Source organism: Nylanderia fulva, unplaced genomic scaffold (assembly GCF_048542155.1).
Source record: "Nylanderia fulva isolate GAGA-0341 unplaced genomic scaffold, ASM4854215v1 Scaffold11, whole genome shotgun sequence".
NCBI lineage: Eukaryota > Metazoa > Arthropoda > Insecta > Hymenoptera > Formicidae > Nylanderia > Nylanderia fulva.
In genome coordinates this window covers 3,972,232-4,089,946 of record NW_028189302.1, presented here as the reverse complement: position 1 = coordinate 4,089,946, position 117,715 = coordinate 3,972,232, and the positions used below count along the sequence as shown (strand labels likewise).

The following is a 117,715-nucleotide window of genomic DNA, read 5'->3' as shown; positions in this document are numbered from 1 at the left end:
GTGCATTTTGCATTCCATCGTCGGAGGCGCCTTGATAAAGGAAGCTCTCATCTTGTCATTATCTCATTGCCTTACGCATAATTTCTCGCGCTCAGAACGGATAATTAAAATGATTCGTCTTATAATTGTCGTACGATATAACTCTATAACATAAATTGTACCCAAGCACAAAACGCATCTACATATATATGCATATATACACTTTATATTAAAATTTCCCGTCAGTCGTATGTAATTACATTTTAATAATATATATTTATAATTAATATTAATATTAATTGATTTACATCAAATTTATATATTTTAATCAATCATTTTATAAATACGTGTGACGACAAATATTATTAGCAGGATCAATCTCTCGTACATGCGAGCAAATTAAAATGACGATACTCGCACTCGGTGAAATGATTTCAGCCGCTAACAATGGAACAAATTGAAGGCGACACTCTTGAGCTTGTATAGGTACGCGTACAGGACCTCGTAAAATGTAATCTATGTAGGCCAAGCCGGTGGCCCGCGTCGTAATCAGAAGCCCGTATGATTGCCTCGTCCGACGACGAGGAATCGGTATCACCTTCGCGACAAGGTCTCGACTCCCGCCATTTGCTTATCGCGACTGGCGCTTGTCAACGCCAGCTGAGCTGACTTTTCCTTTCAGTAGCATCGTAATAGTCACAATGCCCCGGCTACTACGAGCGTGTCGGCGTCGTACAAAAGATGTCCGAGAGAGAAGATACTTTTCATCCCGCTTTTTTCGAGTTCCCTTGAAGGGATAGTTGGAGCTCGCTCTTCGGGAGCTCGAAGTCAAGCACACACTCTTGATTACAACGAATCGGCGAACGAAAGAGGCGGGGCGATTGTATCGATCGTTATTAGGCTTTTATTAGACGGAAGTGTCGTCGGGTGCTCTCGCAAAGGGTACATCTGCACGGGGGGTCGTGTTAACTTAAGTGAAAATACCACCTAGCGATCAGACCGAGGGAGAACTGACCACCTCCTTTGGCTCGATTCCCCTGCCCTCGGATCTTTTTAGCGAGTGTGATCGTGGAACTGGCCGAAAGAGGATCTTTCTTCGCGTGTGGGGAACTAATGAGTTCGCGTCGAGATAAAAAATCGCGCCGCGCTTCTCGAATTTTAAAATAGCATCGAAGACACGAGAGAGATATTCTATATTGCGAGATGTAAAGAACTTATCGGAGGGATTTATCGCGGAAAGGATTTGAAAAAGAAAATGTATCAGACACCTGTGAATTATTATATATACATGTGCGATGAAGATAAATACGACGAGCTGTACGAGAAATTTGTATGTCGAATCAAAGTACAAGGATACAATTATGGACGGCGCGATAATCAGAGAAACGGAAATCCTTAAACACCGGAGCGGATATGAAACTATCGCGCGTGCGAAGATAGCGATATAATCGCAACATTTGTTTCGATATTTTTTTTATTCGTTTCTGTATAACGAAATACCGTGTTTATAAATCGTCGCGAGCGACGAGAATATATCAAGTGACTTTTGCGTTGACCGGAAAAATGATTACGTTCCGACGAATTGAGTTCTCGATTTCCGCTGAAACAAAAGGGCTATTCCATTGAGTCTCTCTCTCTCTCTCTCTCTCTCTCTCTCTCTCTCGGTCTGGTCTATCAATTTCTCAAGAGAGACGAAAAAAAAGATACACAATGGAGAGTCGGGAAAAGTCGACGGAATGGGCTTTATTGTTCCCTCTGAAGGCGGGTCTCTTCGCTATGAAGTCATCGTTATCTTCGAAGAGCGTGAATCGCGGTGAAAAGGAGAGATTCTTGAAGAAAAATTTTCAACCGCGGGCAAAAATACGTCGAGGATCCTCCTTATCGGATCTGGACAAACTACAAAGCAAGGCAATCCTTCCGGACGTCGTAAAGTCTACGGAAAAATGCTCCGAATCGCTTCCGCATTCGCTCGCTCTATCCCGAACGAATCTTCATCATCAGCTGGGCAGTAGTAGCGTGAGAGGCAGCATAGGTGACCTAATGAACATGAAGAAATATGGCGGGTCCAATTGGAGCGTAAGAAGCGAGACTTTGATCGCGAAAGCTGTGCCCTTAAGCACAGTAACGACTAGACGAAACTCCCAGGTCGAAAAGAGCGTCGAGGATGATCTCGAGGACGAGCAGCAAAATGAATCTCCGATCTCCGGAAAACCCTTGACCTGCGCTCAAAGAACTCAAAGACTCAGCAGACTCATCAAGAAGCAGAAGCGAATGATGGTTCTCAATCCCGATACTTTGCAGGGAAACGTGGTGAGTCATTGCCAGCTCGAACGGAAATTATATTACTTTCGAACGTCAGTCGGATGATGTCAGTCGTGTATCTTTATTGAAAAAAACGTCGATACATCTATGCCGCGAAAAATTCCGTTTAATTTGCTTTCTAGTTTTAATCAAGCTGCGGTATCGTTTTAATCAACGGGGTCGTTTTGGCAAATAGATTTTTTGTAATCGTTAATCGGAAACGCAATCGAAATGGCAAAAATATCCCCGTTTATAATAGAGCTATACTTTATCGCGGCAGCAACAGCAGCAGCGTGGCAAAATGTATCACCGGTTCACAATGGTAGAGGAGACACGAGACCGCATGATGAAAAGTCACGCGTCCACATTTGTTACTCGCTACTCGCGCCAGGTACACGTGTTATTCCTTGACGGATGACAAGCGAGAGCAACAGGAGAGCGAAACCGAGAGGATCGTCATTCGCTTGGCGACACCAGAGAAATGCGGTTCGCTTCATCATTTTTAAATTAGTATTTTTAAACGCTTCGTGCGGTTTCGCGTGCACGAGGCGGGTGTGTATGATCTCTCGATTTTTATCAGACCGTACATCGACGATAATGGGGAAGGGGAAGTTGGTTCTTCCCTTTTCTTTGCTCGCGAGGAGGATGTACGGCGGTCGAAGAGAAAAAGTAGCTTCATCGATCTCGGACGAGAAGAGAAAAGGAGGAGGTGGAGGAGGAGGAGGAACACTTGGTCGTTGCTTCAACTTCGGTTGAATTCGAAACATCTTCTACCACCGCCCCAGCGTGGCAGACACTTACGGGACTTGAAATATTCATGATGCATTCGCCGCCTGCGCAGGACTTATCGTCGAATGCTTCGTATTCGTCCCTATACCGACACGGTCAGGTTGTTTGCCTTCGACGCTTGTTATTTGGGATTCGATAACGAGAGAGAGCAACTAGGAGCGAGCTATATGCACCCTATATATTGCGGCGCAAATGTTTTCATCTACTTTCGTCGGAAGATCGCGCCGGTAAATTCCGGTTGCATCCTACGCGATATCGCCCCCGAAGTTTTGTAAACGTTTACAGGAGATATGAGCATTTACTTGAACGCGACTTTCGCACACAACAAAATAACCTTCCTCTTTCCTCCCTCCCATATATAATTTAAACTGATGCGCCCTACCTGTGCGCAAGGAAGCCTCCGTTAGCGTTATTGGAGCCGTTTTCGTTGTGCAATTTCTGCCGCGTAAAGTTCCGCTTTAACTTTCCGTAGAGAATCATCATCGTTAGTTCGAACTGGGTTACAAACCCAGAAAGCACGTTCGAACATATATATTTTTTGCGATTATAAACGAAATTTTTTTATAAATTGTTATATATTAACGCGAAATGCAATTATATTGATAGATGAAATTTATATGCTTGAGAAGCTCTTCGTCGGATCGGTTCAACGATATCGATACGTAGCAGGTAATCGATCGTGAGTTAGTTGATCTTAAGCTCTCAGCTTTCGTGTCTCGAAGATGTATGAGTAATCCTGCAGATGTTCATTAACGCTCTCATGATCGACTTACGTTATTAACCGGATATGTAATGAATCACTCAACAACGAGTCGGCTGAAATATAAGCCGGGATTTTTTGTTTTCCTCTAGATCGATCAAAAGGCTATTTTAAATGTACATTTTAAATTCTTTTTGAAAAAAATTACGTCGCGCTTTTTCTTGCCTAATGCTGCAGTCATGCTTACTTATGCCGGTAGTAGGTCAACGAATACAATTACGCTCTGGAAAAGATCCAAGTGATACTGTGGAAAAAGAATCTATTATATGACTTCGTATCTGCTATTCGGATAATCGAACCAGGTAGACGGTTTCTCTTTTTAATTTAAGATTTCATATTTCTCGAGAGAATTGATCGCACAAAACAAATATAGGAGGAATTAAAAGCGAGAATCTTTTGAGGCCGTTGGTATCGAAACAATTGGTCGATTTCGTTTCAGGCAAACGAGATATCGACTCTCTCCCTTATCATTTTATCCAAGTTTTGCATACAAGTAGCGATTCTCTCACAGAATCTCTTGCAAAATCTCATGGAGATTCTTTCCCGCGCGACAGTCTCAAAGATGCTCGATCGTCAAAAAGAAACGAATTCGCGAAGCCGCGATTTAATCCACAGCGCATCTTGCACTCGAGCGGAGCTTTTTCTATCAATTCCCGCAATTTGCATCGCTTCGTAGATTGCAAAGCAGGCGAATTGCAAATGGAAAACAAATTTCGATAGCACGGCATCGCGATCATTTATATTCGACTCCGAGACGACTTTCCTTCGTTTTTCTTATTTACGTGCATTTATACGTTAAGTAAAATGCACTTCTGGATGAGTCCTTTAAATCGTTAAATACATGTCTGCAATATGAAAATGCGATTTTTTAATTAACATTGCAGTCGTAGTAGGATTTTATCGCACACTTGATCTTAGGCCTTTTTTCACTACTATATTTATACGCACCTCTTTTACATATATACATATAATACGGTAACTAAGATAAAAACGACATACGGTAACTAAGATAAAAACGCTCACGCGACCCCCCCAAAAAAAAGAAAAAGAGATTAACCGACTGATATGAATGCTAGAAACGGCGCGAACTTACAAAATCCCTGAAGGCTTTGTCGTGAAATAAATTAAATTATATTTTTATTTACCATTCTTCGAAAGTATTATTTGAAAAGAGTAATCGGCTTTTGTCCGGTAATGAAAGAGAATTTACTCGCATTAATCGCGATTAACGACATATTAATCTTGCTGGCCGCGTTTTGTAAACAGCAAATGGTAAACATTTGAAGCTGGAATCCGCCGGCTTGATTCCTCGGCCTCTCGACATCCGGTACACCTAAACCGAGACGAGATTAATATCCTATTTTCTTTCTTCTGTCCGTGGGTTATTTTCCCTTATGACAACGCTGATAAGATTATATCAATAGAGCGAGCGCAGGAAAAGGGAACTTTGCCGGTCGTATGCCATAATATTTTCTATCATCACAGCAGCTTGTCTCTTTCTCTCGCAACAACTTGTGAAATCCTAGAGCTCTGAATTATTAAAATATGATAATATTCTTAGTGCGCCGGGAAAAACATTTGCTTCGACGAGACGAGCTTATGAAATATTGTACGCCTTTATCGGAAATTGGACGAGGATCATTAATGTGATTACGACACATTTTGCAGAATGTAGATAATTCTGTATTTGAGGATGAGGAATATATATCGTGTATTTTTAAGGTTTTGAATATAAATGATAAACAATATATTCCATCATTGTTATTGCAATCATCGCATCGCGGAGGATTATATGCTGATGTACTTAATAATCTGAACACACATATATATCTACATGAATACACACTTAATTACTTAGCGCTAATCTTCACGTGGAAGCAAGAAAATATATACTAAGTTGACAATTAACGTTTAATAGGTATTTTTTTATTTCTGTAACTACCAGCTAATCTCATTAGGAAAATTCTCGATAAATTTGTTCAATGTGTATATATATGTATATATACATAAAGCAAATACAAACCGCATACGACCGCCGCAAGAAAGTTACTTACAATTAGACGAAAATATGCCACGTGTATGGTCTTTCATCATGAAAATGAAAGAGGTGATATAGATCAATGGTTCGCAAAGCGACTCTTCGTGTTAAATATTTTCTCGCAGAGAGAGAAAGGAGAGAGAAATTACAATTTACGAGAGTGCTGTTGTGTTATAAAAAAAGTGTGATATAAAAAATAAACTCACCGATGTATATGTCTTACGTTCACGTAACGTAGATCTAGCGAGTGATTTTTATCTTTATATTTCAAATTAATCTTAATACGCTTTATTAAATTTAGATAATAATCTACAGATAGATGTGTGCTGTATTTATGTAGATATACACGTACCATGCTTTCCCTACATAACTAATATTGCACATTTGTATAAATTTTTGATTTGTTCCTCTATAGTTGTCTTTAAATATAGAAATTCAGGGTATATTCCGAATATCTCTCTTCATTATGCGCAGCAAAGATTATCCGGTCTTCTTCCTCATTGTTCTTCTGCTCGGCCGAGATCGCCGTTTCGCCACGTGATATCGCGGACATTTTGGACGTCAGATCCAGAATTCATGTTTATTCATGAATATGAACGATATAATTAAAATGAATGCCTCTCTCTTTCCTTCTCTCTCCGACTCTCGTATCTGTTCGTATTTACCGACGAGCTTCGTGATACTCATGGGTACACGTTAAACGCGGTTAATTGCTAACAATAATAGCTTCTTCAACGTTATCTCTTTAAATATTCCGGGAATGCGTCTTTCTCGCATTCGCACTGGAGGAGATTCGTTCTGTTATTCATTACCAAAATCCGTTTCTTCCTCGCAATCTCGTTAATCTTTTTTCTATTATCGTCATTATTGTTTCTTTTGTATAAAGATAGGTTTCTATAAAATTCTCAGTACGACTAAAATCATATATAATTAATATTTTTAACACGTCCCACGGTGCATAAGTTTTTAATTATTATTTCGTTAGGATTTATGTAGATATATATGATATATTATAATAATGCGATATTCTTTTTTCTGTTACAGGTGAGTATTGCAATTTTGTCAATTGCTCCGATAATTATATTGATGCGATATGCGAGATTGCTGATTGTGACAGGTGAGTCTTATTTTTGCACAATGCTCTGCCTTTAATTAGTATAGCATTAGAATTAATATATTATTACAATTGCGAATAAATATTTGCCATAAAATACAAAAATGAGAATATATAGAATACAATGGTGTGTATATTGGTGAGAATGATCTCTGATTATCCTTTAAAGTCTCAATTATCAATGATAATTGATACAGAGAGCAAAGCTTGACTTCCAGCATAAAATATTTTGCGAAAATATTTTTGTGAACAATAAAATGTAGTAATATAATTACTGATAAGTATTAGATACATAGTGTATAGAAAAAAAGATCAATAAGGTATTTTTATTATAAATTATTTTTAGTCACGTAAGTATCACTTAAATGATATGAAGAAAATGTTTTTTCATTATTGCCGTATATATTTTTCTTGTTATACACTTTTAAATTCTGGAAACAGAAACTCGAACTGTCAACAGTTATGTTTAGAACAATCAACATTCAAGCGTTTAAAGCTTGAATGATCAACTATGTGCATACCTGAATATATACATATATTCCGTTGTATATATTATACATAGAAATGTGTGTGAATCTGTAGGCGTGTTTATACGTGTCAGTACACGATTTGAACGAAGCGTGATTAAATATTCATAAGACGTGGCGTAATATAGCCGATATTTACGTAGGAACGTCCCTTTTTTTATTGCTGGCGTTACTGCATCCACTATAAAATTCGCAACAACTTTACGGTTTTAAAATTATTGGAAATCGTTGAAAATTTATAGTCTCACGTGAATAGCTCAGGTTGGATCTTCGTAATACTGAGTCTTTTTTTCGAGCTCGCTGATGCAGTACAACTTTATGCATTTTAAATGTTTAATTGCGCGAAATTAGAATAAACAGTAATTTAATCATAGATCAACAATTTGAACCGCGAATCGGACACATTTAACCACATAAGAGAAGTGGAAAAATAGTTACTGAAAATATTGACACACCAATGAAAGGGTGCATTGATATAGTTTAATCCTAAAGTGCTCATAGTTGTGATAGGGGTTAAAAATATCACGTTACCGCCGTGTGCTCGCTTAAATATTTTTGAAATTTGATACATTCGATGGATGGATGGCGTGCATCAATCGACCAAAGCTGATAAAATCTGCAGTTTTATCGCGTTACCTCAAGGGTTGCCTTCATCTTTTATATACGGGGCTTTGTTGAGGAATATACTTGATATATATTTATTCTTTTATAAGAAGAAAATGCGGATGTATTGGAAGACAATGCACATATATGCGCGACTAAAAAGAATTGAGAAAATATGAAACATCAAAAATATTTTCAATATTTTTCATATTTTCCCAATTTTTCGCTGAGTGAGTTGTTCTTTCAATATTTCTATGTATTAATTTTAGCTGAATGACACAAATACAAACACGTTAAAAATTCAAGAGTTGCCATTTAAAATCCATTTTAAGCGTTACTTTGCTAACATCTTTTATTTGACAGTTACTTAAATTAATGACAGCTCGTCGCACGAAAATAGCAAAATGAACTTTGATATCGATTCTGAAAGCAGTATGATTTTCATATATCCTGTTACAATAGGAACAAGCGAATCTCGAGGGAAGCGCATTTGGGAAAATCAAAGTTTGCTTTGCGTATACCTAATTACGCCTCTTACTTGAAATACATCAATCTTGCTGATTTGTCCCCCGTGTAATTTGATCAAAGATCCATTACGATCGATGCGCATACCATATTGGATTCGACCTAACTGCACGCGTAAATTCCATCGGAGGTTACATTCGATACAAACCGAGTACACGAGTTTACTCTGTCCTATCGTAAGAATTATCCAATCGCAATTTATCAGCCCCGCAAAGTAAATGCGACACACACAGCAGGACTCATTGTGCCATAAATATCTTAGTTATACTAGGATATATTTTTAGTTTATGCAAAGAAATGGTATTATCTCGAATTTGTCTTTTCCCCGACAATTTGTCCGCTTTTTTTCCTCGCCGTGGACCATCCGCTGAGAAATGGCGTGATTTTCTTCCGTCGGCCATCGACAGGATGCGATACGCTTTTCTCTCTTTTCTTGCACTCGCGAGACGTATAAAACACGCGACATGAGGACTGACGTTATCAATCAAGCTAGCGCCGAACTGCATCGCCCGCGGTGATTCTCATGAATATCTCGGAACGAAGATGAACATTCTCGATGAAAAGTCGGCGATTAGAGCTGGGATTGAAAGAGTGCGACCACGCATACCCATTCTCTTCTCGAAACTAAACGGAGAGAGACCGGGCTTCGTCGGTCATAAACACCTTGCAGCTTACGTGCTTCGCGAAGCTCGCCTTAGACTTAAGGGAAGGAAGGAAAAGACGTCGTCGTTACTATCGGAAGCAATAGTTTCCGTCGCAATATAAAAGAGAACGAGACGTTTTACGAGCTACCGATGCGCGATAAAGTCAACGAATGAATATACTTGGGCGACGATGATTCTTTTTGGAATCATACGTGAAGATTAAAACTCGACGAAGAGTTTATACAACTCGTATTATTGTCTCCATCTTTCTTTCTCGTGGGAATCCTCGTTATGAATTTTTAAATTTCGCACGATGAGAATAAACTCGCATCCGTGCCAACGCCATTTAATGAAAATTTCATGGAGTTTAGTTTTTGTATTCGCTGTAGCTTGTATTTGACATAGGGCCATTTGTTTGAACAGATATAAATATATATATATAGAGTTTCGCGCGTGTATATAATGGAACTTTATTTATACCTTATTTTCGAAGCTGATTAAAGAAAGTTAAAGTGCGACGATATATAAAAGAGATTCGATATACAGCCGGATTGATGGGAAAAGGAGGCGATTTATAAGGTTGCACCTCGAGCAACATTGCATAATCTCAGACGCTCGTTTTTTATTGCCGGCCATCAAGCAGGTCTATCGATAACCCGGAATGAACGTTAACGGTCAGGAGAATTACCACGTAAGCGTCGGACAAAGGTGGTGATTCTCGAGACAATCGATCGATCGACGCATATAGAACAGAGCTACCGAGAGATCGAAGACTCGTACAATTCGCCGTTTGTTTCGGAGTAATCGGCTGGACGAACCACATCGGCGAGCATGACATGTTTGAAACTCGAGATAGACCGATCTCGACCTTATACAAATGATTTTGAGAGACCGGAGAACGTCCCAACAGAGTTTCGAGATAGAGTACTTAAGTGCTCCGGAGGAATCGTTCGACCGAGAATTGTCTAATTGGAATTCTCCGACAGACGAATTCTGCATTTCATCCAGCCAGCCTGCCCAAGTTCCCCAAGTCGATCGCCGGCAAAATTATCGATCCGCGGCGGAGGGTTATTCTCGTTATTACCTTTCCCTCGCCTGAAAATACTTTGATATATGCACGATTTATCGGGGAGAGCGAAACAGAATATAATCTCCCGCTTCGATGGAAGCGATATTTAAAGTGTCATCGGCAAAGTCTCCCGCAGTAATGATCTCCCATCCGACGGTTTTGCAGAAATAATAGCCAGCGGACGAGATATAGAAAACGAGATTTCTCCAAGAATCTCATTCCGCGCGCGGCGAAATCATAATGCTTCGATATTTTCCCCGGGAGGTGAAATTCTACTTTCGCGACCGCGAACGGGGTCATCGAAAATTAAGATCGTCGCGATCTTATTTTCAGACCGGCTAACGAATAATCGGCGGTTACGATCTCAAATAATCGAACAACCCCGCGACCTCGCGACAAGGAGATATCCGTTTACAATTTGTCCGCGTGCATTTTCTTCTCTCCCGCATCGATCTCGGTCGATATTCGATACACGTACATCGGCTTGGAAATTTATCCCGCTTTGCCTCGCAAGGCCGAGCATGTAGATGTCGAGGAACGCGAAATTTTGCCTCGCGACATTGTTCGTTCGACGCGTAGCGAGACCATAAAAGAAGCCTTGCGCGAGCGAGAAAACGCTTGTCATGATTTACGAGGTCACGCGGAAATTGTGACAGGCGGCTTGCTCCTCGTGCATTTAGTTCCGGCTTAATTAATGATTTTCGTACGGAGCATGCGCTCGCTCGGTTAATTCGACGCTTTCACGATCGCGTAGGATCGCCGTCTTCCTTCTTCTTTCTCTCTCGTCGCCGCCATACAATATTTCCCTTGTTCTCGCACCGCGAGTAGTAGTCGGCCGCAATATTAATATTAATGAAATATTCTCCGCGGAAATTAAAACGGCAATTGAACGCGTTCCAAATGTTCCCCTTGTCGTTTATTCGCTTCTCCTTTATCTTTCGCGTCGCAAAGAAGAATAGAAATTTCTCTCGTCCAACATAAATTTCTTGCTCTTTGGTTTCGACTCGACTTGGTCTTATCACCTCTCCTCTCTCTTTCTCTCTCTCTCTTTCTCGCCTCTCGTAATAAATGATATCTCGCGAGAGCGCGTAACCCTTTTTCTTCCCGAGACTTCATTAATTATCATTAGACGTTTCGCTGCTCCAAGCAGGCTATCGCGTGCCTCGAGACAAGTTCTTCAAGATCGAGAACAGGTGCTCGGGACTCGTTCGCTTGTCGGAGGAGCCGGTAATCGACGGCGTCGTCTCGAATCGCGCGCTAGTACGTTCAGACGAGCGTGAATTCTGGGAAACTCGAAGGGAGTGAAAAAAAGAGTGTTTCCCAGCTGACGTGGATCGCTCTTCGGAAGTGGGACAGCGAGATTTTCTCTAACAAACACGTTAAGACTCGTGCCTCGCCGAAAAGAACAGGACTAGTGACAGTTGCCTTTCACGTGCACATGTCTCCCTTTAACTCTCCTTCCGGTTCTTATATATTGAGTTTCTCCTCTCCCTCGCCTCTCTCTAGTCTCTCCAAACTTTTCGTCGACGTGTTTCGCTTACCCTACGAACCGCACCGATTTCATACACTTTTAAGTGCTTTCCACTGTAGGTCTCGAACTTTCGAAAATCCAGTATCCACCGCGTTTTAAACTCGCTCCCTCTTTTCACCCCCGAATTTTAATCCTTATATCCGGTGAAGTTTGCCGCTCGAAATAATCAAGCCGTCGTCGAGTATTAGAGTGTCCTTGGCTTCTTCGATCGCGCGCGTAAAATAAACTACGGTCCCAAATAACCGCGGATATAAACTGCCGAGTCGAATATTTCCGAATGATCGAGCAAGCTTGTTGCGTTTTGACCTCTTGGCTATTTTCCAAGCACACGACGTGTTCGCCGTTTCGCCTGCTAAGTAATTGAAGGGACGTCCGATCGATCACATACGCGACCGAAACGAAAACGTTGACTCGTCGCTGCGGACGTGGCAGATCCGAGAGATGGACGAGACAGGTGTCGTACTCGTCGGAAAGCGCGGGAATACCTAACTTACGAGTGTGTCGTTGTGTATTCAGGGGACGTGGCACAATTTTTTCTCCCCTTGAACTCGCGATTCGCGATACGCCCGTATATGGTCGCGATATTTTTAGTCGGACTCATTTGTCACGCGGGTAATTCCGGATGTCTCCGCGAAGTCGTTGAAACTTTTTTTCAAGAATCATAAGCGACGAGAATCGATTACCCGATCGCGGAAACGTGATGTGAGGTTTCCCGCGAGGTTACGCTGCTTCTCGCAACACTGCACTGGGTTTAACGTATTTTACGAGATTGAACAGCATCTCTTCTCTAGATCTGAGTAGTGTAAACGAGGGACTAAACTGTCAGTTACATTTATCTCGACATTTATCTCGTGTAAACGACCGAAGGAATTTGACGTTCCAGTTACTAACGAGGACTCGTGTTCTCAATTGAGTTACTGGTTAATTACCACGTCGCCCTTATAACTAAGGCGAAACAATCCTTACTTCAATAACAGACAATCATGGATTCGATATATATACATTAACTGCCTGCCTCTTTATTATACCGTCCCGATTTTTGTGCCATTTGTGAATCTTGAAGAATCGTACAAATGCAGCAACAACTAATAACCTAGTCAATTATTATTATTCAATGACGAGATTGGAGTAGCGATTGGTTTTTTATCATCATTTCTATACGTCGAGTTCGAGAAGAGCGCGCACTTAACCTGACCTAATTGATATAGCAAGTTGTTATTATTCAACAAAGTTCAACCGCGCGATTGGTATCTTTATTTTTACTCTTACTCCAATGTAAGTTGTACATGAAAATCGTGCGTCCGTATTCTATACGAGATATAGAATTGGAAAGGAAACTGCTTTTATATAAAGTAAATTTAGCATTCGGGGTCATACACACACAAAGCCAAGAAATGGGGCGAAGAATGAAGGCGGACAATGAAAGAGAGCGGAAAAAGACGCGATGCATGGTTCACACTAGTGCTCCCAGAAAGTTTTCCTCGGGAATTGCAACAGAAAGAGAGAAAAATGATGGAGCTTACTTACGCCTGCCTACTTTATTTTCAGGACGGTTAATTCCCTTTGGTTTTGTAATTTATTCTCCGGCCATGTTACGAAGCAACCCCTCCGCGTTTCTTATATACACTATACTGCGCCATCCGGCTTTTCGCCAGACCGGAACTGGCTCTCTCTTTTCGTGTTCTTTTTTCCTTTTGCGCGCTCTTCGCATTTCCCGGTGTTGCATTTTCCTTCTTGCAAATCTCGAGCCGACTTTCTATCTCATAGTTGATATTCAAATTTGGTTTGCACGCGGCGTCACACGGAGACACCAAGATCTCTATATTCGACGCTTTACCCGGGCTTAGCCAAAAGTCGTGCATTATATATTTTCCGCCTTTATCGTCGGAAATTGCGATACGGCCGCAATCGCCTCTATATGCTCTTTCTATTCACGAATTATTCCCATTTTATTTCTTATTCCCAGTATAGTGCGTCTGGATGATGTAGCTTTGAAAAGCGGCCAAATGTATCGCATAATAACTCGAAGCCAGGAAATAAACGTTCTCCAACCGAGTAAACCGACGACAGGCCGATGACGATAATACGATAAAGCGGAGAATCGCCCAGTAACACAGAATTCGGATAGAAAAATCGATGACTGACGTTGATAAAACAAAGGGTCGTTCGCTCGTGAAATAACTCTCTCTCTCTCTCTCTTTCGGCCACGGCTGCGATTGATTACTCACCTTTCGCGAAAATTGACCAATCATTTTGGATGCCTAAGTTACGGTCCCACAACAAGTGGTCATTGGCTCTTCATAACCCGGCTACCAGCTTCATCGATTGCTTCGTCGACGAGCAATTAATTAACTATGACAAATTCGATTTGCGTCTGCACGAGAAAACACATTTTATAACATTGCCACTGTTATCGTCTGCTTCACGTTTTCGAAAATATACGAAAAAGAAAAAATTTTCAGGGAGAAAAAAAAAGAAGGAGAGTTTACGTGAAAATATTATTTTTTAATTTTACGGGTAAACGTCTCTCTTTCCTCTGTTTAAATTCCATACCGCGGTGATCGCAAGTTAGGTGCATCATCCCATAAAGAAATTGCAATCATATATATAGCATCGAACTGTAAACACACAACGGTTACGTCACATGTTATCTCGATATCTCCGCAGTAGTGACACAGGTTGAAAAATTAAACGAGCAACGCGGTCCCTCTACACAATCTCCTCGTCATCACGGTTCGAGAGATTATTTCTGGGCGGGCGTGCAGCTACGGTAAATTATTTCATCACACGACGGGTAAAAATGTTCTTTACACGTGCGCGAGCTTCAATCTGGTTTTCTCGGTCGATCGATACTTAGGAAGCAACGATTTAAACTTGGACAAATTTAAATGTTTAATATCGCGTGAGATTAGGATGATACATTCGACGGTTGCATCGGCCATTGATTATATGTGTCATCTATTTTTCTTAGGGCTTATTTTAACACATAACGCAATGTAATGCAAGTATACAAGTTTACGATATAATGTATGCAATTTTAACTACCAGCTATATCCAGTTTAGTCTGTTTAGGCTATTAGTGTACGTACAAGCACAAGTTTGGAAATTTACGAATCCGTATGCTTGAACCAGTTTAACTTTCCTCCGTTACAACAAATCCCTTATCTTTATTCTTTTCACGCTGCGGTGCATGACCTTTTCCTAACTCTAGCGAGATTACGCAGTTACCTTACCTTTATTTCGCTGCATTTAATTTTATGTCTTACCTGACATGCTACGCATATTTATTTCTTATTTTTACATTACATACATAGTTCTTTCTTTTAAACTTATTTCACTTTGTCTAACTAAATGTGATAACAATTATCGTTGAAACGAAAATTGGTTCCGCTAAATAGCACTATCTGAATATTCGTTATAACACAATTATTTTATCGCTCGATTTTAATCATTTTCGAGAAACGCGCTGTTAAATTGCTCTCGCAAGAAGAATGAGCGCGGTCTCGCAAACGAGATAATCATTTAATTTTGGTAATGATCCGTGTAGACGTACGAGTGACCAAAACGTATGTCTGTGAAATCGCGTAACGAGCTTTCCATTGTTTCCTAGTTCCCAACTATTTGGAATAATCAGATTAATACACATCATGTCGCGTCTTTGTCCGATTAAAATTACGAGCGAACACAAACAAAAGTTATCGAAACTTGCTTTTTTTAGTTACTAAAAAAATAAGAAAAAAGAAACTCGTGCCATAAACTGCAAACTTTTGTCGCGTTCGAATTAATGTACGATATATAATGTAAAAACGACGATAAAATACGGTTAAAGAAAAACTTGTGCTTCTTATCAATGTGCAAAGTCAGTTTGCTTGCACTCCTTAATGCACTTCAAGAAAAGATTAAGATAGTAAATAATCGCGTTATACTCTCTTTTGTCCATCATTATATTCTAACATCGTGTAACACATCCGTATCTTGTGCATTGTCTTCTTGTATCTTTTTGTGTTATACACACACACACACACATACATATATATATATATATATATCACCGTAGAAATAATCTACAGAGTCTATTGCATTACGAAAAAGAAAATATTTCTTGTTCGTTGGATTCTCCCCTATTGACTTTCATTACAAGAGTAATGTAATTACGACGGACACTAAAAAGTCATGACAGGGATGAATTGAAGCGATAAAGAAGTTTCCTTTTTTTTCGTTGTTCTGCTTCATTAAATTAAAAATGCATTATCTCGTTTATTCGAGAAGCGTCCGCGAACAATTGAATAATTAAAAATACGCACCAAAATTTGATATAAATCTATATAAATTGACTATAAATCAGATTTGCGCAAATTTAAGGTAAAAGATTTTTCAATTTCGCGCTAATTCAATTTCCTATAATCTTTTAAAACTGAAAAAACTAATCATATAAAATAGATACACCGGCATATTATATATATATAATAAAGCTATAATGTGACTTTACGTTATCTCTTAATCTTTTTATATTACCTATAAAAGAAAAAAAATGAAGATAGCAAAGAATCATATTATACTTTTGTCCGTTCCACTGTCGTATTATATTCTGACATCACGTATCTTACAACCGTATCTTGTAACGTGTCTTCTCGTATATATCATTGTAGAAATGATATCTGTGTGTATTTTTCTATAGTCATGTATTATAAAGCGGGATTATTTTTCATACTAAAGTAGCAAGATATAAGATCTCAATGTATGTATATACATAACATGCACATACGTCCATCACACTGTTGCTGTGATGTAAATTATTTACACAGATGCTCAATCTCTCTCTCTCTCTCCACCTTCCATACATATATATATATTTTCACCGCCATTCGCGAAACCTGGACCCGCTTCGTGGACCAGGTTTTTATTCTCAGCTGTGCGCACAACGCGCCCCCGATAAAGCGTATATGTACTTTATACCGTACCGACGCTCTCGGCCCAACCCGCCATTTTCTCCAGACTCAACCTTAGGGGTTAGCCACGATGGTTAACGACGAAGAACCGGTTGCTCCATCCCTTTCTGCCTTTCGATCTCCCTCTCCGTTTCTCCGCCTTGGAGAACCCTCTTCCACCTCCTCCTGCCGGTCTCTCTGTCTCGCGCTTTCTCTCTTCCACCATTCCAACCCCATTCCTCCTCCCCTCCCGGAAAATCAATATGAAGTGGCGTTGGTATACGACGTGGTGGCTGCTACCGCGTGCCGTCCTTCTCTCTCTCTCTCTCTCTCTCTCTCTCTCTCTGTCTCTCTCCTCTGTTTACCACAGAGCTTTTCTTGATGCCTCTTCATCCCTCTTCCACCCTTATCGTTCCTCTTCCCTTTCCTTTCTTAGCGAGCCTTTCCTCGTGCACGCCATCCGGTTCTCCGCCGTCTGGTTCTTCCGCTTGACGCACCCTGCATCTCCACCGTCAAATCCACTTGGATCTCTCCTCAGGGGCGCCCAGAGCTTCGACGGCAGCATCCAGCCTTGCCGGCAGATCGGTCACCGAGTCACCGGGATTTATTCGCGCAAACTGGCTCGTATAGGTCAACATCCACCATTCCGCCGCCACTGGTTGAATACCGCCGCGTGGCAGCGCCGTGCGTGTCATCGTACTTTGAGCTTCTCTCTTCTGCCTGCTCGCTCTCGTAGTATATGCGGAGAAAACTGATTTCTCTCGAGATCGTGTCCTGGTTCCTGAATTGGAATAAAAAAAGAAAAAACCGAGAGAGAGAGAGACGAGATCACAAAGAGCCCTTTTGCACCCTTCTTCTTCGTGTTTGTAGGTGCTCTCGCTTCGTATAATTCGATCTTATCTCTCGGACAAACCGCGCGCGAATGCAATGTACGCAATTTCGCGCACTCCGTCTCGATCGATATATCGTCGTCGCGGCACGCTAACGACGCAATGCATCGTGATCTGGTTTTGATAACGTTCACCCTGCGCGCGGTCTTTTTCGTTTTACGTTAGACGAGGCAAGAAAGAAGTTTCTTTGCACCCCGTACACGCAATACTTATTTATCATACGAGATACGGTAGCGATATCATGAAAATTCTACAAGCTTGAATGCATCCCTCTGCCTTAACATTCTTGATATTGCATCGCAAATATCCGAGATGATTCCTCACAGATATAGAAGCTCATGCTTCTGAGAAATTTTATTTAAAAAATACAAATAAAATATACACGACAAAAGCTAACGGAATATTCATGCACGGAACTATAAATTTCAATCCAGATGGGGGTAGCAAATACATACATATATATATTTATTTATATCTTCGCTCTATACATATATATATTAGTCGTTCCTCTTGAAAATTTTTCCCTCCTTCGCCGTAAATGCCACGACACTTCCACTGCACGTGTGTGCACACAACTACATTTACATCAGATTAAGAGTAACGTCGACGTATATTATAGAAAAAAAGGTGACAAATAGGGAAATATAAGTCTCAACACATCCGTAAAGAAAGAGAATCCTTTCTCATCCGGGCACTATGCGGGCAAAAACACGGCACTGCGTGTCATGCGCGATGGCGTCTCTCTCTCGGCAGGGGTGGTGGTTCGTGCGCCCTAGGGGTTGATCGGCGTCGCGGTGTGGAGAGTACGGGGCGCGGGGAGGCCAGGGTTTGGCCAGGTAGCCGTGGCGAGAGGGTCGGCGGGGTGTCCGACTGGGAGAGGAGTTACGAGGCGAGGCGAGGCGACGCGAGAGGACGGACACGCTAGGTTAGTAGCGGAGGTACACGTTGTACCAGCCGGCAGTAGCGAGTGCCGTGCTTAACACGGCCTACCCGCTGCGCGCGTAGACCGTAAAAGGCGGCCGCCCCGTCGTCGTCGACCCGCTTCTACTCGCGTCGCGTCGCCGTGTCGCGCCACGCAAAGGCGACTGCTCTCCGAGAGTTTGTATTTTTTTTTCCTCCTTCCTTCATCCCCTTTGCCCACCCTCCCAACCCCCTTTACCGGAAATATCGTACAACGGCGCGAGAGACGCGCGCGCCCGGCTGCGAGAAACGAGGGAGTGAGTGGATAATGGTAGCGAGGAAGTGCCGGCGTCGTCGCCGTCGTCGAGTGGCGTCCCGCCGTCGCCGGCAGCCCGAGCGACGCTGCTACGACCCGCGCGAGCAACGACGACACCATCATCAGCCCGGCGAAGCCGCGGAGTGAACGGCCTCTCTCGCGTGATCCAGACTACTCCGGAGGACGCGGACGCCCCCGGCGGACTTTTAGAATTTCGGGGAAAGAGAGAGAGAGACGCGAAGAGGGCTGGCCGGACTCTCCCTCGCAGTGCGCGCGTGAACTCGACGACGACGATGCGTCGTCGTCTCCGTCGGCGGTGCGTGCGCGCGCGCGCGGACGTGCGTCGGGAGGGTAACAGGGCGCTTTTCGCACTGCGGGGGTAGCGTGTGCTGATCGAAGGGCCCCGGAGTGAGCGGCGTGATTGCACGCGCGGCGTTAGTGTGTTTCTCGCGTGTTTGTGTGAGCTTTTTTCCTCGGTGAAAAAAGCACGAGAGACGCTCGTTCGTTTTATCAGCGCCAACTTTTGCGGGACAGGCGTGAAAAAATTCGCGAGCGTGAAAATTCGTGGGAATTATTCCGTGAGTGCGCGAACGATATGTGCGCGCATGCTTTTCCTCTCGGATATTTTGTTTATAAAAGGAGATAGAAAAATATGTGGAGGGTGTATTTTTATGCCCGTGCCCCGGTGTAACTCCACGATGTTGGAAATCGATTGTCGTTGGTTAATAACTCGAATTGAGATGAGCCTTTGAATTTGTTATGTCTCTCCATTGATTTTTTTTCGTCTATTAAACTGTTTGATGAAGATAGAAGGAAAAAATGTGATCAATTAGTTGCGCGCTTTGTGCGATATTAATTTTATCAGGCCTACAGCGTTCTGTATTTGCACGAATCTTGATTTTTCCAACAAAAATAAATTTGCATAACCGGCATTTAAAATTTTGATTAAAATAAAAAAAACGATAAAGCGCATATCTCTCGCTCTATCGGGAAAATATTAGTCGATTATACCGGCAAAGATCGATACGTTAGGCAAACAGATGATAGGCTTCCCGGATTCGTATAGTTTGCGCAAAATAAAGCCGAGCAGGCAATTTCGGTGTACCACGAGAATCCCCCTTCGTTATAACGAAAACGTACTCTCTTTTACGAACCACAATCTTTATAGTCAAAACTCTCTGACTCGTTTTCCAATCAAACGTAATAAAATTCTACGGCTTTGCGAAAATTGATATCGCGGATGAGCCGACTGTAATCACAAAAAACAAATAAAGAACTGATTTACGCCCTTCCGCTGGGAATAGAAAATTTTGAAGGTTTCGATTTGAAAAATTTAAATTGCTCGATAGATCGACAATTTCATTATTAATCAGTACACGTTTGTGTAGATACGAAAGTTGCAAAGTTTCATAGCGACATGCTATAATCACATAAACAGAATAACACTAACATGGTATACTTGTTTTCGTAATCAATACGGCACGTGCCCTTTAATTCGAGATGTAATATTTATGCTTCTATTATATTCTAGCGCAAGTTCTGTGAAACTTTATTGAACGATATTCAATGTTTTTCTAAAATAAGATTTAGCATTACCCAGAGGGAATATAGGTATCATGACTGTCAATGAACCTTCCATGGACTTTGTATAGCTGCCAAATAGGGTAGAAATATCAAATGTTTACTTTATTGGTAAAGTGTAACAAGGAACGAGCCTGTTAATCTTAGCTTAATAGGAATTACTAACCGTTACGGCCGCTTTTATAGTCGCCCTGCGAGTCTAATTAATTACATCAGACTTGACATAACAATTATGAGGAGGCAGCTAAGGAAAAAAAGATCAGAATCTAGTTATTTATTTCGTGGAACTTAATTTTCCGGTTCAAGGAACTGTTATCTCACTTCTTCCCCAGAAGCCTGTTTGTAATAACGTAAACTATCCGATTACAAACGCGAACTTTGCTGTAAGTCTTTCAGAATGGAGAGAAATGTAAATTTGCTAATCCAGTAAGTTCCATGATCGAAGTAATAAAATAATTCTCGAAACTTTCTTGATTACGTGACATTCAATGCTTACCCATCGTAACGAAAGTTACGGATCCCCAATGATGAAGCTGCACGCGAAATGTTCCACATAGATTCGCCGGAGCGAAGCAAAACTAAACTCTAGAAATATCAAATAGACACTCGTACATTTGCGGTTACATCTCACCGTGATAAGTTACACAAATTCATTGAAAATCTACGGAAAATTCTACGTTGTGAAAGGAGAACGTAGACCATTACGGGAAGAAAATCGAATCTCGCAAGCCTATCGATCCACTGTCTCTTGTCACTTAATTTTTTTTTAATTAGTCGACGACAGTAAGCCGAGAGTAAGATGCGCGCACCTATTGGTTGCTGGAAAAGGACGAGGACGTAAACAAATTACGAGGCGTCGAGCGTCACGTCGAGCATCACGTGCTTTGTGTTTTTAGTGGTATCGCGATCTCTACAAAACTCCTGCGATGCGAGTGAGAATCGTGTCGCGCGCGTAACGAGAGGAGAATTAAGTTGAAGGGTGCTCTTAAAAAAAGGTGCCCAGTGTTATTTCAGCAGTGTCTCGCCGGAGGGAGAAAGATAATCGGCGAAACTGGAGCAGCGAGAAGGGAAGAAATCGGTCGATCGAGGATACGAATTCTCATTGTCAGTTGGATATACGCAGGGTCCTGTATTGCAGATGAGTGATATCTGGTGACATATCGGGCGGAGAAAATTGGGCGAGAACGCTTGCTCGATGAATTACAAACTGGTCTATTCGTTAATTTAATGCGATAACATCATTACCAATAATAATATCCTACTAATAATAATTATCTTCTGAATAATATATAATAATATTCATAATTGTGTGTGGGGAGTGTGATTAAAATTTATCGTCTGTTTCAAGTTTGAGAGAGATATATTGCCGTATAAAAGAATCTATAAGTATATATGTGTGATGTGTATGTATACGTGTATTTGTATACATGTCGTTGACGAGATGATACAGACGGCGCGAAAAGAGAAAAAGGGAGAAGAAAGGTGACACTTATAACGACCAAACGAAAGTTGTCAATTAATATTTAATCGTCGTGTTAAAGTTTCCACGTTCAATTATTATAAATGTTAAAGTTGGTTCGTCTGTAGTCCCCCTGTTAAATCTACCTCTCTTAAGTATCGACAACGAAAGCTCGGTAAACGGCCTATAAACTATATCCGTGCAATAGTGTCAACACGCAAAAATCCGAAATCTCGATGACAATGATGGTACCTGGTTTGATAAGGTATTGAATCCCCTTCTTCGAAAAACAAAAGCGCCTGTTTATCTCGTTTCGAAGGTAAGAGAAAGACTTCAATTTTTCTATTATATTTGTCCGAACAGTTTCCATGGTGATCAACGATTTTTCTTCACTCGTTATAATATCAAATTATATCGAAGTATCCTCTCTCATCAGGAATATGTAATTATCAAGTTTTATATTCAATTTGCTTTTAATAATTAATAGGGAGTTTTGGAAAAGTTAACATATATTACGCAGTGACAGTTGGCCTATAATTTATCGAAAAGCACGGTATTGCAATTGCAAGAGGGAATGCATATGTAACACTTCGAGCGCGCGACGTGACGCGCCTCTTGATCCGCGTGCCGCAACTTTTATTCGGATGCCACCGATGCGTTCCCCGATGTCACACATAACATTCGCCATCCGCCATTCGCCCCCGGTCTGTCACAAAACCGGAGAACGCGGGAACAAAACGAAGCCGGCCGATTATTGCCACGCGCAATAGATACACAATAGGTTTTCACAATGAAGCTTCATACATTTGTCGTTGTCACGCTCGCCTACGGGCGAATTATAACTGTCTGCAAACAAGAATAACATTTGCCGCAATGTGTCTATTGTTTTAAGAAAAATACCCGGGATCATTTCGAAGTGGAAAGGGGAATATAAATGAATCGCGTGTATGAATCTGCTTTCTCGCGGTGCAATTAATCATTTCTCGGGCAAATTACGCTAATATATTGAACACGTTAATTATTAATTACAAACTATAATTCAATCTGCCCGAATGCTTCTTAATCATGTACTAATTGGCCTCCTTTGGCGCGTTATTTATATTATATCTCAATATAGCAAATGGTGATATTAAACGTTCGAAATTCTCTCTCTCTCTCTCTCTCCAGTCGAGAATATCTCGTTAACGGTGACGTGATAACAGAGATGCCACTACTGATTCTTGCCTCTTTCAGAGAGTCCAAATCCCCCAATAAGTCTTCATCTAAAGCGTATTTCGATACTTAAAGATGACAATTAAGGGAGCAGGACGCGGGTTAAACTGTAATTCTTTACCGGAATATAATACCGCTATTACACGCGAATGCTCGCTCGTACTTTTTGCTCCTCTCTCTTCCGATCATTTCCTTTTATCGCCGTCCACCCCGTTCTTCCGCATCGTTGATCTCAATTACGTATCAGTCGGTTTGGTCGAATAGTAGACTTCTCCGTTACACGATGATCGTTCTGCGGTCGTTTCCATTGAATGCCCGCGACAAGGTGGAACGGAATAACACTTTAGTAAGACAGTCGGGCCTTCCGGATTGACTTGATTGAACGTTTGTGGATGAGAGACTTCTCATGAGGATGAGAGATTGAAGACTGTAGTTAGCGATAATACGCAAATCAATTCTGATTTTTCCAAATCAGACATTACATTAAGAGAAGTATTGTATATTCTGTCATTTGATTTTCATTGAGTGGCTCGTCCGAAATTCATTGAAATAATCGAGAGTTTTAAAGCAATTTTGATATGTCACTTTGGTGATTTAAATTCGAACATTTTTTTATAATATATTTGTAACTAAAATTTTCCGAGGGCAATTGCGATGCGCGAGACTAAAAGATGTTAAAGTACTTGATAGAAAAGCTCTTTACGGCTTCGTCAATAATTGTGTTTGGCATTAAGAACGAGCATATAGACACGTGTCACGCAACCCTTGTTGCTATATTTTCGGATTTATCAATGTGATGGCAAAAGCTTAGAGTTGCGCGTGTCTGAAGGCTTGTTGCGTTGGCTGTAATGTGTTTCGATTCACGCTTAGTGTTTTATGCAAATCCTCGAGACACGGGCAACAAAGTAATAATACGACGCGTGATATCGTGACGTCGCGATAAGTAATATGCAGATGAGCGACTTTGCCGCGGTGAGGTTTCGTGCCACTTTCGGCATATTAAAAATACGGTGTACACAAGCATCGCGTTGTACGTATTTTTGCAGATCAATTAAACGGTAATTAAAATTCAACAGCGCCCTTCCCGACGTTATTATGATAGTTATAAGCGTTCGATTCGTGTCTATTAGCGCGTAACAAACGGGCTCGGCAACAAATCGACGCAATTTCAGCAAAGCGGCTAATTACGTCGCGGTCGATGCCGAGCCGTTATTGTTGTATTCGACTGAATAAAGCCGAACGGTTCTCCTGGTCGTCGAAATATTTTTCAATCGGAAATCATCGCGCGCGAATGCACGAGAAATATAGGAGCGCAATTGTGCGAGAATCATACACGCGTTTCGCATTTTATCGATCAAGACATGACAATGTGAAGGGAACGTAGGTGTCATGAAAATTGAGTTGCAAACTCCGGCGCGACGTGTTTAACGTTGTATCTCCTCTATGTAGCCTCAGGCGTCCAACGACGACATATAAATGGCCAGTCGCGACATCGATGATGTCCAGCAATCATTATCCTTTAAAGGGCGAACAATCCCGGCTCTTCGACGTCGCCGTCGTCTTGTATTCAAATTCGAACCTCATCACCCCGCATGTCGCTCCTCTCTGACCTCGTGCTTTAAATATTTGCAATCGATGCGAAAGGTTCACGAGTCATTGACACCTTCTCTCTATCCCTACCTCTTTTTTTTCTCCCGTCTCTTTCGTTCGCCGATACTGTCTGTCCATCTCGCTCTCTTCCCTTCTCGGCGACCCTCTATTTTCACCCATCTCTCTTTCTCTCTCTTATCGACTCTTCTTGTAGCCATCTTTGCTCTCTCGTTCTTGTTTGACTCTTCGCTTTCCCTTCCTTACATCGCTACCCTGTTTTCTCTCTTTCTCTCTCGTCGATTGCTCGAATCTACTGCTCGACTTCGGAAAAGCTGTCTCCTCTAACGTCAAGGCCGACTTATTTCGAACTCGAGATGTGTGCAACGATATCACTGTCGGCTCCCTAGAAGCTCGCTACCTAGAGACTGCAAACTTTTCGCGCAATAAATATACGTGTTCGAAGGCGCTAGAGAATTTCTTTCGACAGATATCGGTGAATATTGAGAGTGATTCGAGAGCAGTCAGTGAAGGGAAATTCAATTTGGCCGGATACAATGTTCGGTATTGATTTATTTTATCGGGAAGAGGTCGCCTGTGCGAATGATGATTTTTAATCTCGACAAGCGCATCGAGAGATAATTATATTCGAAACGCGATATAATAAGTAACGAAAATAGCGTTTCAATCTTTTTTGCATGTAAAGTGGTTTTTTTCAGCGACTCTGGCAATTACGAGTACGATGATACGTCATTATGTCTGCTCTGGGAACATTTTATCGTAGAAACAGTTCCGAAGAAATAACTCATTCTTCAGGCACGAAGAGCCTCTCCTTTTTGCTCCTCGAACTTTTCCATTCTGTCATCTGTATCGTTTCCTAGAGCTCTTTTCACGGTTCTCCATTTTAAATCAAACAATTATACTCGATTTTTTCAATTTCTTGTCGCCACGTTCCACTTTCGTCGATGACGTATTTTCCCGAGATCGAAGATAGTAAGCGTTTTCTCGTAGAATAACCGCGTTCGTGTTTTTCAAATTTGATTGTTATTTTTACGACTTGGCGAGAGGCGCTCGATTGTCAGCGGTTGTGACAGTCGTGTCCTATTTCCTTCGTCTATCTCTACTACTACCCCAACTGTCGCTAGTCTCTCCACCAGCGAGAGGAAGAGCTTACCCTCTCTCTACGTATTTCGTAATTGCCCCTCCCGGTACACTTTCGGTCGTGGAATAATCTGGTTGTCGGTGGCGACCCTTTATCTCGCTTCGCGAGTTTAAAGATCCCTCTATTTGGAACACGCGGATCATGGCGACGTGGCATCATTTTTTCAATTTTACCTCGTATTATATGACCTCTCTTTCTGTGCAACGTTATTTAATTTCATAACAACGGAAATTCGGTCCCGCCAACAAACGTAACGAGTCATCCGTGTAATTAGAAATTTACAACCTCCGCAAAATCTTGATTATTACAACAAAAAAGTAATGATAAAAAATGTGTGTCACACGTGTTTCGTTGTTTTCATAGAAACTGATGATGACATGTGACAAGTTAAATTTGTAGAAATTTATCTTTTGCGCTATTGCGATTGTCAGGTTGTAACATTTTCGCAGTAATATTGCACAAATTCAAACATACTGCGCGAATGACTGAATCACTAAGAATTCAGTAACAGTGCTTGCTTGAAAAGCGAACATTTCGTTTAATCTACGTGTCGAATGTTAATTGTAACTGGCATTTCCTTGATCTCTCTATGTCATATACCGAGAAATATTGTTGCTCAATCTGCATTCGTAAATCCTGCGTGAACTTTGACCTGTAGCTGTCATCGATTGTTATTTTTTTTTCTTTTTTTCATGAAAATGTTTCTCGTATATTTCAACTGCTCAGATGGCAACAATACGTCACGTAAAAAAAACCAATATCTTTCTGTTTACCGTGCGTTATTTATTTTTTTGTTTTGCACTTAAACTCTGCGTCATAACTTTGTTGAATGTAAATCCCGCATAGATATCGAATTCATATCGCTTTGCAGCCACCACCGTTAATCCGAACAATTCTGTTATCGCAATTTTATTGCTGTCAACAAACGGGATTGGGTATTATTCCGCATGGGAACTTTACAGCCATCGTCAATAGCCGCGATAGGCCACTTCGCAATTGTCCGACCTTCACGTAGCGATTTTTACCAAAACTATTCGATCGATATAAGGTCACGTTTTGGCATCGTATCTATATCTCTCCACGTTTTCGGCGCCTGGGGGTCATGAATTTCGAGCGTGAACTCGTTATCTCGTATCATAACTTCTTATATATTGTTTACCATAATGACGACAAACTGCCATTCTATCTCTTCTCTTTCTTCCTCTCTCCGAAATATCGTAATAATAATAAAGTTTACGGAATACCGAACTCTTTCAATGCAAATTCGGTAAATTAACTGATAATATAATTTATCAAAGTTTGATGGATTAATGATGCAGCAATCGCGCGCGCGCGCGCGCGACGAGTCTATGCGGAACGGATGATATAGAAGATATTGATGAGATTTCAATATACGCCGCGTCGGAATAAACGTATCAACCGTCGAGTTCGTAACAGAAATACGCTGGCATTTGAAGAGTTTTCATTGATTTTGTATTCAGCCACGACGCGCCCCCGCCATTGTGCAAGAGATGAATTTATTGCGCGAAAGCGTATTACGCGGGCCTCGAATCGAATCGAAATGTTTGGAACGAAATTGGCTACAATTTACAATTCACCGCAGCAGCTTCAAAAATGAAATATTCCCACGATATTATTATATTCGTTAAAATATTTTTTCAATCTAAATGAATTTTTACGGACAAGAAAAATTCTGTTTTTATTCGTGATTTTTTTATATATAAACTCAAAATATCGCTTGTTCTATCCATGTGATTTTTCGATCTGTGAATAAAACTCCGAAAAATTGATTTTTGCGTACAATACATTTCGATTTGACGCGACAGCGAGCGACATCGTTTTGCGCGACTCGTCCTTTAAAACCCATTAGCCACAAGAGAAAATGCAATTGAGCAGAGTCCCATCTTCGTATTTCCGACCGTGCCTTCGTCTTTAAACGCGCTGTCTGCGTGTCCTTTTGTTGTTTTTCATCAGGACAATGGTATATGAGGAAAACTCGAAAGATCAAAAAGTTTCAGTACTACAATGCACTATGTGCCAGAGAGTCCCGCAGATTACATTGTTGGACTCCCACTCTCTCGTCTCTCTGTTCGTTTCCTGTCTTTTATTTTATTTTTTTTTTTTTTCACGTGATAGCAGCGCATTCTAAGCGCATACCTCAACCGATCATATTGTACGTACACAAAAGAACGATCGGCTTGGAGTAATGTAATCTGCTCTCGAGGGACAGGATGCGAAACGGGACGAAAGCAGAATACGCAACGCAGTGTTTCGTACTGACGGTGAAAGCAATACAATTTGCATCGTCATGTCGGAACAAAAGTGCATTCTCTTATCCTAAGCTCACGAGCTAACTAGTTCCTATTAGAAGGATTCTATTAGTACGAGAGCTTTACTTTTTAATTAACTTTAACGCTATTAGGCGATCTTGGAGAGGTATCGAGCTGAGTCATTAAATATTTGACATGCTACGAAAATGGCGAAAAAACTTTAGATTGAAAAAATTATATTACACTTGTTGGAGTACGATGAATTTATGCTTATTTAATGTTTTATTTAATTTATTTATTTGTATCATTTATTTAAATTTTTTTAAGTTATTAATTATTTAACATTTTACTTAAAAAAATAATTTTATTAACATAATAAATAAGTAGGTATGGAGAAGGGTTTGCCGCAAAATAATTAAAAAAAAGTTTCGCAATTTTTGTTCATCCGCTAAAGGTTACATATTCTTATGTTAGTATATTACACATATGCTCCATGTATTTGCTTAACAAAAGGCACGTTCAACAATAGGTTTTCTATGTTAATTACCGCTTGCGGATAAATTTCAGCCGCGAACAATCGTATAAAATCTAGGAAGGGAGACAGTAGCCGCGAGACTAATTCCTGAAGTTGATATTAAGAGATGATTAATCTTTTTGAAACGCGCGAAGAACGAGGACGCGCGTTACAGATAAAGCCCCTTATCGTTCTCGCCAATCCGCGAACCCTGATGAGTTTCAGCACTTTTCCCCGAAGGGGAAAAACAGCGAGAGCCACTGACGTAGTAACGACTCGGGCGTTTAGCGCGCTATACCCCTTTTATCTTTGGACTCCGGATCCTAACGACGTTTTCATGCTTGTCATTTAATGAAGCTGACACGGCTGATACCGGGCAACCGGGAAGAAGTAGCGTCAGCGCGACATCGTGTGATAAATAACAGGGGAAAAAAAACGAAAATTAAAAACTGACGAAGCTCGCGCATCGACATGTTCGACTCGGTTGTTGTTTTATTTCTATCTCGAAAATGTATGCATTTCGAGTTTCATAGTGACATTTTATACATACGAGATATACGTCTTCATTATTTCGCTTTTCGCAATGTTCGTTATTCCATGCCATTATGGTATTATAAAGTTACGCGTGAAATGAAAATGTCAATAACTACATACATCGAATCGTTTTTCCCCAGTTATTTTAATCATAATTTTTATCTTCAATTTTTATTTAACGTCTATAATTTTATAGACATTTTTGTAATTTTTATTCTTTACTCATGGTTTCGTTTTATAGGGAAATTCAATTGCTCTTTCAAACAAAATCCGACCAGTTTCGCGAGAAAATATGAGATGCGCGTTGTGATATAACAAGATAATTAATTTTTAATTAGTGAAAACAAATAAATTAATCTTATATAAAAATGAATTTTTAATTTTCAGTAATGAAAATAATTAATTAACTTTTCATACATTTTTAGAATATTTTTAAATATTTTTAAATTAATTTTTAATTTTAACTAATGAAAATAATTAATTAATTAATTAATTTTTGATACATCTATAAAATATTCCTAAAGGGTAAAGTTTACACCATTTGTCCGATCTCTCTCCTGTTTCTCTTACATACGTGACAATATCCGAAACATGTCATTCGTGAGAATTGTATTCGGAAAATTTACTGTCGCGCCGGTGCATCATTGATCATATGCAATCTGCCGACCTCGATGCTATCTCGCGTTTCCCCGAATCTATCCAATAATTTATCGCGATTATTGCTTCCTGCGAGCAATCCCCTTATGGCTCTAAAATTCCCAATGCAAATACTCGCGAAAGAATCTTACAGCGGCATGCAATCGATCAGCATGTTTGTTTGCTCTTTTTACTGCACGTCAAAGTTTCGCGTGGTCTCTTTCACTGAAATCAGACGGCGTGTCTGTCAAAATTTTTTCGACAAAATTCTTCGACATTACTCGAATAATTTTGTTACATTCATCCATATTGAACGTAATTGGAACGTTATCGCGGATTTTGTTACGTGATGTACCTTACCCTCGATATCGGATAGACGAGGTAACTAAGTGTGTCAGCACGCGACGACTACGACGAACATTTGTCGATGAAATGCACCGTCTGCAGGAACTGGCTGCCCTTGCCGCGTCTTGTGTCGTTCGATAATCTCGTGCCGCTCATATCCGTGTCACATTTGTTGAATAAACGTCGCCAGAGGAATCGCGTTTAACCGCACGCATCAGAAAATTGTACAACTTGTCGAGAAGATTATGTATGACTGCAGTGTGCAATGTTGTCGATCCGCGAGGGAAAACTTTATGGAGACTTTACCTAGACGTGCCCTCTTCACCTTTTCCCTTGTTTCCCTTCAACGATAAATCTTATCGTACATCACTTGCATCACACAATCTCGGACAAATTGTTCCTTTCAATTTTCCGCGCGCACTAGGAACAAACCCACATTACAAAAATTATACAATACGATATTATATATATTTTATATAAATTTGTATTACGTTCGTTTTCCAATTTTCCTAGTTCATTTTCCAGTACGGTTAACCGGAAACTAATACATTTCATATATATATATATATATATCTTGAAATATACATTCCTTGAAATATTGAAGTCAAGCAATGCGACTGCAATTTCAATTTTGAGTCACGTCTTTCATTTTTTCTTCCTTCCAAGGGGAGACTGTGCAGCTCTTCGGGCACAGACGAGTATATTTTATGACTGTGGAACAGAGAATTATCTCTCATTCTTATGCCCATTTTATCATACATATATATATATGATATGCTGCGGGAGATCCAAGAGGTCTCGCGCCACTTTCTGTATGCGCGACTGACACTCGGCGTTGTTGGAAGTTTTGCGAAATAACTGGAGGAAATGCATATACATATATATACGTATATATATATGCACATCTACGGAACCCGGGAGCTTTTGCACGTAATGAAACTATGCAGACGCTGCTCGCGGATTCTCGTAAGTCCTTTCGTGGACAGGATGGGCGTGCGATTTAAGTGAGTTATATCGGTAACGTTACGAAATTTCATTTGCAAGCTTAAGTCCACCAGCTATGTCGCGGAATAATTGCGGAATATACCGTTATTTTATAACGATACAATTATCGCATGCAGTTTTTAATAATGAAGTCATTCGCGTGCTTTCTCACTCTTCCTTCTATTGGCAGAAGGAGGGAAACAATTTATAATGAAAATAACTTTGGAAATATACACAAAACTAATGCACGCGAATATCTGAATCAGATCCCGACTGGTTAACCGAATTACGAAACAATTACTTGATACATATATTATTATCCTCTTTCATACAGTTCATTATTTCTTCATTTTATTCCCCGCATTTCGAATTATAAATATATACAGCACTGATATAAATATATAGAACGTGAAATAACATAAAGTAATTAAATCGTAAAATTCGCGATTGAAAATTAATTATTGCTATTTCGATATTAATTAAAGAAATGATATCGATACCGATTAATTGTGTCAACTATATGCGCCTGTTTTGCTTTCGCGCAACAATACGCTTCAGTTTACAGCTTTCAAGATGAATGATGCCGCAAAATGCGCGATCGTGTTCATACAGGAAAAAAATCCAATTTCATCCTCATGGAGCCATCGATCTTCCTCACGTGTCCTTCTCGATGGATATGTGATTACAGCTAATAAATTACGATCGGACGCAAAACGCTTTAATGCGCAAGAGCGTCTCGTTTAGTTCCAAGCGAAATATAACAGCTAACAGAGTATATAAGAAAAAAACGCGACGTTATTCGGCAAATTAATCGACCCGATACATTTAATAACACACGGTAAAAATTGAATAGACTTGTACAAATGTATTCACGCTATTTTCCCACTGAAAATATCCTTTTTCCCCAAGCGGTTTCGCGAAAATAAATATTGAGGATATATCTCTTGTTTTCCTTTTTGCTATTCTACTCTACCCCTAGGGAAGCTAGTTATATCTTGAACCACGCAAGAGCTTGTTCTCGTTATTTGAGAATTTCTCAAATATTGCATACGATTTTTCGAAAAGTTCACGATAAAATTGCATGACAAATGTAGTGGTTTCTCTCTCTCTCTAAGATATTTATGAATTACTAATATTACACACGCAAAATACACATAATAAAAGAGATTTTAAAATAATAAAATACTTTCAGTGACATACATATACTGGATTTCTGATAATAATTTTTAACGGCATTTTAAGGTATGAAGATTAATTATTTATTAAACGATATTATAACAGTTTATAAAGATTATATTATATATTTTATCTTTATATAAATTATAAAGATAATTGTGTGTATAAATTCTGAAAAATCCTGAAATATATAGAATTTAGCGAAAATATTCAGCACACACACGTTCTTTCTGATTCTGTAAATTATGCTCTGTTATTCAAGAAGCTCCGCATTCTTCCACAACCATGGTCAATATTTTCCTCCTCCATTCATCGACGTATCTGAGTTATAAGGCTGCTGGGGATCGGAATCCAGATTAAACGGAATCCTTGAATTAGCGCGTTCCTTCCGGGAACGTGCTTATTGCTTTACCTTGGCGTAAGAAAAGGAAGAGCGCACAGTAGATATTGGATCGACACAGTAAAGAGATCAATGCAAGCCGGATTGATGCCATGACGCGAAAATAATAATAAATATTTTCGCAAAAGAGAGGAGAATGGCAACTTTTGCAAAGAGAGAAACGCGAACGAGACTAATATAAGGCCACGTATTACAGCGACATTTTGTCGAACTTATTTCTCTTTGCTATTTTGAAACTCTCTCTCTCTGTCTATATACATATATATAATATTCACGAGATTCTGATACTTTAAACATTCAGAAGTCTTTCGAAATTATCCGAAGCGTAATCTTGCTTCTAATCATTCAGCTAGAGACACTTTAATTTATGTGAAAAGAAAAAAGATAATTATATATATTTATTATTAATTTAGATTCTATCTAATAAATAATAATTGCGAATTCTATAATAATTCTTTATTATAATTTTGCATACTTGACAATTATTTCACTCTTTTAAAATTAAAGAATTAAAGAATTCGATTTCCCTCTTATTTTCCTTATATATTCTCTAAAAGTACCTCTTTACAAGTCTATATTTACTAAAAGGACTTGAAGGAAGCTTGCCTTAGGCTGATAATAACCGCTTTTAACACCTTTTTCTTTCTTTCTCTCTCTCTTTCTTCCTTTCTTCTTTATTCCGGTAAGCGGATAAATTTAATTGCATCTCGTTCCATCGCGAAATGTTTTGCTCTCGAAACTTGAGGCAAACCAGAGAGGAAAAAAGCACGATTACGCGATCGCGAGGAAAGATAACAGCTGACATTATTGCGCTTCATGGATATTCAGGGCCACGCTGTAATCTCTCCATTTGAATATCCGGTCTGTGGCATCTCTCCCGGGCCTGGGGTTTGTACCCGGTACAAGGAGCAATCGTACCACTAATTCGGTACGAGCACGGTAGGTGAACTGAATGCGAGAATCCTGCTCTCTCTCTCTTGCTTCATTCCCTCCTCTTGGTAATCGTAAAATCGAATTTATCATGTCGAGAGGAAGGACGCACACATATATACGTCTTTACGACACTCGCACGTTTTCATATCGATTCTTGAACCTAAAACCGTCAACGACGATCGTTAATTCGAAAAATTAATCAGGAAATTACGGCGCGTAGGGTAGAAAGGCGAGACGGGAATTTCGCAACAGAGGGAATGGGACGAAGGAGGGAACTCGGTTTTATTGCAGCACGTATTTCCAACCCTCGTTTTTCAAGACAGAGTCTCCTTGTCAGGCTGATTACAACGAGAGCCTCTCGCGTTTTTTCCCTCGTCATCGGGCGTCGTCACCTCATCCAGAAACGGGAAGAACATCATTTACGCGCTCAGGCTTCGGGAATAAAGTTCAGCAGCCGAGAAATTCTTTCACGGCTCGTTACTTGAAACTTCGGGAACACGAGTCGAACGGCAGTTAATCGATCGCCTCGTCATCGAGGCGTCTCGGGGTTTTTCGAAAAATGATCCATCGTTACGATGAGTTCGAAAGAGAGAGGGCAAAGATTCTCGCGTGTCGAGGCAAAAAGGTCGATGATCTCGTGTGGTTTGGTTGCCCTTTGCAACTTTGACGTTAATCCGTCTTGTCGGCGACCTACACCATTTTGCGAAGCAGAATTGCTCGCGAGACTTTAAGCTTTCTTGTAATTTCGGACATGGCAAACTTTCGGACTATTATTATATCGCCGGAAGTTGCGGTAAACGGCACTCTTAAATCTAAAGTGAATGTAAAGTTCCGATTCGCGAGTTCTTCAAGAGTTTGAAAGATTGCTCGAGTTATTATATATCGTCGGCCCTCGCGGCGTCGTTAATCGGTTCGCCAACTGCAAATCGTCGTGAAAAGTTGCGGTTCATCGAATGAAATTCAATATTTTAACTCTTTCAAGTTTTATTACACGGACCGTATAACTCGATAAAGTGAAGCGTAACATCTCGGCTTTTCGAGGAAAGCGAATATTGTTAAGTGAACGATAATTATGTTTGATGAGGATCATGGGCGTCCGCAGGGTTTTCTCCAGGAGGAGGTATAATTAAATTTTTCTTCATTTTTTTAAATTTCATTTTTCTTCATTTTTTTATATTAATAAATATGCAAATAAATTTCAGTGTTTTTGAAAGAAGAACAAATGCGTAATTTTTGTGCCGCCTCTTGTCCTTCTCTGTGGACGCCTATAAGGATCGATATATATATATGTATATATATCGTGAAATCAGAGCAGATATCACATACCGTCTCTGGCTTGAACCAGTCACGATTATACGGTTCTCCTGTTTATCGGGGTGAAACGCGGAGCCAAGGAGCGACGGATAGCATAGAGGGATGAAAACTAGTTGTTCCGTTGGTTGGCCATTCCGAAACACCAGGGACAGAGTAATGGACTGGCCGCGTTCGGAACACCGTCGTATGTGTATACGTACACACACATATATATATATATATATATATATATATAACAGCTAGACAATTCACCGGCATCGATCGAGGTCAAGTAAGCCCGACGAACAAAACGCCGGGTTTATTTCTCCTCGACCGCATATATATCCGTCGATCCGTTTGTCTGACATGCAGAAATAATCCGGTCACCTCGTAAAGTCTCTCGCGGTCTATCCCCATATTGCGAAGGCATTAAAATTCCGCACGCGCTTTCTTTAGTTTTAAAGGATTACATACTTGTTGAGTCTTGAATATGCGAGATGCGATTCGAGGTAAACAGCTTTTGCGGAAAGATTCCAAGAGGTTAAAGGTGATTGAACTCTTCCTCGATTCTTATTTATATCACCACGTAAAATATTCCAATATCGTACACTTGTCTTATTATTTCAATATTGATATTAATATATATATATATATATATGTACGAATATAAGCTTATTATGTATAAGAGTCGCGGTTTGCTGATGAAATTTAGTAATTCGCGCTCACGACTACGAGCGAATTATTGCCTCATCCATCTTGCAAGACTCGTCGGGTTCTCTTGTAAACTTGGAATTCAGGCTTCGTCGGATGGTTTAGGAAGTCAAGGCCGCTAGTTTTAGGATCTTTCCTTCCTCCTGAAAAGGCAAATGGGTTAACGATCTCAAAGCAGCTGGATCCCTCTTTTCATTCTATGCGTCATTCAACGTTAGCCTTTCTCATTTTTCTTTTCGACCCTTGAATTTTCCAATCTGTAACAAGTAACTGTCGCGAAAAGAAAATTATTACCATAATTAATCTTCTAATTGCTGCACCATTATCTTTCAATAAATTTTTCACTTTAAAGATAATTCGTCTTCTAGCTGTATAACATCGCGATACGAACGTAAAAAATATTTATAATTTTAAATAAATTACATTAATATAAATGACTAATTTCGACGTTGCAATTATCGTTATCCCTGGTGTGCGAAAATTTTACCATCAAAATTTTCCACAAATAACAGCATGAATAACATATTTGAAAAATGTATCGCGATTATTTTGCATATGTAGATAGGATAAATCGATATGCTAACGACACATCCGCCATATTGACAACACGTGGATGGAAATTTGGCAACGAGTTTCGCGCGGATGCCTTGATTGAATTAATTGCAAGAACGTAGAATATTCAACCAGCGTCGAGCTGTAAACACAAGTAGCCAAATGAGTACTTTGTTATGTCGGATCATTTGAAAGTTTTAACATCTGTTGGCCGAACCATTGCGGCGAATATCTAAACGGAGCCAAGCTTTAATCCCGTTCTTGTTACCGGTGGAAAATTAATTAATAACATTTACGGACAAGGGATAAAACGATGATTGCTCGCAACATTTCGACGCGATACGTCGCACAGACCTCTGAATTTAAATATTAAAGCATATCGTCGTATCATCAACAATAGCAATCAGCCGAGTGCGCGATCGGCATTCGTTAGGCTCGTAAAGATACTGAACAAATATTGAATTTTCGCTTCCGCGACCCTCTCGAGCTGGTCGTGCGCGTCGCTTCAAACTATATATGTATACTTGGAATAATCGCGATGACGTAGGTGATACTAACTCAATACGAGTCGTATGTGTACGCATAATATGATCCGGCGGTAATTCCACCCCAACGAGATACACACGTTTAATCGCGCCTCTTGCTATGAGCGAGTACGTGAATTCGAATCCGCGAATCATCATCTTCGGGAGGGAGAATCTGCATCGCGCCATTACCAAATTTGTGTCGCAACCCTATGTGTATGCCGAATCACGGTACGATCGGGAATCAGAATATATCTGTTGGCTCGCGGCCACGCACGTTTTGCCTCTTGTATATCTCGCGTTAATAATTTGCCTCGCTAACGAATGAGCCCGCATGAACGTTGCAAGATGCAGGTACGCGCACAACACGCTATATCAAGAGCGCAACGTTGCATCGTTGCATCGCGAAGCGACATTACCTTATGCCGCGGAAATGATTACAGAAGCTTTTGCGTATATAATATGTCATGTACGTAAACGTAGGCGGCTTTCCGCCCGATAAAGTTAATTGCGCGCCTTCGGGAATAAATGTTATACTGTGCTCGCGTGGCAAAGGTATAGTGTCGATAACATGCGAGATGAAACCGCCTTACTAAAAGGGGCGCACGTGCCGCACGAGGACGCGTCCTTTTCGCGAGCAATTGAAAACTTTCAATTAAAACTTTTGCATAACTGCGAGCACACGTGATGATTAATTCGCGTTTAATTCGCCTCCGTTTGTCTGCCGCGTGTTTCAAACATAGAGCAGAGGCACCTTCGAGTTTGGTGTGTTCCCTCTCCGTCTTTCTCTCTCTCTCTCTCCCTCTGTCTCTATCTCTCTCGGGACGCAATAATATCCAATTCAGAATTTCATTTAAATGCATCGCACGGGTGCGCTAAATTTTACGATTCATTTCTGGAATAATCGGAACGCGCGCGAAACACAGTCGCTGGTTTCTCTGCAAGAATAAAAAAAAAATATCACAAAGTTCGAATTTATCGTTAAATAATTTCCGCGCATACGCTTCCTGCGCAATCGTTCTTGCGAAGAAATATTTTCAGCATTTTTTGTAAATATTTCGTATTTTTCTCGCCTAGACATTTCCGCAAAAAGTATTGCAAACTTGAAAAATTTCTCCCGACATTTTTTCGGCTTTGAAACGAATTTAAAATGAATTCGAGAGTAACTGTCACACGATTGGAACTTGGCCGAGGATGCAAATCCACAATCATCCTTTTTCCTCGCGATGAACTCCAATGAGAAATCGATTTTTTTTTTCTAATTGTGGCAGAGGCTTTGCGATTAACTGCAAGCATCTGATGAAAAATTGTCCCCCTGCATTAGGTTAAAGTTTAAATCGTTATTTTATAAAGGGCAAAAAAAAAGCTTTTCCTCGGCTTGAAGCACGGCGGGGAGAGGTCTTGGGGAGAACAAAGGAAAAGAGGAAACACTTTGAGGAATATTTTCAAGAGAAAATTTTTGCGTCGAGACGCAACGAGAGAGTTATCAAGAATATCGCTTCCTATATAATTTCCGCAAAGAAATTTCGAATTCTCTTTGATAAAAAAACTCTCGCAAATAAAACTATGCATATCTCCGATCTTTAATAAAAACAACGTCGGTTTCTTTTAGAATCGATTCACGTTTATCCGATTTCTTTGCGTCGAATGCAAAAATTGTTTCGCAACGATGTATGTGAATTTACAAGTTTATTTATTTAAGTAAAAGGAACTTGGAATCGAGTCTTTTCGAGAAGATACTTTTGTTGTCGCGAGCTTCCAAAGTATTCCGAAGATATAGTATATACGATGTTGCCGAGTCCTTTCGTAGAATTTAATTTAATTTAGCGCTCCAATTAGCGCTGTCTACATTGTTTTGTAGAGCCCTCCAGAGAATCGCTAAATAATCTTCTTTCGGTCTTAAGTAGTCGCGTGTGTGGTTTAACGAAGCAGGATATCCGTTCTGGCTTAGAAAGGATATTAAATCTATAAATCTCTCGTTGCACAAAGACGCAACACGCGAATTTTAACGAGATGATTATCGGATAAAACGCTCGATTATGTCAATTATCCAAACGTGAATATCACGAAGACACTTTCGTTCCGAAACAAACTTTACAACGCCTATAGAAGCGCTCGTTCAGAGATTAATTCATAACTCCAGCATGATAACAGCGCTTTACTGACTTTGCCCGTATCAGCCCGGGCAGTCATAAACCTCCGACCGGAAGTCAAGGTATACCACGTACATATACATATACACTAACGCTGGTACACGAGCTCGATACGAGCTTCAACCGTTTGTAACATTCGTATATGACATTTCCAGATATACAAGCTTAATAAAATATATGGTGGAATTACGTTTCGAGCGCAATTAAAAAATTAACGACTCCCATACGGATGGAATGTCAATTAAGGAACGTATTAATCTTGTTGCACGACAATTTAGCTCGTATATGTTTCAACAAAGAGAGCCGTGATGAAATATAGCGATCCATCGATTTATCCGATATACATAGAATTAATTAATGATCCGGGATTAATTGACAAATGGTGGGACGATAAGACTCTTATACGGCTTTCCCGAACGCGGGTCCGCCATTCATGGACTTCTCCAACCGGAAGTGGAAAGTCGATCGGCACGTGCGACCCGGTTCTCAGCTGCATTGAATGCCGTAATTCAGTCAGATGCAGGACGTGTCGCCTCGCGGAGTGATTTCATCGCGCGCTTCGTCGACGAGCTCTTCGTCGTCCCGGAAACGGGAATGACTCTGTTATGCTAACTAATGAAACTGCCGCGCGTTTATCTTCGTCTTCCGGTTTTGCTCGATTGATCGGCCGAGCGCGCACAATGTCCACTCGTGCGTGTGCTCTCTCTCTCTCTCTCTTTCTTATTCGGGATATGAATGTACAGTTCCTTTGAAAATACACTGGCAATACCTCTCCCGATCGCGACGAGAGGCTTTAGCGAAGTTCGACGAGCACTCCGAGAAGAAAAGAAAAGTATATACACTTTAATTCTTTCGGGACGATAAAGATTCTTTATCCAATTTCCGAGTTATAATATCGGTAAAGATCTTTGCCAAAGTTATTAAGAATCAAAAAAGTAAATTATATGATATATTGTCAATTATTATTATAGCGTACTTTAGAACGATGTTATGTTTAATACATTTACATTGACGATCATCGATGATTGAAACTAATTAAGCTTTCCGCCTCGTTGTACAATAATGTGTATAGTACGCAAAATTATTTGCATTTGCAAAATTATAATTATGTTTAATAATAATAGAGAAAAGCGTAATACAGTTCATTGGTAAACAAATTAATTAATATTTTTCTTTATTAAAATTTAAAGCACCGTAGTATGTGCATATTACACGCTTCATCTTATATTAATGTAAAATAATCTCATTAACGCGAATGAAAAGTTAGAATATACTTGACGGCGAATGTATGAAAAAGGGAACTATAATTATAAAAGTTGTGTATATACCAACTTTCAATGTTGTCCAGAAATAATTCAACGATCTATATATCTTAGAAGCCTTGATGTAGCTGGGTTGTATCATCACTTTGCGTCCTTCTTGTTTATTAAACAGCATTATCCCGAGCATTATCGTCTTTAGAATAACGACAAACCACAGGCAGGCAGAGCGTAACGCAATTATTCAGCGAGGAACGCGAGAAACTTTCCACTTGTTTCTACGCAAGACGGATACGTAGGTGGTTTCCTCAATCTCGGGATTTCGGAAAATCTAGGACCACCATCCGGGAGTCCACGGTGCTTCCGGAAGAGTTGTTCCTCCCTTAGCGACTTTATCGTGAGTCCGAATTGCAAAATATTTCGAAATTTTACGGAAACTCTCCCTCGCACGGAAGTTTCGCAAATTTATCCTCGTGGGCCGAACTGCAGCTGCGATAAAGACTTTAAGTAGGGTCGGGATTAAGCAGGCAACTGCATTCATCTTGGAAATTAGTAGAAAGATGGGAGCCATTTTGCTGCGCGAACGATGGTGCTTTATTATATCCCATATATACCTACCTTCGCTTCTCTATGTGCGCACTTGAGTCGCGTCTATATTTTCCGACGAGCAAACAGAGAGGACGAGCGTCGCAGAGAAACACGACAACGTCTCTGTGCATCTTACACAAATGTCATTGCGACAACATCTGTGCGTCTTGTACGAATGCTCATTGTGTAAACGGCATTCACTCGCGCTTTCAGCTTTTTTGCAAGTCCAGTGAATAATTAGGTAAATATACTTTGCGTTGTAAATCAGCCAGTGATGTTTTACAGGTTTTGCTCGCGGATCAAAAACTCGAGAAATTAAGCTCTTTCCGCGAATAATCTCTCGCGCCCTGAATAATAAAGTTATCCGTATCGACGCGGCACATTTTTGTCAAGATATAACATCGGATATACATATTTAACATCTTTAAAGGGTCTTGAAAATTTAAAGAGCTTCAAATATTGATCCCCGAAAATGTTTTGGATAGTAATTTAATCGCAATCAACGTGACAGAGACAAACGTCACAGCGAGTTCTACTTTCTTTTCTGAGCACACGACTACAATATTGATCTATAGTGAAGGAATTACGTCGCTTGCTTGAAGTTACATTTAAGCTCGGGAAAAGTACATGGAGTAAATTGAATTCCAGTTCGCGTCTTACCCAGGAACGCCTTTAAGGAAAGAAGCGCCGGCATGTATAGGTTTGTGCTTCTCATTTAGCGAACGAAGCTCGACTAATTACGAAGCACGCAGCATGATGGACTTTCTCTCCCTCTCGGTTCGTCTTCGTTCGCAGAAGCTGCCATTGGATTCGATTTTCTGTCGCTAAATAAAACGACGATATCCCTTTGTGCTACATATATCTATACGTGATACAAACACAAGCACGCATATATGCATCTACTCGACGCTTTTTTCGAACCAATATCGATAATGAATTAATTTACACTTTGTCCAATGCGATTAAAAGGAGACGAGATTTATCTATATTCAAGAACGTATTATAATTTTCTGAAACTTTCACGATCATGACCGAATTACGGTTCTCGAAATTCGAGAATGATATATGTCTCGAGGACATCGCACCAATGCTCAGTGACCCCATCGACGGTTTCGAAATACACTCTCGAAAATTATTGTTAGACATCGACCCAATTCGGGAAATTCGAATGCCGCGGTTTTCGTCAGCGAATCAATACCGCCACCGAAGAGAGAAAAAGAGAGAGAGAAAGAACGAACAGAGAGAAAGTTGGCAACCTCTCTCCTATTGGACATTTTACATTCTTCCCGCGATTATGCAGATACGTAGCATGTTAAAATAAAAGGCGATTTTCGCGTATTTTTCGATACCCTTTTTTTTGACAGGCAAAACTCAAAGCACTCGATGTAAAACTCTGCGTACAGTTTGGGACATGTTGGAACATTATATCTACGGATTGCTATTAAAAAAAAAAGAGAGAGAGAATTGACTGACTACTCGTAAATCTCCGATTTGTATAGCAAATTCTCAGAGCAATGGAAAGCTTGAACGATCCTTCTTTATGACTTGATATTCGTATATATCGGCCGATTGTAGGAAAGCTATCGAATCGAGTCGACGTTAAAAGGACTCTCATAAAAGGCGAATTTGGGAATGCATGGTACGGAAAATTTGAAACGGGCGATCATTTTACGGCAAACTTTCATCATTTTTCATCGGGTTCTATGAAGAAGAATTCTGCATATCGATCCATCGCGAATTATACAGCCACGCGATATCGGACAACGATGCCTGTATTTAATAGTAATCACTATTCAGCAACGATTGCTCTTCCAGCCGCGGTATCTAATGATTTTTTTTTTGTGTCGGTCGCGTCGATCGATGTAACACGTGCCCCTGTTATTAAGCTCTATTTAATCGCCTATGCGAGATCGCGTGTGGGAGACGTATGCGTGAGAGTTACAGAGCGTACGCAGCCGTCACGTCATTTATCGCAAGCTGGAATTTCAGGGTTGCACGCGTCCACGAGCTCAATTGTGCTATCCACGTTTCAAGCCTGCCATTTCTCCTGTTCTAAAGTCAAGTCCGATCTTGATGGAATATTAAACTAGAACTAGAACATATGATTATCGTTAGTCTTTTTACATATATTATTGTAATTTATATTTCGTGTTTATTTAGCGATCATGAATTTTTGTATCCGAAAATCTCGAGGGAATACATTAAACATGCGAAGGTGAATTTACGAACTTGTATATATTTTTTTGACAAAGAAAAATATGTATCATTGGCTTATTAGAACATATGATTATCGTTAGTCTTTTTACATATACTATTGTAATTTATATTTCGTGTTTATTTAGCGATCATGAATTTTTGTATCCGAAAATCTCGAGGGAATACATTAAACATGCGAAGGTGAATTTACGAACTCGTATATATTTTTTTGACAAAGAAAAATATGTATCATTGGCTCATTTGTTAGGATACTGACGTCACAAATTTAATTTGAGGGCAAACGATAATGAACGTCACGACGACGAAATAGGATTCCCCCTCCCGTGTCTCCGATCCCGATGAAGAAACCTCCTTGATTCTCTTCCCGCAGGGGGATGCTTACCCTCCCCAATCACTTTTCTACCCCTAGAAGTGTTACCTATCGATCCGTTGATCCATCTCATTTGCATCCTTACAACCTCATTATCATGTAATCGATATCGGGCAAAAAAGGCGACGCGTCGTTTTTTCTTCTCCTTAACTGCAATGTGACGCAAATTTAATTGAATTATTATCTCTATTTTATATATTTTATCTATCTCAATTACTGCAGATTTATATCTTGTTTTTGTTAGACGATATCGATCGCCGGAGTAGAGAGGTTTATTTGAAAACTTGTAGGAAGGCTACAGCTAATTAATCACGCTTCTCGCATTTATAACTTTGTGTTTATAATACTCTCTCGTCTACGAGAGGATCGATTTCGCGAAAATAACGAGCGAATAATTCTTAAAATATTATTCCGCAGCAATATTGCAATTGACGAGGCTATACATTAATGGTTATCAGTTTTTCGATCGACCTTATTTTTGCTGTAAGATTTTGCTTATTCGTAAAATTGGTTTTCCTTTAGAAATTATAAATCTATATAGAGAGTTACAACGTCGAGGACAAATATATATCGCAGTGTCGCGCTTTTCTCATTTCTGATTTAAATATCCGTTTGTACGCGGTGTGATTCGAAATCGATAACTCGAAAGCGAAGCAGTTTACTGATTGACAATGCGGGCTAACAATCATTTCCTCCTCGTAAATGTGCCTATTATTATTTGAATATTCGCTACGATTTGCCTTTCTGAATAGCGGTGATGAAATTACACAAATCGCGTAAAACTCCGCGGCTTGTTACTCGATTGTCACAACGACACATGTTGGATGACACAGTGCGTAACAACAACGTTAAAAACAATTTTCTCTCGAGGCTCTAATAAATTGACAGAAATTACTTTAACTCAAACGTGCCACTGTCACATATTTACTGACCGGTTGCACAGATCATTCGATTTAACGTGCGAGTAAATGATACGAGAAAGATTGAGGGGAAGTCGATTTAGGCGATACTAATCATTCTGAATCGCGATAACTCAAAAATCGAGCAATCCTCCAATTTTATTCGACGCGATGTAGATATTGTAGCTCGATATTTGTCTGAATGAACAATCTGGAGTGGGTTTCGCAAATAAGAATGATACGTTCTGTAGAATTCTGCTCACACATATATACACAAACATACACACACCCTTAACTCCCTGCGAATAAATGAGAGCTTCAGTCACACACGTAGGAATGTCGATTCAAGATGAATGGGATAGCATCAGAGGGAGAGAGCGAAAAGAGAGATACAATCGTGGAAAAACAACTTAAAAAGAGGAAAAGAGAAAAATTGCCAAGTCTCGAGATCTCTTTCGACCCGAGAGAGAAATTGTGTCGGAGGAATAAGGTCCTGGAGCGAGTATGTACGTACGATACAGCCTCTCAGAGATGCGGGGCACAGCTGTTTAGTGAAAGGGACGAATGTCACAGGGGTGAAGATTTACAGGAAGAAGAAGAGACCGCGTATAGATAAAGCGAGCATAAGCGTTGAATTCAGCGCGTATATATCATATATATGGGGCAAGCGTAGCAGCAGCAAGCATCAGCAGGAGGGAAAGCGAGAGAGAAAGACAGATTCGCACGCGGTTTCGGAGGGCTGCCGGCGAATATTGATCCCCGACGGACGCGCGCGAGTATGAAAGCTGGGTCTGGGGAAACCCACGGGTCCGAGATCGCATGCCCTTTACGCCATCCGTTAGCGTTCGTTAGCGTTGCCGAGCTAAATTCGAAGCGCCGCAGAGCTGCGCGGAAAATGGTCGGACGGTATTATACGCGGCTTGTATGGGTAATACAAATCGTCCGTCATAATTATTATTGACGGCCGTGGTAGACACGCGTCTAGTCTGCACCGACCCCGTAAAACACGCAATCCCTGTGTACGCGATGTTAACCGTTAACCTAATTACGCGCGCGGTATACGCGCCGTTCCCGAGGGAGATTCAGTTTTGAGCGCGGAGAGAGAAACTTGAATATCCGTGGAAAATAAAGTTAATATTCGCAAGACGCAAACTAGCTAAATAGCCAAGGCATGCTCGAGTTGTTGCGGAACTTCGAAGCTTACTCGAGGTTTAAACCAATTTTCGATCATACGTTTGCCTATAGATGTTAGTTGCCAAGTATCGCGCTCCTCTTTTGCGTTATTTACACGGTTTGCAAGCTTCTCTCGGAAAAAGTGGATTGTGTGTCCTACAAGACGTTTAATATACAGGATATATTTAAACTGTTATTCCTCCGCAGTTGAGCGTAGTATAATATTTATTTTTTTTTTTTCGAAAAAACGTTACTTTAATCCTGTAATATTTTACACAATTTTATATTACAATTTGATATTTTTTAAAAATACAGATCTATTTCTATGTGTCGATATGTTATTTGATCGTCTATTATTTTCAAAATACACACATTGCATTTTGCGATAACGATTCTAATACCGGGGATCACTAAAAACCCATCATTTTCCAATAAAATTCTTAGAATCTCGGGGACAGTTCAGAAAGTTCAATTTCCTATGATGCAATTCGATTATCACGACAAAAGGAAAAAACAACATATCGTCAGAGTTGTTCGAGCTTTTGAACTTCGCTGAATCGAGAACAGCTCCATAGCATATGCCAATGAAAGATGTATTTTTGTGGCAAGAAAGGAAGTATCTCGATCACGCTCGCCGGAGGACATTTCTTATAGAACTTCCTTTCTCTTCAACGTTAAAACTTACGAGGAAAGTTTAACGCTGTAGAAAAAATTATTCTTTGTTAGATGGAATATTAGTTGGTCGCCATATTTTTTTTCTTGTTACCTCGGGCAAGTCGGGACAAAGGCAACGGAAAAATTGTGTTTGCCCTGTATCTACATCTGTATGATGAAATAGTAACAAATAATCTTTTGCGAATATAAAGAGAGTACACAATGCCAACAATTGCTTCTCCAAGCAAATAGAAATTACATTCGAGGTTCAATGCTCGAATGTTATTGCTCGGAGAGCATCGGGGGAACATATCTCTACCTGCCAGAACCTGGCTTTTTCAATTTATCGACAATACACGCGCCAACATCCGTACAGAATCGAATTCCATTTCATCGTCGGTCGCTAGTGCTCCTTCGGAAACCGTGATTCGTTTTGCACTTCTCAGCGGGTTGCAAAGTGAGTCATTTTTCCCACGTAACGTCAAGAAGGTACTTCCTCGGAGATCACCTCTTCGTAGAACAAACGGTTTCGCCGAATGAGTCCGGCAGGAATACGAGGGAACATCATCTGGAAGCGCTCGGGGCAGTCATTCTTTTCGCGAAAATTTAGAAATATCGCTCAATCGTGCGAAATATTGCTCGCGACGTGTATAAAAAAATATCTCCTCATATTTTTATATCTCCCGAATTTATCTTCGTCGGCAAATAAAATGCTTAACCTCGCGTATCGAAGTTCTGCGCGGAGCTCACAAGCGAAATCCAATTCCATTTCGCCATAGGTTCTTACCTACTCCTTGAGAAATAAACTCCCTCGCCGGAAGAAGAAGCCACGTAAATCCTCTTTTAATGGTCTCGGATGTATTTATGCGTCCGTGAGGACGGCGATGACCGTTTTATCGGATCCGAGTGAAACCAGGCGAGAAGTATTATGAAAACTTTTGAACCATCGACTCGAACGTTTCAGCGAAATCGTCGTGGAACGTCGAAGAATGAGGAGCAGCGTCGGACTTTGGAACTAAAAACTATTTGAATTATCGAATCCCTCTTTCAGAAACATTGACCTTAATTAAAGAAACGGAATGGTTAGCGGAATATCCGACGCGATGATAAAAACACGTGGCAAATTTCTCGTGTACAAGCTCGTAAATATCATCCGCGTAAAAACCGACGCTAGCTTAATTAGGACGCATAAACGGCAATTCTGGCGATTTTACGACTACTCGACGACACTCCCTAAGTGTTATGGAAAGCTACTGTTGCGCTCGGTGAGAGTCATTAAAATTTATAAACACGTACAAATACCTCCCAAATACACGAGATCGTCCGTTTTGCATCTTGTCGCTCAGTAAGGTTAATTCTTGATCCTTGAACCATCGTCCATAATTTCTGACCAGTTATTTCTTTTTATACAACGATCCTGTATTACTTGTACAATTTTGAACAAGAACACGCGGCACAATATCGATATACATATATATTTATATATAATATATATCACAATGAAACCGCCGCGAGTTGTTTCCAAGACCATAATGCCTCTTCCACAATAGGGAGCGGTTTATCGGATGTACAAACTAAATTGCCGGGTAACCACAATATATGGTACGAAAAGGCATCTTGTAAATCTATACGTGACAATACGAACGAGCCCGTCAACAATTAATGGGAGAAATATTTTGTAATCTCTATTTGTGCATAGAAATTTATATGCAATATATTTAAAAATTATGTATTAATAAATTATATATTCATCTATATAGCTAGATATATTTAAATATATATGTTATATATAAATAATTATTAAATATATATAAAAACAATATGTATATATTATTTTTATTTGAAATTATAATTATTGCATTATTATATAATACCAATATGTTAATATCTTATTCGATAAACAATTAATTCTTGCGAAAGTCCGCTACATCATTATAGATAGTGAATGGAGTATTAGTGAAATTTCCATTGGCTCGTTAAATATTGTACAGATGAGTGGCAGCAAGCATGATTATAACTTCATCATGCTTGTTACATTTTGAATTATGCTAAATGACTCGTTGCATCGAGATTATATTTCCACCATTATTATCATATTATTTCAAAAGTAATTTATGCGATGCTTTTAACTAAGAATTTACAAATGGCGATAACAATTTAAATGCAATGTTTGCTTGAGAGAAATAATAATACGAATTAAATCTTTCATCTCAAAGCGAGGTCAGGCTTTTACCGCGCAAGAATGGTCTTAAAACAATTAATGATAATAACAGCGAGGGAGAGGGAGACTTGTTGCTTGAAGCTTTCTGATGAACTTTGCCTACGTGCGATGAATTATCTCAAAAAATTAACTTTTGCGACATCACGTTTATATAAATCTCGTTGTTGACCCCATCCGCGGAAAACTATTTTCTCCCTCGAAAATGGAATTATCCGATTTCTCTCGTACCCCATTTCCGGCATAACCATTGACCTATATATATATACATATATATATATATATACACTTCTTAAGGATATGGATAAAAAGACACGGAAGCAGAAAGTCAAATAAAAACAATGGTTGTAACCATCAGCAAAATGAAACTTTTGTTCGGGATGAAGCTGTAATAAAATAAAAAACGCGCAATTTTTTTTTGTACATTGTATGAGATTAATTAGTAATATTACAATTATTATTTTAATAAGACGCTTACAGCAGAGCGATAATATAGATGATAAAATATATATACAAATGCTTTTGAATATAATCCGCAAATATCAAAGAGAGTGAATTTATGTATCTCTTTTTCTTTTTTACAATCTCGAAAAATTATGAAAGAAAAATTTATACTTTTCCTATATAGAAATCTCGAGAGAGAAACTGTATTAATTAAAAAGCATCTTAATTGTGTTGCAACGAAATTGAAAATTAAAATTTATGGAGCGCATTAGGCAGCATATATTGAGGTACCACATAAGTGAAAACTTTCAGAACTTCCGCAACAATATCTTCAAGTAATTATACAAAACGATTTTTTTGCTTATCTTCCCTATTCTCTCATCTTTCTCCTCTCCTTCTCTGTTGCTCCTTATTTTTTTCTCTTTCCCTCTGTCGAGCAGTTTCACGCGGGTATATATTTTCAAAGGAAAACTTTCTTCCATAAACACGTGCGCACATAAGAAAATCTTTGACGGTAAACTGTTAAATCCCGCAAGGTTGTCCTATTTTTCGAGGTATATGTAACACGTTGTGAGAATTAATCTCGGTCCCTTTTAACAAGATTACGGTCTTTCACGCCATCCAGAAGCGGCCGGACGAAGGTTTTTCTCTAACGAGATGTTTCACCTGGATAAAAGTATTTTAGCATATTATATTTATTTTCCATTGGGGCTCGTGGCACGTGGACGCGTGCGATATAAGCATGCACTTGTATAAATCATCTTAAAATATTACTCACGATATCGCGTATTGTGAAAAGATAAATAAATCATTACGTTTTAAAGCGTATACATAGACTTCTAGTTCTATGTAAAAAGGGTTTTGTGTAAAAAAGAAGAGCGCGCTGGGGGTTTTCGTGAAAGATTTATGAGATAAGGCAAATTCGAAACAAAATATTAGACGCTCGAAAAATTTTTAAATTTTCCACGGACCAATGAACATTCTTTCTGCAAAGTATAATAAATTATATCTCTCTCGCCGCGTTAGCTTTAACATTTTATCTACTTTATTTCTGCGGCCTCATCGAAATTATTTTTGAAAACGAAAAATCTCCATGAAGCTTCACAAAATTCTTCAAATTTCGATTGTCTAACGGAGTAATGTATCAATTTAATTCGCAAATTTGTATTAATTTTAAAATATTCATATTTCTTTGATATCTTAACTATCTTATAATATACACGTATCTCGGAATAATTTTGCAAATCTATTCAACAGGCGCGATATTCGACATATGACTTGTTGCATCGAAATATTCGATTTCCGGCAGACTTTCCTTCTCCCAATCCTCCGGACTTGCTCTTTTAATTGAATTAATTACGGAACGGCTTAAGTTGGCTTAAAGTAAAATCTGAAACAGTCTAGATACGTCCGGAGAGATCTACATTATTACGGAGTTGCTTTTCATTCACACCTTTACGGAGGTATAAAAATAAGAAAGGAAAACGAGAAATGATTGTGCCGCCGTTGACTGGTATCGAACGATACTTATCGTGTCAGTAATGACCGCCTTGTGACATGAAAAATATGAAGCTCACTCAAGAAGCGAACCGCCCTATACCGCATGAATGGTGAATCGTGCTACGACATGGATATAGTACGATAAACATTCCAGTTGGTACATGTAGTAGATAGTAGATCGATAATCATTTGGCTTTACTATGTTTACATGCCGTTAGTCGTCTGCAATCGGAAAGACGTAGACCGATGAGCACGGTCAGGAATAAAAATAACTGGCACGCAAAAAAACTACTGTATACCATCGGCATCACGTAAATAACCATTGTGTATTAATATAGCTATTAATTATGTGATTAACAACGATAATTTTATACCTACCCATCGCTGGTATTTCATGGTCCGAAACACAGACAGCAAATACGGACGCGTTATGTAAGAGAGCAATATATTAAAACGGGACAATATAGAGCAACCTTGTTTTCTGTTTGCCGACACTCCAAGAGGCGCGCCGTAGGAAAATATTTGAAAGCTGGAGGAATCTTCCACGAGTTGAATCCTAGCAATAGCGGCGTTATAACCGTTCGTTTCTTTTGTGATGCAACTCGTGAATGCCTATTTTGACCCAGCAAAAGAATCTGCCTGTATGCGGTGTATCTGGATATACCGTCGCAATATCGTCGCGAGGATATTCTTTTCTGTACGGTCTGGCTCGCTTAACCGGAAGGAAGCCGATAGGAAAGCTAGCAACACGTGAAACGTCGGAGCTGAATTTCAAATATAAAATATGAAAAGAGCCGAATGATAAATGCTGTATATATGTCACATCTAATATACGATCGTAAATAATGAGTCGTTTTTGCTAGTAAGAGATCTCGAGAACGAAATAATTCATATATTAAAATCGAAGATTAAATATCACTTGACATTTTGCATATATTAATTATACTAGCGTAATTTCATTTTACAGTATTTGTCGATGTACTGAATAAATATTAATATTCCCAAATGGAGACCAATTTAAAAAGTTAAGAAGATATATTATCATAAATTATTTTTCTTTTCTTTAAATTGGATATATTAAAATGGATAAAATGGATAAATTGGATATTAAAATATTGTAATAAAATATAAGTAATATCATCTCTTTCAACGACAATACTCTTCATTAAATAACAGAATCTTGTCACGTGTCATAAAGTCAACAATTGTATAATTAAAACTCTTTCACTCTTAACGTTATGCATAATTCAAGCAAAATTAGGTTAACGACTTTCGAGATTGTCCGATTATTTTGAACTAACTTTAAGCGACACATTTTCTTATTATTACGGAACGATAGCAACTTAATTGCCAAATATAAAGAGTGGAATCTTATACTGTACTGTCGGAAGTAAATCGTTGTAGTAGAGTTACATCGAGAAAACCAGTATCGATATGCGTGTGAGATCGCAATAAAGGTGATAAAAGATGGACTCGTCGACAGTTTGTCGAGGATCTAGGATACAGATACGATCGATCGTAAGTTTTCAGGTCGTGATGGTTATTTTGATCATCCGAACTGATATGCGAGACTAATCCTACGGGGAGGACGACGGGTAAAATCGCGCCAGGTTAGATCAATAAGCTCGTCGAGGTGTGACAGCACCATTTTTAAATCTTTTATTTTCATAAATTATACGATTAATCTATATTCTATCACATCACGCGATGTAATATTTAAGTGACACAGTATATATTTGACGAGATTTTCGGATTTTATTTCATATAATAGAATACGCTTTCAAGTTTTAAACTAACAAGGACATAATGAGGCGCATTTAAATCGAATAATAATCTTAATAACGCGTAAATGTATAAATCCCATTATAATATTATATTCTAATAATATAATTTTTGAAATTATACAAAAAACTTGCAAGACTTTCTTTTGCCGTGTGGATGTAAGCAAATGCCTAAACGTATTTCTGACTTTATTCGACTTTATCTGAACTTTATGATATCTTTGAAATATATTGAGGAAACACCATGGAAGCTGTATCGGCGTGGTTTTGGTCCTCGGTTGCCCTTGTACCAAGCCACACGGGTTGGCTTTTCGTATTTTGCAGATAACAACGGCGGCATGAACGTACGAGACTGGTTACAAAGTGCCATTTGCAGAGTATCGCGCGATCTGAAATCTTCAAGGTCGCGCCTCGACTTCCAAGCTTTGTGTACGCGGTGTAGCCTGTAGAACGGAATCCTGAAGAGAGACACTCGATACATGTAGACGTAGTCGGTGATCGAGAAATCGTAGAACATAGTTAGACTCTGTGTGAGATGTGAAACGAAGCAACATGGAGATCATCATGGAACGCAACGCAACGACCAAAAATTCGACTACATCAATGGCCTCCACGAGGTTCGCCAAGCTGCAATTCATGTTCCTTCTTGGTCCACAAGAGGGGATGTGACTTGATTTAGAAGCGAACCTCGTACGATGAATCGCCTCAGGGATCATCAAATAGAAACGTAGGCGCATAACAAAAATTAAATTAAAAAGAAATAAAATAAAAAGTACTTGCGACGCGTAGTGCATCCGACAAAGCTAGAAAATGGATTCAACGAAATTAGGAGGTCCAGCACCGACCAGTCCGAGGTCCACTCACTCGCCAGTTTTGCCGAGCTACGCCACGTCCGGCGAAGGTAACATCGATTACATCATAGGTGATTACATGGAGCGACTGGGCACGAGATTAAATATCCTCGAGACCGAGCTGAAGTACGCGTGGAGAGCGTTGGATCTTCTCAGTCAGGAATACATCAAGATGTGGGAGAGACTGGAAAAGTTGGAAGGTCTGCTATACGAGCAGCAAACTGTGATCAGCCAATTGATTGAGTTTTACACCAGTGGTGGCACTCACGACAATGTAAACATAATCGAGGAAACTCTGGCTAATCAGCAGGGTTCGGTGGGTGAATTGGACGCGATCGCAAAGAGCCTAAGTGCGGCGATAGATATCGAAGATACCACCGTGTTGCGAGAGAAACTGGCTCAACAGGAGCTAGCGAGGATGCATGGACTCACGCAGGACAGTACAACAGCTGCGACTGTAGTCACCGATATGCATAGAAATGTCAGAAATCTCGATACCTTGGAGACCCTCGAAGAAGAGGGCAACATACCTGATGAGGCATTCTACAGAAGTCTGAATAACGCCTATAGAGAAGATTTGATTTGCGGCGACACATCGAGGCCGACGTCGCAGCTAGGTATGATTTGGGAGGAAGCTGAAGACGAAGATATAAATGGCAAGAAGGAAGTAGAGCCTAGCATTTTCGATAAGGCTATACCGAAGGAGAAAGAACTAGAAGAGTTGTCTAGTCAACCGACCAAGGAAGAAGTGCAAACTTCCATAATGAAGAAGCAAGACGAAGCAGACGAGGATGAAGGCGAGGTGTTTAGTGCGGCCGATTACAAGAGCTACAGGGGAAACACACCGTGCGTCAGTGAACAAGATCTCGCTCAGCTTTCTAGACTCAGTTCTCTCGATCAGGTGGCGCTAGAGAAATTGCACGAAATAGACAGATTAACTAGTAAGCTGCAGAAGGACTCGCAGAATCTGATAGAATTGCAATCGAGATTAATGGATTCGCCGAAACGAAATCAGTATTCGTCCGAAGCCGAGGCGAAACTGGCCGAGGAGGCAAGTAGTATAGACGAGCAATTGAGAAAAATCTATGCAGAGACCGACGTCGACAGTTGGACCTTCTCCAAAAGCCCCGGTTCTACCGGCGGCAGATCAATTTCCAGAGTCAGTACCGACAGCGGCCTGGCTACTGACGGCGACTTTACAACGAGATCTATATCGCCAAGACTGACTTCTACGTCCAGGAGCAATTTAGACTCCATTTCGACTACCTATACTCCGCCTAGATTAGGTTATACGTCGGCAATTCTGGAAAAAAGTCCAGAACCCGTGATTCCGTTGCCGATCGACGTCGGTAGTTACGCGAAAGGATACGCGGAGAACAAGGAATTGACGGATCTGATGGCCGAAAGTTTCGCAACGGCTGTCACTTGCGCTTCGCCCAATATTTATAGCACGACAACCGAGAAGGTGTCGTCGCCCACCTTGTCGGCCAGCAGCGTACAGAGTGTTCACAGTGTCCAAGGTCTTCGCACCAGACAGGATGGCTACTTCGGCAGCGCAGCCCGACTTAATCTCGAATTTCAAGAGAGCCGGACGCCACCTAGTCCGTCGCCAAGCTCGCCACCTCCGCCGGCACCGCGAGACACGACCGAATCTTTTCTCATGCCTGGTGCGGAGCAGAGAGAACCAGAAGCGAAAAGGTCTCAGAGTCCGAATTTCTTGCGAAACGCGGAGAAGCTAGTCTCCATGGAGCAAGGTCGTCTCAGTCCTCGTACTCCTCATTCGCCCAAGTCACCGAGAGTCTCACCGAAACATACGGTTAAATCCAGTAGCGCAGCCAATATAGTGACGGTGAAATCCGATTCCGGTTTATCCTCCATGAGTGGCTGGAGCAGCTTAGATAAATCACCAAGTTCCCCGAAGAGCTCCATCGCTAAGATGCTGACTTCCTATTCGGTGGATCACACACGTGCGAGCAATCTCGTTACCAGCACGCAGCCCGCCAGGACTTCCAGTCCGATACCGCCGCTTCCCGAGACGACCAACGCTGTCACCATCACGCAAGAACCTCTCTACGATACTCCTGAAGGTAGAGACGCTTTCGCGAATACCTTGACGACCACGGCCAGCCATCCTCCTTACACAACAACGATGAATCATTTGGCGTATACGACTGCCAGCAAGTCGCCGGCTAAAGAAGATTATACATTTGTACCACCGCCAGCTCCGGGTGTGACTACTACTTGTCAGAGTCCCAAGAAACGCAGTCGTCAGCAGAGTCTTCAGCACGCTTTTGCCTCGATGCCTTCCGGTACGGCAGCAGATTACGTCTATAGATCGGAACAACCGGCTATTTATTCCGTGGCTGGCAGTAATCGGCAGCAAGCTATCACGAGCGTTTATACTAGCGGTTCCGGCACGTACGGCCCGAAGACTACTACCTCGGCTTACTATTCTTCTGACTCGATGGATCATCAATTTAACAACTACCAAGACAATTACGGCGCTCTTCAATACATCGAGACGACGAGCGCCATGACCGTTCACGCGAAGAAGCCGTTGCGTGGAAACTCGTTCACGGACGGCATGACGAATCACGAAGGATACAAGGCGGCGATGTATCGCACCATGTTCCCCACCGGCAACATTACCGATGCGCTTTCATACTATCCGACTAGCGCGACTAATCTGCCGCGAACGGAGACCAATGAGAGCACGTCGTGGCTGAACTCGATGGAGGAACAGATACCTCACGACTCGACATCTTCCAGCATTAGATCGTTGACCTCCGACGGCAGCTACTCTCAGAGCCCGTACACGGACCGCAGATATCCTCAACCACCGGCCTATCAGCATGCGGCGTATCAGCAGCATCATACTTACGCGAATCAAAACTACCCGCAAGCTTATCAACAACAGTATCAACCGTACAGCCAACGACTGAGCGGTGCTGAGAGCGCACAGCTCGCGGATGGTTATCAAAGACAATGGCAGAGAGAACATCAGTATATTCAAGAGCACGAAAACGGAAGGATATCGATGGAACAGCAGCAGACGCAGCAGAGTGAATATTACGACGCCTCGAGTGTGATAGTCTCGCAATCCGGATACATCAGCATCGCGTCGAATCTAAAGGATCACGAGGTCGACAACAGCAAGCTGTCAAAAAAGATCAGAAGAGGCTCTTCGCTGAAGAATGCAATGAGCTCCATGAGCAATTGGCTACCTGATTTGCATCTCAGTAAACGTCACAGGAGTCAATCGTTACCAGGTGGAGTCAGAAGAGAAGATTTAGACATGCCTCAAGATGGTCAACAGAGGCTGCCCGCCGAGATGGTAGGCAGAGGCCGGGGCAGAGGAGCGGCTAGAAAAAAGAAAAAGCACACCCTAGTTTCCACCGTCTCCGGTATTCTTCAGAAAGCCAAACGTCGCAGTCATCAGTCGCAGTCTTTATCCGATCCGGAACAATCCGAAACCGAATGGAGCAGTGGTAGACAGAGCGGTCTGTCAGAGGACGAAGATAGCGTCATGTCTGACATCGTACAAGACCCGCCTTTCTTTGCTAAGGTAAAAACCACGAGTATGAAGAGAAAGCCGCCGCCACCGCAGCAAATGATGACGCCACAGCAACAGATAATGGTGCAACAACAACAACAGATGATTGCGCAGCAACAACAGCTTCAAACGCAACAAAAGGATTATATACAGCAGCAGCAACAACAAGCGCTTCAGCAACAGCAGATGTTTCAGCAGCAGCAGATGCTTCAGCAGCAACAGATACTCCAGCAGCAGCAAGCTCTTCAGCAGCAGCAAGCGCTTCAGCAACAGCAGTCGCTCCAGCAGCAGCAGCAAGCGCTTCAACAACAAATTCAACAGCATCAAGAACAATTGCATCAACAAGCTCTTCAGGATACGTGGACCAAGGAAAAGGAACAGAGAAAACCAGAGATGAATGATCATGACGTAAACGAGCAGTCGGGCATGTTCGAAGAGGAAGCTTCGGGAAAAAGTACCGGCTCGGGATCTGGTGGGTCATCGATCTTCCAAACGGTCGGCGATATTAAGAAATCGACGGGCAGTTCGGACGAGGCGCCTAACGAGAAAGCGCCGAAATTGCCTCCGGTCACTCTGATCGGTGGATCAAGCATGGAATTCGCCGTATCTCGAGCGCTCGGCAAGTATCGCCAACGTCAATCGTCGACGGTATCTGACGAGCAGCCAGCGAGCGAAGAGATGAATAATGAGAAGAAGACTATCGAGGAGAGCCCGGCACAAACTCTAGAGACGAGCTTTGAATATCCGGAGGACGTGTCGGAGAAGAGCGAGAAATCAGGTAACGCGAAATTGCCGGAACTTGTTACCAGTCTGTCGGAGGAAGCTCCGCCGTCGGAGGGTAGCCCGTCAGCGTCTAGCATGAGAGGTTACAGCTCTACGGGAAGTACACGGTTTCTACCGCGCCACCAACAGTCCTTGGAAATTCCGTGGACTGGTTCGCGGCCGGGAGAACCCGACGAGGATAATCGCAGTACGCATTCGTATAGGAGCACATCGAGAGTGTCCTCGAGGCGACAGAGCACCGAGGACTCGATCGATTCCGAAGACGAATGGTATTGTTACGAACTGAGAAAGCTGGAGGAGATGGAGAGGCAGTCGGAAATGACGGAGATGACGGAAGCGCTGATCGAGGAACCTGAAGAAGAAGCTTTCCAACCGGACGAGACCGTGAAAGAAAAGATGTCGTTTGTGCTGAAGGAGCTCAAACTCAAAGCCATTACAAAACCGAAGAAGAAGGAGGAGAGGGAAGAGCCACGAACGGCTAGAATGAACGGTACCGTCATCAAGGAGCATCGCCTCGACGAGAGCGACAATAGATATCGCGACGAGAAGCCTATTCCGAAGCGAAAATCGGCGGAAAGCGTGGAGGCGGTATTCGCCAGGGTGACCGATTATCATACATGGGCGCACGAGATAGAGGAGAAAACGAAGAAGGAGAAGCCGCCACCACCATCCACGGAGGAAGGCTCGTCCGGCGAGACATCCGGTCCGGACAGTCCTGGACAATCGATGGACGAGGAAGAGGAAGAGGAGCTGCCGAAGGACCTCGAAGAACAGCAGTCGCGACGAAGTTCCAACGGTTCGACGCTACGTCACAGCGAGAAGATGCCGCAGGGCTCGGATTCTTTATCCCGCGAAGGTAGCGTAAGTGTACCACCTAGCGAAGTGTCGGTCAGCATCCCGGGAGCTTGGGATTCTGAAAGCACTGTCCTTGAAGGCCTCGAGCGCGACGGAGCCGGTAGCGCCGAGACGGCTACCACGGCGACCTTGAGTCTACCGAAGATCAAGATCGACTCCTCGTCCTGCGGAAGCTCGGACACGACATTGAAGGAGGGCCAGGTGAGTCCTGGCCCACCCGGGTCCAAGTGGAAGCTGCTCAAGGCCTTGAAGGAACGTAAGGCCGAGGAGAAGCTCAAGGAGGTCGAAGAGGCCTCGAAGGAAAACGCTATCTCGCAGGGACCCACGGCAGTGAGTATCATGATCAAGTGAGGACACGAAAACCTCTGTAAAGCGTACTCGAGATTCGGAGGTTGGGGAAAATTGTGAATTTATATTTTTACTTCACTTTTCGCGCGCGTTATTTTTGCCATTGGCATCGATATTTCATCGAGCGCGATGCTCCGATATTGATATTCAATCACTGTCAAGTCCGAATTCGTATTTTATTTCACCGATGATATACTCGCGCGCGCGCGCGCGCGCGCCGACAAAGAGAGCTTTTCAACCCTATAATATCTTTAACGCCTCGACCGATTTGACGAATTCTTCTCGCTTCGTGCTTCGAATTTATTATGGAGCGCGTATATTTCGAGTGTCGAGTGCGCTGATACGTCGACCAACTGTGTACTAAAGCGGACGAGATACTGCAGAATTAAACAATATTTGGCGTTAAGATTTAAGATCGTGTGTCACCAAGTGACACGTATACAAGTCAATATGGTGCTCGACACCAAAAGGAAGTCAAGCTTTGCTATATATCGATGAGAGGGCGACGATGGTTTTGTTCGCTCGCCCTCTCTTATTCACCGAGGTTGTTAGAGAGGCGCGTAGCCTCTGAAATGGTTGTACGAGACATATACGTTACAAACGGTACTAGTCAATTTAAGTGTAACACCACTAACGCTTGGCCAAGCAATATTTCTAAGGGACGAAGGGACGTCGCTTCGATGGCGATCGATTTTATCGTTTGATTGACGATGAACGCGATTCTCGAGATCCAACGCGGCCACCGAGAAGCTCATTTAATAAGCATTTTAGACGTAATATATTATATAGATGGTGCTTTTTATTCGTAGATATACGCTTTAAGATAGTAACTATTATTGTTAGAATCTGCTGCTGTGTGTCTGCGCGATGTAGAAAAGTGTTGTGAAAATATGCCATCGTGTTGTTTATATAAAAATATATATATCTCGTGTCATCGAATATTATTTCACCTTAATTATTTTTTTCTCGCGTCTCTCTCTTATTGTCAAAAATTATACATTGTAAATTATAATTACACCATTGTTCATATTTTCAAGAAATACCTGAAAATCACAAGGGCATAACGACGAGTCACATTATAGGGATAAGAACTTACGTCGCGCAGACACGCGCGGGAACTCGCATTTCGTAAAACATCGAAATCCACATCGCTCCCCCAGACGCCTGTAAAGAAACAGCTTGAAAATACTCGCGGATCGCGCCGAGAATGAAGCAAATGGACGCGTGGATGTGTGTGTGGATGAGTGTGTTATATATGTGTGATAGCGATCCGGAGTAGAAATTGCGCCGAGTGAATGGCCCGACCGTTTCCGGTCTACGCCGGAATCTACAAAGAACTACATCGCGGAGCAAAACGCGCGTGATGAAAATGTACTTGGAAGAAGTAACGTCACGAGCATCGCGCGAAAAGCAGAAAATGGGTTTTTAGAGGCGCGGCTATTAGCGCGACGAGTCGTTTGACGAGTCGGAGGAGAAACACGGAGAAAATTTAACGGCACTTAACCGCCGGCGTAAATGTACATTTCGCGTGGTTCGTGCAAACAATAAACTTGCGATACGTATAGGGAAGACGATATTTCTTAAAGTGGTAATCATGTATCTTAAATTCTATATTCAAGATCCTCTTAAAGAAACGCATACTCAGGATGCTATATAAATGTATAATCGCGACATATAAGGCTATCTCAAGTCTTAAGACTCGGGATATAAATTATATAACATCTTAAGACGCTGCGCTTAAAGCGATCTCGAATATACGTATTTAAAAATATGAACCGCTCTTAGTTCCTGACATAATAGAGTATCGACGAGCACCGTCATCCACCATTGTTACGCTCGCACAAATTTACTCATACAAATACGACATATATATACATAGAAACATGTGTTTGCAATTTTGCAAGATTTCCTAGTTCAACATTGACGATGGATCATCCGAATCACTTTTACTCGAGGCATTTGAATCGATTAAGTGTATAGGGGTAGGGGCTAATAAATCGCTCGGTGATCGATTAACCCTCGTAAATACATACATACATACATAGAAGGACTTCCAAAATCGGCGGCGCTTATCGTTGCTCCGATATTAACGCCATCCAGGGAAACTCGCACTCGTTGGAGCGATACATTTCGCAATATATATTCCATTCAATCGCGCGTGAACGTGGAAAAATCGATACCTCGCGTCGTAATCCGCGCCGTCACACGGGAGACAGTATTACGCCGACAATATCTCCGCAGCTTGTACTCTTGTTACATTTTCTACACGCTCCCTCGCGAAGCGAAATAACATCGGGGATTTTATCTCGTAGATTTCCTTCCGAGAGACAGGAGCATCTCCTAGAAAACAAAACAAAAAAAAGTCGACAAATCCCTCCGATAATCTTTGTGCCGACCGCTGCAGACACATACATACACCTGTATAGAATTTTACGCGAAAATGCACGTGTCACGCCGGAGAAAGTTCGCGGTATTACAAGTGCGTGCGCAAAATTTTTTCTAACTGTCATCGTACATTACAGTGCAGCTGGTATAAGGTGAAAAGCGACAAGACTAATGATCGTTGATATGTACGTCGTGTAGTAATAATTAGTATACATTATACCGTAGTAGCATAAATAGAACTATATCGTGACCATAGGTAATTAAAATGTCATTTATATGCATCGAACTCGTGATGATTTATGAGAATTTCGAATTCGTATTACGCGTTACATGTTGCAAGCCATATATAATAGTAAATTATTAATAATTTTAATACAAAAATTTTGCGTTTTTCTCTCTCTCTCTGTTTATAGAAATTATATTTACTCTCTATTCTATTTGCGTGTTCCACACAGACACGAGAGAGCGAATTGTTGTGTTTCGATATAATTAAAGGTGTATATAAATGACATATGGCAAGTATTACAACCAATTGTGGATAGCTTGCATCTTAAACATTTTTCCTTGTTCTCGTTAACAGACGTGCATATACTATTTCATATATGATCGATCGCATTGCGTTTACCGACAGTTATACGACCTGCATAAAGACCCAGGTAGTAGTAATCGAATGAATATGCTATACGAATACGCGTGCGAGAGACACATATACCACACATAAACATTCACGTCCGATACATATGCTTCCGTATCTAAAGATTTACAGCCGTATTATAGTATACTGTACTTAAGCTAATATTACTCTGCGTAATTTGGTGTTAGAATTAGGTGACTGGGACAGTACCTGGCATTTTGAAGAATGTGTAGAGACGCTGATTTCGATACTGGCATATTCAGTAAGCAAAAGAATACAGAAGAAACTATTACGAAAAAAAGAAAGCCGTCTATATACACCTATAAAAGAAAGCAGATGTGAAAATGTATATCGCGGTCAAAGTTTTGCAGTGAAAAAGCTCGTAAAAAGTTCACAGAGAGTTCGGGTTACCATAAAACTTCTAATAAACTAGCGAGAATTATTTTCGAATACTAGAGAACTTTATGCAACAAAGTTTCACTTGTCAGAAAAGTCACAAATCTTAGGCGTTATTTCTTAAAGCGGATAGGATCGAAAAAGTACCGAAACCGGCGTCGCCAGTAAAAAGAGTCAATAATAATGGAAAATGTCAAGATTTTTGAAGCGCTATCCTAATAAGAAAAAACGAGGCAGGGACAGGGGAGGAGAAATATCTCTGAGATCATTTCTTCATCGACATATAAATGATAAGAGACTGGCAACTCTTCCGAAATTATATTATGTCGTCGAGCCTTGCGCATTCGTAACAATAAAAATAAAAAAGACGAACAATCTTTGCTATTGCATCCAAAGTTTCACTTTCGCTCGTTTTACAATTTAATCTAAGTAAGTATATACTGTTTGTGAAAAATTTAAAAATTTTTTAAATTTGCATATAGCATCTTCTAAAAAAAAAAAAAAAAAAGAATAACTTTACATTTCTCGAAAATTGACGCTAAAGAGAAGATTTCACATTTGCGATAATTGCAATTACATTTTTCGTGATTAGAGACCAATTATAATTAAGCCGCAGCGCGCAATAAGGAAACACTTTGCCGTGCATAAAATATATTATAATTTTTATCTGTTAATTCATTTACAATTCACGGTTCGATTATTATTTCAACGGCGAACATTTTTAACGAGGCAGTAAAACCAAACGCGGGTTCCGCCTTTTACCAGTAAATTGAAGGAAAAGTGTCGCGTCTGTTAATTACGACATGTCGAGGTGTGCGAGAAGTCGAGTTTCAAAATAAAAAAGAGCTGCAGAGCGCGCATGCTCTTTTTAGTCGTAACTTTGTTACATACATATATCGTGACTGCATTCGAGAGAGCTTCACTTTAAATGACCACTTAATAATTTGTCAACTGTATATGTCGGGAAAAAAAAATATTACGACCATACATAATTTCGCTTCTGCATAGTGCCATCTTCAATCATATTATATACGGACAAAACGTTATTTCGCATAATGCACGGATGACGCTATCCTCCGCACCTTCCTATTATGCAGCTTCCTTAATCATTCTCGGCTTTATCAACGACGAGAGAGAATGACAGACTGTTAATTAATGGTTACTGATGATACGCGCGCGTTAACAGGGCGTTGTCGCGTTCGTACAGGTTGTCACGAAATAACTTTAATAAGGGTGGCACCATGTAAGTATAGAGTTCTTTTTTCGCCCGTTTAATTTCACGACCGCTCTTCCTCCCATAAATACGCTGCAAGTTGTAATTAATTAATTAAATAGTTTATACGAATAGTCAACATAGTTCCTGTCGCGTATAGTTCCGCAATGTATTTTTCCGCTCGCTCACCTCACACAAGTCACTCATTAAAATTTGCAATTATTCCGCGCCGACAAATATTTCAATAGAATTCTCATTACGTTTCATTAATATCTAATTCGAGCTTCCATAAATTGCAAACGGTTCGGCTCCGAGAGAAAGCACATAAAACATTGTTGTAAAAAAAGGCGAGAAGGGAGGAAAAGAAAAAGGAAGAAGCATTCAAGAAGCGAGAGTGAAACACTTTTTAATTGGATGATTCGATCGATACAAGGTATTTTAATTGGACGAGCGAAGCGAGTCTTCCGGGACGAGCGGCTGGCTTCTCGAATCTGTTTTGTGAATCGCCTTCGAGATAATCGAACGATTCGACTGACGTGACACACACAGTCGGCCCGCGGATTCTTGTGCTCGCACATATATGGTATATAAATCAATTGCCGCGAATTATCCCCCTCCCCCTTTCTCCGTGTTGTTGATGAGGACTGACCGATTGAATTTCGTCAAGTTTCCGTCAGTCGAATTATATGAATTTTCCGAAGGACCGACGGCGATACGAGGCCAATATACGACCAGACCAATTCTCTACCGTTTCTCACTTTTATATGAGCGTAATGCGAAAGGAGCGAGAAGTTAAGTACTACAATACATACTATAAATGCCTATAGTATAATTGTCATTAATAACTGTATATGTATACTGTCGTGGTATCACTATAAGTGTCTGACACACGCTCGTACGTAATCGTCTTCTCGTCGAGTTTTATTGCTCGAACGGTGGTACGTCAGGCCAATTTTTTCTTGGCTCTCTCTCTCACATACACACACACATTTAGTCTTGCAAACATAGAGTGTATCATTGTAACGACATTCTTCGTCATCGACACATCTGGACATAAAAACTCGTACACTCACTCACGCCTAATTCACGTATATATATACACCTGAAGGTATATATCTACATATATCACTTTAGCCTATGCGGTAGATTTGTGTCAATTAATACTATAACAAAATGTTTAGTCGTGTGTTTTCTCCGGAGGGAAAATGAAAAATATAATATATAAACTTTTGTGTGATAAATCGGGATAAAGGGGATAAAGATTCGTGATGGAAAATGAACGTAGCTCATAGCATCTCACACGCTCACATCTTTTTAAAAAATATTATTTTCGCTGCTTTTTGAGAAAAAGTTTAATAAAAGATATCACAGGGACAAATGTTAAAGGAACGATATCCAGTAAATATTCCTTCATGAAAATTCGAGATAGTGGAATAATTACTCGTCAGACGTGAATAATATTTAATAGAATCTCATATCAATATTCAATAGAGGGAAAATACCATTTTTAAATATTATTTTTGTGCAACAGAATTCACAGATACAAAATATTGTTCAATTCTTGTTTATTTTGCTATGATTTTTGACACAATTGTTTTTCCATCAGCATTCCTCATATTTTTCTGTATTTTTTCGCTGTGCAGTTGACAGTATAGATTAATTTTAATTGATTCGTCTGGCAATCCAGCCAGGCGCAAACTTGCCAGTTTTCGATATATCGACTACGCACGATTCGCTAGAGGAGAATTGCCTGGAGAATATATATATATATAAAATAGAATGATCGATTACAATAGATTTTTCTCCTTCCAATACTTTGCTTACGCATGCGACACGTTCAATTTTAAGATAATTCTTTTAAAAATTCTTTGTCGGATAAGAGTATGACGCATATCTAAAAGTTTTTAAGCTGCGAAGTTAGAGAGAATAATTTGATTATATCTCAGTAGAGTTTTATTTTATATTTAATGACATACAGAAGTTTACGTTCGCAGCTACTCGTGAAACGTAACGAAGTTTGTCAAGATACAATTAAGATCTATTAACGGCTATTTCGCAGAAAGGCACTCCGGTAACGAGCAAAAAAATTTCGAGGATAACGGAGCGTTCTAAACGGTCTCTTTTGCGTAGGAGAAAAAGTTACGATGATAAATACGCAGTGTCGAGATAAAGTAAAAAATGGCGTAACATATGTCCGGGAGGTCGCATCTGGGTTAGTCTTCGAGAAAATAAATACGCGGCCCGTAAAGATGGTAATTTGGCGGAATATATTTCATAAATAGGGTGAAGAACGATGCCACGTATATATATGAATAAAAGCGGCGAAGTATTCTTTTTCGTGCGCCCTAGAGAAAGAGAGAGTAAAGTACGGGAATGCTAAACAGATATAAATTGCGAGTACAATTGAACGACATTAGCAAATATCCTGTTGACGTGTTTTAGTCTCGCCGCGATTTATTAAATATCTTCCCCCATTGTTGCGGGATCTGTAATAATAAGATCACGCGTAACTTTAGTGCATTCGCATCTCCATAACTGGAAGTTACTGGAAGTCGACTTTGGTGCATTCAACTTAGTTAATCCATTAGTCACACCGAATGGGAAACTCAAGCCCTGATATACCACGTAAGAGCCGCATTATTCAACGTATATGTCGAAAGGATTGAAACTATACGATACGGATTTCATGATATATCGTATATACACACTCCAGTTATGGGGTGAAATATCGAGTTTGAGATTACACTTTGACAGAAACGGAAGAGTGCAGTTTGTTAAAAATGTCGACGAGAGTTTACTTTTGCGTTCAATCAGTAATTAAACGATTTTCATTTTATTGGAAATATATATAGACAGTTGCGACTTTGTCTGGGATTCAAGTCACTCTCTCGAATTAATCGAGAGTCACACAGATTATTCTACACTCATTTCCCAATGTCGCCTGGCTTAGTGAGAGAATGACTAGAGAATCACGTCTGACGACTAATCGTATTATTCCCCATTTATTCGCGCATCTTGCGATTCATTGCAAGCAACCATCCATGAATGATTATCTCGAATCCTCGGCGATAACGTAAACGCGTTAAAATTACACGGAACATTAAACATCTTTTTACGCGAAGCGTAAGAAATCTGTCGTACAAACACAAGAGCGGTGTCTTTCAAACTGCAACGATTACGTCGGTACAATAGACGTAAATAAATTGTTAAACGAAAGAACTTTGTATGCATATAAAGCGATCCCTCCTGGTTTCTTCTCTACGTGAAAGATTTCTGTGTCCTATGTGTTCAGATATGGCGCCCTATTATACAAGCACGCAAATAGGGTAGCAAATACATATCCCGTAATTAAGACTATCGATGCAACACTAAAGACGCTTACGGTTGCAAACGGATACGTCCTGTGTATAATGATAATTTACGACGGGAGAATATGTATATCGAGAGTATTACTATACATTCGGGTAACGTACGAAAACGGAAGTTGAAGATAAATCGCGGTGAGCTGTGGGATGATTAGGCGAACGTGGGATTAGGGTTTGCACCCCCACGCAGGTGTGGGTCTACGACTTGTCTGCTAGCACAATTACGGCGCACACCACATGCTACTATCGTCACACACATATACACGGTCCGACATATCATTCGCAGAAATCGCATATGCATACCTATACGTGCGTACACGGTGTCCATGTTACTTACCACAAAGTCACACACGTATACAGATACATGGGCGGATGCCTCTGGTTACCTGCGGCTTGCGTATACTCAGTTTTGGATTAATGTTGAAACACACGCGCGGTATAATATACTTCTATGGTACTCGCAAACAATTCGGTTAATTATTCAATTGACTTATCGATTTTTCCTTCGAGATTTGTACAGACATTCTCCAGATATATATCTTTATTCGCTTCGAAATCAATTATTAGTTTATCGTTTATTTACTTTCCTTTAACGACATTAATCCTATTACCATAATTATTTATAACGACACATTCATATTCATATATACATATTCATGAATCACGACTACATATCGTTATAAATTTTGGAATTTTGACAGCCTTCGTAAGATCCCATTTCTACAGTGGCACGCTTTCAATTTTTTTTTTTTTTTTTTAATACAGATGCATTCATTTCCTCAACGATGATCTCACGTAATATACCGAGACGCAATGCAGAATTGACTTTTATGCAAAATATGCATGCGCATGTCGCATATGCATACGTACATGCGGCCGCTTCTTCCTGAGGTCATATTAGCTCTTTCGTTCGTGTCTTGCTCCATTTCCATTTCCATTAATCACGGATATTCGTGCACTTTTGTGACAGTTGGAAGTTCACTTTTCGAATGTGGACCCACGGGAAATCTATTCCGGCGACTCGTGGTAATCTTTTTTAACGCACCACGTCTGTACAACCGACTCACTATCGCGATATATCTTCTCCTTGAGAGCCATATAAAACGCAATTTTGTGCTCGTAAGTATTTTTGTTATTTTTACGATCCATCACGAGGGAGTTGTCCTTGAATTCGTAAATAAGTTATGTCAGCTATTACAGGAATATTATCGCAGGTTTATTATAATACGCGCACCGCACGTAATATAATGATAATCACTGCTTGGAATTAATTCATTTAAGAGCGAGAGAGAATTTTATAATCGCGTTTCTTTCGCGTGATATATATTTTATTTCCGTTGAATTAAATATTCCGAATTGTTATATACATACACAAAGATTGTCGAAATTCCAACATCTTATCATCCCCACTAAATCATCACGTTTGATATATATATCGCGGCGGAATGAGTTTCGCAAGTATATATCAACGCAAATCACGCATTTTTACATATCATACGTAACAATAAAAAAATATATATATATACATATATACTAGACATTTTCTCTGGAGTATGTCGTATAAATAAATTCGTAAGTAATTACGATCGATAATTATAGATTGCCGCAACGCTTAAGTAAATATTGATAATTTTTCTCTAATTGACGTGCCTCAATTTGCTCCACTTTAAAAGAGGAGAGAAAAAATTTCTTTCTAAATATATTCCACGTTCATTGGCCGCAGGTAAATACCAGGATACACGGCACCGAGAGCTTTATCGTGAGAGCGTCTTCTCGTCGAGACGAGACCAAGTTTCGCATAAATTTTTTCCGCGACCCCGATCCACTTTGACGCCGAGGAAAAGACTGTTCGTGAAAAATACGTGCGAGAGCCGTCGACCCTCAGTCGAGAGTGTCAAGATATTTACACAAAATCCCGGAAGGATCATTCGCGTCTGTATTTTATCCCTCGATCTCACGACGAGTCACAGAGTCTCGACGAGCTGACATCTTATAAAATTGCACCTGCATATCATCGATATCGTTTCATTAAGTGTCATATCATTAACCGGACGGGAGGTGGACGCGAACCACGGAGGCGTCCGCCTTCCATCGATCGATGTAGTACGTACAGCGAAGATTTCTTAAGGCTTCTCAAGCTAGCGAATAGCGCCGTCAATTGACGCCTAGTGTCTAAGCGAATTAAAGGGAAAATACGTTGTTAAGGCCTAATAGATAACGAGAAAAAAATTTGTTAGAGAATAATGAATAACGCAGACACACATTACATATGGATATATACCTATACCATTCACTCACACAATGCGATTATATAGGTTTTGATTGTTAAGCGAACGCTTGTCAGAATTTTCGCGAAACAATACTATTCCGTGTAGATATACACATAATATATATCATATTGAGTTGTACTTCCTTGCCTTCGAGCGCATCTTCGTGTTGAGCACGTCTACCCTACATTACATGTTTATCTTTCTATATCTTATTTATCGATCGACCATATATATATATATATATATACGTTATAAATTAATTTTATGTCGCGTGAATTACCGCATGTTAGCAAAAATTACATCGCACAGCATTGGAAATGTCGCGTCTAATTTCGCTATGCGGCAAAATTTACGAGTTAACCGAGCTCTAATTAGCCGTTGCGCAGTAAAACTCACAATATATATATGTATTATGAATAATTAATCTGTGTACGCGTATCGCCCTGTGTCGGCAGAAAATGTCACTCCACGCCGCAAATGCGGAACGTGAGTTTTCGTGCCGGTAATGAAATCAGTTTTTACTTATGCGAGACGGCAGAGATTATTTACGCGAATTCTTTTATTTCAAAGGTTTTCACGATTTTCGCAATTATATTTGTTTGTTGTTTTTTTTTTCTTTTTTTTTAGCATATTATTATATAACGCTTTAACCGGCGATGCGGAATTTCCGCATCGTTTCATTCCGACCAAAGATAATCCTTATTGCCAATTAAAGCGTTCTCGTTCAATGTAATTACGAATGCAAATTCATGTGCGATATCATATTGCGAAAATGAGAATTAAGCCTCATGTTTTATTTATGCGCCCTTCATTCATAACGAGACGCTCTCGAAGGCCATCATTTCGTGATTAAATGTGAAAACGAAACGAAAATTGTCATACTCCAATGTTGTCTAAGCTTTTTAAGAGAAGAGACCCTTTCCGCGAGACTGTTTAGAAGAAAGAGAGCATGAGTACGAGAGAGCGACAGAGTGTTGGAGAGAAAGAAGAGAGCGAGAAGCGCGAAAGAGTGCGAACGAAAAATTGTAATTTGAGAAAATGAGATTGAGAAAATTGAATGAAAGAAATGTGCGGAAGAAATGAAAGAGAGAGAGAGAAAGATGGAGAGAAAGAGAGAGAGAAAAAGAAAGACAGCGTTAAGGGACGAACATACCTGCGGCTCTAACTCTAAATACTTATTACACTTGTTATGCTATCGATAAGTTTATATTATATCTCTATCGTGACAGAATTTACGACGTATTGTACGTGATATTATATTTATACGGGCTGTTACACATCTCTCTATCTCCAAAACTTCCATTTCACCGCGCGGCCGCAGCGTGGGTTAGCACGAGAAGCGCAGGAGAGCGAAAAGACAAGATGGGAAAAGGAAAAAGAGAGGAGAGAAAAAAAAAGAGAGACATTCTCGAAAACGACGGAAGCGTGAACAGCATCCAACATTCCAACCGACGCAGACACATTCCTTTCTCTCTCCACCTGGACGTATCGATTAATCCTTCTAGTTTCTCGCGTCCTTCGTTAATACCGATACAGGGAAAGAACAAGAGTTTTTATTGAGAAAAATTGTTATCGGAATGAGGACTTAGAGACGGTAACGAGAGAGGAAACGCTGGATACTGATAGGAACACTATGGAGGAGAGATCTCCTCGGAGACTCGAGGACCTGGCAAAATTTATCGCGAGTCCACTATGGTCTCGAACGAACGAACGAACCATGAATCCAGCCGGCTGACAGACGACAAAATGCCTGTGCTTCTTCGAGGTCGCCCGGCAGGCCGAAGGTTGATAAATGACGACAAGCGAGACGAGAATGGGTTCGACCTGTCCGGCGAACGAGAAAGGGATTAAACGGAAAGCGGTGGTTTATATGTTGGATCGGGGTAGAAAGAGAGAGAACGAAAATAGGTTTACCATCGTATGTGTGTGACGACGCAATCGATGGAAGCTTCCTGTTGTTCGCGAGAAACCTGCGTTTCGAGGAACGAGTAGACGGGCAAAGAGGATAATGCAGCTGTAAATGCGCGGGAGAGATGAAACAATTGAATCGGGTTTTAATCTAACGAGCGAGCGACCAAAGGGGATGAAAGGAAGGGACAAGGTAGAGAGGGTACTCTCGTAATTTAAAAAAAGAGCGAGGAGAGATCATTCTTTTGTTTTGGGAACACCGCGCGCGAAAAAATAGCTATCTTTCTCTCCCGTGGAGAAAAACTCCCCGCATAACTAAGCGATTTTCTCTGCGCCCTTCTCATTCTACTCCTCCCTCGTAATTTCTCTCTTAGGCGATAGAATGTCTTACAAAGCAGAGCATTGTGCGTGTATATGTATTATGTATATGTGCGCGCGCGACCACGGAAATTAGAGCGAGAAATTCATCTCGCGGTTTTGTAATATCGTGTCGGCTCTCGTCGGAGAGATTATTAGAATATCGCTTACGATGTACGGGGAGAGAACCCGAGACTTTTCAAGCGAGATCGGCCTGGTGTTCGTGCCATCATCGTGTTGTTCTCGCACGACGTCTTCTCGCGTTGTTCCGTGGCCGCGCGCTTTCTCTATTATTCAAGACTGTAATTGAAAATAAATCAGAATTTCCTGCGCGCCACGTTGCGTTTGCACGAGTGGCATATATCGCGCGCTCTCCATTTCGTTTTTTCGAACTGTTACTGAGCTTGTTTTTAATAAACTTGTTTTTTTGTTTGTTAGAACGGAAGCGGACCAGGCGGCGAATCCGGCGGACGAGCGAACGGGTAAGTGCATCGTGATATTATATTCCTATTATTTCTCCAATATCATTTCCAACGTTAATTAATCCTTTCATTTTTAATTAAACTTGAGATATATATATATATATATATATTTTTTTTTTTTTTTTAATACGCTGACGTTAATATTAATTTTATTAAAATTTGTGTACAATTCCTATATTAATTTTAAGAACAACTAATTTTTTTTATAGACTTTTTATTATACATATACCACATACGTGGCATAATATTTTAATATCTGGCTAACGAGAAATGGGCTATTAATATTTTAAACAACGTGCTTTTTTTTATTGAACTTATTTTTAATTATTAAAAATATATCTCTTTGTGCTCGATAAGCAGAGAAATAAATGTGTATCTCGATTTTTCTTTCCTTCTTTCTTTTAGAGAAATAATATATCAATCATTCTTCTTAAATGTCAAATGGAGAACGGGATAAAACTTCTCCCATTATCCATGTTACGCACAGAGATCAACATATTTTTATTTCGAATTATAACCATAAATAATATATTTTGCGGTCTATTATTACTTGGCATTTGAGTAAAATTATTATATATATATATAAATAACTGGCAGCTCTTTTTAATTTCGAAACATCATGGATGCTTGTCATACTTTATATCTTTTTCCGAATAAAACTTTTGAACGTAACAATATTTAACAACAATATTTGTATTAAGCAAAGATATTTGAATCCTAATGCTAAAGTCTTTGCAGGTGAGATCAAATAATGTAAAATTCTCAAATCGATCAATAATTTTGCAATTTATTCTGATTTTAATATATTTCATCACGTTTTTCGCGCGTGAATGCAGTTTATCAGAAAGCTTTGATGAAAAATTTCAAATGTAATCTTATATATTTAGAATCGCTTGACGAAGCAGAGATTTAGACTTGCGAAAACTCGAATTTCCTGAAAACTTTCTAACAAGCACAAATTTCTACTACGTTGCCAACAGATTTTCAAATGGATCGTTCGAGAAAATCTGCCTTAGAAGTAAAGGCTAACTTGAACGTACAGTTTGATTCGAAAGTTTAGTTCATCTTCAATCTACACGGAATTAATCGTAGACTCAACTTGGAAACGCTTTATTGGTACTCATTGGTTTTTTTTCCGATATCGTACTATCCGAACATTTTCATTTTGATTCCCAAAGTTATTCAGAAAATTTATATTGTGTTTCGCAGTCAAAGGTAATATCCGTAATCCCACAAATGTATCAAGTATATAATAAAGTAATATTAATTTCGAAATAAATATTAAATAAATAGGGTAATAAATAAGAATATATAGATAAAAGATATATAGGATTGAAGCAGAAAGATCGAACATGCGATTGAAGATTCAATGTTGACGCAACTTTGGCAATCTTGTTTCTGTTCCAGACATCCAAGAGACAATTTCTACAGCACCATCGACAGCATGCCGGACATTCGACCGCGCCGGAAGTCGATACCGTTGGTTTCCGAGCTGGTAGGTAGCCGATTGCTCATTAACACCATTCCGTCGTTGTTTCCGCGTATATATATACATAAGTACACCGTGTACACACATACATATATGTACATTGCCTGGACCGTCCGTACATATATTCGTCGGAAATAATTACCAACCCAACGTTTTCGTTGTTATCATCATCGTTATCGTCGTCGTCGTCGTCGTCGTCCTCTTTTCGTGATTATCAGAATATTATTTAAAACGTGATCTTTTTCTCGCAACTCAACAACGCAACGTGGTCTGACCTCTCTCAATCTGATTATGCGACCGGTTAAATTTAATTAATTCGCTCGACTAGCTCGAGGCCATCTCCCGGCTCTGCGCGTGGTTCTCTTTAAAAATTTTAACGCGTCCCCGTACGCTTTATAATTCTGTATATTCCGCGTTTGTGGAATAAAACAGAGTCGGAATTAATTACCGCGATGTGTGCAACGTGTGCATTTTCGAGCGGAGATATAGTGAGATACGTGAGAACTCGCCAAACGGCAGTATATAAATTATGTATAATCACTAATATGATTTTTAGCTGATATTGTTACGTGGAAAATAGATAAATTATTTCCGTAATATGTTCAATATTTTCTCTCTAATTAAATATTTTTTGTATTAAATATATTTATATTATCCTATATATATAGCACTATACTTATACCTATTATATATATATACAAATTGTTATATATAATTTGTATACATGAGTGCTATGTATAGAAACTTGAGTAAAATATATTATCAATTGTCGTACATAGTAAATTTATTTGCGAGTTGTGCCGATTCTAGCATTGAAGCGAACTATAATAAAACATTAATCAATATTCAGAACACGATTAATTAGACGACCTGTATTGATCATGCTATGATATTAACAACCAGTCGATGTTTTGTGTTTGATATATATACATATAAATATAACAATTATCCTATTTTCGCAACTGCAAAATAATAATAACTTTCTTTATTATTTTATCTTGCGAGACGACGACGGCGACCTAAAACACTTTCGTCGCGAGACCTAATTCTGTGTATCGTGTATACGACGCATCCGAGGAGATTTGCTAAAGCAAATTTACGGTATTGGAATCATATGAAATCTTCTTCTTATCTGTATTTGATAAAGTGAAGAAAGATCCTCCGATGCAGCTCGTAACAAACGTGTACCTCGTCGTAACCTAATTGTGTTTTACGTTTCAGTGTTACCGTCGTTCTTTGCGACGAATCGAATTGCTAATTTTACCAAAAACCATCGCAAAGTGCCAACGATTGAATCTGACGAAATGTCTCCTCTCGTATAATTTCCTCTTTTCCTGACATTTCCATAAAAAAAAATTTGAAAATAATTTATAATCCATATTGAGAGACACGGTTATTTATTTAATATATTTTTCTCTTTCTCCGAAATATCCATTAACAAATAAATAAATAAAATATATTAAAATTGGTTCACCACGAATATTGTATACGAATTACGAGTTTTCATTATTTCAACAACGTTTCGCAAATGTTACACATATAATATCGCGCCAATGATCGTTATGCTTACAATCAACGAGAACATTCCCGCTGGAAAAATTGAATTCGCAATTTACCGATGCGATCGGTTTCCGAGCGGTGCTTTTATCTCGTCGACCGATCGATCGAAAATACTATAGAAAGCTCGCGATTTGAAATTCGGATCAGTCGTCCATATATGAACCTATACCTCGATGATCTGTTCCGCTTGCCCTATAGACATTGTGCGGAGGAGAGGTAAACTGGTCGCGAATCCTTTTAAGTAAATCGCCTTTCGCTTTTGCGTACTTCGACCAACGATTCGATAAAAAGCGATTAAAGAAATTGAATTTGATTTACAAGAAGGGAGAAAAATAAAATATATATAAAACGTTGAGGGAGACCGAGTTTCATATGAAATATACGGAATATGTATCCTATATATTTTTTTCTCTCGTCTCAATTATTATATGTACGATGACGCGCGTGCTTCATTATAAAAATGTCTTGCCTACGTCACTTACACGCATACACACACACGAATATGCCATCGCAAGTTGAGCTCGCGTGTGCAACTAGTGCGTGATGCTTTAAATGAAATTCTTAAGTAGTTTATCGATCCTACTCCGGAGAAAAGCCCTCAGTGGGGATAAGTGTGTCGCGGAAAATGTGATTTAATTTAAGGGAGTGAGATACATTATTGGCATAGTAAAACGTAATTAAAATCGAAAGTTGAATAATAGAAAATTTGATTTTTCGATTGACCTATTTAATTGGATTTTTTCCACTTTTTTACTCGGAAAATCATAAAATCGGAATTACATGAGAACCGTGATTGTATTTTCCTGACAAATTATATGAATTTAATGTTAGAAAATTTACCATTTCTTCCCTTTCCTCCACCTTCTTGTTCTTTTCTACAAAAGTAGCGTTGTCTGCTCCGTGTCCCGAATAAAAAATCTTTAATCTCTTTAGATCCTAGAATCCGATGTCTGTCTCCTGTATGTTTGTCTCCCCGTTTAATGTTAACAGTTTATATATATATATATATATTTATATAATTGTGTTGTGTATCTCTCATATTATATAATCTCTCAAATCCTAAAATCTCGCGACGTAAAATATTTATTTTTATGTGATATCATCGTCGTGAATAAAATTGTCCAGGCAGTATGCGAAAAGCGCGAGAAGATTACTGGAGGTTATAATCGCGAAACGTTTTCGTCGGAAAAATTGCGGTGAAGCAGCGGTGAACCCATGCATCACCGGCATCAATGTCGGACAAACGAAATTGATCGACCGCGCGTAAAATGCGATTATCGCCCAGTAATTTTGGTGGTCGTTTAAATTCATCGTGGAGAGAGCGACATACACACCTACGTAAACACCTTTAAAATGCAAATGATCATTGCACACGAGATCTTATATAACATTATATTTTCAAAGAAGAATGTAAATTTATTTTTATTTTTCACATTTTTATATTCTTCAATTAATTATGTCTCTCTCTTTTCGTGATGAATCAGTCCTAATTACGTCCGTCGAATATTGTTTTTGTGCCTCTCTTCTGCCTAACTTTTAAAATACCTATATATTCATATCATAATTAAAGAAAAAAAAATTGCAAGTGGTACACATACTAACCGGCATATAATGCTATTTTCTTTGTTTGTTCTCTGTGGCGCCCGTTGTTGTATCCACCTGAACACCTGAAAAAAACCAAAACCACTCACTGAAAAAAACCTCTCAAAAAATCTCAAAAACTCTACCTCCAGGTCTTGAAGGTACTAATTAAATGCCTCGTTAGCCAAATCGATTAGAAGCTTGTTCGAATGTTTGCATGTGGATTTTTTATCCGTCTTTATTCTCACTATATAGCTTATGTTTTTTCTTAATCACAATTTTTCTATTCGTTCTAATATTTATATTTTTGTCTTGCTCTCTTTTCTTTTTCTCTCTTTTTTGTCTCTATTAAATTTTTTACGTCCACTTTGGACGAACATTTTTTTTCTAATGTTTAACTATATATTTCGTTTAATCTAATCGAATATAATTACGCGCGTGAAGTAAAGTTATATTACTCTTTTAAAAATTATAATGCATGCATAAAAGTTATTATTGCGTTAAAAGTTAATGTGTAAAAAATATATTATTATGCAATGCATAAAAATTCAACATGTAAATCTTCAACAGAAAATACAACTCGGCTCGTGCGAGACTGATCATGTGATTATCTGTTTCGCAGTCGCGATGTCTCGAATGAGAATCAGTCTCGCGCGAGGCGCGCAGCCAAAGTGACGAGTGACGATCCTCGTCACTAAGTCTTGCAGTTAGTCTCGCGCGAGATATACAGCGAGATGGACGTGTACAGACGCGCAATTATAATGAAAGAAGCACAGCATATTTTGATCGAAAGATTCTTGTAGAAAATTCTATTTTTTTGTTCTTTGTTAAATATTTAAATATTTATTGAATTTTTATGTACTGCATATTTAATAAATTGCAATAATAATTTTTATGCATAAGTTGCAATTTTTTATTATCATGGACTAATGTAACTTCGCTTCGCGCATATAAGTATATTCAGTTAGATTAAACGAAATGAGAAAAAATTTATATATAGAAAGAAAAATATATGTATGCATGTCTCCCTCGTTGCGAGTCGTTGAAAATCGCATTCTTCTTTCGCGACGAAACAGTCAGCGATGTAGAAATATCTTGATTGCATCTCTAATTTGATGCGATTCTGTTACATATGTATTCGTTAGTAAACAGAGGTCAAAGTAATTTTTTTCATTATTCGCGAAACGTGCAATTTTTATCCTTCACGGATGAAATATCGATTACGAGAGAAAACAGCATGTCAAGTCTCCAGCGACTCGTTAAATTGGACGTGGCTGGTGTTTTGATTCGTATATAATCAGAGATGGGAGATATTTGCACTTCAACGAGACGTATTGTCGTCGTGCTTTTTTTGATGGCTTATCTGTGTAACTTTGTGTTTTGCATGCAAAAATATAATCACATTTTCTATAAGAAAAACATCAGTAAGAATTAAGCAAAGTCTAGCGGATTAGCGATCTATTTTCCATTTAAAGAAGCTTTTGGATAATTCATTTTTCTCTCCTTTTCTCTCCTCTTTTTCTCTTTTTCTCTCAGGTGCACTTAAATTTCACAGTCATCCAATAGTCTCCAATCTCTTTGATAAAGCCAATTAGTCTCGTGAGATATTTTTGTTCTATTCTATTACAGAATCTCTTTTACCTGCATGCGAAATTATTTATACTGTATATAATTATCAATATTAAATATATAAACGTCTTAATAGTCGTAGACGCATGTGTTACGAATAGTTATGAAAATATCATTATCATAAATAAACGTTTTGATAATGAATTTTTAGAAGCAACTCGTTTCAGCGAAGGCTTGCTTCGATTCAAATCATTACTTTGTCCGTCTCTCTCACTTGTTCGCTTATTTTTCTTGGTGAAGATAAAAGCTAGAAGCGAAGGAGATGAGCGCACAACGATATCATTTGAAAAATATGATATCGCGCGCGGGACTCTCGAAGGAAATAAAATTAAATTACTATGACACCCTCGTGCAACCTTGCAGCACATTTATTCGAGTAAAAGACTATATTAGAGAAAAAAAAACAATGGCGCAATAACAAACGTCAGTTATGATCGATAAAAGCGAGATTAGCGTACACGGAATTAATACTTGATTATCGGGTCGAAACAATGGCACGTGCACGGTTCGCGGGGTCCTGTGCATAATATCTTAATTGAAATCTATGCTAACCACAAATCCTATCGCTCACCACACCTATCAGACACCATAAGCTAATTAGATTAAATTCCTTCTCCGCTCTCTAGAGATTCCTCTACGCTCGCTCTCTCCTCTCTCCTTCTCTTTATCTCTATCTATCTACTTATCTCTTGTTTCTCTTATCCTTATCTTTCATCGTTTTTCTGTCAACTGATTTACATATCTTCTGGCTTTCCGCTTCATTCGCTTCTTAGTTCTTGCCATTCACTGACTTTTCTTACTATCGCTATCCTCTCTTCTAATTTCGATCTTGCCCAGTACTACATACGTTACATGTATATACACATATATGCATTCCCAATCGAACATGCAAATCTACGCTACATTGAGACTGTGCTCGACTTTATTAATTAAACAGGATTAATCTTTGATTAGCTTCTCGTACAATTTCCGTTTTGAGTCTCGAAATACCGTAGCCTCTCTAGATCTATAATGTCAAGTTGAATCTTATCACCGGTTCAGATATTTGCAATCTTGTTTGTTGACCGCCATGTTAATTTTATCCCGTTCATGATTTTGCGCAAAGATAATCGTATGGATAATATATGAAATTTGTGAATATCTGCGCACACACACACGATATTCCGAGCAAACACATTCCGCGCGTGCTCTCTGACATTCGCTGTAAAGTATGCTCAAACGCGCTGGTCAGTAGCCAGCATCACTAGCATTAAATTTGTAACACATTTCACAAACAACACGCGCACTCTTGTCAAGACTATATAAATGTCAGCCGGCTACATAAGACTCTAGATTAAATATAGAAGATGCAGAGAAAATATCCTTTAACATTTGCAATACAATATCTTAGCACGGTTCTCTTCTCTCTCCCTCTCTCTCAAGGGTATTATATTATAAAATGCATATATTATATAATATACACATATAATATACGTATATATAATATATTATACATATAATACATGTATGATATTATATACATAAAAGTCACATTATATTTATTTCATGAAACTTGTAAATAGAAATTGAGCTTCGATATTTCACTTGGCATGTAATGTCACTGCTTCTTTTACGTCACAAGACTTTTACGTTACATATATATATAGTATTTCACTTCGGCTTTGGATTTGTTTTTATCTCTCTTGCAACTTTTCAACGACGTTATTACGGCGGATGCAATTTAATCTCGATGTGAAGTTGTTTCTTTAAAAATGTACTGACATTTCTCGATTGATTAAAAATTGTTATTACTCTTGAATATTTCTCTCATTACGTAACGTTCTTTCGTCGTGTCACTCTTGTTTTGATCTCGTAAATATATATATATAGTATAGCCACGTTTTAATCTCGATGTTGAAAAATATTTGTAAATAACACACTTCTTGAAGAACTCTTCTGCGTGTTTCTTCTTCTTCTTTCGTTGCGTTTCTTCACGTCTATTTCGATTTGTTTTATTCTAATGCTTTCCTTCAATCTCTCTTTCTCTCTCTCTCTCTCTCTCTCTTTCTCTTTCTTTCTCTTTCTCTTTCTCTTTCTCTCTCTCTCTCTCTCTCTCTCTCTCTCTCTTTCCCTTTCAGTTTCTCAGTCCTAGGACTAGAGAACTGAGTATGCGATAGAGAGACTAGAAGATATTAATTTTTTATCAGATGCACATTAATCCCTATCTTTTCCCAGACTATGGCGGCGACGAAGAGGAACGCTGGTCTTACGTCCGCTGTGCCACGAGCTACTCTGAACGACGAGGAGCTGGTAAGGACTTGTCCTTTAATCATTGTACCTCATCATCGTCACGTCGCGCTACCGTTTAATAAACCCAGAGAAACGTGTTTGTTCTATAAAAGGAAAATTGACAATTGCGCTCTCTGCGTCGTTGATATTTAAATATTCTTTGAAAAAACCAAGCCAGCTAATCGTAAGCCCTTTTATAGAATTTTTTAAGATTATTATTTTTTTTTGTATCGCAAGATATCGTATCGGTTGATACGATATCAGTCACGAAACGAAGAATTCTGGAATTTAATTACTTTTGCAACGCATCCGAGAACCCTAGCAACGGATCGGATAAAAGGAAAAGGTTATCGAAAGCGAAAGTAAAAGGATGTACTTCTATAGATAGTAGCTTCTAGTTGCGAGGAGGAGATCTATGGCGAAAGGTAATATCGGAAGAAATATGGAGACAGGTATCAGGCAGGAGTTAGGTCGCACATCATTTAATTTTAAGTTTCAATAGCGGCGAGAGAGACCGGCGCCGAAGGAGCTTAACTTAACCATTGGACTCTTCTTTCTTTTCATACGAAACGTGCTGCATTTTATCCTCATTTCCACGCTATTTTCTTTCACGTAAGTGTGATTTAGTGATGTTTCTGCTCTTTCTTTCCTTATTTCTATTTACCTCCTTTTCACACTATGTTATTTTTGAGCAACACGTAGCAGCATAGTGTAAAATACATTAGCGGTTAAGATCATGACATATGCATATACGCATCACGTATGCACATGAAAGTACATGCATACGTATGCATTATAGAGAATATGAGAGAATAGCGGTTACAATATGCACACGCGTGCAATATATTATACATATATATATATATATATATATATATATATGTATATAGGATATCCGTAGGAGAGTCTACAAAGTATCACGGCGCAGGACACCGTATCAGAAAGAAATAGCTAAGCTAGTGTTAGGAGTTTTTGATTTCTATAACGTCGGATGTTCCTCGTGTATCGAATACCTGGGCTCTTCTCGCAGAGATCACTTTGCACGTACGAAAGATATTCGGTATCCAACCTAATTTGATAAATACATGATTTATTTAAGCACTTTGAAAAACATGATCATCCAGATCTATGTGACTTGATATTCAATTATATTATCGCATGAACATAATTCTTGTTAATGTTCGACGTGTAGAATTTAAGCACAGGCAAGATTTATTAATATTGCATCCACAAATTCGGATGAAAAATATATTTATGTAAAAATTGATTTATTAATGTGCCCGATGTTCTAAAAAAGTAACGCGTTGAAAGATAATTTCTGAAAGATAAAACTCAGCCATTTGCTCATGTCGATTTTTACGTCGAGATAATATATGAATTTTGAAAGATTCATGCATCGAGAGGAACATCCAACACATTTCACACGTTAAAGTAGTGCTTCTTAGCGGATCGATGCTTTATACCCTTGCTCTCTCTCCGTCTCTCTCTCTTTTTTGCTAGATAATTTAATGACATTTAAAAAAAATGTGCTTATTATAGAATTTTTTCGGCGTACAAAACTGAAAGATATTTTGCAAAAAAATCGTAAAAAGAAAAGAGAGTGGAAAAAGAGTGTGAAAATTTTAGATGTTTGACATAAAACGTCGATGATTCCTTTAGGACCGAGAAGTTCGCCTACGTGAGCTTGTGAAGATCTCCTAGATAATCTCCCTATTCCAAGCATGGAAAAAAAATGTCCGAAAGAGAAAGAAAAAAAACCGCTCTCAAAAGAGATGCTCTCGAAAATCGAAAGCCGAAAGATGAAAGTCATTCTTCTTGATTTCGAGTAGCACGAGCGAGTATAGGAACCTCAAAACAGCCTCTTAGTGTATCCAATTCGCTTCTATTGGACTTTCATAGGGGTTTCCTTTGCGAAACTTTAAGTACTGCATACGGTTTGCGTGCACATGATTATATGTAACTATAGGGTCCAAGGCACGAAGATATTCCCGATTAATAATTGAATTCATGAGGAAGTTTTTTACGCAAGAAACCGCTTGAACAAGAATGAATGCTAATCCTAAATGCTTTTTACTTATTTGAAATGCGAAATTTTAAACTGAAGCGAGTAGATCTAGACACTTCGTACGAATTAATGCGCATTGAAGTTCGATAAAAGTAACGCGAAATAAACATTAAATCGGAGAAGCAATTTTCTTAAAAGGTCAGAATAAAACTCATCTCATTTTTCAACTAGAAATAGCAATTGCTGAGATATAGTTTCTGATGTAATCCGATATATACGGTTGTTTGATTAATTTTTCATACACAAGATAATAGAATGTTATAGTACGTCAGCAGAGCCGCGACATACTCACTTAATCATATATTTCTTTGTAAATATCGGAGGTTCAATGTTCGATTTTCTTTTGAAATTATAATAAATGTCAGCGAAATAATATCGGAAAATTTGATAAATTACACAAAACGCATTTTCTCATTATATTAATATCGGGGACCAAGATTTTTTTTTATTGTCAGAGATGACATCATTCATTTTTCCAAGGAATTAACAATTCATGTTAATGAATCGTTTCGCTCTTTCGAAGGTCGCAACATGTTAACTTTAAGAAAATAAATGCAAATGTTTGCATTTCCCCATAAACCATTTATCCGTCTCCTCTTTCCTACCTTTCTCTTTCCCCCGAATGTTCACTTTCGACTTACCGGCGATGCATTCGCGATGATACATCCACAGAAGATGCACGTGTACAAGAAAACTCTGCAGGCGATGATCTACCCGATATCGTCGACCACTCCTCACAATTTCGTCACCTGGACCGCCACATCGCCGACCTACTGCTACGAATGCGAGGGTCTTCTCTGGGGCATCGCTCGTCAGGGTGTGCGATGTATGGAGTGCGGTGTCAAGTGTCACGAAAAGTGCAAGGACCTCCTGAATGCCGATTGCTTGCAGAGTAAGTAACATCAGCCTTTACTTTTACAATTTATTCTCCCAGCGTCATTTTTGTTTCTATAATCACAAAATTATTTATTATGTATTGTATATATTGAGAAAGATAAATATTGAATTAATTATATATATTTCGCTTTCGTTAATTGCTCGATCGAAGCCGACATTGTTGCGAAATGGCTAAATGTCGGAAGGATATAAAATAAATGAATATCGTTAATTAAGCAAAGTCTCGTTAGTGAAGTTAATAATCGTCATAATCACGTATATTAAAACGATTGATATCTCTCTATCGAGAAGTTACAAATGTATTTAAAAGTGTCGGAGGCAGCGAAGTCGCTAAGGCTTTTCTTGCCGGACAATAAGTAACCGCAATTAAGAGAGCTTCGGATTCTAGCCATTAACGAGTGTGCAGTAGTAAAATCGGTTGCCCCTTGGCGAAGGAACAAGAGCTAAGCGAGGTCGAGAAAGGCTTCGCGGTTCGTTAAACAGAGATTAGTGCGAATGAATAAATTCCAACAGACATATATATTTAAACGACGCTATTTTCCTCTTAATCCCTCGTCGTCGTTACTTCGATAAGAATTAATACTTAATTTGCTCCGTAAGACTCCGACTTCAATCCGTTGCAGTGACAGTGTTATTTCCGTCGTCTTGTCAATAAACGGATATTATCCTTCCCTGTAAAATTCAACGGAATAATCGAACTTGTTAAAAGGCGCAATTGAATTTTGCAAATTAGATCATCTCTCGTGGAAAAATTTTATCAATAAAGCACAATATAAAAAACCATTTCGCGTTTTGATTTGATAGATATGAATCGATAATATGATGCGATGAATTTTATAAACCAATTTTCATTATCCGGAAAAATCGGGAAGTAACGACATAATGTCCGTCCATTTATCACACATTCAATTTGAGTTTGACGGGCTTCTTTGCATTTCCTATATATACGTACGTACTCTTGTGTCACATCACTATTCGTTATCAATTTGTGTAACGTTTCAAAACTAATGATTCCCATCATGTGCCCGATAAAATTTCTTTCCTCGATTCGACATTGTACGATTAATTTATTCTTTTTCTCTTTCGCTATGAATCTACAATTCATCGCACATCAATTTACTTTGCCTTATAATTTCGCGTTTCCGATTATATAATTCACCCTTATTCTCTCCTATTGTATAATTTCGATGCATCAGCTATTTCGCATTGCATCATTTAGTCTTCAAGGCTTTCTTCTTCATTATATAATTATTATTCGGTAATAAATTCTCGTGTTCATCTGTCATATTTATTATATCTATCAGTATAATAATGTGTATTAATTAATCCGCGCGGAGTTACTATTCGTAAATAATTATAATCATGTTATTTTCATAGTTTAATAAAAAAAGAAATAATAATTTGGGAGATGCATTGTGATTTGCATGGCACATTGACACTTTTCTGATTTAAAAGCCACGAGGATGTCAAGTCCGCGCGGAGTCATCGACCGATGACCATTAGATCTAATAGAGAAAGCGAATTCGTCGATTCGAAAAATAAGCTCGTCTTATTGGCGAAACATCTCTTTTTATTGGTGTTCTGTTTCCTGCTCGCGTTATCCTTAACTCCTTATAAGGCACGTCCACGCGGACTCGAACTTCGAGCTTGAACGACTCTTTCTTTTTTTTTTTTTTTTTTTTCGTGCGTTTTCTCTTAAAAGACACGCTCGAGTGAGCATCGCACGGCTTTGATGAAACTCGATACGTTCTAGATAAAATCTAAAAAAGGTGTGCCGACACTCTTTTTCAGTTGTTTAGCTCGCACATATCACACTTCGAGGTATGAAACTGCATGTTGAGCTGTCATCGAGTTTCTTACGCGGTGATTTATGTCTTCATTCAGTTACTCGTAAACATTTCTTTCATACTCGTAGTTACTCACACACGCGATTGTAATGTCAGTGTACTTTCGAGTATAGACGTTTAGTTTTTTTCATTCACACTTTTTTCATATCCTCTTTGCGTTCCTTCTCGCGTTATTTTTAATTCTTTAAAGCTCGTCATTGACTGAAACACGATGTACATACAGATAAAAACTGAAAAGAGAATTGCCGACACTTTTTTCACCACTTTCAGGTATTTAAATGATGCGCTCACAGTTTAAGTGTCACATTATATGTCCATCTGTCATCGAATTTTTTAACGTGTATACACACATAATTTATGTTTCAATTTAGTTTCGCATACAGATTTATTTCATTCACTTTAATTATTTACACACGCGAATGTAATGTTGGTGTAATTCCGAGCATTTTCTATATGAGCGTAGAAAATAAATGTGTGTATATTATTCTCTTTAAATTTTGAAATAAATTCAACAAAATAACGTTTTAATTGATGCAAATTAATATTAAATTGCTGGTGATTTTCACTTGTTTAGATCTTTGAAACATTCTGTTACTTCTAAAAATATATGTCTGATCATTTTAAGTATTCTTCTTTTTAGCATTTTTATTGTGAACAAAATGTTGTGTTGAAAAAATCTTTTAAATTTTTAAACTATGTTTTATAAAAGTTGAAAAATATTCGCGTAAGAATTTATTTTTAATGAAAGACAAGATCTAATTGTGGGTGAGAACAGATATATCCGGATTCTTTTTATGTTTTGTAAAGCACTAAATTATTTCATGCACGAAATGCTGAATTATTGAACGGCAGTTGCAAAAGATGTCTTCGGATTCCACAATTCAGATTCTTTTATAAAATGAAGCATTTAGCACGAAAAGAAATAACGCTATTTTATAGTTATGAGATATTAAAATTTTAAAAATTTAAAAATTGCTACACTTTGTCACTAATATTTATAATATTTGTACATTACTTATTGTATATCTATTTATTTATTTGTTATGTTTATGTGAATTAGGCCGCTTTTCTATTGCTAAATGGAGAAAAAAGAACATTAATCACTGTCGTACATAAATTAAATTTCTTTCAAAATCAATATATTCCTGACATATATTATACATACTTTTAAAAAAATTTTAATAAAAATTATATACGTGTGTATATAAACATGTAACACATTTTATAATTCATTTCACAAGATTTTCAATTTAAATAATTGAAATTGCTCGTGTCAAGGGGATGTGGAAGTTTCGTGTTATATTTGAAACGCGATCGATCATTATGTATCGGATCACAAAATATTTCGTTACCATTCGCTGTCATCCTTGCATCTAACATATCTGATGTCGCGATTACATGTCATTAAAATTGACGCAACTATTATGCAACGCGCAAAATGCACAGCCATCATATTACGATCTGTGATACGTTTTCTAATTTGTATATATAATTTGCGAAATGCAATACCTCGAACGCGTTATATACACGCGATGTCTTGTTATTAATGCTGTATTCAAGTGATATTAGAATACGAAAATGTTATTATTATGTGCTCAATCACATATTGGTGATACGAATCACAATTTTTATTTTATTTTCCTCGGGAAAAGCCCCAATGCAAATCTCTTTTTTTTTTGTCAAGCATTTTATCAATCAATATATTTTGAAAAATAACATGCGGTGTGTACATAGTACATACACTAAATTGTATAATAAATCTTTTTTCGTGTGTTAAATACATTTTTCTTTTGTCAGAAATAAAAAAATTTTATCGGCAACACACATTTGGTTCAAGGCAAATGAAAATTAATTTGCAACAAATATTTGCGTATATATTTAATCGATCGAGTTGTATTAACGAATTGTTAATAGTGCAGTCAACTAATTATACTTGCAAGCATATCATGCGAATCTCTCAAATATATATATATATATATATATATATATATTCATGTTTTGTTGTTTTATTCATTCTCATAGGAGCGGCTGAGAAAAGCTCGAAGCACGGCGCAGAGGATAAGGCGATTAGCATAATTACGGCGATGAAGGAGAGGATGAAGCAACGAGAACGAGAAAAACCAGAGATCTTCGAACTAATTCGGTGAGTTTCCGCTTACATTGAGCTCGCTTCTTTTTCCTCTCTTCTTTTACCGCAGCCACGGAAATCGATGCGAAGCAACGAGAACCGTAGGACTGTCAAGTCATTGACAGTTCGAGAATGAATAGCGTCGATCGATGTAGGTCGATTCGCCGATCGCCACTGCTCGCTGCTTTTTTTGGATTAAAAAGTCCATTGTCAGTTTCGGAATAAATTATATATAAATCTTGTAAAGTGAGAGAGAAATATTTAATGTCGCCTCTGTTGGAATCTCGCGAACATGGCGCACTTTTAATAGCGACTCAAAAGCCATTTTCAACTACTGTAGAAATTAATTAGCCGCCATTAAAACAATCCTCCCATTCTATTCCATCTCGAGAGCTCGTCTCTTTGCGCGAGATAAGGATGTAAACGATTCTGCAAAAACAAAAAACTCGTCGGATTTATATATCCCACCGATCTTGGACGATCGGAAATCGTTAAACGCCCTATAAACATTGTTTGCGCTAATATTAGCCCTGACGTAACTTTACGGTAACATAGTGTGTAAACATACGTGAACAATGCTTTATACGATGAATACGGCACAAGCACATCGTCTAAACTTCGAAGTATTCTCTTATCTTGGTTGGTACAGTGTATTTATTTTACGGCTTCGCATAATGCATTTCATTATTGAAAACCTATTATCTAGTATGATCAATGATCTCTCAGCAAAAGATGCTAGAATCTCTATGCGCAAACATTATTTAACATATTATATTCAGATATTGTAATTTTTATATATGCATTACGTATATAATATAAGCTAGGAAATATAATACACGTGTCAAATAAGCGCTGTGCAAAAGAAATCACATACAGTTACAAAACGCGCCACAATGGTAATAATTAGTATAGTAAATGGAAATGTAATACATTATTCAGTCACAATAATCTCCGCAATGTCATCGATTAAACGGTGTATGGCAAAAGCCGCTTGACGTAATGGGTATACGTGTTACTCTTGTTCGATCAAATAAACTCTGTCGGGAAGCTAAATAATCTCACAAATTAATATTGTTTAATAATCGTCATTGACATTTATGCACATACTTAACATATCATTTTCCAATCCGAACATTTGAATCTATATCTAGTCGAAAACAAAAAGTTCGCCGCGTTATTTAATATTTTGACGATAATTCAACGGATTAAATAAATATGCTTATATTATATACATAACGGAGGGACATAAATTTTGATTCGTTTACTATTCAAGCAGGTGACATATGTGTGTGTGTGCATCATTCTCAAGCGGTTTGCATAATAAATGATAAATGGATAAACATACGCGGACGCGGTTTAGGTGTACATCGCCATAATAATCGTCTAATCGCATTTGCGTACCTTACGTCAATCTGTCGCATATCTGCCGTAGCTCGTGCCATAATTAATTAAGCGTCGTTAATCGAGCTATTCGGGACATCTGGACCCCTCCCACCGCTCTGCATTTCAGTCGTATTATTGATATTAGCTGATTATATCGCGATATGATTATAAATATCGCGAACACAATACGAAAAACACATCGTACCTACAGTTTTGTGAAAGCCAATTCGACAAGCAGACAATATTAGTGAATATCAACGTTAATTAATTTCGCTCGTATGCGATCTGCATTATGAAAGACCGAATAATCCCGCCGATAAACCGTTCGCACGATGCTTGTTCAATTAGTCGCACGTTAGCGCATTATGGTAATAATACGCGTCTTTTTCGGTGCATATAATTGTAAAATGTGTTTACGCAATTGGCGAGATTAATTGTAAAAGTTGTTAATTGCTTCGGGATGGAATGTATAGGCAGGTATAATTTTTGCAGATATTATTTTCAACTCGTTAAAAATGTTCTCTGACGAAATTAACAAAGACGATCCCACGCTTTGGCGCTTTATCATATCAGTATAAACGTACGACTTAATCAGTGCGTATTAAATATATGCAGATATTTCTTCTTCGTTTACTCCCTGAGTATTACCGTAATTTAGCGCTTCTACCGTAATTAGCACGTGCAAAATTAGCGGAACAGCTGCAGCGTTCATTATCACGCGCTCCAGGAAAAGCGCTCCGCAGTCGTTTTTGCAAGAAATATTACATCGCGAAATGTCGCGCTCGCAATAATTATACACATTATTGAAAATCGTAATTAATTTAATATCTCAGGCGACAATAATTAGTTGTCAATTAAGGGCCGTCCGTCCATTCGGCGGCGACAGACCGGAATTAATCCGTAATTAAAAGGGAGACGAGCGCAGAGACAAGTGCAGCGATGCAGTGGCGACGGTCGTAATAAATGGAGTAATATATGTAACGAAGAGCAAGCGAAGCTATAATGCGCGAAATCATCACCGTTACAAGGCTCGATCTCGTCTTCTCTGATGAACGCATATTAATCGCGACGATCCGCACTGGGTCTCCGAATCTCGTGGATCTGGATGCTCATCGAGCGCAGATATCGTGTACTATCGGGCAATCAACGTTCTCGTTAGGGGCTTGATCGATGACCAGTCGCTTTAATTAGAGCCGGCCGCTTGTCCAGCGCGTTTCAAAAATTTCCATCGACTTAATTGCCCGTCGCGGCGTGTACGTATACGCTCGATTCTCCTCGTTTAACCTTTTATACGCTCGCGATATCGGAAAAAAATTTAGCAAGAAATAGCACTATCTGACTCAACAATTGATTCTGCAGAGAGAATTCCGAAACCGTCGGATCGCATAGGTAATTATTTCACGAAAATCGCTAAAACGAGCACAAGGTTTTTTGCACGAAAGAATGGCTAAATGCATTTGTCGATTTCAATTTCATTTATCACGTTACCTTCTCTTTTTTTTTTCCTAACATTTTCGTTTAAATTGACAACCGACAAATTGTCTCGCGACGGAGAAAGCTATATTTCGCGGCGAAGAGTTCGCGATGCTGCAGATAAGACGAGATCGCGGCCGTTGGCACAGCTTTTATGAAAGAGAGTCTCGTCGGAGTTTAGGTCAGTCTTCGGGGTCGACGAAAAGGCGCACTCGGGTCACATGATGTCGGTGGAGCAGTCGGTTTTGGACGGTACCAGCAAGTGGTCGGCGAAGATCGCTATTACAGGTTTGTGAGCAGGCAGCTCGTGCCTCGCAGGCTCCTAAACTCGTCTTTGTGCACCCCCTTGCGTGCGACGATTCGAGCGAGCATCGGTATCATCCGGTGCTCGTCCCGATACGTACATATATATTTATGTGTGCTGCCTACGTATGCCTACGTATATTTTTTCATCTACGAGTCACCCCCCTTATTGTGTATATCCCCATACATCTATATATATATATACTTGTATACATTTATACGTAATGCGTGTACGCACATATTTTTACACTTTAATGTTCTCTTATTATCGTCATTATCGGCATTACGTGCCTTATATCGTCGGATCTGGCGATAACGACACTTGGCTCTTGATGGCTACCGCGCGTGGCTGCGTTGTATCGATTGCCATGAACTTACCAGCATTTATGCAGCGGACTGTCCGTCTCCCATTATGTAATTCCATTATTAAAACATCGTTTGACCATCGTACGACAACGCGAGAGAGCTATCTTATGTTCGAGCTACAAATCGCTCGAATAAACTTGTTTATCTCTATGTTTTTCCCTTTAACTTCTTTATGTAAGTTGGAATATAACTTCGCACCTAACAACTTAACTGCCCCGTGAGCTTTATATAATGTCACGATGGACGAGCCACTTTCGTATAACCTCCTCTGGAAATACCTTGACTTACAACCCTCTGCAACTATCTTGTTCAAGATGATATTAAGACTATTGTGTGTGCGCACGTGTACGCTATGTTGTTGTTTTACGTGTGTATATATATGCGTGTGTGTATGTGTATGTATGTGTGTGTGTGTGTGTGTGTGCTGTTTTTCTTTTATGATTACATTTGTCCGCTGGATGTAACGATATTGCGCGCCCCGAGTTAGTGTACCACACCATTAATTGGATATTACCTGGTATTCGCCTCCTTCTCTTCCTCATCAATTCTCTTTTTTTCCTTTATTTTTTTCCTCAACGGTACTCCTCTTCGTTCCAATTTCGTGCCAATTTCCCAGCTGCCGCTGCTACGACCAGCCCCTTTTTCAACGAAATCGGCGAAATCGAGTTTGCAAGCAGTTCTCGCCTCGTTCGTACGCTCTCGTACGATTTGCAGAAACTTTTCTCCTTCAGGTAGAAAGAGAGAAAGAGAGAGAACGCAGAATTTCGCGTTTCAAATAAAATCTCTCGCGAGTCGGTCCGTACGATTCTCCCAGAAACAACAGCTCGACTATCATCGTGCAGTGAAATATTTCTCGAAATGCTCGAGATACGGACGGCCAATTTAATTTCTATTAACGAAATTCATAAGCCTTATCGAGCCAGCAATTAAGTATGCGTTGCTTTGTTTTACGCATCATGACGATGTACGAATTTTCACAGTGTGTATATACAGAGTGTATCTCAATAAGGGTGAAAAGGAGCAGATTCTTTGTCAAAAATTATAAGGGAGGTTTCTCTTATACAAACATATATTCTTATATGTCTCCCTGAGGAGTTACACTTTTCTAAAGAGAGAGGTAAAAATTAAGTTTTTATTTTTTTTTCTCAAACTTTTGACAAATTTAAAAAATTAAACTTGCGGTGAATATTTTGCAGTGATAAAGAGGATATTCATTAATATTAAAAAATATGTTAAACCTTTACACTCTGTATTTATCTACATGTTATGCGTCGTGCTGGTCAGCTATCACGCGATGCTCTTCCCACTCTCTCTTGGTGAGAATTCAATCGAAAGTCCATTAAGGTCACGTGGCAACTTGTTGTGGCGCCAAGTATGTGCCGTTGCCATTGTCTAAGGCAAACTCCCGGTTCGACTATAGTCATTGTGCTTCTATGAACGAGAATCCCTGACCGATGAGCCGATAGTCACACATTCTGACGTATATCGAAAACGTGTTCTCTTTCCCTGTATTTCTCTGCCGCGCGATGATAATCCAAGCATCGATCATCGTCTCGATCAACGCGTCATTTCAGCTTCTGCGTAGCTTTTCGAGACGGAAAGTCTCGCGTGTCGAGGATATTGAATTTCACCTCGATATACATCGGATTAGTTTGGCGATCTGCGTTTAACATCATCACATAGAACGAATGTCGCGTGTCAAAGATACGGAAAAAATTCATTCATCTCGACATACATCTCGAGAAATAAATTGCGTTTATGAATTATAAAAGGGGCAAAGTTTGTTTCAGACGCAAGACAAGAATGGATCGATACATTCTATACGAGAAAGTTGAGCATAGTTCCTTTTTTTTTTAATTTGAAGTTTATAAACTTATGAACATTATAAATCTTTGTAAACTTATTACGTTTCTATCGAAAAAATATTGTCAAGAATACCACGTTTACACACTTTTCGTAAACGTACATACAGTGCGCGGTATTGATTTCTTTTCCGCGGGAAATATATTGCATGAGAAAAGTGCGCGATCGTGAAAAAAAGTAATCTGACCGAAATAACATGCGCAACGCGAGGGTATACGTACACATTTTGCCTTTTTTTGTATTCATCATTTCTGCGCGATAACGCGTCCCCGAGGCCATTGTGTGCTTTCGAATCAAAGGGAAAACGAATCTCATTCTTTCATTCGAGAATGAAAGAACATAAGTAAGTATATATGGTCTCTTACAATGTACTCGGTGTACTTTACCAGAAGGAGGTTTAACGGCATTGATGGATGGTCGTCAACTCAAAAGAGAGAATTTTGTTCCATCAATTCTTTCTTTCTTCATATTCGAAGACGTCGCGCTCGAGAGAAAATCAAATTTTATCCTTCCTTTTTCAACAATAATTCGACTATGAAATTACACTTCAAACGAATAATGCTTCATAAAACTTTAATATACTTTCTTTCTTTCAATATAGAATCAAATCTTGGAATAAAAAGAAATCGTGATTATTTTTCGATGACAGGAGAAGAAAATTAGATTTCCCCGAACTTTTATAGACGGATGAAAATTGATTTATAATGAAATAAACGATGAAAGTATTTATGGTAAAGCCTTTGATATCTCTCCGTAACAGTAGCTCGTTGGCTAAATAATGATCGCATAAACGTTGGCGTTTATAAAGTTGTTCATGTTCGTCTTCGCGAAACGATTATTACCACGACTAGAGGAGATCAACGGAAGTCCCGCGCTGGCGATGCGCCACATAAGTCGAGCAACAAGTTTTCTTATTCCAAGCCGATAGGCTCGCCTCGGTCAGCTCTCCATATGAAACGATAACTTTACGACTTCAAGGTGTTAACAGGTGGCATGGCACGTATTTGTACGATCGTGGCGTGACAACTCGTGTATGATCGATCGACTTTTCTTTCGTGCATCTCGCACATTTTGGATGGAATTTCATAAAATGTCGGTGATACGTTTGATCGGCTCGATTCAACTTTGTTTCTTCCATTATATACACGAATCTTGATTCCTTTTCGTTCATCTTCGATGCAAATCAAGTTCGAGTCTGGCCGACTTATACAATTCGAGATAAGGATAGCCTCATTTCCTTCGATCGTCATTCACTCTATTCACTCATCGAATTCTGTATTATATAATATCCGGAAAACTTACGGAAGACACACATTGAAAAATGACGTGAAGGACAGTTTTCCGAGCTAATCCATCTCGATTTGAAATACATGGCTCCCTTTGCTTTCACACGAGATATACACACAGATGGCGAGATGTATGGCCATATTTCGGATTAATCTCCGAAAAAACATCCTAGTGTCCTGGCTGCGCGAATGCCCGCGAATCCCCGCTACTATAATAGCTGAGCTGCTGAATATGATACTGCCGTCGCTGTTGCTGCTGTTATCGCTGCTGTTGCTGCTGCTGTTGCTGTTGCTGCTGCTGTTGCTGCTGCTGCTGGATGGCTGTTGGATAATACAATACGGACGATCCTCCGCCTCGAAACGATCCCTTCGGTGGCCTCCGTAAGATGTACACCCTCGAAGGTGCCCCGTCTCTTTCTCTCTCTTCGGGAGGGTTCTCTCTTCTTCGATCAAATAAACCGTATATAAAAGGGGGTACGAGAGGTTGTCGAAGGACGATCCGATGACGAGGAAATTGTCTTCTTTTCAGCACGACGTTTTCAGTGGACCCGGATACGCACATAGACAGTCTCGAGCAGGCGGAACAGATCGTCCTCGAGGGTACCAGCAAGTGGTCCTGCAAGATCGCCATCACAGGTGCGACACGATACTGATACCTTTAGAGCGTTTTTAATGATCATTCACCACAATCTCGATAACGAGTCACTCGATTCTTCTTCTGTCAGTCACATAATACACGCTTGAGACACACAACTGACACGAAAACTTATATATAGCGATACTAAATTTTTATATGAAATTAACAAATTATTCTCTTCTCTATCTACTCTACACTTTCTGAATCACCGAGAGCAAATTTTCGAATCGTCGAATTATATATCGGGATGCGTGATGATCGATTTAGTCGTCGCTCCCACTTGGAATTAAACTTCGCTTTTAGCGGAAACACGATTGCGGATTCATTCGACATCCGTAATCGAGAGCAGACGTGGGACATTATGCATCCCGTATTCCGCGGTTCGTCAAGCACAGCCTCACACGTATCTGGATTTATTTCCATCACCGTGTTCTCGTGCACCCGACTTTCGCGATTCAGGAGCAAAACACGAAAGATCTATGTCACAAAGCACTATCGGAGGGATGATATAACAGAGCGTGATATATATATATATATTCATATATTGTTGTACTTCATATATATATATATATATATATATATGAAGTACAACGCAGTATATATACGTCGATCGCGTATATACAATATACATATACTGTCGCAATCGTGCACCACCGTGTGCTCGTGTATATTTGTGTATATATATACGATCGATGTACTTCCGTCCGACACGAAGTCGAACCTCTCGAGGATCGATCGAGCGACATAAACCTGAATCTCCGAGTCGTGTATCCCGCCTGTATATTGCGCCCGGTTCTCTCTCCCTTTTTCACCAAGTTTCGAAATATATATTAAAGTTGAACAACGTATTCGCGCGCTATTGTATTCTCGTTTCGCTCTCGTTACAATGAAAACTAAGGCAATTTGCGTCAAGTTCCGCCGGTCGGTCGGTTGAAACGCATAATACGACGTCCGTTGTCGGTTTTAACGAAGCGATTTCAATGTATCTGGGAGCTACCTGTTATATATGCATTTCTAGGACGACGTTGTGTCGATTCGGTAAATGTAACGTGCCGGACGGTGAATTATGTCACATGCATCTTTATATATATATATATATATATATATATATACCGTCTCCGGGGAATAACTGCAAGTTACTTCCTACCGTGCAGCAGCATATGCGTTAACGTTTGACAGGGAACGACTTTTAATTCTCTCGATTATTTTTTTCTTATCAGATCGTTGCCGGGTCGCTCCGTATAACGTCAATAAAGATGTCAAGCGCCGAGACGTATAATAACTTTGCGCGATATTACAGGGATAGCGCGTGTGTCATAGAAAATTACACCTCTGCTCTCTCCTCCGTTTGAAATTGCAATCGCGGTGCATCGCGCCGCGAACGACGTGGAAACGACGGGAGCGGCGCAGGCTGCATATGTATGCGTTCCTTTTCCGAGGAGGAGATCGATAGTTCAATGTACAGACAAGTGTGATAGCTCTGTGTGCTCCAGCCTCCGCGGCTCATTCACGTCGCAGTATGAATTCATGTATTTCTTATCTACTCGGAAACTGCATAAAAAGAATACAAACGAGAACCAGAACACATTTCTTATTAACCGAGAGATACTGAAGGCTCTCGTCGAACATGTGATACCATTCTATCGCAAGGAGGTATTGTCAAGTCTCTTTCGGCACGCTTGTCTAATATTTTAAGCATGCAAATATAACGGAGAATGCCAACGTGTCCTCGGATCACAGCGAATAATAAGGATACAGTTCAGAAATACGATCGGGGACATCACTTCGGAAAACGCGAGAGAACAAAGAAAATTGATGGAAAAAAAGAGTGAGGAATCCAGTGGGATTCGAACTTTTTTTCTCTCTTTCGTCGTTCTCCCAAGGGCTGCCAACAGTGAAATCTGCGAATGACAGTTCTCCTTTGAGAAGACATTACGCGCCAGCCGTAGATTCGTGTTTCGTGTTTAGAGTTAGAGAAACTTTAGTAACTCAGTTGCCTTGAATAATTAAAACCCTAGAATGGATGTTAACATTTTCGTTTCGAGTTTAGAGGAAAATATTTTATACACATATCTTATTATTATTCATATACATTATCAAAAATTTCGAGACTAGAACCATAATAAGCGTATATATAACCCGTATATATATTTCTTCCCGCGTTACTCAAAGGTTGAACGAAAAATTGCAGAGACGAGAAAAAAACACGGACCTTAAACGAAGTTCATGTGAAATTTATAAATTGCATTTCGCGCACTTAGCGTACGTAATGCAAGAGACGGACGCGAAGAGAGAAAGGCACTTCATTATTTACGATCGAGCCGGAAAGATGAACGAGGATGGGCGATATTTGTGCCTCGGGCACATTCCAACGAGTAGAAGTCGATAAATATAGAGTCAACATAGCAAACTGTAACGAAACTTTTTTGCCTTTCAAAGGTAGCCGGAATATCCAGCGGCGCTCTTCTAGTCCGCCGCTAACGACGAAAGTAGCAAGAGAGGGGAAAAAAAAGAAAGAAAAGAGGTCAGAGTGGTACGAAAAAGGGAGGCTCTCCCCGGTAAAACCGGGGGAAGATAAGTAAATAGGACACATAGCATAAAAAAAATAAAAGAAAATCAGCGGAATGGCCTGCTTTAAACGCGACGTCTCTTTTCCTTTCCAACCATTTTATTCCTTCCATGAGCGTTTCCTTCCTCGCGCCTTTATATACTCCCGCGCACTCGTGAATACTCGAGAAGAGCGACTTTAAATAATCGGAGAAGGAGTGAAGGAGATAGAAGATTGAAACGTCTTTCAGAGGTCTAAGAGATTACTTCAGCGAAGAATATTATGGATAGTCACGATAGTCGCAGTTGTCAATCATTGCTGCCTTGGTTCATTTGGTATCTGCATGTCTGCGACTTTCGTTTTAATCAAAGAATTATGTCAAAGAAAAGGAAACAATTTGATTCTATCCTGGAACTTAAAATAGACACTTGAAGCACTCTTATCAAATGCCACTTTCAACTGTTGGAATGAATAAAGGTCGAAATTTAAATATTCGTCGAGAACCGGAACTGGGATCGTTCAATCCTCTTTTGTGTATACGGGATCCTAGTTTTCCTCGGCGCGCGTTTCAACATATGCGATTTTGAGAATACCTAATCTGGTTCTGAACGAGCGAATTAACGGCCGCCACATGGACGAGATGGAAGGAAATGAAGGGACCAAACGAGAGGGAACGCGCGAATTGTGATGAAACAGATAGAGAACTAACGCTGGTAACAGTCGGTGCCACTTCCTCTTCCGCCCCAATAATCAAATCTCTTGACTCACTGGGCGCGAATTAAAATGGCTACGAGATCTGACGAGATACCGCCAGCAGATTGCGAGGACCGAGGACGAGGAAATCGTATTCCCTCGGGACGAGAATTCCACCTTTCGCGCGAGAGAAGCTTTACGAGTTAATAAAAAGTATGGCTGTCGTAAAAGTGCGATACACATATCAGCGCATATGTATAATCATCGGGATCTCCGTAGTATGATCCATTAAAAATTAATGTCTCATCACGGCTGCAAATGTTAAATTAGCGCTTTCACACGAGATTGGACTCGTTCGAGGACTCGTCGCTCAGCAGAATCGATACGCGAATTGATAACGATCAACCTCATATAACGCACACGCAAACGAGAAATTACATACATTCGATGATGCCGATGATAAGTGCGATATATTTTGCATCGTATCGCGGTCAGTCGATGCGACGTTTCCTTTCTCGAAATTAGATCATAATCGCAACGCGAGAGATGCATATTGTATTCCTGGTCGGTTTCGATATATATTTAAAAATTAAATTTGCGAGAGCAAAATCGATTGCGATGAATTGCGACATGAATAACGCATACATTTGATTGAAATATCGTTTAATTGGAAGGAATTTTCGAAACGTTCGATAAATCTGCCATATTCGGTAATGGACTTTATTATGCGTCTCTCTAAAGCGTCTGGATTCAATTCCGAGTGAGTTTTTCATTTAATCCGATTTACGGAAAATCGTCTTAGATGCAGATTTGAATGAACCGACACGAATCGCGCGTGAAACTGACATGATCGTATATCGAATTAATCAATCGTTATGCACGATATATATTTGAGACGTAATAATATTTACGCAATGCGTAATTTTTATTAAATTAATGAGGTTACAGCATATTCGTCTATGTCAGTTGGGAAATTACACATTATTATGCACGACCACAGAGCGTAAAGTTGCGCAAATTACAACACACATACACACACACAAACAGACATAGAGCATTCAGACGCGCGTTTATATATACGCGCCGAGACCCTTGACATCTCTCACGAAGTGGATTGTGGCGATGACTCGATGATTAATGAGATTAGGTATGAAATCGACATTCATCGAGGGGGCAGGGAGCATCAGCGATCGTCCCCGCTGCAATCGGCGATGCGAAATCGCAAAGAGTTAGTAGCATGGGCATGTGTGTCTGTCCGTCGATCTAAATCGGAGCACGTATGATTAAATATATATGTGATACATCACAAATATATATCTATATTTATTTGTCTTATGAATATACACCCTTTATATGTCTGCAATACATATGTCTATATATAATTGTACGTACATACATACATACATGTAAACTATATATACATATACATACATATATATATGTATTGATATATGTATATGTATAATGATAAATGTATGTATATAATTCTCACGCCGAGCTTCTGCACGCTTTTAAGATGGCTGTCTCTAAAGGCTATCGAAGTGTCCAATCCAGATGAATGTTGAGCCTTTGCATGCATTTTCTTCACACGAGATATATATATAAATAAATATAAAATTAATTATAATTTGAGTCGAAAATAAAGAAAATATTTCTTATGTCATTTTGTAATGAACGTTAATTGATAAGACTCGTTATCTATATTCATTGTTATTCACGCGTGTACGTATATTTTGCTCTCACACAAACACAAGTTTTTTGAGAGCACGTTTTTCTGCCTTTTACGAAATAAAGTCGAGTATTTTAATTGAGAGTCTGAAGAGTTTTGTAAAAACTACTAAGCGGTTTAATTGAGAAGATACAATGGATGCATCGACTTTCCTCAATTCCTTGTATATTTCGAGATAAAAGCCCTACGGGACTCGCGCTACGTTTTTAAACTACCTGTTTTTAATTAAGTTCTCACATAAAGCAGAGTCATATTTATTCATTCGGCCAACGGCACGAATAAATGACGTGAGAACAGTGCGACTAGATGAATATGAAACACCTGGAAAAAAAGTTTCTTCCAGATAGCCTGCTGTCCATTATCCATAAATGCTAAAAAAATTATGACGACGGTGACGAAACATCGAAACAATTCATAAATAACCTACATATACTATTCGATGCGCAACAATGCAAATTTTTATTTTTATTATCGGAAACTATTAAATATTATTATTATTAAATATATAACAATAAATATAAAACGAAATAATATGAAGTTTCGATGCGTGGGAATTTTTTCTCGTAAATAATAAATCTGTCGAACGCTAGAATAACGCTGATGGAGAACGCGTATATAAAATACGTCTAAATCAGAATTGGGGCGGAACAGTAAAATTTCATTACCTTCGCGTAGGGTGATGCGACCCCGGCTTCGAGAGTCGTAACTATGCGTTTGTGGCCGATCATCCTGGTATTCCGTCGACACGACCTGGAACGATGATTTCCCGTCGACGAACGATACGACAAGCTTGCACGATAGATTGTAATCCTGACTCGTTTATCGACGGCACTTTTTACAAGTATACGCGAGTCCATCGTTTTCTCCGCAAACCTCTGGAATTCCGCATCGTGTCTCGAATTCGATAGCTTATACGACACTTTTATCTCGTCGTTGTGATTTTTTTTTATTCCCGGTGGGGTCTATTTTTTTTCGATTGACACGGAAAAGAAATATAGTGTTCCGTAACAATATGCGGAAATTATATGAATATCTGACCCGATCCCGTTGCGACACGTTTTATTCGATTACAAATGGAAATGTGAAGTTATGATGAAGTTATGGTTGTTGACAATTTTTTTTTGTAAAGCGATGCGGAACAAATGTTCCGACGAATATCCAGGAATTCTGTGTTAGCTTTATTGGATTAACCCTCGCAGCCGCGTTCTTGGATACTGGCCAGCTGGCAAACTTCGATCCTAACGTTTTTATTCGATTTATATCTCGTGGTAATCGTATTATATGTACACCGCAAAATTGAAAATTTACGTTTTCGGCGATTAAAAAAAAATAATTTCTCGCGTGCGAATTCTAGGCATTCCAGTCTTGTGAATAATAGCCTAATTGTATTCTTCTCCCGCGTCCATAGTGATCGGCGCCCAGGGATTAATCGCCAAAGATAAAAGCGGCACATCCGATCCCTACGTGACGGTCCAAGTTGGCAAAGTGAAGAAACGTACGAGGACCATGCCGCGAGAGTTAAATCCAGTGTGGCACGAGAAGTTCTACTTGTAAGTAATTTCAACAAGTTTCTCTGCCACGCCAGCGGAATGCGTAATTTTCTTCAATCTTACTGGTAAAGTCTTTTGCAAATTTTCGCGCGACATCAACTGTCACATTTTCTTACCTTGTTGAAAACACAGGGACTTGATACGACATTTTCATTACTGGTTATTTAAATATTTGAATTTCTTTGATTTTTAAAAGAAGCTGGAATCATAATGAAAATTGCTACTTACAGCGAGTGCCACAATTCGTCCGATCGAATCAAGGTTCGAGTGTGGGATGAGGATAACGACCTCAAGTCGAAGCTGAGGCAAAAGCTCACGAGGGAGAGCGATGACTTTCTCGGGCAGACCATCATCGAGGTCCGGACGCTCAGCGGCGAGATGGACGTCTGGTACAATCTGGAGAAGAGGACGGACAAGAGCGCGGTGTCGGGCGCGATTCGGCTACACATTAGCGTCGAAATTAAGGGCGAGGAGAAGGTGGCGCCTTATCACGTGCAATACACCTGTCTGCACGAGAACCTCTTCCACAGCCTGTGCGAGGAGAACGGCGGCATGGTAACTCTGCCACAGGCGAAGGGCGACGACGCCTGGAAGGTCTACTTCGATCCTCCCGGCGAGGAGCTCGTTGACGAGTTCGCCATGCGCTACGGCATCGAGAGCATCTACCAGGCGATGACGTGAGTGCTGTTAAAAAATCATATACGTCGAAGATTATTATCTCGGAATGACTTTTCGAACCGCAAATTTAAATTCTCGAGCAAACCATTTTTATTCTTGTTATTAAAGTTGAGATTGAACTTAGAAGTACGAAATAACGGGAATAATAATTGGAATTAAAATTATGCATTATATATACTTACTTGAGATTGAAACAGGTAATGATGTTTAATTATTGCTTCGAAAGGAAAATACTAAATGTTGAATATTTCTAATTTATCGCTACCGCAGTAATAGAAAATGAACGAAATGACATTACAGCGACATTAAATTTTCTTGTATAACAATTTTTCCGACAGGCATCTTTTTTAACCTTGCCTTGAGAAGAGGTAACGTTTTATAATGTTATATATCTTACTTGAAATTAAAATGCAGGCAATAACTCTGCTTCTTAGGTGATTATCGTAGCTTCGATCGTTCGATATGCGATTCTGGTTCCGTCACCGTGAACCGATCTCGTATTTTCCAGGCACTTCCACTGCCTCTCAACCAAGTACCTGTGTCCAGGCGTGCCGGCCGTTATGTCGACTCTTCTGGCAAACATAAACGCGTACTACGCCCACACGACCGCTAGCCCGGCCGTGTCGGCCAGTGATAGATTCGCCGCCAGTAACTTCGGGGTGAGTGCCGGATATGTTGAAGGTTACGTGGTAGAAGTCGAGGTATAGGGACGTGAAGGATGGTGGACGCTCGGATTCTGCAACTAGCGAGAAATACTTCTGCAATTTCCTGCCAACCAGCGCTATCCGTTATCCCGAGTTGGCGCCGTCGACTTGCGCAAAGACGCAAGAGAGAATCTCTTTCTAGCTCTATCAATTACATTCTCGCCGGGTCGCGAATAAGAGACGAGCTGACGCGAATATTCAAATAATTACTTCGCGAACTTTCGAATGGGATTAAGTGATATACATACCTATCCGGGCAGCGTCGAGTATCTTGAGAAGAAAATTTGAATCTCTTGGTAAAATTGAGCATTTAGCGGGGATTAGAAGAGATTTCTCTCTCTTGAAAGATTAATAATAAAATTAATAACTTGACTCTTTTCGTTATAAAATTGCAAGAACAATCAAATCCAACTCAACAATAAAGCTTAAATATTTGCGTAGGATTTAAGACATCTTTACGAATCCGTGCCGCGGATTAAAGATTTAAGATTGTGCCGTGTTTATGATTGCATTTTTCTGTTGCCCTCTTTCTTAGTCTACAATCTTTTTTTCTTAGAAAAAATTACGAAAAGTATATATATATATACATGTTAATTAAGATTTTAATTAAGATTTTCTCTTCTACCGCGCATTCTGTTTTTGCAATGTAGATTTTAGCCGAGTCGCGCAGTCAAGACTAGCCAAAACTGGATTTTTCACCGTGTAGAGAATATGGAAATGTTTTTCTCGAACTGGCCCTGCCTATAAATCGACGTTCTTTCGGTACTTGTAAAACAGCGAACAATATGTGAACCAAAATTTAGCACGAAATTTAAATTCGCGAATCTTTTAATTCCACAGATGTTTTTTACATTCCTGAATTATACATGATATTCTCCCTTTCGAAAATATTACGGTGGAATTTTTCGCGTTCCGAAGAAATTCAGCGCGGTTGAAAATTTTCGGATATCATGGTAGTTGAAACTCGACGAGAGAGTCTCTTCACAAAACGCGCAGCTACTCTCCATTGGTAAAAAGCTGTCGGGATAAAATAGGAAGAGAGCATTCGATGTAAACCCGTGTGTGTGTGTGTATGCCCGACAAAAAAAGAAAAGCTTACTGCAACTACAAATGACATTAATAAAAGAAGCGCTCAGTCGGATTTTCTTCTCGTTATAGAAAGAGAAATTCGTCAAGCTACTGGATCAGCTGCACAACTCTCTCAGGATCGACCTATCAATGTATAGGAACAACTTCCCGGCCTCAAGCCAAGAGAAATTAATGGATTTAAAGAGCACCGTGGATCTGCTGACGAGTATCACGTTCTTCCGTATGAAAGTCCAGGAACTGTCGAGTCCGCCGCGGGCCAGCACCGTTGTCAAGGACTGTGTCAAGGCATGCCTGCGATCGACCTATCAGTTCCTCTTCGAGAACTGTTACGACCTGTACAATCGAGAGTTCCAAGCAGACCCGAACGAGGCGAAGAGGGACTCGGACGATCACGGGCCGCGGCTGGACTCGCTCGACTTCTGGCACAAGTTGATCGCCTTGATAGTCTCGGTGATCGAGGAGGACAAAAACAGCTATGCGCCCGTGTTGAATCAATTCCCTCAGGAGCTCAACATCGGTCAACTGTCGGCGGCCACGATGTGGTCTCTGTTTGCGGTGGACATGAAGTACGCTCTGGAGGAGCACGAGCAGCATAGACTGTGCAAGTCCTCGGCCTATATGAATCTACACTTCAAGGTCAAGTGGCTACATGCCAATTACGTCAAGGACGTGCCGCCATATAAGGGCGCCGTGCCGGAATATCCGGCTTGGTTTGAGCCCTTCGTCATGCAGTGGCTTAACGAGAATGACGATGTCTCGTTAGAATATCTCCACGGTGCCTTTAGTAGAGATAAAAAGGAAGGCGTAAGTAATATATCTCATATACGGATTCTTATTCGTACGAATCTCTCGCGACGCGGTCTTTAATTGGTCCCCCAATTGTTTTCCTTACAGTTCCAAAAGAGCAGCGAGCACGTGCTCTTCAGCGTCTCCGTCGTCGACGTCTTCACGCAACTGACGCAGTGCTTCGACGTGGTATCGAAACTCGAGTGTCCGGATCCGGAGATCTGGAAGAGGTACATGAAGAGATTCGCGAAGACCATCGTCAAGGTTCTGGTGGCCTACGCGGATATAGTGAAGAAAGAATTCCCCAGTCATCTAAAGGAGGAACGAATCGTACGTTCTCGAGAGTGATATAATCTGCAACAAAAATTTAGCGCACCGACTGGATTGAACTAAAAATAAATCGACTTTATTCCGCACAGGCGTGCATTCTGATGAACAACATCCAGCAACTTCGGGTGCAGTTGGAGAAGATGTTCGAATCGATGGGAGGCGACAAGCTCGAGGAAGACGCGGCGAACATATTGAAGGAATTGCAACAGCAGCTGAACGGCGCTCTGGACGATCTGGCCATGCTCTTCGCGAACAGTCTGGAGCCGCGAATAACGGTTTCTGTCAGAGAGTTGGGAGATCTTCTGTGTGCTATCAAAGGCGGAGGGCAGGTAACTTTATCACAGCCGGCCCAGAGAAACAACGTAACTGCGGAGGCTGACGACGTTTTGAGGCCGCTCATGGTTCTACTCGACGGTAGTCTATCTTTGTACGCCGAGTCGTGCGAGAAGACGGTACTGAAGAGACTGTTGAAAGAACTGTGGAAGATAGTCATGAGGATTTTAGAGAAGACCGTAGTTTTGCCACCTATGACGGATAAGAGCGTATGTTACTTGCGTTATGATTTTATTTTACACTTTTCTATTGTAATTCTATTGTAATTCTATTGTAGTTAAACCGATAGAATATTCATTATATATTGCGACGTGTGTGTTACGGTTTAATCATTCTTGTCTCTTGTAGATGATGTTCAAGAACTTGACAGATAATGCCAAAAATCTCGCCGCGAATGCCAAGATAGAAGACATGTCGAAGCTGTTTAAGAATCACATGGCCGGGAAGCCCGATGTGAAAAATGCCATTAGCGGAGTTATGGTAATACAAATTAATCATTCAAATTAAATTTCTGAGAAAAAATTACTTTGCGATTATTGTCAACTACTAATCTCGTTTCTTCAGGATATCTCCAAGGAAGTGGAGAAGAATCTTTCGCCGAAGCAGTGCGCGGTTCTCGACGTCGCTCTGGACACGATTAAACAGTACTTCCACGCCGGTGGTAACGGCTTGAAGAAGACATTCCTGGAGAAATCGCCGGAACTGCAGAGCCTCCGTTACGCACTGAGTTTGTACACGCAAACAACGGACACCCTCATCAAGACCTTCGTCACTTCGCAAATCGGTCAAGGTACATTACTGAATTTATCGTTTGCGTTACAAATTTATATATAAGTTGTAATAATTATTTATTCATTTCTAATAATACAATTATTATTTTTATATGTGTCTCTTGTTACATTGCGAACGCAATCGCGATGAGAGAGAATCAGGAATACACTCACGAGATAGTTAGACACCACAAACGATATATTCTAATGACACATTACATTACACGATCCGCGGCGCGATCCGTCTCACTCGTAAAGAATCGATATATATCGGCGTATGCGTTTCCTCTACACTTACATTACGACGATAATGAAAATTGTCGGGACAGTGCCGCTGAACGACGCGTCAACGCTACGTCAGCGTCAGCGTTCGATGAGCAGCGAGAGGGGTGACGAAGGGGAAGGAGCCGAGGGTATGGACCTCGAGGAACCCCTTCGCCAGAGCAAGCCCTCTCTTCGTCGAGAGAGCCGACAAGGTACCAACAGAGCAGACCTTAGTAGGTCTTGCGGGAAGTGTCGGAAAAACTTTTAGGACGTAGTGAACTGATCGTCGCGTCGAGACGTCTCAAGATATATCATCTATATCTTGATGTATCCATATTTTTATTTACCTATTTTCACACATCCATTTCATCGCGAATGGAAATGATTTTCCGATAATATATTTCGCAATGCTTGAGTTGACAATTTTGCATTTATTATATATATTAATTTTTTTTTATTCGTTCACTATAAAAGAAGGATATTTTAAAGACGTCTCGATGTTTCGATAGCTGTGTTAGGAAGCTGTGCTGTTATCACTGCCGCTGCTGCTACTGCCGCCACTTTTGCTGCTACTACTACTACTACTGAGAACTTTAATGATTCACACACAAAATGTCTCTCTTTCGAGCTCATATTTGTTTCAACACGACGCTTTAAACACGTATATATATATATATACACACACACACACACATATGTTACACAAGGAAAGTCTACCATTTGACCACTGACCACTGATCACATGATCTTCTTACGAACGTCATTGCCTAGCGCTATACATATACAAGTTTATTTTTACAATGAAGATTCGAAGGAACGAATACTCCCGAAGAAAGGATCGATCGCTTATATCATGGACACTTGTATCATCCGGAATCGAAATTTTATCTCTATTTTCAATTTTAATTCTCTCACGTGTTTATTGGATTATTTCGATAGATTTAGTTTATATAGAAATTGAGCTCCTATTTGTATCTTTAATAAGCAGTAAACAAATAGTTTTCCACTTAAATATTTTACAAGAAAAACTTGTGACAAAACTATAGATTAAATAATTTTAAAAAGATATAACCAGGCTGCTTAAAAATATCAAAATAATTATAAATTGAAAATTGAGATCGAAAGTAGGAGAAAAATTTCGACTCAGGATACGCACTAAATCTTTTGAGCTGAAATTCTCCGAACGCTAAAAATAATTTTCGACGGAGAACCGAAAGATATAAAACCATTTAAAAGCTCATCACACACCGTGTGATTAATGCACAAAACTATGCGCTGGCTGACTTCGTCTTCTCTGAAAATTACTGACGAGATAATTGCTCTGACGAGAATCAACAAGTACCTGAGCTGCTTATTATCAGAGCATGTAATCTGCTCTAGAGATAGTTAAATCGAGATTAGACTCTTAGCCTTAGTCTCATCGAATCGTAGCATCAGATAGAATCAGACGAAGTCCGCGTAGTATCTAGATGCATATTTTAGCTTCACGGCATCTCCTACTCGAGCTTAAATTCTAACTTCAATTTTTTTAAGTTCCAGATATCGCCGCTTCGGAAGAGGGTTCGGTGGGCGAAGTTAGCATCCAGGTGGATCTTTTCACACATCCGGGAACGGGAGAACAGAAAGTCACCGTCAAAGGTACGTTTACGATTTTGCTAAAATCGTATATAAATATTTGACAATTAATAATGCAAAAATTGATCATTTATTTTTTAAATCGCGTCGATAATAATTGAATTAAATAAGCAAAACTTTCGCGCTTCTAGTTGTTGCCGCGAACGATTTGAAGTGGGTGTTGGCGACAGGCATGTTCAGACCATACGTCGAGGTGAATCTGATCGGGCCGCATCTCACTGGCAAAAAGAGGAAACAATCGACGAAATCGAAGAGCAATAACTGGTCGCCGCAATTCAACGAGAGCTTCGACTTGTAAGTCACGCTAATAATAATTCAACTCCTGGACAACGATTACAATTTTGTCGTCGACGCAAAATTCTCTCCAATTATTTATCTCCCCTTTTTTTGTTCCTCAGCATGATCGGTAACGAGCAACAACAGCTAGACTTTTACGAGCTACACATTTGCGTGAAAGATTACTGCTTCGCGCGAGAGGACAGACTCGTCGGCGTCGCGGTGATGCAGCTGAAGGACATCGTCGAGGAGGGTTCGTGCGCGTGCTGGCTGTCGCTCGGCAAGCGCATCCAGATGGACGAGACCGGCTGGACGATCCTGCGAATTCTCTCGCAGCGCAACAACGACGAGATCGCGAAAGAGTTCGTGAAGCTCAAGAGCGACATCAGGCAGGAGACACCGCTGCCGAATCCTACCTGAGGAGACACGACGCCGCGTTAAATAAGCCGACCGCGAAGCGATTCGAGTACTTCGAGCTTGGAAAGAGCCCGAAGAGGAGGAGGATGGGGATGAGAAACAGGAGGCCGTCCAAAGGGAGTTAGCATTATTCGATGCCTATGGTGCCACGGAGCGAACGAAATCTTTCACGACTAATTTCGCGAGAGAAAGAGCGAGTGTGTTAGAATGAGAGAAAGAGAGAGAAAGGTAATTCGCCCGAGGAAAACGAACCCTTCCGCCCTTCTCCGCTGCGAGACACTACGCCAGGGAGGAACCAGGATCCTAGGCAGCAGGATTTCTTTTATCGTGGAATTTCCTTCCTCCGGCTCCCTCGCGCCGCAGAGCTCGGTCGAGTTTGGTATATCCCTCTCCCTTTTTTACGTCTTACAAAACACGTACACACATATATACATACATACACACGCACATATATATATAAAATATACAGAGCTTTAACCCCGTCCCTGGACAGCGACGATGAGCACCGGGAAACCACCTGATCCATATGATCCCGAGCTAGGACGACGAGCTAGGTCAACAATCCCGCGTGGCTCGGCGTTCGTCCGGCAATACAATAAGGAAAAAAGAGGGAGAATTTCTCCTACCCAGATTTACGGAAAGAACGGAAGCTCGGACAGCGACGACGCTTTAATACTATATAAGACACGTCGGACTCTTCTTCGTGCGAGTGAGACACAGGGGAGAGAGAGAGAGAGAGAGAGGGGAGGAAGGGAGGAAGAGATGAAGGAAGAGGAGTGTTCGCGAGCCGAGGAAACGCGAAAATAGTGCTGCCAGTACGCAATATATTTGGTAATATTCGTAACGTAAAATAGGACGAGAGAAAGAGAGAGAGAGAGAGATGAGAGCGCCGCGAAAAGGACTGAGAAAACGGTGTGTCGCGCAAAAATTCCGCGACAAGGACTCTCTCTCTCTCTCTCTCTCTCTCTCTCGATCGGACGCGCCGCCGTTCGCCGAAAGACTGACCTCTGAGATCAGGGAGAAGACGAAGAAGAGACGAGAGGAGACCCGGTCCAGCGCGTGCGGCATCAGGATCCTCGACCGTCACGTGCTAAAAAACAAGAGGAGGACGAAGTCGAACGCGCCGCGCAAGGATGTGCAGAAGAAGGATCATATGTAGAGAGGAGGATCGCAAAAAAAAAAAAAAAAAAAAAAGAAGAAATACGAAAATTCATAATTAACACACACGTACACACATACACGCGCACGCGATACGACCGCGTCGTTTCTAGGCCGTTTGTTCGAGGAGGACGAGTTTACTGTAGATAACGTGAAAACATTGTTGACGAAAAAAAAAAAAGGTTTTTCTAAATATACAGTTTAAATGTAGCATTGCGTACGACCAAATAGGCACGTCCTGTGACGTCACTCAGCGACGTGCCGTTAGTAATAAAAACAAAAAAAAGTTAGTAAGGCATTGTAATTGTAAAGTAACGTTCTTATTCGCATAAGATTATACCAGAGATGGATCGTCTGACTGCTGCTGATGTTATTGCCGCTGTTGCGAATGATGATGTCCGAGATCCGTCCGAGGACTTCGGGATGAGTTGCGCAAAAGCGTGGAAACGATTCCGGAACGCGAGAAAATCTAACATAATTAAGACACGCACGCGACGATCGATATCATCGCTCGCGTTTCCGGGTAATCGTTTTCGGGTGTTTTGATGTAACAGAAAGAGGAGAAGAATTTTGAGGACGAATTCACCTTCTACGAACCGGCGAGCGTGCGAGGTCTAAAAATGAAACTTTACATCCTTGTAATTAGTACTGTCGATACTCGGGGATATTTCAGGTGCGATTATCCGAGCGACCGATATTATTTCTCCGGTATATTGTTCACTCGGGTCTAACTTTGAAATCTAACATCTCTGACTCGTGAATCTTGAATCAATGCTACTCGTAGTGCGCGCAAAGTAATCATATCGTAGCTCTTGATTCCGTCTGTAGCGATCGCTGCTTCTTTACGCACGTCTCTCTCTCTCGAAATATGACGTATCGAGGAACTGGACGTTAAAATCCGCTACTATTCCTATTATCGCTATTAGCTTCATCATCTTCTGTACGTCTCGTCTCGTACTATACTTGTACATATAGCGGACGTTCGCCTGTTCGTATAAGAATACGCGTTACGCACGATTTCTCTGTCGTCTCCGCCGATCTCTCTTATACCTCTAGAGAAATTCGTATCAGATCGACGGGGTTCGAAGGGACGTCTCCTCTCGAAGAAACGATCGCAGCACATCCTCGCGATATTCGCTCGATCGTACGAAGCTTCGGTCGGATCCCTCCGTGAGAGAAACACAAATGCACGCGATCTCGTATCCGATGAATCCAATCATCGCCCAGCCCGTGCAGGTGCCCGGGCAGGTACAACACAACTCCGGAGAGATTACGCTATATTCAAAAGTTTCTACTACGTAGTACGTCTAGATTATACTTACGTATTGTGTATAGTGTCTAAACTGCTGATGTAGCTGCGAGCGCGGGATTTTCGATCGGCAAAGAGAGAAAGAATCGAGTACAACACTTAATAAACAAAATAATAATAATATATGAACGTCCGATCAACACACACACATATACACACCTCAGCTGCAGATGCTTTCCGAATTTGAGTGTGTGTTCGTCGAAACATCGCACCATGAATTGAAGGATCTTATCAGCAACAGTGATGTAACCTACCTCTTTGAGAACACTTTCGTGAAAGAATTAATCTTAAAGTTAAGAGAAATAAATTAATATTAATTAATTATAGATTAATCATTTATATATTCATTAAGTTTAAATATTTAACAAAAAAAAGAGTGTGACAGATATTCTATCGGAACGTTGATATATATTTCAAAATATCCTTCGCCAATCATATACAAGACATCTAGAATCATATTAGAATCTTGCTAGAACGTTTCAACTTCAATTTCATGATCGATTTGAAGAAAGCACCTGCATCTGCATCTGTCACCGACGTTGTCGGAAATTCAAGCAGGAAAGAAAAAAACACGGGTCCGCGACCTCGCCACCATCTTCATTTGTAAAAGTGTCTATTTTCTCCGCTGCCTAACTAAGTACATTATTGAATACGAATGGGCTGGCGAATTCGGCATTCAGATCGATCTCGTCGACGAACCCGTCTCCGAACGATATCTCATTTGGATCGGATCGACCGAAAAAAAAATCTCGATCCTGGATCCATCGACGCGATCGTCGACGAGATTGGTCGCCAATTTTTCCTCCTACTCTTCGCTTCGATTAATATCTCTTGTAAGCTTAAATGAAAATATCTCGTGTATTCTGTGATAATTACCCCTTAAAAAGGACACTAAAACACGCTACACCGTACACGCACAAAAAAAAAGACAAACACACACGTACGAAGGGGATGAAGTCCGCGTATGCGGAACAAGGAAATTGTACAGAAACTCTGGACACAGACATATAAACAAAGATAGATACAACTTACGTCATTACACCGATCCCAAACATAGCAGCAGTATTCTTCTTCTTTAAACACATTCCCATGTTTCTATTCTCTGTAATCATTAAACGTTCGAGGAATGTCATCGGGATGGTAACGAAAGACAAAAAAAGAGATATATATGTATATACTTATACGTACGTATATAGAGTGTGTTGATCCAGGCTCGCCTTTACTTCCTTGCATCTACCGATCCTGTGACCAATTCGCAGTTAATTTTTCCTTAGCGAAAGTTTGATCCTTTTCCACGACTTTCTAATGTCAAATACATCTTAAGCCTCTTAAATAAAAATTCTGTGAAAGTAAAATTCACTTTGATCTGAATAAAATTTAATAAGGCTCCGCCGTTCGTTGAAGTTCTTAGACTTTTTATCGTCTTACAGTTCAAAAAGTTATCGCTACCTTGATGCTTTTTGTTGAGAAAATACACACGAAATTGATCGGAGAGTTCGTAGATATGGGGCGTGGAACCTGAAACAAACCGTGTATCGTGTTAATAAATCGCAACAATTTTACCAAGGATATATAAAAAGATAAGAGACGCAAAAGTAGCATGCAGAGCATAACAATAATGATTTTTTTGACCGCGAAAATTAATTCAGACACTTCAAGATTTTGCGAGTAAAATATTTTATAATTAAAGTGGCATACGTGATATTTATTAATTTATATTAATTTTCATATAAATCGGATATTTAATATACATTTTTGTTCCAATAAAATTTTTTACATAAATTCTCTTTTTGTTCTTTTCTAAAATATATTTTTCGTCATTCTCGATTTTTCAAATTACAATGCGAGACGCTGTTCACTTTGAATTTTATAAATTGATATTCAACAAGATTTACATCCTGTCTCGAAGGTCAAAGACAAGTCGAGTCATTGACGGGTGTGGCGAAATGAGGATAAATTGATTCATCGTCACTTTCCGGATTCGTTCGTGCATAACAAAGAAGCATTTAAAGGAACTTCAATGGAGAGCGACAGGTCAAATACTTCGATTACTCTCTTATTTATGTTGAAGAGACGGGCTCTTAATTGCCGCAAACTTTTGCGTCCGGTCGACTCGAGATGAATTAAGACCAGAAGAACTTCAGTCCAGATTTTGTAACCGCTAGAAATGAAACGCGTTAACAAGGGGGGATAAATGAGAGATCGTGTAACAAACAAACAAAAAAATTGTGGAGAAAAAAAGATATACACACAACTGTTGACAATACTATGCTTGAAAAATCGTATGACACATATGTGTAATGTACCTAATAAATATTTAAAGCAAGACGGGAGATGTTTGTGTTTCGTAAGTACAAGCGTTTACTAAGAGTAAAGTCGCGTGATTAGAGCACGAAAAGACGATGCACTCGCGCGATGCATAACTTTTGTGCGGATTACCGCGTGCGATTTATTAGGTAATTACGTCTAACGAGTAAAGAGAGAAGCAACTTTGTCGTCCCACGGAGAGCGCTTTTGTCGAGACAATTTTTTTTCGAGGAAAGAAAGACGAAAATGAAAGAAAAGAAGAGGGAAAGGAAGAGAGATTTCAAGGATACATCTCCGCTATGCAGGTCACGGGTGTTTAATTAAAAGGTGATCCAAGCAATTATGTATCCGAGTATGTGAAACACGCACATTCGACACAAAGAATACCTATTTACCGTATATCGAATCTCTCTTCGGTAATGCACATTATTTCGTTTGTTCGCTCATCTACGAATTATTTCCCAGCAAACTGGATGCATACATATGTATATAATGACACAAACGGTACATACAAAATACACACACACACATACAATATACACACATATGAGCGAGATTGCACTTGTGTGACTCCACATTCACACAGATCGAAACTCCGAATGCACGCGTCGTCGTTACATTTCTCATTCTGAAAGCGAATCATCATCATCATTATCATAATCATTCTCACAGCAGATGACGATAAATACCGATATTGTTCCGCTAATCGATTCGCTCGATTCAATTCGTCGTATTGAACGATTGTGCGATTCGGACAAGCGCGTTGCCTCTCGAAATCCTGACAATCCTAGTGACATCAATGCATAACAAGATGCAATCACGGAGGATATCGACTTGCATCAATCGCACCGTTCAATTAGAGCTAGAGATCCATATATACACACCCGACTCGCCTCATTTGATGAATATATCGCGTGTCATTCACTAGCACTGCGTGCTGCTTATATAGTTGGCGAATGAAAGACTTGAAGGCGTGAATCTCTTTCTCTTGGGTTATCCATTTTTCTTTCATATCTACATGTGTTAGAGAGAAAGAGAGCTCTACCGATTCTATTACGATCGATCCGTTAACTGTTCCATAATGTAATAACGAACGTGAGATCTCAATATCGTATGACCGATATTGAGATCTGACTTGTCGCATTTAGCGTAAATGCGATTGTTTAACTTCCGCATGATGTTGACGTTCAAAGACATCTATATAGATTTTCAGCGCTAATTATGCGATGAAAACGCGATCCTAATTATTTGTTGTTTATATTTATTCGATGGTTTGTAAATATATAGAGAATAATTGAATAAAGTGTGAATGAAATGTGAGAGCGAGAGAGTTATTAAACAGAGAAGATTAAATCCAAGAGAATGATTAATTAGTTAATTATAGGGGGAAATATTGTAACAGAATGGAATGAGAGAGAGAGAGACAGAGAGATGAGAAGAGGACTTATTAGAGCTATATCATCGTTGAATCATCGCACCATGTGCCATATCATCGCATTATCAGAGAGGAAGACGGAGAAACAAAGTTTAAATATTATTAACTTTAAGTCTCACGCGCGCGTGTAATAGAATATACGGCCATATACATATGCATATACATATACAGAGACGGAATCATGCGAGTGGAAATCCGGAATATGTACAGCATTCGTTTGACTAACTGTGATTCGTTGCTGATCTTTATTCGAGAGTGATATAACATCCGATATACATATATATATATATATATATATATATATATATATATATAATATGTATATGAGATGTTATATATATTCTATAATTGCAGATGAAGAGGCGAGAGGTGAATGAATAGAGACATACAATATAACTTCACCAGGAAAAAAAACTGGATCTATCATGGAAAAAAAAAGATTGAATATATTGAATAAATATTACAAAATATTCATTATTGTGTATAATCGTATAAAAATGTTTAATTTCAAATCGGACCCTAAAACCGATTAAAATTTCAAAACTGTATAAGTGTAACACAGTATATGTACCTTTCTTAATTCATTTGCTTCTTCGAATATGTACCTTCCTTATTCATTTGCCTCTTACGTGTATATGCAATTTCGCGATGCGAAGACAATTTTTACCGCACCGGATATGCTCGATCGACACCATCCATTTGCGATATCGCATATTGTTCCGACTTCCGATCGGGGATCTGTCGAGATTCCCGATTTCCGGCGGAAGACAAGGGGGGAAAATCGTTAACGCGAACCTGTTTCATTCAATCATCATTCTCATCGTCATGATAAGCGAATCATATTCGTGTTGTCACCGAAGACACCGTCAGGAAGCGTCCGTTCGTCCTTACCCATAATAGCGAATGTCCTTTGTAATCTAATTTTCTCGCATTGACAGTACACACGCACGTGTAAGATATTATCGCATCTCGATCGTATAATCACAGAATATATTGCACATACGACTGCACATATTATATACATATTTACAAGTGTGTATATACATTATATATACATATACATATAATATATACATAGTCATATGTCCGTTGCTGTCTCATCCGCTCGATGGATTAAAATAATTTTCACGATATTTCATACATTTTGCTACAATTTTTCCATTTACTTCACTCCATCTCTACATTTTATCTCATCTCTGAAATTCTTTTCCGCGCTCATGTTTTTGTCATCCGAATAAAATGTTAACTCTCATACATTATGTAAATTACATTATTATATACAAGATGTCTCTCATTAAGCGTGCTTCCTTTGATTAAATTTTAATTGTTTTTTTCTTTTTTTCAAAAAAATATCAAAGTTATAACTTTTGAATTAAATAATCAAATAAGAGTTTTATAAAAACTAAGACTAAATTTTTATTCTTTACATTTTACTTCAATAGAATTTTAAATATTTGCAAAATGTATAACATCAATGTATTTATTATTTCAGAGAGAGATAGAATTTGCGGAGGAATGCAAGAAATTCAAACCACCTAAACCTAAGCAAATCTTTATTAATTAATGTAATTGCTGTACTGTGAATATATTTTTACAGTATACGTATATACATATATGATGTATATGTTTCTAACGAAAGAAACTATAATTTTGTTTTCAACAAAAGAAAATTTTAAAGTTATATGACAAATTGCAACATATTTATACTATAAGAAAAATTGAAAATTATTTACAGATCTTTTGGGCAAAAAGATTGTGCTGAAAAAGTGCGTTTAAAGAGAGATTATTCTGTATAAATATACACTGCATATTTATGTAAATATCCATAAATTGTCCATATCAGATTTAACTGATCCTATAAGCGTAGAAAATCTGAGAAGGAAATTCTTTATGGCGAAATTCCGAGAGACAGCTACGGAACGGTGATTTTGTGCCCATTACCTACTCCTAAAATTACATCCTAAAAATTCCAATGTTTCCGCAAGTGTCCGCCTCGATTTGTTGCCACATGTATTATTATTTTTCAATACACGGCTGCTCCGTGTTTTTCTCCGACTATCATTCTGCTCTTTCATCTCGCGCAGGCAGACAAAGGTAGGAGCACGTAGACAAAAGATAAAATGGACAAAGATGAATAGTTGGATACCTCTTTTGGGGCATTTTCACGGAAAAGAAAAGCGACTGAAACGAATGGACTAAATCTCTTTTATCATATAAGCGTAAATATCTTTTATTGTTTACGCTTTCTATTTCCTTAGTGTACTTTCAATGTTGCAGTGCTAAATATATAAAAATACAATAGAGCAATAGAAAGTGTGGGTAATAAAAGCATTTGCATTTGCACAATACGATTTTTTCAGAAATATAATAATTGTATATATAAAAAAGAAGATTACTGCTACAAAGTGTTTACGAAATACGTTGTTTCTCCATTTGTATTATTCCTATATCGAAAAAGACGGAGGCGCTGATTTTAAAACTAATCTAATTTGTACATTACGTTGTATATATTTCCGTTATAAATGTTAAAAAAAAATCGTGTCTCCTATGTGGGGGGTAGAGTTGCTCGTATCGCAGAAGGAATCATAGCGGCTGCCTTTTGCTCGAGTTTTAATCTTCAAAAAATATCCAATTAATTTTCCAGTAGAGTTGATTTTTTTTCTGGAGACTGTAGTATGATATGAAAGTACAACATATAATATTATGGATATAATACATAATTTAGTTAACTAAAATAATGCTAATAAATTGGATTGAAATTGGATTGTAGAATTCAATGCAAGAATGAATTTGTATAAATATTCGAGTAATCAATAGCCGCTATCGTGCCTTCGCGAATCGAAGAGTAAGAAAATTGAAATATTGTTGACGCAGATGTCCTAAGAGCAAAGTAAACGAGTCGTACGTTCGATATAATAATTTTTAATTCTACACTTTACCTCTCCTGTAGTCCATTCACACAGTTCTCTTGTTCCTCGTTTTGCGATCAATGTACCATATCCGAAGGGTGCTCTTAAAAGTGGACAGCGAAATGAAAAATGAAAGCTTGCAATGTATTAAGATGGTATATACCGTTTAAGTAACGGTAAGAAAAGATGGCTTTCTTATTGGTATAAGCTGCCTCAGGGGAAGGTAAAATCCAGGGACTCTAAATAAACTCATCCGAAACTACCTGCTTGAGATTTTTCTATTTGACGCGTATAATCCTCCTTTACTCCATCCTTGGTTTTTTTCCTTTTTAACATGAAAAATGACAATCAGATTATTAAAAAAGAGTTCACATATTTGAAATGTCTCTCATTAATTTTTTGATAATCTACTTGAGAAATAAAAATTACTTTTCACAAATAAAATTTTTCTACAATTTTCTGTATCACTATGAATAAAAATTGAAAATTGTGTTGACGCATAGCTAGAAAGACATTAAATAAGTTATATTAAATAAATAAGTTTAATCGGATATAGTGTGTACAGGATATCTGGAAA

General features: G+C 39.5%; 1 protein-coding gene across 6 annotated transcripts; it reads left to right on the top strand.

Moving 5' to 3' along the window:
* The first annotated feature begins 18,850 nt into the window (after nucleotides 1-18,850).
* On the top strand, nucleotides 18,851-117,400 carry unc-13 (protein unc13 homolog). Of its 6 annotated transcripts, XM_085486500.1 has the most exons (22): nucleotides 18,852-19,492; nucleotides 21,392-22,273; nucleotides 52,368-58,086; nucleotides 58,165-58,415; nucleotides 71,400-71,443; nucleotides 72,851-72,938; nucleotides 79,917-79,991; nucleotides 82,708-82,927; nucleotides 86,802-86,922; nucleotides 89,945-90,051; nucleotides 100,597-100,738; nucleotides 100,969-101,415; nucleotides 101,925-102,075; nucleotides 103,279-104,013; nucleotides 104,104-104,325; nucleotides 104,415-104,867; nucleotides 105,007-105,138; nucleotides 105,223-105,448; nucleotides 105,758-105,904; nucleotides 107,226-107,330; nucleotides 107,459-107,621; nucleotides 107,726-117,400. In XM_085486500.1, exons 3-22 carry the CDS (start codon nucleotides 52,854-52,856, stop codon nucleotides 108,021-108,023), a joined length of 9,360 nt encoding a protein of 3,119 aa, XP_085342626.1. In that variant the 5' UTR covers nucleotides 18,852-19,492; nucleotides 21,392-22,273; nucleotides 52,368-52,853; the 3' UTR covers nucleotides 108,024-117,400. The 6 variants fall into 6 exon arrangements, with proteins under 6 accessions (XP_085342624.1, XP_085342626.1, XP_085342617.1 ...); XM_085486498.1 differs by lacking the exon at nucleotides 89,945-90,051 and adding an exon at nucleotides 94,111-94,217 and having other exon boundaries at nucleotides 18,851-19,492; nucleotides 52,368-58,415; XM_085486491.1 differs by having other exon boundaries at nucleotides 52,368-58,415.
* Nucleotides 117,401-117,715: the final 315 nt, after the last annotated feature.

Coding starts and splice junctions, on each gene's coding strand:
- unc-13 (XM_085486498.1), top strand. CDS start 52,854: ATGGATTCAACGAAATTAGGAGGTCCAGCACCGACCAGTCCGAGGTCC. Junction 101,416..101,924: donor AGCATCTACCAGGCGATGAC/GTGAGTGCTGTT, acceptor CGTATTTTCCAG/GCACTTCCACTGCCTCTCAA. Junction 104,326..104,414: donor ATCTAAAGGAGGAACGAATC/GTACGTTCTCGA, acceptor TATTCCGCACAG/GCGTGCATTCTGATGAACAA.